The sequence below is a fragment of the Brassica napus genome, chromosome A1 (assembly GCF_020379485.1).
Source record: "Brassica napus cultivar Da-Ae chromosome A1, Da-Ae, whole genome shotgun sequence".
Taxonomy (NCBI): Eukaryota; Viridiplantae; Streptophyta; class Magnoliopsida; order Brassicales; family Brassicaceae; genus Brassica; species Brassica napus.
In genome coordinates this window covers 29,280,977-29,406,014 of record NC_063434.1, presented here as the reverse complement: position 1 = coordinate 29,406,014, position 125,038 = coordinate 29,280,977, and the positions used below count along the sequence as shown (strand labels likewise).

Genomic DNA, 125,038 nt, shown 5'->3' with positions numbered 1-125,038 from the left:
AAATGAGCATCGTTCAAGATGTTTTTTATCAATCAATTAGGAAAATGCATAAACTCTCCCGAAATCGATGGAATACCACTATAAAATTATATTTTCTTGATAACGGAGACGAAAAGGCTCCAAACCTACTTTGAACATCATCATATGTTAGTGGCAGGATGCAACCAAGCATTTAAAACAAATTTCAGATTTTTGAAATTTTTCTCAAATCTATGGGCTAACTCCTACAAAAATAGGGAGTTTTGGTAAATTCGTTATATAATGAAGCCCAATACTTTAGTGTTTTTTTTAAAATTCTACCATATTCTAACATTTGTATTAATGATGCTAAACTCTTTTTCATGGTAAATGAGCGCGTGCAATTGTTTTTATCAATTAATTTAGTAAAATTCATAAACACCCCTAAATGATGGAATAACCACTAATAAAATTATTATTTCTGATAAACGGAGACGACAAAGGCTTTCAAACCTCTTTGAACATCATCATGGTTATGCATGCGGATGCACTAGGCATTAAAAAATATTAACATATTTTTTGAATTTTCTCAAAATCTATGGGGCTAACCCCTACAAAAAATTGAGTTTTTGGTAAATACTTTAATACTAAGCCTATAATCTTTATGTTGTTTTAAAATTCTAACCATATTCTACATTTGTATTAATGTATACTAACTCATTTTCATGGTAAATGAGCATCGTTCAATTGTTTTTATCAATTAATTTAGTAAAACTTCATAATACTCCCTAAATCGATGGAATAACCACTATAAATTATTATTTCTTGATAAACGGAGACGACAAGGCTCCAAACCTCTTTGAACATCATCATATGTTAGTGAAGATGCAACTAGCATTAAAACAATATTGTTCATATTTTTTGAAATTTCTCAAAATCTATGGGCTAACCCCCTACAAAAATTTTGAGTTTTTGGTAAATCTTTATATACTAAGCCTATAATCTTTAGTGTTGTTTTTAAAATTTCTACCATATTCTACATTTGTATTAATGTATGTAAACTCTTTTTCATGGTAATGAGCATCGTTTCAATGTTTTTTATCAATTATTTAGTAAAACTTCATAATACTCCCTAAATCGATGGAATAACCACTATAAAATTATTATTTTCTTGATAAACGGAGACTTAAAGTTCAAACCTCTTTGAACATCATCATATGTTAGTGCAGGATGCAACTAGGCTTAAAAAAATATGTATCATATTTTTTGAAATTTCCTCAAATCTATGGGCTAACCCCTACAAAAATATGAGTTTTTGGTAAATACTTTATATACTGAAGCCTATAATCTTAGTGTTGTTTTAAAATTTCTAACCATATTCTAAATTTGTATTAATGTATGCTAAACTCATTTTTCATGGTAAATGAGCATCGTTCAATTGTTTTTATCAATTAATTTAGTAAAACTTCATAATACTCCTAAATCGATGGAATAACCACTATAAAATTATTATTTCTTGATAAACGGAGACGACAAAGGCTCCAAACCTCTTTGAACATCATCATATGTTAGTGCAGGATGCAACTAGGCATTAAAAAATATTGTCATATTTTTGAAATTTTCTCAAAATCTATGGGCTAACCCCTACAAAATATTGAGTTTTGGTAAATTCTTATATACTGAAGCCCATAATCTTTAGTGTTGTTTTAAAATTTCTACCATATTCTACATTTGTATTAATGTATGCTAAACTCTTTTCATGGTAAATGAGCATCGTTCAATTGTTTTATCAATTAATTTAGTAAAACTTCATAATATCCCTAAATCGATGGAATAACCACTATAAAATTATTATTTTCTTGATAAACGGAGACGACAAAGGCTCCAAACCTCTTTGAACATCATCATATGTTAGTGCAGGATGCAACTAGGCATTAAAAAAATATTATTCATATTTTTTGAATTTTCTCAAAATCTATGGGCTAACCCCTACAAAAATATTGAGTTTTTGGTAAATACTTTATATACTAAAGCCTATAATCTTTAGTGTTGTTTTAAAATTTCTAACCATATTCTAAATTTGTATTAATGTATGCTAAACTCTTTTTCATGGTAAATGAGCATCGTTCAATTGTTTTTATCAATTAATTTAGTAAAACTTCATAACACTCCTAAATCGATGGAATAACCACTATAAAATTATTATTTTCTTGATAAACGGAGACGACAAGGCTCCAAACCTCTTTGAACATCATCATATGTTAGTGCAGGATGCAACTAGGCATTAAAAAAATATTATCATATTTTTTGAAATTTTCTCAAAATCTATGGGCTAACCCCTACAAATATTGAGTTTTGGTAAATACTTTATATACTGAAGCCCATAATCTTTAGTGTTGTTTTAAAATTTCTACCATATTCTATATTTGTATTAATGTATGCTAAACTCTTTTCATGGTAAATGAGCATCGTTCAATTGTTTTTATCAATTAATTTAGTAAAACTTCATAACACTCCCCTAAATCGATGGAATAACCACTATAAAATTATTATTTTCTTGATAAACGGAGACGACAAAGGCTCCAAACCTCTTTGAACATCATCATATGTTAGTGCAGGATGCAACTAGGCATTAAAAAAAATATTGTCATATTTTTGAAATTTTCTCAAAATCTATGGGCTAACCCCTACAAAAATATTGAGTTTTGGTAAATACTTTATATACTGAAGCCTATAATCTTTAGTGTTGTTTTAAAATTTCTACCATATTCTACATTTGTATTAATGTATGCTAAACTCTTTTTCATGGTAAATGAGCATCGTTCAATTGTTTTTATCAATTAATTTAGTAAAAATTCATAATACTCCCTAAATCGATGGAATAACCACTATAAAATTATTATTTTCTTGATAAACGGAGACGACAAAGGCTCCAAACCTCTTTGAACATCATCATATGTTAGTGCAGGATGCAACTAGGCATTAAAACAATTTGTCATATTTTTTGAAATTTTCTCAAAATCTATGGGCTAACCCCTACAAAAATATTGAGTTTTTGGTAAATTCTTTATATATGAAGCCCATAATCTTTAGTGTTGTTTTAAAATTTCTACCATATTCTATATTTGTATTAATGTATGCTAAACTCTTTTCATGGTAAATGAGCATCGTTCAATTGTTTTTATCAATTAATTTAGTAAAACTTCATAATACACTCCTAAATCGATGGAATAACCACTATAAAATTATTATTTTCTTGATAAACGGAGACGACAAAGGCTCCAAACCTCTTTGAACATCATCATATGTTAGTGCAGGATGCAACTAGGCATTAAAAAAATATTGTCATATTTTTGAAATTTTCTCAAAATCTATGGGCTAACCCTACAAAAATATTGAGTTTTTGGTAAATACTTTATATACTAAAGCCTATAATCTTTAGTGTTGTTTTAAAATTTCTAACCATATTCTACATTTGTATTAATGTATACAAACTCTTTTTCATGGTAAATGAGCATCGTTCAATTGTTTTTATCAATTAATTTAGTAAAACTTCATAACACTCCCTAAATCGATGGAATAACCACTATAAAATTATTATTTTTCTTATAAACGGAGACGACAAAGGCTCCAAACCTCTTTGAACATCATCATATGTTAGTGAAGGATGCAACTAGGCATTAAAACAATATTGTCAATTTTTTGAATTTTCTCAAAATCTATGGGCTAACCCCTACAAAAATTGAGTTTTTGGTAAATTCTTTATATACTGAAGCCTATAATCTTTAGTGTTGTTTTAAATTTCTAACATATTCTAATTTGTATTAATGTATGTAAACTCTTTTTCATGGTAAATGAGCATCGTTCAATTGTTTTTATCAATTAATTTAGTAAAACTTCATAACACTCCCTAAATCGATGAATAACCACTATAAAATTATTATTTCTTGATAAACGGAGACGACAAAGTCCAAACCTCTTGAACATCATCATATGTTAGTGCAGGATGCAACTAGGCATTAAAAACATATTATCATATTTTTTGAAATTTTCTCAAAATCTATGGGCTAACCCCTACAAAAATATGAATTTTTGGTAATACTTTATATACTGAAGCCTATAATCTTTAGTGTTGTTTAAAAATTCTAACCATATTCTAAATTTGTATTAATGTATACAAAACTCATTTTCATGGTAAATGAGCATCGTTCAATTGTTTTTATCAATTAATTTAGTAAAACTTCATAATACTCCCTAAATCGATGGAATAACCACTATAAAATTATTATTTTCTTGATAAACGGAGACGACAAAGGCTCCAAACCTCTTTGAACATCATCATATGTTAGTGCAGGATGCAACTAGGCATTAAAACAATATTGTCATATTTTTGAAATTTTCTCAAAATCTATGGGCTAACCCCTACAAAATATTGAGTTTTTGGTAAATACTTTATATACTGAAGCCTATAATCTTTAGTGTTGTTTAAAATTTCTACCATATTCTACATTTGTATTAATGTATGCTAACTCTTTTTCATGGTAATGAGCATCGTTCAATTGTTTTTATCAATAATTTAGTAAAACTTCATAATACCCCTAAATCGATGGAATAACCACTATAAAATTATTATTTTCTTGATAAACGGAGACGACAAAGGCTCCAAACCTCTTTGAACATCATCATATGTTAGTGCAGGATGCAACTAGGCATTAAAACAATATTGTCATATTTTTTGAAATTTTCTCAAAATCTATGGGCTAACCCCTACAAAAATATTGAGTTTTGGTAAATTCTTAATATACTGAAGCCCATAATCTTTAGTGTTTTTTAAAATTTCTACCATATTCTACATTTGTATTAATGTATGCTAAACTTTTTCATGGTAAATGAGCATCGTTCAATTGTTTTTTTCAATTAATTTGTAAAACTTCATCATAACTCCCTAAATCGATGGAATAACCACTATAAAATTATTATTTTCTTGATAAACGGAGACGACAAAGGCTCCAAACCTCTTTGAACATCATCATATGTTAGTGCAATGAACCAAGCATTAAAACAATATTGTCATATTTTTTGAAATTTTCTCAAAATCTATGGGCTAACCCCTACAAAAATATTGAGTTTTTGGTAAATTCTTTATATACTGAAGCCCATAATCTTTAGTGTTGTTTTAAAATTTCTACCATATTCTACATTTGTATTAATGTATTTAAACTCTTTTTCATGGTAAATGAGCATCGTTCAATTGTTTTATCAATTAATTTAGTAAACTTCATAACACTCCTCCCTAAATCGATGGAATAACCACTATAAAATTATTATTTTCTTGATAAACGGAGACGACAAAGGCTCCAAACCTCTTTGAACATCATCATATGTTAGTGCAGGATGCAACTAGGCATTAAAAATATTATCATATTTTTTGAAATTTTCTCAAAATCTATGGGCTAACCCCTACAAAAATATTGATTTTTGGTAAATACTTTATATACTAAAGCCTAATCTTTAGTGTTGTTTTAAAATTTCTAACCATATTCTAATTTGTATTAATGTATGCTAAACTCTTTTCATGGTAAATGAGCATCGTTCAATTGTTTTTATCAATTAATTTAGTAAAACTTCATAACACTCCCTAAATCGATGGAATAACCACTATAAAATTATTATTTTCTTGATAAACGGAGACGACAAAGGCTTCAAACCTCTCTGAACATCATCATATGTTAGTGCAGGATGCAACTAGCATTAAAAAAATATTATCATATTTTTTGAAATTTTCTCAAATCTCTATGGGCTAACCCCTACAAAGATATTGAGTTTTTGGTAAACTCTTAATATACTGAAACCCATAATCTTTAGTGATGTTTTAAAATTTCAACCATATTCTGTACTTGTATTAATGTATGCTAAACTCTTTTTCATGGTAAATGAGCATCGTTCAATTGTGTTTATCAATTAATTTAGTATAACTTCATAACACTCCCTAAATCGATGGAATAACCACTATAAAATTATTATTTTCTTGATAAACGGAGACGACAAAGGCTCCAAACCTCTTTGAACATCATCATATGTTAGTGCAGGATGCAACTAAGAATTAAAAAAATATTGTCATATTTTTTGAAATTTTCTCAAAATCAATTGGCTAACCCCTACAAAAATATTGAATTTTTGGTAAATTCTTTATATACTGAAGCCCATTATCTTTAGTGTTGTTTTAAAATTTCTACCATATTCTACATTTGTATTAATGTATGCTAAACTCTTTTTCATTGTAAATGAGCATCGTTCAATTGTTTTTATCAATTAATTTAGTAAAAATTCATAACACTCCTTAAATCGATGGAATAACCACTAAAAAATTATTATTTTCTTGATAAACGGAGACGACAAAGGCTCCAAACCTCCTTGAACATCATCATATGTTAGTGCAGGATGCAACTAGGCATTTAAAAATATTGTCATATTTTTTGAAATTTTCTCAAAATCTATGGGCTAACCCCTACAAAAATATTGAGTTTTTGGTAAATTCGTTATATAATGAAGCCCATAATCTTTAGTGTTGTTTTAAAATTTCTACCATATTCTACATTTGTATTAATGTATGCTAAACTCTTTTTCATGGTAAATGAGCATCGTTCAATTGTTTTTATCAATTAATTAGTAAAACTTCATAACACTCCCTAAATCGATGGAATAACCACTATAAAATTATTATTTTCTTGATAAACGGAGACGACAAAGGCTCCAAACCTCTTTGAACATCATCATATGTTAGTGCAGGATGCAACTAGGCATTAAACAATATTATCATATTTTTTGAAATTTTCTCAAAATCTATGGGCTAACCCCTACAAAAATTTTGAGTTTTTGGTAAATACTTTATATACTAAAGCCTATAATCTTTAGTGTTGTTTTAAAATTTCTAACCATATTCTAAATTTGTATTAATGTATGCTAAACTGTTTTTCATTGTAAATGAGCATCGTTCAATTGTTTTTATCAATTAATTTAGTAAAACTTCATAATACTCCCTAAATCGATGGAATAACCACTATAAAATCACAATTTTCTTGAAAAACGGAGACAGCAAAGGCTCTAAACCTCTTTGAACATAATCATATGTTAGTGGATGATGAAACTAGGCATTAAAACAATATTGTCATATTTTTGAAATTTTCTCAAAATCTATTGGCTAACCCCTACAAAAATATTGAAATTTTGGTAAATTCGTTATATAATGAAGCCCATAATCTTTAGTGTTGTTTTCAAATTTCTAACGATATTCTAAATTTGTATTAATGTATGCTAAACTCTTTTTCATGGTAAATGAGCATCGTTCAATTGCTTTATCAATTAATTAAGTAAAACTTCATAACACTCCCTAAGTCTATGGAATAACCACTATAAAATTATTATTTTCTTAATAAACGGAGACTACAAAGGCTCCAAACCTCTTCGAACATCATCATATATTAGTGCAGGATGCAACTAGGCATTAAAACAATATTATCATATTTTTTGAAATTTTCTCAAAATCTATTGGCTAACCACCTACAAAAATATTGAGTTTTTGGTAAATACTTTATATACTAAAGCCAATAATCTTTAGTGTTGTTTTAAAATTTCTAACCATATTCTAAATTTGTATTAATGTATGCTAAACTATTTTTCATTGTAAATGAGCATCGTTCAATTGCTTTATCAATTAATTTCGTAAAACTTCATAATACTTTCTAAATCGATGAAATAACCACTATAAAATCACAATTTTCTTGATAAACGGAGATGACAAAGGCCCCAAACATCTTTGAACATCATCATATGTTAGTGCAGGATGCAACTATGCATTAAAAAAATATTATCATATTTTTGAAAATTTTCAAAATCTATGGGCTATAACCCCTACAAAATAAGAGTTTTTGGTAAATATTTTATACTAAAGCCTATATCTTTAGTGTTGTTTTCAAATTTCTAACATATTCTAAATTTGTATTAATGTATACTAAACTCATTTTCATGGTAAATGAGCATCGTTCAATTGTTTTTATCAATTAATTTAGTAAAACTTCATAATACTCCCTAAATCGATGGAATAACAACTATAAAATTATTATTTTTTTGATAAACGGAGACGACAAAGACTCCAAACATCTTTGAACATCATCATATGTTAGTGAAGGATGCAACTAGGCATTAAAACAATATTGTCATATTTTTTGAAATTTTCTCAAAATCTATGGGCTAACCCCTACAAAAATATTGAGTTTTTGGTAAATTCTTAATATACTGAAGCCCATAATCTTTAATGATGTTTTAAAATTTCTACCATGTTCTAAATTTGTATTAATATATGCTGAACTCTTTTTCATGGTAAATGAGCATCGTTCAATTGTTTTTTCAATTAATTTTGTAAAACTTCATAACACTCCCTAAATCGATGGAATAACCACTATAAAATTATTATTTTCTTGATAAACGGAGACGAAAAGGCTCCAAACCTCTTTGAACACTATCATATGTTAGTGAAGGATGCAACCAAGCATTAAAACAATATATTCATATTTTTGAAATTTTCTCAAAATCTATGGACTAACCCCTACAAAAATTTTGAGTTTTTGGTAAATTCGTTATATAATGAAGCCCATAATCTTTAGTGATGTTTTAAAATTTCTACCATATTCTACATTTGTATTAATGTATGCTAAACTCTTTTTAATGGTAAATGAGCATCGTTCAATTGTTTTTATCAATTAATTTAGTAAAACTTCATAATACTCCTAAATCGATGGAATAACCACTATAAAATCACAATTTTCTTGATAAACGGAGACGACAAAGGCTCCAAACCTCTTTGAACATCATCATATGTTAGTGCAGGATGCAACTAGGCATTAAAAAATATTATCATATTTTTGAAATTTTCTCAAAATCTATGGGCTATACCCCTACAAAAATATTGAGTTTTTGGTAAATATTTATATACTAAGCCTATAATCTTTAGTGTTGTTTTCAAATTTATAACCATATTCTAAATTTGTATTAATGTATACTAAACTCATTTTCATGGTAAATGAGCATCGTTCAATTGTTTTTATCAATTAATTTAGTAAAACTTCATAATACTCCCTAAATCGATGGAATAACCACTATAAAATTATTATTTTCTTGATAAACGGAGACGACAAAGGCTCCAAACCTCTTTGAACATCATCATATGTTAGTGCAGGATGCAACTAGGCATTAAAACAATATTGTCATATTTTTTGAAATTTTCTCAAAATCTATGCGATACCCCTACAAAAATATTGAGGTTTTTGGTAAATTCTTTATATACTGAAGCCCATAATCTTTAGTGATGTTTTAAAATTTCTACTATATTCTAAATTTGTATTAATGTATGCTAAACTATTTTTCATGGTAAATGAGCATCTTCAATTGTTTTTATCAATTAATTTAGTAAAAATTCATAACACTCCATAAATCGATGGAATAACCACTATAAAATTATTATTTTCTTGATAAACGGAGACGACAAAGGCTTCAAACCTTTGAACATCATCATATGTTAGTGCAGGATGCAACAAGCATTAAAACAATATTTTCATATTTTTGAAATTTTCTCAAAATCTATAGGCTAACTCCTACAAAAATATTGAGTTTTTGGTAAATTTGTTATATAATGAACCCATAATCTTTAGTGTTGTTTTAAAATTTCTACCATATTCTACATTTGCATTAATGTATGCTAAACTCTTTTTCATGGTAAATGAGCATCGTTCAATTGTTTTTATCAATTAATTTAGTAAAACTTCATAACACTCCCTAAATCAATGGAATAACCACTATAAAATTATTATTTTCTTAATAAACGGAGACGACAAAGGCTCCAAACCTTTTTGAACATCATCATATGTTAGTGCAGGATGCAACTAGGCATTAAAACAATATTATCATATCTTTTGAAATTTTCTCAAAATCTATGGGCTAACCCCTACAAAAATTTTGAGTTTTTGGTAAATACTTTATATATTAAAGCCTATAATCTTTAGTGTTGTTTTAAAATTTCTAACCATATTCTAAATTTGTATTAATGTATTCTAAACTGTTTTTCATTGTAAATGAGCATCGTTCAATTGTTTTTATCAATTAATTTAGTAAAAATTCATAATACTCCCTAAATCGATGGAATAACCACTATAAAATCACAATTTTCTTGAAAAACGGAGACAGCAAAGGCTTCAAACCTCTTTGAACATAATCATATGTTAGTGGAGGATGCAACTAGGCATTAAAACAATATTGTCATATTTTTGAAATTTTCTCAAAATCTATTGGCTAACCCCTACAAAAATATTGAAATTTTGGTAAATTCGTTATATAATGAAGCCCATAATCTTTAGTGTTGTTTTCAAATTTCTAACGATATTCTAAATTTGTATTAATGTATGCTAAACTATTTTTCATTGTAAATGAGCATCGTTCAATTGCTTTATCAATTAATTTCGTAAAACTTCATAATACTTTCAAAATCGATGAAATAACCACTATAAAATCACAATTTTCTTGATAAACGGAGACGACAAAGGCCCCAAACATCTTTGAATATCATCATATGTTAGTGCAGGATGCAACTATGCATGAAAAAAATATTATCATATTTTTGAAATTTTTCAAAATCTATGGGCTATAACCCCTACAAAAATATTAAGTTTTTGGTAAATATTTTATATACTAAAGCCTATGATCTTTAGTGTTGTTTTCAAATTTCTAACGATATTCTAAATTTGTATTAATGTATACTAAACTCATTTTCAGGGTAAATGAGCATCGTTCAATTGTTTTTATCAATTAATTTAGTAAAACTTCATAATACTCCCTAAATCGATGGAATAACCACTATAAAATTATTATTTTTTTGATAAACGGAGACGACAAAGACTCCAAACCTCTTTGAACATCATCATATGTTAGTGAAGGATGCAACTAGGCATTAAAACAATATTGTCATATTTTTTGAAATTTTCTCAAAATCTATGGGCTAACCCCTACAAAAATATTGAGTTTTTGGTAAATTCTTAATATACTGAAGCCCATAATCTTTAGTGATGTTTTAAAATTTCTACCATGTTCTAAATTTGTATTAATGTATGCTAAACTCTTTTTCATGGTAAATGAGCATCGTTCAATTGTTTTTTCAATTAATTTTGTAAAACTTCATAACACTCCCTAAATCGATGGAATAACCACTATAAAATTATTGTTTTCTTGATAAACGGAGATGAAAAAGGCTCCAAACCTCTTTGAACATCATCATATGTTAGTGAAGGATGCAACCAAGCATTAAAACAATATATTCATATTTTTGAAATTTTCTCAAAATCTATGGGCTAACCCCTAAAAATATATTGAGTTTTTGGTAAATTTGTTATATAATGAAGCCCATAATCTTTAGTGATGTTTTAAAATTTCTACCATATTCTACATTTGAATTAATGTATGCTAAACTCTTTTTAATGGTAAATGAGCATCGTTCAATTGTTTTTATCAATTCATTTAGTATAACTTCATAATAATCCTAAATCGATAGAATAACCACTATACAATCACAATTTTCTTGATAAACGGAGACGACAAAGGCTCCAAACCTCTTTGAACATCATCATATGTTAGTGCAGGATGCAACTAGGCATTAAAAAAATATTATCATATTTTTGAAATTTTCTCAAAATCTATGGGCTATAACCCCTACAAAAATATTGAGTTTTTGGAAAATATTTTATATACTAAAGCCTATGATCTTTAGTGTTGTTTTCAAATTTCTAACCATATTCTAAATTTGTATTAATGTATACTAAACTCATTTTCATGGTAAATGAGCATCGTTCAATTGTTTTTATCAATTAATTTAGAAAAACTTCATAATACTCCCTAAATCGATGGAATAACCACTACAAAATTATTATTTTCTTGATAAACGGAGACGACAAAGGCTCCAAACCTCTTTGATCATCATCATATGTTAGTGCAGGATGCAACTAGGCATTAAAACAATATTGTCATATTTTTTGAAATTTTCTCAAAATCTATGCGATACCCCCTACAAAAATATTGAGGTTTTGGTAAATTCTTTATATACTGAAGCCCATAATCTTTAGTGATGTTTTAAAATTTCTACTATATTCTACATTTGTATTAATGTATGCTAAACTATTTTTCATGGTAAATGAGCATCTTTCAATTGTTTTTATCAATTAATTTAGTAAAAATTCATAACACTCCATAAATCGATGGAATAACCACTATAAAATTATTATTTTCTTGATAAACGGAGACGACAAAGGCTTCAAACATCTTTGAACATCATCATATGTTAGTGCAGGATGCAACCAAGCATTAAAACAATATTTTCATATTTTTTGAAATTTTCTCAAAATCTATAGGCTAACTCCTACAAAAATATTGAGTTTTTGGTAAATTTGTTATATAATGAAACCCATAATCTTTAGTGTTGTTTTAAAATTTCTACCATATTCTACATTTGCATTAATGTATGCTAAACTCTTTTTCATGGTAAATGAGCATCGTTAAATTGTTTTTATCAATTAATTTAGTAAAACTTCATAACACTCCCTAAATCGATGGAATAACCACTATAAAATTATTATTTTCTTAATAAACGGAGACGACAAAGGCTCCAAACCTTTTTGAACATCATCATATGTTAGTGCAGGATGCAACTAGGCATTAAAACAATATTATCATATCTTTTGAAATTTTCTCAAAATCTATGGGCTAACCCCTACAAAAATTTTGAGTTTTTGGTAAATACTTTATATATTAAAGCCTATAATCTTTAGTGTTGTTTTAAAATTTCTAACCATATTCTAAATTTGTATTAATGTATTCTAAACTGTTTTTCATTGTAAATGAGCATCGTTCAATTGTTTTTATCAATTAATTTAGTAAAAATTCATAATACTCCCTAAATCGATGGAATAACCACTATAAAATCACAATTTTCTTGAAAAACGGAGACAGAAAAGGCTTCAAACCTCTTTGAACATAATCATATGTTAGTGGAGGATGCAACTAGGCATTAAAACAATATTGTCATATTTTTGAAATTTTCTCAAAATCTATTGGCTAACCCCTACAAAAATATTGAAATTTTGGTAAATTCGTTATATAATGAAGCCCATAATCTTTAGTGTTGTTTTCAAATTTCTAACGATATTCTAAATTTGTATTAATGTATGCCAAACTATTTTTCATTGTAAATGAGCATCGTTCAATTGCTTTATCAATTAATTTCGTAAAACTTCATAATACTTTCTAAATCGATGAAATAACCACTATAAAATCACAATTTTCTTGATAAACGGAGACGACAAAGGCCCCAAACATCTTTGAATATCATCATATGTTAGTGCAGGATGCAACTATGCATGAAAAAAATATTATCATATTTTTGAAATTTTTTCAAAATCTATGGGCTATAACCCCTACAAAAATATTAAGTTTTTGGTAAATATTTTATATACTAAAGCCTATGATCTTTAGTGTTGTTTTAAAATTTCTAACCATATTCTAAATTTGTATTAATGTATGCTAAACTATTTTTCATTGTAAATGAGCATCGTTCAATTGTTTTATCAATTAATTTCGTAAAACTTCATAATACTTTCTAAATCGATGAAATAACCACTATAAAATCACAATTTTCTTGATAAACGGAGACGACAAAGGCCCCAAACCTCTTTGAACATCATCATATGTTAGTGCAGGATGCAACTAGGCATGAAAAAAATATTATCATATTTTTTTAAATTTTTTCAAAATCTATGGGCTATAACCCCTACAAAAATATTGAGTTTTTAAGAAATATTTTATATACTAAAGCCTATGATCTTTAGTGTTGTTTTCAAATTTATAACCATATTCTAAATTTGTATTAATGTATACTAAACTCATTTTCAGGGTAAATGAGCATTGTTCAATTGTTTTTATCAATTAATTTAGTAAAACTTCATAATACTCCCTAAATCGATGGAATAACCACTATAAAAAAAAAATTTTTGATAAACGGATACGACAAAGACTCCAAACATCTTTGAACATCATCATATGTTAGTGAAGGATGCAACTAGGCATTAAAACAATATTGTCATATTTTTTGAAAGTTTCTCAAAATCTATGGGCTAACCCCTACAAAAATATTGAGTTTTTGGTAAATTTTTAATATACTGAAGCCCATAGTCTTTAATGATGTTTTTAAATTTCTACCATGTTCTACATTTGTATTAATGTATGCTGAACTCTTTTTCATGGTAAATGAGCATCGTTCAATTGTTTTTTCAATTAATTTTGTAAAACTTCATAACACTCTCTAAATCGATGGAATAACCACTATAAAATTATTATTTTCTTGATAAACGGAGATGACAAAGGCTCCAAACCTCTTTGAACATCATCATATGTTAGTGAAGGATGCAACCAAGCATTAAAACAATATATTCATATTTTTGAAATTTTCTCAAAATCTATGGGCTAACCCCTAAAAATATATTGAGCTTTTGGTAAATTCGTTATATAATGAAGTCCATAATCTTTAGTGATGTTTTAAAATTTCTACCATATTCTACATTTGTATTAATGTATGCTAAACTCTTTTTAATGGTAAATGAGCATCGTTCAATTGTGTTTATCAATTAATTTAGTAAAACTTCATAATAATCCTAAATCGATGGAATAACCACTATAAAATCACAATTTTCTTGATAAACGGAGACGACAAAGGCTTCAAACCTCTTTGAACATCATCATATGTTAGTGCAGGATGCAACTAGGCATTAAAAAAATATTATCATATTTTTGAAATTTTCTCAAAATCTATGGGCTATAACCCCTACAAAAATATTGAGTTTTTGGTAAATACTTTATATACTAAAGCCTATGATCTTTAGTGTTGTTTTCAAATTTATAACCATATTCTAAATTTTTATTAATGTATACTAAACTCATTTTCATGGTAAATGAGCATCGTTCAATTGTTTTTATCAATTAATTTAGTAAAAATTCATAATACTCCCTAAATCGATGGAATAACCACTATAAAATTATTATTTTCTTGATAAACGGAGACGACAAAGACTCCAAACCTCTTTGAACATCATCATATGTTAGTGAAGGATGCAACTAGGCATTAAAACAATCTTGTCATATTTTTTGAAATTTTCTCAAAATCTATAAGCTAACCCCTACAAAAATATTGAGTTTTTGGTAAATTCTTAATATACTGAAGCCCATAATCTTTAGTGATGTTTTAAAATTTCTACCATATTCTACATTTGTATTAATGTATGCTAAACTCTATTTCATGGTAAATGAGCATCGTTCAATTGTTTTTTTAATTAATTTTGTAAGTCTTCATAACACTCCCTAAATCGATGGAATAACCACTATAAAATTATTATTTTCTTGATAAACGGAGATGACAAAGGCTCCAAACCTCTTTGAACATCATCATATGCTAGTGAAGATTGCAACCAAGCATTAAAACAATATATACATATTTTTTGAAATTTTCTCAAAATCTATGGGCTAACCCCCAACAAAAATATTGAGTTTTTGGTAAATTCGTTATATAATGAAGCCAATAATCTTTAGTGTTGTTTTAAAATTTCTACCATATTTTACATTTTTATTAATATATGTTAAACTCTTTTTCATGGTAATTGAGCATCATTCAATTATTTTTATCAATTAATTTAGTAAAACTTCATAACACTCTCTAAATTGATGGAATAACCACAATAAAATTATTGTTTTATTGATAAACGGAGACGACAAAGGCTCCAAACCTTTTTGACCATCCTCATATATTAGTACAGGATACAACTACGCATTAAAACAATATTTTCATATTTTTTGAAATTTTCTCAAAATCTATGGGCTATAACCCCTACAAAAATATTGAGTTTTTGGTAAATACTTTATATACTAAAGCCTATAATCTTTAGTGTTGTTTTAAAATTTCTAACCATATTCTAAATTTGTATTAATGTATGCTAAACTCTTTTTCATTGTAAATGAGTATCGTTCAATTGTTTTTATCAATTAATTTAGTAAAACTTCATAATACTCCCTAAATCGATGGAATAATCACTATAAAATCATAATTTTCTTGATAAACGGAGACGACAAAGGCTCCAAACCTCTTTGAACATCATCATATGTTAGTGCAGGATGCAACTAAGCATTAAAAAATATTATCATATTTTTTGAAATTTTCTCAAAATCTATGGGCTATAACCCCTACAAAAATATTGAGTTTTTGGTAAATATTTTATATACTAAAGCCTATGATCTTTAGTGTTGTTTTCAAATTTCTAACCATATTCTAAATTTGTATTAATGTATTCTAAACTCATTTTCATGGTAAATGAGCATCGTTCAATTGTTTTTATCAATTAATTTAGTAAAACTTCATAATACTCCCTAAATCGATGGAATAACCACTACAAAATTATTATTTTCTTGATAAACGGAGACGACAAAGGCTCCAAACCTCTTTGATCATCATCATATGTTAGTGCAGGATGCAACTAGGCATTAAAACAATATTGTCATATTTTTTGAAAATTTCTCAAAATCTATGCGATACCCCCTACAAAAATATTGAGGTTTTGGTAAATTCTTTATATACTGAAGCCCATAATCTTTAGTGATGTTTTAAAATTTCTACTATATTCTACATTTGTATTAATGTATGCTAAACTCTTTTTCATGGTAAATGAGCATCTTTCAATTGTTTTTATCAATTAATTTAATAAAAATTCATAACACTCCCTAAATCGATGGAATAACCACTATAAAATTATTATTTTCTTGATAAACGGAGACGACAAATGCTTCAAACCTCTTTGAACATCATCATATGTTAGTGCAGGATGCAACCAAGCATTAAAACAATATTTTTCATATTTTTTGAAATTTTCTCAAAATCTATGGGCTAATACAAAAAAATATTGAGTTTTAGGTAAATACGTTATATTTTGAAGCCTAGAATATTTAGTATTGTTTTAAAATTTCTAACCATATTCTACATTTTTATTAATGTATTTTAAGCTCTTTTTGATGGTATGAGAGTCGTTATAATTTTTTTTATCAATTAATTTAGTAAAACTTCCTTATATTCCCTAAATCGATGGAATAACCACTATAAAATCACTATTTTCTTAAAAAACGGAGACAACAAAGTCTTCTAACCTCTTTGAACATCATCATATGTTAGTGCAGGTTGCAACTATGCATTAAAACAATATTGTCATATTTTTTGAAATTTTCTCAATATCTATGTGTTAACCCCCCTACGAAAATATTGAGTTTTTGGTAAATGTTTTATATACTCAAGCCTATAATCTTTAGTATTGTTTTAAAATTTCTAACCACATTTTACATATGTATTAATGCATTTGAAGCTCTTTTTCATGGTATATGAGAATCTTTATAAATTATTTATCAATTAATTTAGTAAAATTTCATAATACTCTCTAAATCGATAGAATAATCACTATAAAATCACTATTTTCTTGAAAAATGAAGACAACAAAGGCTCCGAACCTATTTTAAAATCATCATATGTTAGTGTAGGATGCAACTATGCATTAAAAAAATATTGTCGTATTTTTTAAAATTTTCACAAAATCTATGTGTTAACCCCTAAAAAATATAGAGTTTTTGTTAAATACTTTATATACCGAAAAGCGTATAATATTTTGTGTTGTTTTAAAATTTCTCACCATATTCTACATTTGTATTAATATATGCTAAACTATTTTTTATGGTAAATGAGCATAGTTAAATTGTTTTTATAATTTAATTTAGTAAAACTTCATATATTCCCTAATTAGGGAAATAACCATTATAAAATCGGTATTATCTAGAGGAAAGGAGACAAAAAATGTTCAAAACCTCTTTAACCATCATCATATATTAGTACATGATGCAACTATGCATTAAAACAATATTGTCATATATTTAAAAATTTTGTCAGTATCTATGTGTTAATCTCTACGAAAAAATTGAGTTTTTGGTAATTGATTTATATACTGAAGCCTATAATCTTTAGTGTTTTTTAAATTTATAACCACATTCTACATTTGTATTAATGTATTTAAAGCTTTTTTATGGTATATAGGAATCGTTATAATTTTTTTTATCAATTTATTTATTAAAACTTCCTAATATTTCCTAAATCGATGGAATAACTATTATAAAATCACTATTTTCTTGAAAAACGGAGACAACAAAGGCTCCTAACCTCTTTGAACATCATCATATGTTAATGCAAGATGCAACTATGCATTAAAACAATATTGTCATATTTTTTGAAATTTTCTCAAAATCCATGTGTTAACAACCCCTACGTAAATATTGAGGTTTTGGTAAATCTTTAATATACTGAAGCTTATAATATTTAGTATTGTTTTAAAATTTCTAACCACATTCTACATTTGTATTAATGTATTGGAAGCATTTTTTCATGGTATATGAGAATCGTTATAATTTTTTTTTTTATCAATTAATTTAGTAAAATTTCCTTATATTCCCTAAATCGATGGAATAACCACTATAAAATCACTATTTTCTTGAAAAACGGAGACAACAAAGTCTTCTAACATCTTTGAACATCGTCATATGTTAGTGCAGGATGCAACTATGCATTAAAACAATGTTGTCATATTTTTTGAAATTTTCTCAAAATCCATGTGTTTTGGTAAATGTTTTATATACTGAAGCCTATAATCTTTAGTGTTGTTTTAAAATTCCTAACCACAAAATGTATTTGAAGCTCTTTTTCATTCTATATGGAAATCTTTATAATTTTTTATCAATTAATTTAGTAAACTTCATAAGACTCTCTAAATCGATGGAATAACCACTATAAAATCATTTTTTCTTGAAAAACGGAGACAACAAAGGCTCCAAACCTCTTTGAAAATCATCATATGTTAGTGTAGTATGCAACTGTGCATTAAAACAATATTTTCGTATTTTTTGAAATTTTCTCAAAATCTATGTGTTAACCTCTACAAAAATATTGAGTTTTTGGTAAATACTTTATATACCGAAGCCTATAAACTTTAGTGTTGTTTTAAAATTTTCACCATATTCTACATTTGTATTAATATATGTTAAACTCTTTTTCATGGTAAATGAGCATAGTTAAATTGTTTTTATAATTTAATTTACTAAAACTTCATATACTCCCTAAATTATAGGACTAACCATTTTAAAATCGCTATTATCTAGAGAAATGAAGACAAAAAATGTTCCAAACCTCTTTGACCATCATCATATATTAGTACATGATGCAACTACGCATTAAAAAAATATTTTCATATTTTATGAAATTTTGTCAATATCTATGTGCTAACACCCTACGAAAATATTGAGTTTTTGGTAAATACTTTATATATTGAAGCCTATAATATTTAGTGTTGTTTTAAAATTTCTAACCATATTCTACATTTGTATTAATGTATTTTAAACTCTTTTTTATGGTATATGAGAATCGTTATAATTTTTTTATTAATTAATTTAGTAAAACTTCATAATATTCCCTAAATTGATGGAATAACCACTATAAAATCACTATTTTTTTGAAAAACGGAGACAACAAAGGCTCCTAACCTCTTTGAACATCATCATATGTTAGTGCTGGATGCAACTATGCACTAAAATAATATTGTCATATTTTTTGAAATTTTCTCATTTATAATGTGTCATAACAGATACTTATTATTTTTTAAGATTTCATTTATCAATTCAGATAGCATTGACATATCCATTCCTCTTTGTTTCAATTCCTCTGACCTAGACAGAAGAAACTCCATCACATTCTCTTGTGTCACATATTTCTCAGTACACCCAAAGCTCAAAACCAGAGATTCTGGCCCTTATCTGTTTTAACCATAAAAGTAGCAAGTTCTGAAACTGAACAAAGGAAAACTAATGTCAGAATTAAACAGAACTCGCCCTCGGATATGTATATGCACATTATTAAACTTTTGGGATGGTGGATATTCATGTACCTTGCAAAACGAATACGAACAATGTAGTAGTCTAAGTTGATCTGAAGAGACAATGCTTGGCTTCCTTTTTAACAAAACTGTATTTATCAGCAAGTGCTTGACCTATTGATTTTGGCAGTCTGCCAAAAAAAGTTGTCAAAAACGCTATTAATTTGATTAGTCGTGAATCATGAAGTTGTAAATCAGTATGAATGCACTTGCGTTACTGCGGGGTTTGTTCCCTAACAATATCTTCTCAACATCATCTGAAGCAGGCTGTTTGATATTACGAATCCAGTTCTTAAGCTTTGCAATAAGATCAAGAAAACAGGTTCAAAAACAAAGCAAAAATGTAAGAAAAAAGATGTCATGTTTAGACAGCAGCAAAACTACTGTTGACGGATGGTTCGTCTGTGACATCATCCAGCTGCAAAAATTCCCATTGCCCCTCCGTAATAAGCTGCAAAAGTGGAATGATAATCCATTTAAGCAACTGAACATACATGTACTGAACACAAAAACAACATCAGCCATAACGCTAAGTAGATTGCAAAAACTAAAAAAGATATCCTTGGACTCTCAACCTCTCTAATATAGTATGTTGAGTAGGCGATGAGAGCAACTCTCTCATATGAAAAGGTCCCACTCACCAGTGGTGATGATTCAGCAACGTTCTTGACCAGCCGTATCCCAAATCTGGAGCATGCCGCTTTTGCCATTAAGCTCAAAATATAGTTCTTATCTTAAAATCAATTCTGCAAAGAAGCAAAAGAGAGGCATACATCACAGTCTATCAATTATAATCTGAGTAAATGTACAAAAAAGAACAGAGAAATTGGAGACTTGCCACTGGATTTTTCCGATCTTATCGCTATTGCCTGATGTAAAAGGATTGAGTTTAATGAGTAGTAATGTGGAGGCGAATTAACTACAGGGAAAATAAGAGTTACAGCGACGTCTGGTTTTCAGGTACAAAAGAGGCGACCTATTTATGCAGAAATCTTTGACCCATTTTTTTTATGTATGACATGGTAAGTGGCTAAGAAATATTGTATTGTGACTTAGATGATTTTTTAATCTTATGTAGTATGCTTTTCTTTGCACCATATTCTCCTTTTAGTATTGTAAGATATCAATATCAATAATTCCAATACAAACTTAAACCTAAACGTCTATATATAAAAAACCGTAAAAATAATAAAGATAGTAATCTAAATAATTAATAAAATAAATATTTAATATTTAGAAATATTCCAAATATTTATATACATCATATATTCAGATTAAATCAGCTAAAACATTAAGTCAGGATACAACATTCAGCAGCAAGATAATAGTTATTATCAAAGCTTATCTCGCACAGTGACCATATTGTCTCCTATAATAATCTGCTGTTTTCAGCTCCTGGTGTGTAAATATGGAATAAATGAGTTGCAAGTGGGTCTGATTCAGATTTCAGATCTCATCTCTTAGTAGCCAGAGATGTGAGAAAGAAGCTCATACACATGATATAAAGAGAGAGCATTACTTTTACTTGCTATATATGATGAATATGTGACATAGTAAGAGTATACAACAAACAAACAAAGGTGGGCAAATAGGAATACTGAATCATGCCATCATCATGATCATCATCATTCATTAGACAAGTTTTTGATCTGTACAATGATAATTGTGATATCATCAGTCCTATTCTCATGCTCCAACCACAGTTTGTATGATTCCGCTGTCGCTGCTGCACATCCATCTCTCGGATCAGCATATCTCCCCACCTACAAACACACACACACACACACACACAACACAGACATAAGAGACCTTCAAAGGAGTTGTGTCTTTATGTCCTTATATAATTACCATATCAACAACAGCTTGACTTGGAAGAAACTCAAAGATCCCATCACTCGCAACAACAAAGAACAAATGATTCGGCGAAAGATGAACCATAGACACTTCAGGCTCCGCGGTAACACCGATCCCTTCAGCTGTACAATCACCAACGCTCCTCGTAAAAGCTGTTCCAGGATACATCCCGTTCTGTACCCAAAGTCTAGGCGGGTCGCCTCCTTCGCTCTCTTCATTAGCCCACGTTTGAATATTTGGATCTTTCAACCCTTCAACTTGATCAACAGTCATCACTCTTGCTCCACACGCTTTCACCCTCTCGCATTCATCTTCCCTAAAAGGCGTCTGATCATAAGACAAATCCTCTGCTATGATCCTGTTCTTGTCTTTAACAGCGAGAACAGCTCTCGAGTCACCGACATTAGCGACATAGATCTTGTCCCCAACGACAAGAACTGTGATCGCAGTGGTCCCACTCATCGAATCATCGATCTCGCTCTCGTGCAACTCCTCGTTGACCCTCAAGAAAGCAGACTTGTAAGCCTTCTCCGGATCTTGAAGCAGAGCAGGGTCTTCAGACAGCATCTCCACGACTCTCTCCTTGACGAAACTCGAGCATTGCGTGCCGAACACGCCGTGACCGTCGAAGACGCCGAAGAAATGAACGTTGGGGTTGCCCTGGAGCTCGGTTTTGATGCAGTAAGCGTCTTGGTTCTCCTTATCAGGCGAGTCTGGGTAGTACCCTCGTTGAGAAAGAACAGAGTAAACCATGTCGAAGTTGGGAGAAGGGACTTGGATCGATGAGGAGAGAGGAGGCTTCTGAACGACGACGTTTGGTTTGACCTTAGCGTCTCCGCCACGTCTGTGGGAATCTCCTGATGATGATGAAGGTGGGTATCGTCTACAGCATTTGCATTGAACACAACCCATAGGAAAAAAAAACAGAGGAGATGATTTACACACACAAAATAAAAGATTATTCAAAACAGAGGATGCTCTGTTTCGGAACAGAGGATGCTCTGTTTCTGCTAGAACAAGCGGTCTCCTGAGAAGCAGAGGGGAGGGTATTGGTTGGATTCAACAATGGCGTCTTGGGAAGTGAAGGGTTTGGGAGATTTCATGTTGTGTAGAAGGGAATAATGTGGTTCCGACACAAAGACAGAATCTTTGTTTTGCCCAATCCTGAGCAGAGGAAGAAGGAAGAAAAAGGGAACAACTTTATTGTTCGTGTTTGGTCTTTTTCTTCCTCTTTTTGTTTGATTCGTGTCTTCCTCAACGTTTCCCCTTAAAGGATTGATTATTGCGTCAACCCTTTGAAAGAGAAAGCGTCAAAAAATTTGAGGAACCCTAAAAAAGCGAAGCAGAGGAATTTGTTCTTAAAGAAAAGAATATAAAAACGAAGAGAGAGAGAGAGAGAGAAGAAAGAGAGATGACTTTTGGTTGATCTGACGGATGGAGTGGAGTGCACGGGTAGGTTTGGCCTCTGCACGAGTTACCAAATCAAACATAGATTTTTTGAGAAACTGATTGAATATTTTTCTTTCACGAGAAAAAAATCTAACTTTTCTCGTTTCTTTCAGACACTATTGTTTCAGTGTAAAAAAGCTTAATGGGCCTAATGAATTTATTGGGCCCTCGCCTATAGTTTTTACCTCTCTTTCAACTGTAACTTTACGAGTAATAAACAATAACTTAAACAAAAATTAGAGGTCATTCCTGATGATACACAAAAAATTATTCTATACGTATTTTACTCTAAAATAAAATAACTCTACTATAGAATTGAAATTTGCTCCAATGATTCATTTGTAATAAAGTTACTCTATAATAGAGTATAATAAAATTAAATATAAAGTAATGTTGTTTTTTTACTCCAAATATAGAGTGAAAAAGCGACATTACTCTATATTTCACTCTATTATAGAGTGAATTATTGGAGCAAATTCAACTTTATAATAGGGTTACTCTATTTTAGTGTAAAATATAGATGAAATTTTTGTGTCTCATCGGATATGCTTTTACTACTTAATACACTTTCAACATTGAAGCTATAGGACTCATCATTATTTATTTCTTCTAATTAAACATGGTTGTTATTTTCTTATATCGACTTAGGTCATGTGTTTATATTTAAATTCGGATGATGTTATTCATGTATGGTCTATCAATATGGATAAAAATCATATATTTCTCAAAAAAAAAAATTGAGCATAAAACTCTTCAAAAATAGGTTTAAGACCAGAACAGATAGAGAATAATGAATTGGACGATGTTTAAACCAAATTAGTGATACTAGCATAAAACTCTTTGTTAAATGTGCGGGACATGCAGCGACTATATATCTAGGTGAAGATTGGGAGTAACACACTTTTTCTTCTCAAAAAGGGGAGTGAGTATCAGACTCTTTCTTAACAACTTGAGATGGTGTGATGTTACATTTGGCATATTAACATGGTTTTAACTGTTACTAAATAAAAGAGAGCTCTATTTTGAGATGGATTTAAGTTAAAAAAAAATTGTTATTTTACCAAACTAAATGAAAACCATATACAATACATTTTAGAAGAGAATTCTTATTCTAATTTTAGAACTTTCTAAAAACCATTCCACCAGCACAGTCAACTAAAGGAAACGACAGCAAATCAAACTTATCAACACAATTTCATCGTCCTAAAATAAGCAATAATCTTTAATTACCAAAAACAAAAACATACACCAGTTTCTAAGAATCTATGGAAAGTAGAAACAAAATCTAAAAACCCTCCCCTATTTCAGAGGAAATGGATTTTTTAAGACAAAGATTGTGTGAGAACCAGTCCGAACTTCAATCTCTTCCTCACATCTCGACTGCTAATAAAACAAGCCTCTCCTCAAATCCTTTATTCTAGCCCTTCCCTACCAATGGCTCCTCTATTAACTATTCATCTTTTTAATTTGTAATTAACCTTTTTATTAAAAAAACAAAAATACAATAAAAGACTTTACCTGAGAATTAGGTTCAGGATGGCCTCAAGGAGCCGCTCCTACACACAACTCCTAGGCCTCCTGTCCTTTAACCTCCTCTTGTTCACAACCTCCACAAAGGCAGTTCGTGTTGGAGTCATTCTCCACAAGCCTTCTGCTCCAACCCTTCCTGTATTCAGAGAAGCCCCGGCTTTCAGGAACGGTGATCAATGCGGTAATCTTGAGGCTGACCACATTCACATCGCCATGACTCTCGACACAAACTACCTCCGTGGAACAATGGCGGCTGTCTTGTCTCTCCTACAACATTCATCTTGTCCTGAAAACCTCTCTTTTCATTTCCTCTCCCTTGCTCATTTCGAAAACGACCTCTTCACCAGCATCAAATCCACTTTCCCTTACCTCAACTTCAAGATTTATCAGTTTGATCCAAACCTAGTCCGCAGCAAAATCTCAAAATCCATCAGAGAAGCCCTAGACCAGCCTCTAAACTACGCGAGAATCTACCTCGCGGATATCATTCCCACCAGCGTTGACCGGATTATATACCTAGACTCGGACCTAGTCGTGGTCGACGACATAGAGAAGCTATGGCACGTGGAGATGGAAGGTAAAGTCGTGGCGGCTCCAGAGTATTGCCATGCAAACTTCACGTACTATTTCACCAAAGCTTTCTGGTCGGACCCGGAACTAGTCAAAGTACTTGAAGGGAAACGACCGTGCTATTTCAACACGGGGGTTATGGTCGTGGACGTTGGTAAATGGAGGAGAGGAATGTATACACAAAAGGTAGAAGAGTGGATGACTGTTCAGAAGCAGAGGAGGATATATCATTTAGGATCATTGCCTCCGTTTCTGCTTATATTCGCCGGTGATATAAAAGCTGTTGACCACAGGTGGAACCAGCATGGGCTCGGAGGGGACAACTTTGAAGGGAAGTGTAGAACGTTGCATCCTGGTCCTATAAGTCTTCTTCATTGGAGTGGGAAAGGGAAGCCGTGGTTGAGACTAGATTCGAGGAAGCCTTGTAGTGTGGATCATCTATGGGCTCCGTATGATCTTTACCGTTCATCAAGACATTCGTTAGAAGAGTAGAGGCAAAAACATACAACAAGATGGCACATATATATATATATAATATTAGAGAGGAGAAGGTACAAGAAGTTTTTTTAGCGATCAAAGAGAGTGAAATTTTTATTTGTAATTTTTGTAACACACACTCTTAATGCAAAAAGACGTTGTGCATGTGCATTGAGTTCAGTAGTGGGATGATATTAACATCATTTTATTATTCTCCTATGCTTCTAGTTTTTTTTTTGTTCTTCTCCTACCATTGCTTCAACGTGTAACATATAGGTATCATTACTGCACAAATGGAGGATTTTTAAATTAATTATTTTAAATTGAAATGTCTAGTACATATCTTATTCTGTTAGAAACCGTTGTAGGATCATAACCAGTGGCGGAACTAGCTAAGAAGCATGTGGGTCATTTGACCTATATCAATTTTAAGAATTATTCAAATTTAGGCATAAATTTTTAATATATCTATATTATTTGGTTGAGTTTCAGTAATTTGACCCCCTTAATATCTAGCCAGTTTCATATATATAAGATTTTGACCCCATTGCTTTCAATTCCTACCTCGGCCACTGATCATAACGTGCATTTCCTTGTTAAACCCTAGTCAAGTATAAATGTACATAATCAATCTAGATTCTCTTGAATCCTAGAAACCACAAAATTCTACAGTTACAAGAGAATGATTGATCGATAACGAAAATCTCACATTCGTAGTAGTTGAAGAATTACTGAGCTAATATATTTAAAAGTTAGAATTAACAAATTAGTTTTCAATTGAAAATTCATAATACTCAAAATTAACAATTGAAATCAACATATTGCTTTTAAAACATCAAAAACAACAGATTGGTTTTGTCTTAATATATTTGGGGATTATTAGCAAATGAAGGGCATATATGTAAAAGAGCCACCGTCCAGCTCCTCCTCCTCCTAAACATGCTCCATCTCCTCCATCTCTCCGACGAAAACCTCAGCAGCATGCCCCCTTCCTCATCCTCATCTCTCCACCCTTGCAAACACTCTCCCTCCGCAACCCTCGACCTCCTAATCCTCCTCCTCGTCCTCTTCTCCGCCGCCTTCCTCCTCTCCTCCTACTTCTCCTACCTCTTCCACTCCCTCTCCCTCCTCTCCTCCCACCTCCCCTCCTCCGATCTCTCCTCCATCCCTCCCGCCTCCTACCTCCTCGCCTTCGCCCTCTTCTTCGCCGCCTCCATCGCCTTCCTCGACTTATGCTGCGGGCCGAGATCGAGAAAATGTCGAAACCCGAGGTGCAAAGGGCTGAAGAAGGCCATGGAGTTTGATCTGCAGATACAGACGGAGGATTGCGTTAGATCGGGGTCGGGAGGGAGCAAGGAGATCGATCGGTTGCCGTGGAAAGGAGGGAGCGAGGGGAATCCTGATTACGAGTGTTTGAGAGCTGAGCTTAGGAGGATGGCTCCCGTTAATGGTCGGGCTGTCTTGCTTTTCCGATCTCGGTGTGGTTGTCCTGTTGCCAAGCTTCAAGGTTGGGGACCTAAGCGTGGTCGGCGTCATAAAAAGTAAGTAGCTTTATTTGATTTTATTACCCAAAAACACAGTCTTTCATCTTGTTGTCTGAATTTGATTCTCTTTTGTGTCTTTGAGTTTTGTCTGAACGTAACACATTGCTGGTGATTTGATAAGTAAGACGATTCTCTTTGTCTGTTATGTAAGTTTCTTGGATTATTACCAAAAACACAATCTTTCATCTTGTTGAGTTTTGTCTGAACCATGAAATAAGTTATTGTATGGCATTGATCAGTTTTCATCTTGTTCAAGTTTTTGTCTGAATTTGATTCTCTTTTGTCTCTTTGAGTTTTGTCTGAAAATAGTGTGTGTGTGTGTGTGTGTTCCTTCTCAATAAGCTATGGATAATGATGGATTGAATTGTGAAGTCTCATAGTAAAAGAGTAAGCCTTTATGCTCTCTCTTCATGTTTGCTGAGTGTATATTCCAAGTGAGAAATGAAAGGAACAATGATGATGGTTGGTGTTTGTAATACTGATCTGGTCCGTTTTGTAAACGATTATCTTGGCACATTTCACATCTTTTATAGCGGGGGTTTCGAGTATGTGGAAAGAGACTGCCCTGGCTGAGTTAGCTATGAAGAAAATTAACAACTTTGGACATGGAGTATGATTGTGAAGCCATTTTCTTGTCCATGTTGTTTTGAAATGGTGGTTCCATGGTTTAGGCTTATTATGTTATAATATTATCAAACATAAGAGGCAAGGAATAGCAGCTTATGTCCCAGTTGTTTGCCCTTACTGATAGGAAAAAACTCCATCTTTGCTGCAACTGTTATTTTTATTTTATTTTGCAAAGTTTCTTGGTGCAAAATGTTTGCTTTACCATTGATTCTTGATTTAACAAAGCGTCCACTTTGATATGATGTGACTACAACATGATTCTCGATGTACATGGTGCTGCGTAGTCAACTGCCAACAACAACCTTTAGTTGTTATTTATCTGTGGGTAACCTGTAATATTAACGACACATGACCAAGGCCATTGGTTGGCTACTCATCATTTGATTTTGTAATTTGTATTATTTACCTTTCTTCGTCTGCTTCATGTTTCTCATTTGATCTGTAACCATATTTACACGCTACTATAGATAAGAACATTCTGACTCTGACTCAATTTCGATTTCTTCACATTGTATCCTGATTCATTTCATCATGCCATACAGATCACAAGCAAACTTGGCTCTAAAGGGAGGCATAGACAAGCGCTGATCAGAGATCGATGGGAACTCTTCAATCTATCATTATTATTATAGATGTTATCATCACATTCAATGTTTGCAGAGTTCATCTCGAAAACTAAAGAAAATCCATACAGCTCCGTTTACGTGGTTTTCGTTTACTTCTTTTACATTAGAAATGTCTCAATACTACAATTTGAAATACTTTTATTGAACGACCTTACATACCATGGCAAACTAAAAGATTAGGCTACCTAATTGCAAATAATGGTTCATGTGAATCCTTTCTCGTTTAATAGAAGCAAGCCAAGTACTCTATGAAACCTTTTTTTCTTGAGATAAGTAGTTTTGTTCATAGAATCTTTGGGGACCATACAAAAAAATACAACATTTTCACTCTACTTACTGGACAACACAGATCACAATCACTAATCCTTTTACAAATGACGACAAATACACAAATCAAGACTCTTCTACAATTCTGTTTTACAAATGTCTCCAACATCAGTACTCTCACCCTCAAGAGTTAGTTACTACTTAGTGTAACCGTTGCTTCACTCGTCTCCCATTCACGTCACAACCCTCGACATATAACTCCTTCCCATGCCCTGAAGATGCTAAAGAATGCTCACTAAGCCTAGCCACATACTCCAGAAGCTCACTTAGTAAGCACGGGCAGCTTTCTTTCAGATAATCAAACCCATCGGTTTCCATCACAGCTAAAAGAAATTACAGACAAAGAGCGGTTTCAGATTTCAAAGTGATGAAATGATCAAAGTGATGCAAGCAAGCACAAAGGAACTCTCATCTTACCTTTTAGATTCTCTGGCGAAGCTATGAATTTGAGGCAAGCAGCTTTCAGCTGGAAACAATGATGCTGCTCTGCTAGAGCCAAGGTGGTTGCAACCGTGTTGATGCTAATCCCTTCACAGAGTTGTGACTCGCAGATTGTTCTAAGTCGTTCAAGAGCATAACGATCTGCAGCCGCAAGCAGATGCTGAGCCACAAGAGTCGCTGCCCATTTCAAGTCTGTCCCCATAACGTCTTGCATATCAGGCAATTCGTCCCAGTAGATAAAATGTAGGAACATCTACACAACAAAACACAGAGGGGTTTTGTCTCAGCACTGAATAATATTTGAAATTATGATTTTAACATTTTCTATACAGGTTAAAAATGATTGAAGTACATTTATATTTTTATTAATTACACATGTTTAGTCAATAATATTTGAAATAAATGAATTATTAATAGAATCAGTGCAGTTCCCATTTTTTCTTTAGATTTGGATAAAATTATGGAAAAGGGTTTGTATCAGTATACACTTCAACCTTTAAATTACAGGATTCATGATCTGAAGCTCGCACATAGACTAAAGACCAATCAAAACATAGAAAGATTCATATTTGGCCTTACTATGAAGCTTCTGAAGTCAAACATGTGTAAGGGATGTAATAGCAAACAAAAGAAGCTTTTTTGACATAAGTTATAACCATGTATTTAATGCAGACGAGAAATGTTGGCATTGCAGCAACAAATAACAAACATAGATTCATGCAATGCAAACAGAAGAGAAGCAATAAGATTAAATCATTGAGAACAAGAGTAGACCCTAGGAGAAGGTACCGGATCAAGGACGGACCTGGGCATGGCCAAGTGAAACATTGGCATATAGAACCCAAAAAGTTTTGAAAAAAAAATTACATAGACCAAATTTGTTTTAATTTTGTTTATTAAAACTTTCACAAAATCGTTACAGCCCCCAAAATCTGTCACTCATAAACAGAAAATCATCTATCACGCCACAATCACTCACAAGAGAAAAGGCAATGAACCAAGAAAGCTATCTCTTCCTATAAAATGACCTTATAACACCTAAAATGTGAATCGGTTCAGTCAAACATAAACCAGTAGAGAGTTAAAAGGGAGGACCTTAAAAATGGGAGCTTCCATGTCTTCTATGTCAATACATTCAGTATCACGGCTCTTCAACGGGCCAAAGATCTGCGCTCTAAAAACAGGAGAACGAGCTGCAAGAACCAGCTTATGAGCAGGAAACGTCTCTCCATCAACATGGAAAGTCACATCAGCTCCTCTCCCACTCTCCAAAACCTTCCCAAACTGACGACCAAACTCAGAAACCGGCACAGGGATATTATAACTCCTCGGTCCCTCTGTCCTTGACTTCACAAGCCCCACACAACACCGAACCAACAAACAATTATCCTTCAAATAGTCAGATGACTCCAAAAGACTCCTCTTGAAAAACCGCTTGTATCCCCTAAACAAAACATAAACACATCACAAATCTAAAACAATGTAATAAAAGACAAAAGGTTGGTGCTTTAACTCACCACATACTTCCTCTGTACTTAAGAGTATAAGGCCCACTCTCGAGCGTCCTCCCGAAATGGCTATGAACCTTATGCCTTTCGTTCCCGCTCTGATCAACGAGCGTGAGCTCAAACAAAGCCCTGACGTCAGCTCCTTCGCTCGCTAATGCAATGAAGAGAGACACGTACACAGAGTTATCCTCGGGGCTCTTCCCGTCGGGGTAGAAGTAGATGGCCCAGGAGTATCCGCCGAGGGTGAAGGTCTCGGAGGCGACGTATTTGCCCACGCCCATGCCTTTGATTAGAGAGTAGCCGCTGATCTTGAACTCGTGGGTGCCGTTGAGGGTTTCCGTGTGGGAGGTTGACTCCGTGGTTGCGTCCATTCAAAACAGAGAAGGGATTGAAAGGTGGTGACTTTGTTGAGAAATTTTGAGGGCTTCTGAGATTTGATTGGTTGGGATCAAGACCCAGGTCGTGGAATCTCGAAAGGAGGTGAGGTGGGGTTGAATTGGGGGAGATTAGGGCTTTGAATTGGAGGGGAATTGAGAGAGAGGACGAGGAAATGAAAAGGAATGAGGTGTCGAAGCGAGAATCGATGGTGGTTCGGAGCTGAATCGTCGTTGGATCGTGACGACGACGTTGGCTGAAACGAGAGGAAGAGAGAGAGAGATGGGGAGAGAGAGAGAGAGAGAGAGATGAACACTTTACTTGTTCATCGGTTTCTTTTCAGTTACATTTGGTTGGTAAGTAACGGTTCTATATAAAATAACTACTATTGGGCTTGGGCCTAGAATTATCTTCGTGGGTTATAATGATTGGGCCTTGGGCCTTTGAAGAGCCACCGAAAGCTCCTGAGGAATGCTCTGACGAGATGGAGAGTTTCATTGGTTGCTGCCGAGTGAGAGATATGGTCAGCCTTACAGCTTCGTAGCCATCATTTTTTTTTCCTTGACGGATTATGGTTGGGGATTTATCTCTGGAGATCTTGTATTTTAACAATGAGAATGCAAGAGACTCTTAGTGAATCAGACAGATCATAAGAACCATAGGAGTTTTTGGTTTAACTCTTTTAAGTAAAGACGATATTGGAGATCTGCATGCAATCGTAGACTTCTTTGTATCTTTAACGTTTCCAAAAGCGTTATTCTACAAACAAGAGAGACCAAAGCTTTAAGACCGAAAACAAGTCTTGTGGATATGTTCGTGGGGGTATAGGTTCATAATAGACAAATATATGGATGGATAAGTGATTTTATTGATAAGTTTTCGGTGAAATATGGATGGTGGTTAACATGATCAATTTAATAGATTTGTATATACATACATGCATAATTGCAGATGATGATGTTGAAGTATTAACTAGTTGCGATGGTTTTATTATGGAAAATTATAACTTTGATCGAGTTTTGGATACAACAACGAAGCGAGTAATTAAAACATATGAATAAGGTCGATACAAGTTGAACAATAATTAAGTTTGTATGAGCTTATTTCTAGCAAAGTGTCAAGCATGCTCATGTAAACGATACGCGCTAGCTAGTACATGTATAATTTTGACTTTAGTTGGTAGAGACGATTACTTCAGGCACAAAGCTTTTCTGAACTTCAAAGGTTAGCTCCTCTAAGCTTATGTGACACTCCAGTCCTATCTGCAAATATGTAAATTTAATTATTTTAAGCCTAGATCAATATAAAGAACCAAAACATTCGTATTAATGTTTTTTTATCCAAATATAAACTATAAAGCTTATAGGATTTTGGTTAGCATAATTGCGATCCATCAGTATATATGATAAGACGCTACTCACCATAGGTTTATACCCTAAGTTCAATCTAATTTCTGATGATATTTAGTGATTTTTTATTATTAGTTTTAGTGGTTGAGGTGACATATTAGATATGTACCTTAACAACGAAGAAGTACAAAACAGTCTCCTCCATGCTACTAATATTGAGATGAAGAACCGGAAAAGATAGCTTCTCCAAGACGGATATGATCCTCACAAGCTGGCCCTCAATTCGCCTAGAGACAACTCTCAATACAACGTTAGAGCCTGAGATCTTGGCTTCGACGTTAGCATGAGGGGAGTTGCAACATGATCCTACTTCCTTGAAAGTGCTTGTGGTCATCACATTCTCGATTTGACTAAAGGGCACTCTGGTGGTGGCTGCTGCTAATATAGATGGCTCGAGTGTTTGGTGATCATACAGAAAAGAAGGCCGGTTTAGTGTCTTTCGGCGTTTCTTGGACTCGAGAACTTGCACTAATTGCTGCATCTCTTTGATGAACTCTATCACTCCTCCGATTATCGAAGCTTGATCTCCCTAATAATACCGACGAAAACAAGACTATACTTATGAATATATTGGTGCATGTCAAGTAGAATTAATTTGTTTTAACAAACAATTATAAAAACATTGTCTATCATAACACATATATACAAAAGAGCAAACACAAACAGAATATGTACAGGATGACACAACATGTTTTCCCAAATTCTCAAAATTAGTATCTTTAGATCATCCATGGTTAGAAAGATTACTATGCAACCTTTTGTTTCCACACAAACAAAAATTATTTGGGTCTTGAAAAAATAGTATTCGAGAAGATTCAATTATCCGAAAATATAGACTTTTTAAGAAACTATATATTCGAGAAATATCTCTGATCATTGAACCAAGAAAAACAATCAACAACCTCTAGGATAAAAATTCAATTAAATTGAGTATGAAGGAAAAAGATATAACATGAAAGTTACCCTTTTAATATATAAGCAAGGAGTCAAAGAACGAAGGGATTTAAGATGCTCGTTCATTTGCCTTCTTCGATTCCTCTCAACAGCGATGTGAGACATGATCTTTGACTAATATTCAATTATATCTCTTCTTCGGTTCTTATCTATAAAGAAGAAGATGATCACTTTTCACCTTTTTCGACACATTCTTCAAAACAACGTGGTATTTATACAGCCGCAAACAACGAGAGAAAGTTAGGGTTTATTTTTTTCAAGGGTTCATAAATGCACCATGTCGCTGTCTCGTGACATTCTTTTCTCTTATTAACTTTCTCTCTCTTACTATTCTCTTGATCAGTATGTATAAGTACAAAGTAGAGAAAATGTATGCATATACATAAAGATACGTCACGTTTGTGAAGTTGGATACATTTACATCCACTGCGTGATGCCTTTTATGATTTATATTGTAATTTCATTTAGAGTGCATGCCTTTCCTCCACCTTCTCTTACTTATAGTTTCTACCCTTGTGCCTCTTTTTAGCTCTAAATTACTGCATTTCCATACTAAATGAGCTATTGGATTAAAATATAAGTATAATTTGTGTTAATATATATAGATGTTTTTATGGATGAATGTAAGTAAGTATATATCTTCCAAGCAATACTAATTAGAAGCACTAATGTGTGATCTAAAGTTTGTATACGGAGTGATTCATCACGATTACCAAAATTTTGATTTGATTTGTTATTTGAATGCTCTATAGACAAATGTTTGGTATCTTATACGGAATTCATATTTTATCGAATCAAATTTTAGATCCATCAAATGGTTTTGTAAGATGAATAAATAAAATAAAATGTATAATTTAACTATTTTTTTTTGCTAATTTTTTTTTTGCTAAATAATTTAACTATTGTTTACCTTTTAATAGTTAACTACATCTTTTTATTGCTTAATCATTCTATCATTTAATCCCACAATTTTGTTTTCCCGTTGTATTACCCCGGTTATGTTTAATCACCTATCGATCGGAACCTCACGTTATTGTTTTCTGGATCAGTTTCTAGCTCTATCTACAAGAATATTTTTTTTATAGAAAATATAACCCTCGTAGCAACCTAATTAAGTTGTTCAAGTTTCTTTCACGAGTCTCATCTAACATGGACGGCTCATTATGATTCCTCCCAAAACTAGAAATTCTTAAATTATTTCCTTACTAGTATTTGCCCGCGCTATTGCGCGGATGGTTAATTCCTTTTTATATATATTGCAAAATAAAGTATAGTAGAAAAATAAAAATATTTTAGCATAAAAATAATAATTACATTTACATATATGGTCAAAAATAATAATTACATATATACATATATTTTCAACATTTTTATCTTCCTTTAGTTAGTCCAATTCTTTATCCGCTTAAACAATTATTTGCCTTTTAAGTGTTATTATCTTATCTTCAAATTCAATAAAAACAGAATGTTATTTTTTAATTCACACGTATCCTACCACTATATAACATGAAAAATTGAAAATGTATGATGCAAATTGATTAACGAAACTAACATGTAAAAATGACAAAGTCAACATAACAAAGAAGACAGATAATCATAATTTTTAAAACCACAGTCGAACCAATGTATACAGTAAATTGTAACAACTTACAGTTATGATTACCAATGTCGTCTTCACATTTCTCAGTAGTAAGAGATGGCATAGCCTTTCTTTTGACTTGTAATAAATATAATAAACCAAAAATTCTCACTGAAAAAACTCAAAACATTGAAAGTTTACCATAGTTAACTGAAAGAATAATATCAAAATTCTCACGTCCACTGTCTTCTTGTCTTCCTAGGAATAAGCCTTGGAAAAAAAAACAAATTTGTAAATACTCAATCTTTCTGGTTTTTGTCAAAGAAAGGAAAAGTATTATTATCTACCTTAAAAATACCTTATATAACAGTCTTATATACTTATTATTACCTCAATTGTTGTTTGACAATGCTATGATTTTCTATTATGTTGCTCCATTTAAAATCCCTCTGCAAAAAGTGAAAGTGATGAAGTACACGGAAACTATGAATAAAAAAAGAGAGAAAAAAGAAACAAAAAAAAGAAGCAAATTAGTTGTCTAGAATTATACAGAAAATAAAACAGTTATATAGATGCCATGCTTTTCCTTTCAACGTGGAGGTAGTGATCTGAGAGAATTTAGGGATTTTTTTTTCAGTTTAAATCGTAAGATTTTCTTTTGTTGGTTAAAGTTTTTATTTTTACTTTTGCTTTTCACATTTGTGTAACTGCTCAAAATTTTCCATTATTTCATTTAGCTGATTTTTTTTTCACAACTTTGCCACGTGTTTAGTTCTGATTCGCAGGCGACTTGCGCTTTAGTATATAAAAGAGGAGACATTCTTAAATTTTCGGCTCTGTTTTGTAAAGTTAACATATTCCTCCAATGCATGACAGGAACTTCGTCGCAAAATTATTAAGTTGTTCGAGTTTTTTCAGTAGTCCAAGAAATGAGGAAGCCGGAAAGAAATGTTCGTGACATATGTTTGCTACCGCCAATGCTATGCTACAATTTGCATAAGACATGCAAAGGTGCATGCCCCATTTAATTAAAACGCTTCGCTATTCAATTTGTCCATGGTCTATCACGTTATATAATACTGATCGGCAATACGAAAATAAAAAATAAAAAAATCAATCTACAATAAGAAAACTCACGCTCGATCAAGATATGATGTGCATTCATTAATGCATATAATCAAATAAACAACTCATATCTTGTGCGAATAAATATAGAGAATTGGTTGTATGAAATATGAATTCTATTTGAGAAATTAGAACCAGCAAATCAAGGTACACATCTTATAAAATTCTGAATTTTTCAATGTTTTTATTAGAAAAACATGGGTGCAACTGGATTACAATATTTTGGAATGGAATGATGTGAAATGGTGGATTCCATTGATTCCTAAAACTTTTTTACCATTTGATATGAATGGAATGGAATAGTCATTCCACCAATTCTAAAAATATTTTGATAAAATATAAAGAAAAGCATTTCATAACAAAGTTCATGAATCAATAGAATGTATTCCATTCCACTTTTTGCTGTATTCCATTTATTTTTGTTCCATTAATTCCAAATCAAAGATATTGTCTATGCTATAAACATTATTTTTAATCAACAAAACATAGTTATGCATCTGGTTTGAGATTGGTTAAAGTGCATTCATCCTCCTCCAAAATATTCATTGTAGTAACAAAAGAAATCTAAATTCCGCGTTTTCATTTATTTCAGTTTAGCAAATGGACATGGCAAATAGCTCACCATCACTTAATTGTTCACAAGAAAAATCCTTCACAACACGAAACTAATGAGTTTTCTTGTCATCACGAGACTTCTTCGCAATCTCTTGAGAGTTCATGACACTATCTTCCTATAAGCTGAGTCCTCATCATATGCATGTAATAAGTAATAACAAAGATAAACATAATTTGTATAATTGTAATAATACGAGTTGGTTTGCAAATCAAATACGTGACATTTCGGGAAGGGTCAATGAGCACCAGTGGTCTAGTGGTAGAATAGTACCCTGCCACGGTACAGACCCGGGTTCGATTTCCGGCTGGTGCAATTTTCCCTTTTGATAAGCTTTCTTGGTCTTGCGCCGGCCGTTAAACATTTTCATTTATTGGCAATGGAGTTTCCGTTTTATTTTAACCAGTAACTTTTTTTTTGAGCTGCCTATTCTATGAATTAAAAATCGTCTTGTTATGGTTAGTTACGTCATACCCAAGTATATATTTATTTTCAATTCGATTAGGGCCTTTTACTTTTATGTGTAAAGGCGGCAAATAGTATACAGATCATCAGGACAATTTATTCAATTCTATAAATATGTGTTTTTCTTTTGGTTTAGGCCCAAAACATGAAAGGTTGTGAAACTAATTACAAGAAGAACACGGATGATGTCTGGATCATGTTGATCTGTGTCTGACAAATCTTCTGAGGTTCGAGGTTACGACTAACGAGTGCACGTGTAGGCCTGTACTCTGGCTGGTCACTTCCACTTGCTGTAAAAGGTATTTCTTTTACGTGCATATGTGTTTGTATTTAAAAGCTAGATCAAGAAACTTTTACGAACATATATTGTAGTATTATATATCATATTCCTAAAGTTACTAATTTCAGCTTTTATTTCGAACAACTGGTACCATTTACTAATTCCTATGGATCACGTTATTAGAATTTGGGTTTTTAATATGATATATTTTGATTTTCGAAAGAACTTAAAATTTGGTTCAGTTCGTATTTAGCTGTGGTTTCAGATCAGATATCAAATAAATTAGTAGAGTATATATAATCGTTTGAACCAGCTTAAATAGTTTATTTGGACTTTGGATCGATTTATTTGGTCTGGTTTATTGGGACTGAACATCCTCACTAATTTCAATTTTAAGATGTGATTTTTCAACAAAAATACTATTACAGCCAAATAATTTTTTTTTGTAAAACAAGGAGGAATTAATTAGTTTTTCATTCGTCTTGTGACACTTATATTTTACATTTATATAATTAAATAAAATTATTATGTTCGTTCTTATAGTGCTGGAAAATATCTAGTACATTCATACAACTTATACCGATAATGATCATTCCACCCAGACATGAGACATGTATACCACTTCAACCGCACAATCTTCCACTGGCTCAACTTCCTTACCCTACTTGACGAGTACTTGTTTGTTGTGTCATTGTTATAATTCCATTAAATGCATCGAAGTCGTTTTACGGGTATTTTTTTCCGTATAATTTGATGTCACAATAATAACTACAAACACGTCCTTAGACCTCAATGGTAGGTGGTAGAACAAAAAAAAAAGATCTCAATGGTAGTTTCTTACCATGAAATTCTAAAGTTATATATTAGTGTATTTATATAAGAGTATACTAAAATTCTTGGAAACTCAACTAATAATATCTAATTTAACATATTATTAGTTGGATTTTCAAGATTTTAACATACCCTTATATATACACCAATATATAACTTTAAAATTTCATGGTAAGAAAACTATCATTGTGCTTTTAAAAGCACTTCCAATATAAAACAAAAAAATTATTTATTTATGTTTTTTTTTTAAGTAGTTAATCATCTATTTGAATGACATGTGTATTTTTAGTATTCCATAGTTTTTTAAAAATTCATAACTAAGAATTTTTGTTTATTCTCTCTCTTAATTTCATTTTTTGTTAAATGTTAAGAATTCTTCCTAATACTACTATTGAAGGTCCTCTCAGTTAATCAAGTCATTATATAATTTAGAAATGGCAAGTCGGTGAGGCTAAATAAAAAAAAACAAGTTGGTGATTGTGACATGACATGAACCTTAGCAAGAAGCTCGTTAGAGAATCTGTGATTGTAAATTCTCTCAGTGATTCTCCTCTCGGATACTTTACTTTTACAGCTTTTATCTCGTTATTTATGTAGTCATTTGAGGATGATGTGCTTTGAGGATTAATTTTTTTCATACCAGAAAAGTTCAAGATATGTACGTACAATATTTTCAGTTAGAATCAAATACCCGTAGTCCAACCAAATCAAATCATGGAGACATATTCTGTTATAATATATTGAACGAATTGACCAACTCTTCAAAGCCTCATTATAATATATGCTAATACGTTATGTAAATATGTTGTCTTCGAGTCAGTGCCGGCGACCACGAGGGCGAGCACTGCGACTGCCTCCGGACCATGATATTAGAGGTCCAATTTTTTTAAAAAATTAATTTTTTTCAAAGAAAAAACCAAATTGTTAAGAACAAAAATAAATTTACATGTATTTCTAAATTTCTTTATTTTATATGTTTTCATATCTAAACTTAATAACATTTTAAATAATATAATTTTAAAAAATCGTATTAAAATTATATTTTATATGAGCTGGCCGATATGTTTAGGTTGAGCATATTCGTTGAATAGTGGTTTGGACATGTTTTCTTCACGAGGCTAACAACAAACAATCAACGTATTTCCTTCAAAAGCTATAATTAGGTTCCAACTTTATTCTTCTAACATGTTGAATGTAAATTAATAGTTAAAACATATCAAATATGACCACACGGTTCCATATAGTTTGGTATATATGCATAGGCCACCCGCTCTCGTTTTTAATGGATGTAAATGCAAATGGCTGCAAAAATACATATTGCTATAAAACTCGAAATAGTATGAGCAAACCATGCAACCTCAAGATTTTTTCTGCTATAATTTTTTTTTCTGGTACGAAAAAAATTAAACAATAAGAAATCTCAAGGTTTTAGACGGTGTGCTCGAGAGCAAATATAAAATTAAAATGCGTGGAAAAGACGTTGGATAAGTAGTTAGGTGTTCCATTCTAAAGTGTGGAGATTATTGGAACTATGATCTCTGAGCCATACAAGAAAATGAATATCGGTTTGTATACTTGAGTGAGAGGGATGAGTTTTTCGGATGAGATATACTAATTTTATTATGTGTAACGAAGAAATATAAGTTGAGATAGATATGGCTTTTGATTTTATATCATTAGGATTTTCAAGTAGTAGCATCATTGTACACACCTTCCTTGGGACCCATTTGTGTGTGGGGACTTACTTTTGCCAGGTTAGATTGCATTATATATTTATTATATCTTAACTTTGCCCCACTCTCCCACATGCACTTCTAGTTTTCTACCCCCAAACCCCAAGCTCTTGACTATTTAATATTTATACCACCCTTTGAATATTCCCCCACACAACTCCACTTGAACCATTTTTTCTCAACACTTCTTTTAACAGACAGCAAAAAGGCTAATTGATAGTCTACTTGAAAGATAGAAATATGGCTATGGACCTTGAGCTTGATGATGATGTATTCTATGCAGACATACGCAAACAGATCGATCTCTTAATCACAGATGAAGATGAAAATAACCCTATCTCACTTTCCTCTTCTGTTTCTTTCCAGGTTTGTCCAATTTAATCCCTCTCTCTCTCTCTAGTGAATATATGTGGATGTTTATATATATATTTGAAATCAAATACAGAGTTTGTTCAGCGAAAACTACCAAACATTAGCAACACCATATATGATGTACCATGTGCAGAATTACAACCTAATTAGAGAGAGAAAAGGGACAGGAGTGTTCATCCCAAGATGTTCTCAGCCAAGAAAGAAACAAAATAATCATCCTCATCAGACGAAGCAAGGGAGTTTCGGTTCCCTTGTCTCCAAGCAACAGCTTCCTCATTATGTTTATGACAACAACAACTCCACAACTCTCAACAACAACCAGGAACGCATCACCCTTCATCATGCAGCTTCAAACTAATCCAAGAAGAACCTTCAGAGATGCAGCATATCTCTTTACTTAAGCCTCAATCAAGACTCAAGACATGGATTTTGTGTCATTAACTCATATTATATATAATTAATTATTCATATTTATAGATTTGATGTTTGTAAAATCAGCAATTAATAAGAACTAGATTAAGATCCGCGCATTGCGCGGGATGAATGTTGTATATACATACGATCTTATGTATTATTATTTATTTGTGTTTTTTCACTTATATTAAATTAGTGAGAAGTCAGTGACTATTACATATATATAACTAAATTGGCGTGGCCATATAAATCAAAGTAATCTTTGTTATTTACAATCATTTTATGGTAAATACATTGAAATAATGATTTTTTTATATTGTTTATAATTAAATTTAAAATGCTATGAACATCGATGTATAGTATATTTTTAAAATATAAATATGTATTAAATAAAAATTTCCTATTCACATAGTTTTATAATCATTTATATTTTTATAACAAAAAATTGAAACATTGATAACAAAATTTTCAATATGGAACTTTTAATATTTTTATTAATTTAATAATCATTTTTACAAATTCAATGAAATTTTTGAAACTAAACTATTAAATTCTTAGTATATGTTCAGTAAAAATTTGAAATTTAATTATTTATGCATTTTATATAATATATAATTTAATTTAAACGATACTAATATATATATATATATTTAATCTAATATTTATTAAATAAGACATCTTACTCATATAAATTTATGAACATTTGTATCTTGTTATAAACAAAAATTCAACCATAGATAACAAATTTTCAAAGTGAGATTTTTTAAAAGTTTATTAATTTATATTTGTTTTAAAAATTCAAAATATAACATATATATAGAAAAATCTAAAGTTTTATTATTTGGTTAATTTGATTTTTTAATTTATTTTAATAATATTAATATAAAACAAAAATGGTAGAGGATGTATAAATTATTATCAAATCTTTATTATTTAAAATCATTAATTATCATATATATATTGATCATATTAGATAATTCTGTATGTTCTATTTAAGGAAATAATAAAAAATATTTATATATTAATAACTAATTATATGATTAGGTTAATGAAAAGTATATTATATGTTCAGATGGACCAACTTATTTTTCTAAAAATTTTGAAATTGATTCTCGTGATGATATGTACCATGGTTCAAAAGTTGTAATGTTTATCTTTTAATAATATATAGGGGATGAAGGAAGAACCATCAATCCAAATGGATTTGGTGCAGTTTATGCAACTCTTTACAGACTTTTATTCACTCGCTGTTACCATACCAGTTTTCTAATTATTTGAAATCAAGTGTAAAATACACCCCATGAAACATGTCTTCAGTTATCAGTAGATGAATTCATCTGGAATCAGGATGAGTTGAGTCTCATGTGAGATTGGAAAATCTTTCATGTCAGGTCCACAACCAATCAATCTCTTTGTGACCTCAAAGTTACAGAGTTACAGTTATGTTGGCATTTGGCAACAGTGTTTGAAAAGACAAAAGTCAAATCTAAAGAATAAAAATCAAAACTCACACCCACATGCCCATCACTCTCTCTTTCCATTTTACCAGTGTAGTATATTTAATCTCTATGCAAAATCTTTGATATAAATGGAAAAAAACCACAACGTAGACATTTGTATGTAGCAGCTGTATGTTTTCTGTCAACTAGCTGTAATTTATTTAAATTAAATGTCAAATAAGACTAACCATCAATATGTGAAAGTATACTGAAAACATGTTTCCTACAAAACACACGTAGTCAAGTAATCAGGTATTACCCTGACTTGTGGAACCGGTTTAATTTCACAAATAAATATAGTTACGTATTTATCTCTTTTTATATAGTGCGATATAATATACTAACCAAAATGTATTGTCATCTTGATTTACCTAATAAAATATTGTACTACTACATTTGAAATTGGTAAAATCATATATAAGATATTTTATTAAGCTATAAACTTGAACTACTTTACAATTATTAAAAGTAATGTATCTGGTATGTGATTTATGGGTCTCATTGTTTTGATTTTGGGACGGTGATAACTTACGAACGTGCTAGGTTATGATCTTTCAGGGTATGTTCGATTACATTTTGGCAATTACGGTTGATATTTTGTAAGTAAATCAATTAAATCATTGAGTTTTCAAGAACTTATTAGTCAATAAGAACTGCGTATAGGAGCCGCAGCCAATAAGTTAGTTAGAAGGGACTAGAATGGTCGGTGCAACGTTAAAATCGAGCATACAAGAAAAGCAATAAAAAATAACTATCAAGAGTAAAATCTAAGTAACCATCTTCTCACTCTTTTATACAAATAAAAAGCCATTCATCGCCAAGAAAAAATAAAACAAAGTCTCATCAAAGAGTTCTCTAGAATCAGATTCAATGGCGATTAACAACAAGCTTCCATTTCTTCTCCTTCTCTCCATCATCCTTCTCTTCCTCAACCGCCCTGTGCTTGGCGACACTGGTAACTCTCTCTGTCTTCCATGATCTTCTTTTTCAAGTAAACACTTTCTTCTTTTCGAGAAATGAACATTAAAGTTTTAAATGTAATTAACAAAAATAAAACTTCTATATTTGGTTCCACAGCAAAACAAAATTTAGAAGAAAACATAGAAACAAAAGCAATCATACTTTAGCCGTTCAACAAAAAAAAATTATATGTTCTTGAAGATTCCCTCTCTTCATAGACAGTACTGTTCATAGATTCGCTGTGTTTTATTTTAGATCTGGTCTGAAATCTCGTAGGTCGATTCTTTCACTTCATTTAGAAGTTCTTCACTAGTTCTAAACAACTAATGATTTCTCAAGTATACTAATCTACAAATTACTTTCATCGAAGATTATTTATATGCTCCTAAAAATTATATAGATATTAAATAGAGTTTTTGACTTGCAGATGAAGAGGACGTTCTTTTCACAGGCATCAACAGCTACAGAACATCACAGAATCTCACAATCTTAAACAAGAACGAAAACGCAGAGTGTCTAGCCGACGAACTCGCCGAGCAGTTCAAGAACAGACCATGTACCAACAACACTGGCTCAGCCACAGTACCTGGAACCGAACCACAGTTCGCAGAATACCCTAAGATTCTAACTAAATGCCACTTAAACGTGTCGGACACAAGAGACGGTTCGATTATGCCCGCATGTGTTCCTCGTTTAGAGTCGAGCCTTGTCCTCACAAACTTCACCAAGTCGCAATACTCTATGAGTTTGAACGATTCCAAGTTTACAGGAATGGGTATTGGTAAAGAAAATGATTGGATCGTTGTGGTTCTTACTACCAACACACCAGGAGGAAGCTATTCTACGGATACAGATACAAAAGATGATCATGATGATGATGATGATTCTAGTGGCTTCGCCTTTAGTACTGGACTAGTTAATTATTTGCTAGTTCTCATCATGTCCTTTTGTTTCTTCCTCTGTTAAGATATCTATCACATGTTTTGAGTTTGTTTTAGTCTCAACTCTTCTTTAGACTATGAATAATTTCTGCTTATGATATTTTACTATTTTTATTTCAATTAAAACAAATATATCTTCTCCTAACTTAGAATAAACTGATATGGGATATGTCAGGTATTCAAATTATACTAAATCATCTGACAAAACAAGTTAAACTAAGCATATTGCATGTGTGATAATAATAAGATATATTTTTCTGTCGGTGAGTTTGGTTGAGAACTTGACATAGACAAGATTATTCAAACGACCGACACCCCATCTGGCTCTTTGTCACGTGGGAACTTTATGCAGTCCAATATTTAATGTAGGCTTAAGGCCCTAACTGATGGACTGATGAGCATATAAATCGACCCGGCAAAATTATATTTCTTTCTAAAAACTCGAAACCAGATTAACCAGAATTGATGCATGCATGGAAATATGTAATAGACCCAATAGTTGTTTCAAACCATATACTGTAGAAATTCTATAAATGAATATTCGATAAATTAATAAAAACTATAATTAATAAATATCATTCGGGACTGGTTTAAAATATGACACAATCGATAAAATATCACTGATCCCGAATTGGGCCGGTTCCATTTTAATGGGACCATATATTCACATTGGATTTTTTTTCAAAAAAAAGAAAGAAGAAGAGTCATCCTTTCTAAATAAATAAAATCCAACATTCATGATCACAAAAGACAGAAACAATAGACACAAATTTGGTTAGTCCTTAAAAAAAATAGTCATACGTTCCAGATACATTAACTATCCGACTCATTAGATACGATCCCTAGGATTTGGAAAAGACTTTTAGGTAATTATTAAGATACAGACTACTTTAGACTAAGACTTCGGGATCAGATTCTCATAGACTAATTTTCATCCTTGCTCCCTTTGGATCTAGAACACAGGTCTTTGTGCAACTTCTTAACCCTTTCTGTGAAGAATGTTTTCAGGTCCTCTAACTGAATCAAGGTATCAAAGGATAGTTTGTTGAGGCTTTCCTCAAGGAGAATGATTCTTGATAACATAAGGGAGCTCTGGAGCTCGAGAGCATTATGTAGCTGAAAAAAAACAAGAGAAACAAGTTTAAAATAGGTTTTATAAATAGAGAAAGAAAAATGCGAAGACAGTATAATAACAAAATAGATAAGAAATTTTATTTTACCTCTTCTCCAACATTGACAATATAAAAACCATGTACAATTTTTTCAATATAGATTGATCTAGTCCATTACAAAAACAAACACACTCACAAGACTTTATGTTCTCATAGACTTGACTTTAACACCCTTTCAATGTAGATCTTCTCTCTAGCCAAGAAATAGACAATTACATAGACGAGTTGAAACATTGAATTTGATATCTTGGTAACTATCAATTTATACTTATTGGTTTGAATGAGTCTTGTGGCATTGCTCAACCGGTTAAAAATCCCAAATTTTACTAATAGAATTCATGCCTTCCACCATGAATTGTGCATGGAAAATAGTTTTATTTGACGAACTATACATCTAAACTTTATTATTATTTGACTTATGTGTATTATTAATTCTATATTATATTACTATATGTTACATTTTATTTTCTCAATGCGTCTTTTGATTTCATGAACGCATCATTCATAATGCATGCTAGTTTTGATGAACAATTAATAACTACTCAAATACTCAGTTTGTATGTATACTCATTGTAAAGTTAGATGTTATCCCTCTCTCTCTAGAATTTTGATTGGAAGGGAATCTCTTCAGTTTTTAACTAACTTGTCCACCATATATACTTGTGTAAGCTCAACTAAGTCCTCTAATATAAGAAGATCTTGTTGATACTAAAACTGGTTTGTGGTCGAAGTTAGAGAATCTATATATGAAAAAATTAAAGTCTATAACCAAGAAACTACTTTTAAAACATCATTTTTTTTTCACTCTATACAACTTCATGATCACCTTGAGAGGTTAAATCCATTTATGTTGGATCTGTTTCCTATTTACTAGAACAAGGATTTTTTTAAATCATCCAATTTATATCATGAAAGTATCCTAACACACATACAATTCTATAAGACATCAAGAGTCAATAATACATTAGCAAACAAATATCTCTAGTTGCAAAATTGAATAAATTATAGAAGCCCAATAGATAAAACTAATAAATGGGCCTTAACTATAGCCCATTAAGAATAAGTGGGTGGGGGGGGGGGGGTAGTAATGTAAATATATAAGAAGGCGTGAGCCAGATTCCAAATCTATCTCTCCGGTCTCATCTTTGTCTCGGTCTCTCTTTCTCTCGTGTGGTGTGTGGGCAAAGGAGAGCGATTGAGAAGACAAAAAGAAAAAAAAAAAGATAATACAAAAAAAAAAAAGAAATCAAATCAATTTTTGAGAAATCGAAGGAGGGAGGGATACACACATCAACATACGAGAGTTCCCGCCATGGTGGCTCAGCAGCTAGGAGAGAGCAGCAGCGTCGTCGTCGTCGAATCTCGGGAAGAGCCTGTTGAGACGACCAAGTCTCTGATCTGTGCTCTCAATTACATCTCTCGCGACCTTCCTTTGCCTCCTCACCTCTTCGCCGCCGTCTCTTCTATCTACCATGGCTCCTCCTCCTCTTCTTCGTCTTCTCTCCCTCCCTCCGTCGTGCCTCCGCCGCCGGTAAGCCTATTCAATTGCTTCTCGAAGATTTTAGGTTTGGAGTTTGTTGGCTCTCTTCTGTGCTTTCTCTCTTCGTTGAGTTTCTTCACAAATTGCATGTTTTCAATGGCTTTGTTTGTTCATTAGATGGTAAAGGTTCTTGCTTTATGGTGTTTCTCTGCCTCTAAGCTTATTCAATTGTTAATAAAGCATTAGGTTTTGGAGTTTGTTGGCTCTTCTATGCCTTTTGCATGTTTTTAGTGGCTTTGTTTGCTTATTAAGTTGTAAAGGTTGTAGCTTTAGTGGTCTTTCTCTGCCTGTAAGCCATTCAATTGTTAATGAAGCATTTAGTTTTGGAGTTTGTTGGCTAATTGCATGTTTTCAGTGGCTTTGTTTGTTTAATTGAGTTGTAAAGGTTCATGCTTTAGTGGTATTTCTCCCTCTGTAAGCCATTCAATTCTCTCTCTCTCTCTCGCATTACGTTTTGAGTTTGTTGGCTCTGTGCTTTCTATCTTCTTGAGTTTATAGGATACAACATGTTTTCAGTGGCTTTGTTTGTTCATTGAGTTGTAAAGGTTGTAGGTTTAATGGTATTTGTTGTGCAGGGGAATGATTTTACTCCTTATGGAGGTGATTTGATGGGAGAGTTTGAGGATGCACTTTTGAAGCAGAGAACGAACATTGAATCAGGCTCTCGATTGACAGAATTGCAGGATAATCGGAACAAGACTCTTATTCAGCGCCGCTTATCCGAGCTTGAAGGTTACATTCCATAATCCCATTCTCCTAATTTACTTTAAACCACTTACAAGTTGTAATCTTTCTTACTTTAGAACAATTTTGAACTATTCTTTGTTCAAGAGGAATGCACTTGCTGATGTTGTTGTCTTGTGTTTTATATCAGAATTACCTTCCACCAGAGGTGAAGACTTGCAAGGGAAGTGCTTACTCGAGCTTTATGGGCTAAAGGTATCATCAGATGTTCTCAGTGATTATTTGAGTTTGTGATATGTTTTGTATTGACATTTTGCATTGGTGTGAGTCGCAGCTACGAGAGTTGCAAAGCAAGGTTCGAACAGAGGTGAGCTCGGAGTTCTGGCTACGTATGAACTGTGCTGATGTCAGTAGCCAATTGTTTGACTGGGGTATGATGCGGTTGCCTCGTCTTTGGTATGGTATTGGAGATCCTTTTGCTACGGAAGCTGATGATCAGTTCAGAAAGAAACGTGATGCCGAGGTCATTTACTTTCTTACAACTTTATTTTAGCGTCTCATAAGTCTAGCAAATTAGGTGGCAAAAGTGATATCTTAAATTATATTTTCTGCTTTGTCTTTAGAGATGGAGTATATAGAATTGAAACTTTCTAGTGCATATGACATGATAAATTGTTTATTATAGTTTTCAAACTTCTTGCTATGCATCGCTGATGTGTTCAAATTCTTTGTTCAGAGGGTGTCACGTTTGGAAGAAGAGGAGAAGAATCTGATTGAAACCGCCAAGAGGAAGTTCTTCGCAGAAGTGCTCAATGCAGTTCGTGAGTTCCAGTTGCAAATCCAGGCGACTCAAAAACGCCGCAGGCAAAGAAACGATGGTGTGCAGGCATGGCATGGGAGACAAAGACAACGTGCAACCCGCGCTGAAAAGCTGAGGCTAATGGCCCTTAAATCCGATGACCAAGAAGCATACATGAAACTAGTAAAGGAGAGCAAAAACGAAAGGCTCACCACTCTTCTAGAAGAGACTAACAAACTCCTTACTAATTTGGGAGCTGCTGTTCAGCGGCAGAAAGATGCTAAACTACCAGACGGCATTGATCCACTGAAAGACTCGGAATCTGATTTATCTGAACTCGATGCTCCGAAAGGCGAACCGTTACAGGATTTGCTTCCTGATCAGGATATTGACGTCACTGAATCTGATAATAATGATGATTCCAATGATTTACTTGAAGGCCAGAGGCAGTATAACTCTGCTATCCATTCAATTCAAGAGAAGGTAACTTTAATCTCTATGCTTAGTTGTTTAACTTGCTGCCATCTCAGAGACGAAGTGATTATTAAGTAGACAATGTGTACTTTTTAACAGGTGACGGAGCAGCCTTCACTTCTAAAAGGTGGGGAACTAAGATCTTACCAAATAGAAGGACTCCAGTGGATGGTTTCTCTATTCAACAACAACCTTAATGGGATTTTAGCTGATGAGATGGGTTTGGGGAAAACCATCCAAACAATCTCGTTGATTGCTTATCTTCTGGAGAATAAAGGTGTGCCTGGTCCTTATCTGATAGTGGCTCCAAAAGCTGTGCTACCAAACTGGGTAAACGAGTTTGCTTTATGGGTACCAAGGTATGTGACAAAACAGTTTTACTCCCATTGGTATGAGTCTGAAATATAATCCATTTTGTTTGTTTTTTTTTGACAGCATTGCAGCTTATCTTTATGATGGACGTTTGGAGGAAAGAAAGGCAATCAGGGAGAAAATTGCAGGAGAAGGGAAGTTCAACGTGTTGATAACCCACTATGATCTCATCATGAGAGATAAAGCATTTTTGAAGAAAATTGATTGGCACTACATGATTGTTGATGAAGGACATCGTCTGAAGAACCATGAATCTGCTCTTGCAAAGACTCTACTAACAGGGTAACATCACTATATTTAGTTTCTCTCAAGTGAATGATGTTAGCTTGACTGTTAATGTTTATAATGGATTTTGCAGCTATCGGATAAAACGCAGACTCCTGTTAACGGGAACACCCATACAGAACAGCCTTCAAGAACTATGGTCACTACTCAATTTTCTCCTTCCTCACATCTTTAACTCGGTTCAGAACTTTGAGGAATGGTTTAATGCTCCGTTTGCTGATCGTGCTAACGTTAGTCTTACTGATGAAGAGGAGCTGTTGGTTATCCACCGTCTGCATCATGTTGGTTCTTCTACACTCTATTTTTCCCTTAAAATTTTCATACAAAATTGTTCAATGTGATTCACTGTCGCTTTCAGGTTATAAGACCGTTTATACTGAGAAGGAAAAAGGACGAAGTAGAGAAGTTCCTTCCTGGAAAGACACAGGTGATACTGAAGTGTGACATGTCAGCATGGCAGAAAGTGTATTACAAACAAGTTACGGACATGGGCAGAGTTGGCCTTCAAACAGGTTTGTAGCTTTAACTCACTTATAATCTCTCTATCTCTAAGTAAAGCTGATCCAATGCAAACGTGCAGGATCCGGGAAGTCAAAGAGTCTGCAAAATCTAACGATGCAACTGAGAAAGTGTTGTAACCATCCGTACCTATTCGTTGGAGGAGAGTACAACATGTGGAAGAAGCCTGAGATTGTGAGAGCTTCAGGGAAGTTCGAGCTCCTCGACCGTCTCCTTCCGAAGCTGCGCAAGGCCGGGCATAGAATCCTGCTCTTCTCTCAGATGACTCGTCTCATTGACATCCTCGAGATTTATCTGACGCTTAACGATTTCAAGTACCTAAGACTTGACGGTACCACAAAGACGGATCAAAGAGGGCTTTTGCTGAAGCAGTTCAACGAGCCGGACTCTCCTTACTTCATGTTTCTTCTGAGCACGCGCGCTGGAGGTCTCGGTCTGAACTTGCAGACTGCAGACACTGTTATTATCTTTGACAGTGATTGGAACCCACAGATGGACCAACAGGCTGAGGATAGAGCTCATAGGATAGGGCAGAAGAAGGAAGTGAGAGTGTTTGTTTTGGTTAGCGTTGGCTCCGTTGAAGAAGTGATATTGGAGCGTGCAAAGCAGAAGATGGGGATTGATGCTAAAGTCATACAAGCTGGTCTTTTCAACACAACTTCCACAGGTAAAGTCTCTTTAAAACAAATATGTGTAATATATATACATCACATATTTGTTTTTTTTTATTTAACATTCTTTCAAAAATAAAAAATAAAACAAATATGTGGTTAGGCCTCTTATAGAGGATTAGTGCTTAGGCGACTAGAACGATTTTTAGAATCAGTATGGTAGTCTCTTAATGTGTGCTTTTGTGATTATTAATAACAGCACAAGACAGAAGAGAGATGCTTGAAGAGCTCATGCGCAAAGGAACAAGCTCACTAGGGAACGATGTCCCCAGTGAGAGGGAAATAAACCGGCTCGCGGCTCGTAGTGAGGACGAGTTTTGGATGTTTGAGAGAATGGACGAGGAGAGGAGAATGAAGGAGAGTTACAGAACACGTCTGATGCAAGAGCAGGAAGTCCCTGAGTGGGCATACACCACACAGAGCCAAGATGACAAGTCTAACAACGCAAAGTACCATTTTGGGAGTGTCACAGGCAAGCGAAAGCGTAAAGAGATCGTTTATAGCGACTCATTGAGCGAGGTGCAGTGGATGAAAGCTGTGGAGAGCGGTGAAGACGTGTCAGCATACTCTCTTAAACAGAGGAGAGCGGAGAAGGCAAGCAAGGCAAAAACATCAACGAGTAAAAGAGTGGTAGAACCTATCCAAGTGGTGAGTGATGAGACGAGCGAGGAGGAAGAGGAGGAAGGAAGAGGAGGACAGGAGATGAGTGGGAAACAGAGAGTAGAGAAGTCTGAAGAAGAAGAAGAAGAAGATGGTGAAGAAGAGAATGATGAAAAGCCAATATTCAAGTGGAGTTCTCATAAGAAGAAAAGGTCGAGGTACTCTTTTACGTGTTCTTCGTCTGATTCTAGAGCTCAAAGTTCCAATGGAAGTAGAAGAAACTGAGAAAGATTTGAGGTGAGATCTGAGTTGAGTTTGGTCTCTTCTTCTACCTGTATGTTTGTGTGTTTTAGAAGTCTTTTAGAGAAGTATTTTCTTCTTGCCAATGCAACTTGAACTTTATGCCATTCTAACATGTAATGCATTTATTTTTAGATGGTCTCGGGTTAAGTTTAGTTATTTTCTTATATAGAACGATTCTAGATTCAGCATTGAAAAACCCTTCATCAAAAAAGAAAAAAACATATGTAATATTTTTTCTCTTCAGAAGAACTAAGAGACCAATTTATTTTTGATCCAAAATCTCTGTTAATACTAATGTTCTAAAACGGTGTAGGCGCAATTAGGAGATATTTTACTAAGGACTAAAGCTTATTGTCTTTAATAGTTTAATTTATTATAAAAATCTAAGGAATTTGAGAGACTACATAGCTAGGAAATGTGAAATCCACTTAAAATAAATAGTTTACTTACCAACACTTTATATCTAATTAAATTCCTCTGACCAAAATCTCAAAATTGCATTCAACGGGTATTATTAATTTTAATAATATTTTACTAAATCAATTATACTTTAGGGACATTTGGACCGGTGTGGTCGGCCACAAAGTAGACGTGCATGACCTTTAGACAAAATGCAAATAGATAGTTAGATACCATTGTTCTATTTTATTTTTTTGAGCACATGAAATTAAATTATTGCGGGGCACGAACACGCTTTGCATCCGAAGCTTCAAATGCAAATTTGCACTGAAGTAAGCAAAGAAAAAAAAATACTGAGGTAACGTAAAGTATTACAAAGTGCTTATAAGTATTTAAAGTTTGAGACAAGTATATTTTTGGTTCACTTAAACATGTTAATGAATTTTAGACTTTTCTTTGATAACATGAATTTTACACTTCTGAATAAGAACATAAGTTAGTAAATAAAATATATGTGCAGATCTTTTTGTCTGAAAATGCTTATATTAAAACATAAATATACTAAACAAATTCCAGAGGCAGGTAAACCGGAAAAAAGTTTTGAGTGATTTAATTGACCTTCACAAACCGCATGGAACATATATATGTAAGAAACAACCATTATATAATAAAAATATTAAACTGATATATCTAGTTACACATAACTAACTATATCATGGAACAAATCACAAATACAATAATGTCTTTGTTTGAAGATATTAAGAAAATTGAAAGAAAAGCTAGGCCTGAGTGACCGCCGGTTTAATTCTTACATAGACCTTCCCTAACAGAAATAACAGAATAATAAAACATTTTATTTATTTTCTAGAAGAAAAAACAGAAATGAAAGAACCAAAAAAAATACCTAACTTGGAATACAAATAAAGAGATCACGTCGTCATCTTCAACCTCTCTGACCTGTTCTGTTCTCTTCTGTTCTGTTCCTCTCTGCTTTTTCCTCATTCCTCATCTCTGGAGCTGGAGGGTCAGGTCAACCCCCCCCCCCCTCCTTCTTCCAACCGCCGCCATGCCCTACCTCCGCCTCATTCTCCTCCTCACCGTCTTATCCCTCCTCTCTTCCACTCTCTCTCAGCCCTCTCCTCTCTCTGGTACGCCCTCCATCTCTCTCTCTCATTCAATTTTGTATTTCTTTCCATAGGTTCGGGATACCTCCAGGTTAATTTTTAAAAAAAATGTATTTCTGATTTTTTTTTAATTCAGCTATTCTGATCGACTGCGGCGCCTCAGCCTCCTCTGTAATAAACGATCGTAAATGGCAATCCGACACGGATCTCATCTCCACAGGAACATCCAAGAACGTCTCCGGACAAGTCCTAGACCAAATCTTATCAACCCTCAGATCCTTCCCTCTTACCCCTTCCGTCACTCGTCGCAAGTTCTGCTACGTCATCAGCGTCTCCCGTGGATGGAAGTACATGATCAGAACAACTTATTTCTACGGAGGAGTCAACGGAAAGGGAACTCCTCCGCCGGTTTTCGATCAGATCGTCGACGGGACGTTTTGGGGAGTTGTTAATACCACTGCTGATTATGCAGACGGTTTAGCTTCTTATTACGAAGGTGTTTTCTTAGCGCAGGGGAAGTCCATAAGCGTATGCATTGCTTCGAATACGTATACGAGTTCGGATCCGTTTATCTCGGCCTTGGAGGTTGTTAGGCTTGATGGTACTGTTTATAATTCTACTAAGTTCAAAGAGTTTGGGATGAGTCTTGTTGCTAGGCATGCTTTTGGGTACAGTGGACCAATCATCAGGTGAGTTCCTAGAGAATGGTACAGTGGTTAGAGATTGGTGCTTTGTTATAGTATGAAAGGTTGAATGTTTTTGATATGAAGGCAATGGTTTTGAACAGAGCCGATCCTAAACATAGGCAAGTGAAACAAATGTTCAAGAAATAGCTACATGGCAGTTAGGCGCTTTATATGAGATTACTGATTAGACGAGCATGTAGACCGATTTTTAGAACACCGAGTAAAACCGGTATAGAAAATTGCTCTGTTTAAGTTCGATTTACTGCCTACACCGATTTTTAGAACACTGAGTAAAACATCAATCTATGAACTCTAAATTTTAATAGAATTTACATAAGTATAGTTCCAAATTCTTTAATAAATTGTCTTTTTTTTTGACAAACTCCTTAATAAATTGTCCCAAATCTCAAGACCGGCCACACTAAGATTGCTATTGATATAACTCACCGTTTTGTTTGCTCATCCATGCAGTGTTGTTATATAGTTCAATTTTCAATCCAAACTTATTTTACCACTTGACTCACTATTGTGATTGGACTGTTTTGATCTTAAGATTTCGATTCTTCCATGTTTCAGTAGTATTATATTATTCTTTCAGCATTTTTCTTTTTTTAATCTATAAGTATTCAAATACATATGTTGCTTTCAGGTTTCCAGATGATGAGTTTGATAGGTTTTGGGAGCCATACTCTCTAAACTCGACAGTACCAAACAATCGAAAACTAGAAGTTTCTGGTTTCTGGAACCTCCCACCTTCGAGGATATTCAACACTGATCTAAGAGCTAACCAGGTTCAGCCTCTGGAGTTCACATGGCCACCAATGCCCTTGAAAAACTCTTTTTATTACATCGCACTATACTTTGCCCATGACTCTGATTCGTTGGGAGATGGATCCAGAGTCTTTGATGTCTCTGTGAACGGTATAGCGTATTATAAAGAGCTCTCTGTCTCTCCAGCTGGTTCGGTTATATTCGCAAGCAGGTGGCCGCTTGAAGGTCTCACAACGTTGACTCTAACTCCTACAAGCGGCTCAACTCTTGCTCCTCTTGTCAATGGTGGTGAAATGTTTGAGCTGATATCTCTTGGAGGGAGAACTCTTGTTCGAGATGGTATGACTGTTTAGTTTGAGAAGCCATTAGCTGCTGATAATTAACATGCTGACTTTGTGTTTTTTTTTTTAATGCAGCGACTGCTCTGAATGCTATTAAAAGAAGTTTCAAGAACGTACCGGTTGATTGGAATGGAGATCCATGTATGCCTAAAAACTACTCGTGGACTGGTGTTACATGCTCTGATGGCCCGCGAATTCGCATAGTAGCTTTGTGAGTTGGGATGTCGTCTGTGTCTTTTTTTGTTATGCATTAGTTTGAAAATTTTCTAATCCATTGTTGTTACCAGGAACTTAACTAGTATGGGACTTTCAGGTTCTCTAGCACCTCAAGTTGCCAAATTAACAGCACTGTCCTCCATGTAAGGAACCTAGACCAGTGAACAGTTAATCCTATGCATTATCGTCAACAACATTACTTGATGTTCATGTGTTTTGACAGTTGGCTGGGAAACAATTCTCTCTCGGGAAGTATACCTGACTTAGGTTCACTCAAGTTTCTGGAATCAGTGTAAGCAGATCAGTCCTATTTTTAACTACTTGTGTTGCACAATGGTGGCAATGGAACATAGTCTCATTAGCTAATCTCATTACTTTACCCTGTAGGCACTTGGAAGACAACCGTTTCGGTGGAACTTTTCCTTCATTTTTCAATGGAGTGCCACGCTTGAGAGAGCTGTAAGTTTCAGTTCTAACATTACTATATATGGTCCTGTGATTACTCTAGATGTGCATATTGTCTGCTTACGATTCTTACCTTGTAGATGTAAAAGACATAACACCTTTGAATCTTACTTTGGCATCCGCCCTTTTTGTCTTTTAGCTTTACTTTTAAAGATTCAAAGGCCATAGTAAAAAATGCACTATATGCCAATGTCCATAGCTTTACTTCAACTATGTTTCTTATACATCATTGCATTGTCAACGATTTTCTTGCCATGGGGATGAGTTTCTGACTTGGTATTTATGTTTTGTGGATCATTAGGTTCTTGCAAAACAATAATCTAACTGGCAAGGTTCCTAGCAAACTTCTTCAGAAGCCAGGGCTTGAGCTAAGGTAAGCTATCAAAACTCCAAGAGTGGTTTTCACTTTTCCCCATACAAATCTGACATTTGAGTTAGCTAATACAACTACTCTCTGATGCTTTATTACTCCAGGGTTTCTGGTAATCCCTTTTTGACTCAACCACCACGTTGATTCAGCCCTTTTAAGAAGAAGACGACAGTGATTTGAGTTTGTGTTATAGTTTTGTAAATTAGAAGCCTCACGTGTACAATCCTACTTTTAACATATCTCTTTTAATGCTTCATTCTTTTAACACTTACTTTGGGGGACAAGGGATTACTGATTGCATATGTTGTGTAATGAATACAAAAAATTGTATTATGAGTATTTGTGATAAACAGAGTTTATGTGTGTTTCCTCTATTGAGGTCAGTGTGATGATTCTCAATTCTCACCTGGAATCAGACTTTTAGAGATTTTTTTGGGGGATAAAATATCTATCAATATGCCAAATAAGATGTCATAAGAGTACAAGAGTAGTGTGAATAAAGAGAGCTGTAGTCTGTAAAAAGTGGAGCCTAGTTCCAAAATGGTGAAGCAGACTCAATTAGTGCAGAGAAAAGTAAATTTTAGAAAACATTTGAATCTTGCATGTGCCCATCAGTCTTTTTCATCATCATTAACTAACAAACAGATTACTCTGCTCTTTCTATCTCATGGCTCATCATTTTTGTTTTTGTTTTTGACATTTACTCTTTTGTCTCCAACATTTCACATCTCAACATACAACAAATCTTAATCACATCTTCATTTGTTGATAATGACATGCTTTTGGATCCATAACAGAGGAACATATTACACTCTCACACATTAGAATCTCATAAAACAAAAACAAATACACCTAAAAATGCTTAATCACAAGCATTAGAGTTACATATCACATGAGAATCCGAACGAATAAACTAATAAGCTTGTGTCAGATAAAAAGATTCAAACTTTTCAAGTGCGTTTCTCTACTCTCTTCTTCTTAAGCCTAAGCGGAAACAGAGGAGGCAATGGAACAGAGGATTTAGAAGGAGTGCAAACAGGGACATGAATCATCGGCCTTATCCTCATGCTCGTCGATCTCGTCCTCTCTAATCCTTTCTTGCCTCTCTTCCCTTCTTTCTCCTCTCTCTTATCCTCAAGCGAGCTCGATGATGACGTGGACGACGACGGAGACAGAGACGACCTAGTGTTCCTCTGTTTCTTCAACCGCAAAAGCTCTTTCCAAAGAACTGTGCACTTCGGAGGACGAGGAGATGGATCTTCATCTATAAACCAACTCACTCTGTTCTTATCATAATCGTTACTCTTCATCGTTGCTTCCACTTTACGATTCTCTTCTTCTTCTTCTTCGTTTGTCTTCAAGCTAACGTTTTTAAGCTTCTCTGAGTGCTTTTCTTGCCAGAAAGGAAGCAACTTTCCTTCAGAGAAGAGTTCGTCGGCGGTATGCATCCTCTGTGGACTCGCATTCTCAGACAAGAACTCAAAGTCGGAGACTTTCACTGACCCTTTGAAGACATCTTTCTCTAGCTCTTTACAGTGTACGGGGTTGATGCAGATGAAATCTCCACCGTCTGAGAAAGAGATACGAGGTCCGATCAACGGTGGTGATTCAGTCTTTGAAACCATATCAATCGTGCTATAGACGTGTGGCTGAAGGAGACAATATGCAAATGAGAGAGAGAGAGAGAGAGGTCTTAAAAGGAGAAACAGAGTGAATTTATAAATTAATTATTGATTATAATTAAAATGAGTTTAGAATTAGTACTAATGAGGAAGAAGACCACATGGACACGTTAGGGGGAGACACAAGGAGACAAATTACAGACAATGTAACTAGAGTTATGAGTTTTAAGAGTATTAAAGATTTTAAAAGTATAGAGACCAGCCATGCAATTGTAGAATTATAAAGTAATTAAAATCTTGCAGCGATCGAGATTGAATTTGTAGGAAAAGAATGGTCGGTCAATGGGAGTTAGGACTTAAACGAGAGAGTGCATGAAGGAGGGTAATAAACAGCTAACGATGTATGGTCGGTACATGATCATCGTGAACAGCCAATTACACTTAAAATATCTTACCAACTCACAATAATCTACTACCATTTCAATTCCATCCTTTATATTGGATCTCGTATATGAGTTATGGTGGATGCAAGAAAACCAAGAAATCTTTACAAATCAATGAGTCAAAGTAGGTGTGGTTGTCTCAACGGGAAGAGATATTAAGCTAAGGAAATCAAAATCTGAATAATCAAAAAACTTCCACCTTAATTACTGTCATACAATGAATACAGTTATCACAGATCGATGTATCAAAACTCTTTATTCTTATGTTTTATCTATCCTTGCATGAAACTTTATTATAAAATAGCATACTAGCTCTGTAAATTCTAATACATTTTAGATAAGCAAAAGCAATCCATATAACATCACTACAATAGTCATGACCAGACTACGCATTTGTTATATAGTGTCTGGAATCATTTGCATCCTCTTCACCACCTTTATGATCACTTTGGTTCTTGCGCAAACTGTGTTCAAACCAAAACATCCTATACTACAAACCGTGTCTTCAACTGTCGAAGACGTATCCACATATGTATCACCAACATTTGATGTCCAGCTAAATTTTACTCTCACACTTCAGATGCTAATGACGAATCCCAACCTTGCAGATTTTGAATACAAGACGGTGGAGAACTTGGTTTATTACAGAGATATTCTAGTGGGAAATCTCACTCTTCCTTCGACTACACTCCCAGCCAAAGGCTCAGCGCTTTTGCCATGTCCTCTAGTACTTCAGATCGATAAATTTGTTGCAGATTTAGGTGACATTTTGCAAGATATATTGCAAAGAAAAATTGTGATAGAGACCAAGGCAAATATGCCGGGGAAAATCACAGTGTTGGGAATCTTTAAGGCACATTTAAATACAGTATCGCATTGTAAACTCGTACTTAGCTTTCCTTCAATGGAAGTTGAGATGCAAGTGTGTGAGCTTGACACTAAGCTATAAAACGCTGATGTTTTCTCAGGTGAACATGTTGAAGGTTAGTAGGGAAGAGTTCCTCTTCATGTAATCATATTGTTTATTTTTTCATTTCATTTTGATCTTGATGTTTGTTTAAGTTACTTCCACATGAATTCAAAGTGATAATAAGGAAAAGAATGTGTATGGTTATCTCCCTGTGCAAAGAGAAAAATCTAAACTTTTAAAGAAAGAAATAAACAGTTTAAGTTGTATATTGGGTGAATTGTGAAGTAACCAAATGATAGAATAGTTATATGCAATTAGCTGAGTATACATATTACATAAAATTATTATGAAACGTTCAAAACAATTTTATCGAATATGTGATTCAGAAATTAGTGGGGAAAGAAAAGACAAGATCATTATCCAAAAGACCAAAACAAAACAAAAATGATTTACAGACCATACAATAACCGTAGATCTCGCCTCTGCTATTTTCGAAACACAATCCCATTTTTAGACAAGTTTGGATCTCAGTTTGGTCTGTGACTCTGTGACATGTGTTATAAATACGTGATCTCCTTCATCTTCTATCCAACATTATCTGTTTATTTCAACCAGTGTCTCCTTCAGTTCCCTTCATGTTTCATCTTTAGCTTACGCATACACACAACACGTATACAAACACTTCGAGATAAATTAGGTTTGAGTGGTGGTGTTTGATCGAACATGGCTGTTGTTGTATCGTCAAGCGGGAATGCTCCGGCTTTCAAAGCCAAGATGACTGTCTATGTCTTTGTCTGCGTTGTGATTGCCGCTTTTGGCGGTTTGATCTTCGGTTACGACATTGGAATATCCGGTCTACTCTCTGTCTCTGTATCAGTATTCATCTTAGTTACCTGTTCTTGGTTTTTTTTCTAAGCTAACGTTAATGATTTTAAAGGTGGAGTTACGGCGATGGACGATTTCTTGAAGAAGTTTTTCCCCTCGGTGTGGGAGAAGAAGCAGCACGTTCACGAGAACAATTACTGCAAGTATGATAACCAGTTCTTGCAGCTATTCACATCGTCTCTTTACCTAGCCGCCCTCGTGGCCAGCTTCTTGGCTTCAGCCGTATGTTCCAAACTTGGAAGGAAGCCCACTATGCAGTTTGCTTCTATCTTCTTCTTGATCGGTGTCGGGCTAACCGCAGGAGCCGTCAACATCGTCATGTTGATCATTGGAAGAATCTTGCTTGGCTTCGGTGTTGGCTTTGGCAATCAGGTAGACATAATAAAAGCTTTCTTGCGCAGCAAGATATCTTGAAATGACCTAACATTGTTGTATGAACCTTAAATTTTCAGGCAGTGCCGCTTTTCCTGTCGGAGATTGCTCCGGCGCAGCTCAGGGGAGGTCTCAACATTGTATTCCAGCTCATGGTCACAATAGGAATCTTTATCGCCAACCTAGTCAATTACTTCACTGCCACGGTTCACCCTAACGGATGGCGTATCGCTCTCGGTGGAGCCGCGATACCCGCAGTTATCCTCCTCTTCGGTTCATTGATCATCTGCGAGACTCCTACAAGCCTCATCGAGCGCAACAAGAACGAGGAAGGCAAAAAAGCCCTAAGGAAGATCAGAGGAGTTGACGATATAAATGAGGAGTATGAATCTATCGTCAATGCCTGCGAGATCGCGAGTCAAGTCAAGGACCCTTACAGGAAGCTGTTAAAGCCAGCGAGTCGCCCGCCTTTCATCATCGGAATGCTTCTTCAGCTTTTCCAGCAGTTTACAGGAATCAATGCCATTATGTTCTACGCACCGGTCTTGTTCCAGACCGTTGGCTTTGGAAGCGATGCAGCTCTTCTCTCTGCGGTTATCACCGGAGTAATCAATGTTCTCAGTACGTTCGTGGGGATTTACCTCGTCGACAGAACTGGAAGGAGATTCCTTCTTCTCCAATCTTCCGTTCACATGCTTATTTGCCAGGTAGGTTTCTTGATCCACAAGTAATCCACTAAAACTTTAAAAAAAAATCTTGAAGTAGGTATCTTGCTTCACAAGTAATCCCTCTAAGACTAACAAACTCTTGTAACAGTTGATCATTGGAATCATCCTAGCAAAAGACTTGGGCACCACGGGAACACTAGGGAAGCCACAAGCCTTAGTGGTTGTGATCTTTGTGTGTGTTTACGTGATGGGTTTTGCTTGGTCATGGGGTCCTTTAGGGTGGCTAATTCCTAGCGAGACGTTTCCTCTAGAAACTCGAAGTGCAGGGTTCGCTGTTGCGGTCTCGTGCAACATGTTCTTCACGTTCGTGATCGCGCAGGCTTTCTTGTCGATGCTTTGCGGGATGAGGTCGGGGATATTCTTCTTCTTCAGCGCTTGGATCATTGTGATGGGACTGTTTGCGATGTTCTTCATACCGGAGACTAAAGGAGTGCCAATTGATGAAATGAGGGAGAGAGTGTGGAAGCCACATTGGTTCTGGAAGAGGTATATGCTTGCTGAGGATGATCATCAGGACGTGGAGAAGAGAACTTAATGAAAGAAACCATACGTCTCTTTGTGTGTGTGTTTTTTTTTTCCTGTTTTTTTTTCTTGTTGATGTTTGAATTCTTTTGTTACTTCTTTTGTTTCGTGGGAACATATAGTGTAATAAGACCAACTTGTTGATTCAAGTTGGGTATTTTATCAATGAAACTCCATGAGAATTTACCTCACAATTTATAACTTATGTACAATTTTATGTTTTTTGTAGTATAATTCTGTGTTGTCCAACAACAAATTTGGGTGTGTTAGTGGGATTTAGATTTCTATAAAGTTTGTTAATTTTAAAAGTTGAAAGATTTATTAAATTTAAAAAGAATTGTAGAGAATTTTGTATATTATAAAAATTCATGAAAATAAAGTAATGTAATGATTTTAAGAATTCAAGGAAAACTAGTAGTATTTTCAAAATCTTGTTTTATGATTTAAAATGTTAAGAATTTAATTTCCAATAACACTTACTTTAATAGATTTGTATAATCATTAAAATCAAAACTTTTTGAATGACAGATGATTTTGTATAAAATTATAGAATCATCAAATCAATAACACTAAATTTTAATGAGAATGTAAAAAAATCTGTAAACCAATAACATTAAAATTGAAAATTCTAAAACTCATTATTAATCCAATTCCCACTAACATCCCCAAAAAGTAGAATTCTATGTTTCATGGAGTTTCATTGAGTAACTTATAAACTGTGAGGAAAATTTTCATAGAGTTTCATTGATAAAATAACTAACATGAATCAGCAAGTTGGTCATAAAACATGAATCATAAACTTGTGCTGATACCAAGATTCATCACTCACTACCATGTTAAATGCAAAAGCATAAAATACTAAAGGGACTGCCATCAAGTTTCACAAGACACATGATCAAAAAAGAAAAAATATAGCAAAACAAGACGAGAAAAAGAAGTTTATGTTGGTGAGGAGCAAAACTTTTCTAGTCAGGAAGAATTTGCTCGTTGTCTGCATCTCCTTCTGTCTCAATGGTAGGCTTTGAAGGTCCAGCTCCAGGAGCTTGCTTCTTCTTGATACCACTCACTATATCATCAATCCTCAGAAGCATACACGCCGCTTCAATCGCTGTCTTAAACGTTTGAGCCTTCACATTGTACGCATCCCATATCTAATCACAAAGATTCAAAGTGTTAAAACAAAGTCCCAAGAAACAATAGATTCACCACAAAGCAAAGCTTTCTTTATTCTTACCTTGCTCTCTTTCATGTCAGCTATTGCACCAGTGTTTCCATCGATTCCAGTCCAGGCATTCTCACCATTTGCATGCTAATACCAAAAAACACCAAAGATTCAATCAATGAGAGAAAGATATGTCAGGTAATGAAAAAAACAATGGTAGACGATAGATACCTTTCCTTGCAAAGCTGTCATTGTTCTGATCACGTTAACTCCACAGTTCTGAGCTAGAGTACGCGGAATAGCCTCAAAAGCTATAGCAGCTGCTTCATAAGGCCACTGTTTTCAAATAACAATCTGATTAAGAGACCACATTGCGAGTTTTTTTAAAGATCTTTAAAACTATAGCCAAACCTTTTCGATTCCTTCAATTGTTGCACTCTTCTGTTTTAAAGTGGCAGAAACGGTTAACTCAGTGGCTCCACCACCAGGAACAAGCTTTGGGTTCTTGATGATGTTTCTTGAAACAGACATTGCATCCTGAAGGTTTCTTTCCACTTCGTTGAGAAGATCTTTACTCGGACCTCTCAAGAGGACAGTACACGCTTTTGGTTCTTTGCAATCAACAACGAAGGCGAAGAAATCATCTCCTATCTTCTTGACCTCAAACAAGCCAGCGCCAGTACCAACATCAGACTCTTGAAGCTCATCAGGCCTGTTGACAATCACAGCTCCACACGCCTTTGCGATTCTGTTGTTATCCGTCTTTCTCAGCCTTCGGATTGCACTAACTCCAGCTTTACTGAAGTAGTGACATGCCAAGTCGCTGAGTCCCTTCTCTGTGATGACCAGATCGGGCTTGAACTTGAGTATCTGCACGCAGATGTTCTCGATGTACTCCTCTTCGAGCTTCAGCAGGACTTCCCAGTCCTCTTCTCTGACCAGCTCGGCATTCGTTTGGTTTTCACCTTTCTTGTACTCGAGTGGGCAGTCAAGAAGGATGATCCGTGGGTTGACGATCTTTCTCTTCATTTTACCGGGAGCTACTACGTCTTTGTTGAACATGACTCCTTTGAGAACTTTGGAGTCCTCCAACTGGCCGCCGGGAACCTTCTCAACCTTGATGTATTTTTTGATATCAACTTCCCTTAATCCTTGTCCGAGATCAACACCAACGATAGTGGTGGCGTCAATAGCCAAATCCTATAAGAGCCACATAAAAAAATCCGTTTAGGACCTTGAGCATAATACTCTGTGACAATCCATTACACAGCCTCGAAACAAGCTAAATAATGTGCGATCTTTGAGAGTGCAAATGTGTTTGTGCTTATAAGCTTACGGTGTGACGTATAAGAAAAGATATTTACTAAGTAAACTCACAGCAATAAGATCTCCAAACTGGCTGGTGAATTTTGTTCCTATGCAGCTCTTGACTAATCCTAGTACGGTTGCACCTGCAATAACAATACATTTTCGTATCAGTAAACATGAGTAAATAGTCCATGACCAGGAAAGAAAAGTCATCTACCATGTCTGAAAAATATCAAAAGAAGAAGAAGGAAGAAGTGGACTTACGGTCATTGACATCGATTGACATGGCGATCTTGTCAAGAACAGCAATGGCATCCTCGAGAGCCTTGATATAAGCTGCAGTTAAGAAAAAAATTATTCAAATGAAAAACAAGTAAAAAAACTACAACACTGTGGAAGAGTAACAAATCATACGGCAAGTATACCTCGGCATATGACTGTGGGATGGTAACTCTTTTCAATGAATGCTTCAGCAACATGTAACATTTCACCAGCTGTTGGAATAAAAAAAATCAGTGACAGTATAAGCAGCAAAAAATATGTTGCTCTAAGAACAGATGCACACTACTTTTAAGTATAAAATCCACAATAAAACATCACATCACTGCCTTTTACACTGATCTTTAAAACAAACCTAGTGGTAGACAATAGTTTCAACAAAGGAGTCATCAGATATTTTGTACATACCAAGAACAATAACAGATGTAGTCCCATCACCCACTTCTTCGTCCTGCGTGCGGCTCAACTCAATCATCGACTGCAATCAAAACACAGAGAAGAAAAACATATCAGAAAAAAAGAACAATGAGAAGACAACAAGAACGTTCATGAAAAGGGAAAAAGGTGAAACCTTAGCTGCAGGGTGAGCAACATCAAGTTCACGCAAAATAGCATTCCCATCATTGGTAACAATAATCCCTGTAAAGATCCAGAAACAAAGAGTTTACCACATTTAAAACACCATAACAATAGAAGAAGAGAACGGATCCAAGAATCAAAAAAAAAAACTCAAAACAAATAGTAAAATCCACAATAATATTTAGGTTTCTGCATAGATAATAAACCTAACTCAGAAAGTGAAGCAGAGTAGTTTCAAGAAGCATAAACCCTTACACCTAATAAAGGGTTTATGTATAGCTAACTCAGAGACTGAAACAGAACAGCTTAAACAACTAAAGAGAACTACAAATCTGTAAAGATTGGATCTTACAGAGGTATAAACCTTAAACCAAATAAAGGGTTTATGTATAGCTAACTCAGACACTGAAACAGAACAGCTTAGACAACTAAAGAGAACTACAAATCTGTAAAGACTCAACCTTTCAAAAGGCATAAACTTTAAACCTAATCTTCCTCTCTTATAAGATCTACAGAGAAGATTAAAAAAAAACAGTAATAAGAAGAAGCAAAGTACCTCCACCAGCATCAAGAAGCATCTTCAACATTGAGCGTGGACCCAATGTGGTCCGGATGACATCAGCCACAACCTGTAAACATAGTGAAAACCAATGATTCAAACCAGAGAACGAACTAACAACCAAACACAAAAAGGAAAGGACTTTATTTATATACCTTGGAAGCTTGAATGTTCCCATGGTGAACCTTCGTTCCAGATTCACGCTTCAAAGAGTCCTCTGAAACATTTTCACGAAGCGGTAAGTGAGAGTGTAAAGAAACCTAATAGAGATTCAAAAGAGACGAGATCTGAAGGTGACTTACTGAGGACGAGAACCGGAGCGTTCATGATGTGTGCGATCTAAGAGTGGGTTGAAGGATCGGAGAAGAAGACGGCGAGGGAGTAGATTTTGAGAAGCGGAAGAAGCTCAATGAGAAGGTTGAAGAGATGCTTATTAGTGCTGCTTCGCGGCTCTCCTCGCTCTCCTTTTTATTAGTCTTCAGGTTTTTAAAAGCCCAAATCTTAACAAAGCCCATAGGCCCATTTGTTTTTTGTGGCTTCGAATTTTCTTGTTGATCGACGAAACAATTGTGAAAACTGTTTTAGGAAGACGTCTTTTCCAAAAAAAAAAATTATAATGCGGTTATGAACATTTTTTGGATTATTGTGAAGTTTTGGGTTGATTTGAAGCCCGTATCATCTTAATTATAAGATTTTTTAGAAATCTTCTTAAAAAAATTATAATGTGCGGTTATGAACATTTTTTGGATTATACTAGGGTCGGCCCGCCCTACGGGCGGGATGTTTATTTTGTAAGTTGAGATTTAAATTTTTATAGATGTATAATTCTATTTAAAAACTTTTAGCATTACATGTCATATTTTAGTTATTTTTATTTCAGTGTTGTATTCATGTGATTAATAGAAAGAAATCACAATGGTCTACTGTTGATTTTTTCTCACTACAGAAAATTTTAAAATTAATATATTTAATGTATTTTGAAGTTAATGTACTTTTTAAATTAATATATCACAGTCATATAATTAATGTATTTTTATCTTTTTCATAACATAAATAATTTATAAACTGAAATATTTCATTAAAAAGGTAAATATACATTTATAATAAAAATTATTACGGTCACATGAGGTTAAATAATTTAGAATTATGATTTAGAGTTAAGTGTGAAAATTTGGTAGTGAGTTTTAAATTTTTAAAAAAGGTTGCTAGGGTGTGACAGATTTGATCCATCAAATTCCCGCGCATAGCGTGTGCAACTTGACATATAGTTTAAACCTTGGTTTAAGACATGAAGTCTACTAATGTTAGTTGGTTTATTCATTAAACTAATTTGGATTTTCGTTTGATCTATTCTATCGCCCAATTCTAAATAGCATGTTATTGTTGCCACTGGCCCAATTCTAAAGAGACTATCACGGGTGTTTTCAAAACCTCAAACCAACACTTATATAACATTAATGAAACGGAAGTTTGCCTTTGAGAGGCAGTGAGATCCACGCGCTCAAACTTTCTCTCCCAAATCTAGTTTTATCTTTACGACAGGGTTCCGGTGCCGGTTCGTATGGAGGTCTCCCACCATCCCTTTTCCTTCGGACTTCGCTTTACATGATAGAACAGACGTGGCTCAGTCTATCGGAGGAATCTGGCTTCTCTCTCCGTGTGTCGGTGGAACCATTGGTGCGGCGGTTCCCTAAGAGAGCTCTGGGACTCTGGTGACCATGTCGGACCCTGCTAGTTGGTCATTGGGGTCTTGGGGTTCATCCCGATTGTTGTGAGTTTGATTTTTGTTGACGGCGGACCTTACCTAGTAGTCGCGGTTCGCTGGGATCTGTAACCTCCGGTGCGAAAGATGCTTTTTACCGGCATGATTGAAGACGTGTAGATCCTCGGCCCGTGGGAAGGCGAGCTTCAACTGCGGCGGCTAGGGTTCTTGGGATTCGGATCTCCCCCTTGGGAACCAGCGTTGGTGGCCGTGGGACAGCTCCGACAGTGGTTATACACTGAAGATACACCATCAACGAACCGTTCTGCTGGTTTTGGACACCCGGCTACGGCGGTTGTGGATTTGGAATCTACTGGAGTTCAATCGGAGCGGGTAGTAATGCCCTTTTGTCTTCTTTCCCTCCCCCAATTTGTTCTCTCTTTGTTCTGAGTTGTTCATTGTTGTTAGATTTTGTTAAGCTTCTCCTCGTAATCTAGGATCTACCGTTTCTCGATTTACAGGAAACGTCTTTGTTCTGATGTTTCATTTTCAAAGTAAAGATATTAATGAAATATTTTATTTAGAAAAAGAACATTAAAGAAAAGTTGTGTTTTAGTTTATGGACAGGTGTCGACACCAGAGAGCATGACTTTTTGAGGTGGACAGTGACGTGGATACCCCAGGAGTGAAGCAAACATTTTTATATATATATAGATTATGAAGTTTTGGGTTGAAGCCCGTAACATCTTTAATTATAAGATTTTTTAGAAATTTTACGGTTCATATTGTGGAAGGTAACTTCTCTATGGTAAAGAGAGACAACATTTTATGGATAAAATCTTGATCCGATTTAGAAAACAGTTAAACGATTCTATGTATAACTGGAGGAGATCTCAAACCGAAATAGAAGGTTACTAGTGTAAATCTATCGTGGGATGGATTTTTGATCTAAACACGCAAGGATTCACTGTGGTCAATTGCACCAACTGATAGGTTTCATGATCCTTTCTCTCTATTTCTCAGTGAACCGATAGAAGAATAACCTAGCTACGTTTGTCAAAAATCATCTCTTATATCGATAAACCTTCTAGGAACGAAGACAGACAAAAAAAGTTCCAACATTCTTGCCTCTAACAGCTTATGAGACTTGCAACGTCACCTCCGGTATGTATCGCTTGACCAAGACACTTGATAGAGTTATCCAACGTCTAGATTGAAAAATAACAACACTTGATAATAATGCTAATACTTTTTACATGTCTTATATAACACATATCATGATAGATATATAGCACTGTAATTTTGGTGATAATTAGTCAAACATATCAATGCTTGGATAGTTTTATTATAGATAACAGCAGCCTCCTCGAGTGAGAAAAAGAGACAGTAAAACGAATGGAGTTGATGTCATGGATTATTGCGATGGAATTTATCCATGTATATAAGAATATATTAATATTTGAGATAAGTGAATGTCTTGCCACCATCTCACGAGCTCAACACCCAATTTATAATCGACAACTTGCAACGCACGTGCTTTATTATTTCAAATAAATATTCACATTTTGTGTGTTTAATAAGACCGTATTTTAGTGGTTAGGGCACTTTGATTAAGTGGCTCTGCACTAATATGTTTTTATCTTCCAACTTCCAACTTACCAAGAATATTTTGGTCACTCTCCTCATGATGTATACGCAGCCATCACTTACATTCTTATGTATTTTGAACTAGTTGATCATATTTAAAAACGAATATATTGAAATTTCAAATCTCAATATGTCGTGTAATCCAATATATAGTTAGTATTATATATTGTGTTAAAAAAAGGTTAGTATTATATACCAAACAATCACTATTGACTTGTATGATATATGGATAGAGCACTCAAACAAAATTGAACATTTACATTTCGCCTCCTTTTTTGAAACTCCAAATTGTGGATGTCATCAGCATCAGGTCAGTTTATCCACTGAGGCAGGGCCAGGTGAGCTACTTATATGTTCGATTATAAACCTTTTGTCAAAAAATGCTCGATTATATATATCACATTTAAACTCAAACTTTATTCAAAATTTGATTTCAAACGCTTTCTAAACCGAAAATCTTACATATGTAAGTTCTTGCTAGCTACTCTATATGAACCTCTTGTTTGTTTTTGAAAAAACTAAAAATCTATTGGTCATCAAATTTCAAATACAATTCATATTCTTGAAAAAATGAAATTTCGTTATATATACTACAAAAGCTTCCCATATTTTTTTTAAAAAAAAAACATTAATACTACTTTACTTAACTTCCCCATTTTAAATAATTTCTACTGTATTTATATGTTTAAATTACACTAGATTTTGACCCGCGCTTCGAAAGCGCGGGTTTTATGGATTATATATGAAATTGGATATGAGATAGTATTTTGAGTATATTGTGTATTATTATGTTAAAAAGTCGTATTATATCGAATACAAAAATTTGTTTAAACTTATATACTTATGAATAAGTTTATTCGAGATTTTTTATATACACTCTTATGTAACTCTTTCTTAAATATGAAAATTTTACCCAAATTTGATAAACCAACCAAACCAATACGAAATACAGATTGAGGTTCGGGATTGGGAAAAAGTACCTATTAGATTTTTTTGGACCTGTGGGTCTCTATTGGACTCTGGGTACCCAAAGTACCCAGAACATTTTGTTCATATTATGTATATTTGAGTAATTCATATATGTTATCAATATAAAAATATTATTGTAAATTTTGGATTCGCGTTTTATGTTATAGTTTCAGGTTTTGGGTAAAATTTCAAAATTTTGAAAATATATTTAAATATTGGATATTTTTGGTTCTCGGGTAAGATTTTGGTCGTTTAGATATTTAGTTATTTCTGTTATTTGTTTGATTTTGGGTATTTTCGTGTTTTGATTTTTTTGGTTTTTCGGATTCTTTAGATCTTTTTGTCCTAAATACTCGAACTAAGCTAGACTCATTACGTAGCCAAATTACATAGTAAATTTTACAGATAATTGAATTATTGATTCAAATTGACTTGGAACTAAAAGGAACCGATCTGAACAAAAAAAAAATTCAAATACCTAGTTGGATATAAATGTCCAAGACCCAAAGAACTTGGACCTGAAAGAAACCGATTTATATTTGACCCGAAGACCCGAATGCCCAAATCTAACCATCCATTATATTTTTGTGCATTTTATAAAAGTTACATTTGTTCAATTGGTGAAACGTAAGATTTATTTGAAAGGTTTTTGGCTAATTTAATGGTATAGATTTGTAGGTTTTTTGTTGAGCAGTAAAAAAAATATTTGTTGGCTTTTTGATAATTTTAAACTTATCTTAAATACTAAATTGTTATTTATCAATAAAATAAAATTAACATAATATATAATTTTTAAACTTATCTTAATTATGAAGTTAATGAGACATATTTGGAGAAGAGTATAATAAAGTGTACGTGATATTATATTTTCTTGAACCAAATTTATGAGATCATATATATATGGTATAATATTTTTGTTTACAAAAAGATATGTGTATAATAAATAAAAGCTTTGACTAAATAATTGTTAGAGAAATTTAAGGTAATATATTGTTTGTCCAAATATAAGACCAAAATATTATTAGTTAATGAAAGAGTCCAAACAACTTTTTTAAGTAGATTTATTAAAAATCCTTCTCTTTTAATAGTATTGATGTGTAGTTTTACAAAGAAAAATACAGCACATTGGGACGTTGCTAGCAGTGGATACCATGTTATATATCGCTAAACGCGTGTGTAATACCTACCATCCGAAGGCATTTGCATCTTCACACTTAACTCATTTAAGTCATTTACAATTATAAAGTTTGCCTGAAGATATTTTCCAAATTAAATTAAGAAGTCGGCCGTTCACGTAATTAATCTTCTAATCGAAAATAGTACTCACCAATGAGATATGACCACTAAATTTTTGTACGACTTAATGTAATAAAATACCCATTATGAACTTAAAAAAATATCAATGATCGATGTATTGTGCTATATATAGCGCAACATTCTTGTGCAAAATGCAATATCTCAAATACTTACCACAAAGCTATAGACAAAAGAAATACAAAATATACCAAAATACAAAAAATGGAAGGCCTTCTACGCTTCCTTGTAGCCATAGTCATCGTATTGGCTTTAGCATCTTCATTTGTTTCTTGTTACGACCCAAGTCCTCTTCAAGACTTTTGTGTTGCCGTCGATGGCGCTAATGGCGGTAATCTCTATTTAATATGGTTCCTTAATATCGTACAGTACTAATTATAATTTATTACTACCGTCTCTATTTAGAAATAAGAAATTAAAGTAAAGTGATGGCCCTTGAAACTATAATACATTGTCTTAATTCAATGATGAAGTGATGGCTCTTGAAACTAGAACAAATTGGTTTAAAGTGTAAATATACCCTGAAACTAATTCAAATGCTCCTAATTATAATTCGATACATGCTTCAGTCCAACATGCATGTCGTATAACGAAGCAAATTACGAACTATGTACAGCATAATTAATTACTCAGAACAGTAATAAAACACACCTAATATTGAACGTTTACATATCATCAACAATGCGACAAATAATACGTAACGATGTTTTATCTCTTATTTTCAGTTTTCGTGAACGGAAAATTCTGCAAAGACCCAAAATACGTGAAGGCCGAGGATTTCTTTACTTCGGGTCTAAACATCGCCGGAAACACCATGAACCGCGTCGGCTCCAACGTAACCAACGTCAACGTCGACAGAATCCCCGGACTCAACACCCTCGGAGTCTCTCTTGTCCGTATCGACTTTGCCCCGGGTGGTCAAAACCCACCACACACGCACCCACGAGCCACGGAGATCCTCGTCCTTGTTGAAGGAACGCTCTTGGTAGGGTTTGTAACATCGAACCAAGACAACAACAGATTGTTCTCGAAGGTTCTTTATCCCGGGGATGTGTTTGTGTTCCCCATCGGAATGATCCATTTTCAAGTGAACGTTGGGAGGACGAACGCGGTTGCGTTTGCTGGTCTTGGAAGCCAAAACCCCGGTACGATCACAATCGCGGACGCGGTTTTTGGTTCAACGCCTTTGATTATGCCGGAGATTTTGGCTAAAGCGTTTCAGCTGGATGTGAACGTGGTTAGGTTTCTCGAAGGAAGGTTTTCTTCTAAGTATGATCGTCATTATTAATAAGATTAAAGGAGTGAATTAACAAAAGAAAGATAAAAGGAATGACGTGAAAATGTAAAATATGAATAAATGGTGTGATGTGGTATGTAATATAGTGTGTGAAAATTGAAATAAAACAATTAAGGCGGTAAACATAAGTTATTAATTTGGTAATAGAAACTGTGAACGCATGAAAATGAAGCCAATCTATATACTATAAAATTAATTATTTTCTTTCTTTTGTGAATAGCTAACATCCAAAAAGGTAAGTTGGAAAAAAATGTAAAAGGTAAAATTCTCTACAGTTCCTTTTGATCGAAGGAGAAAATTTATTCTCTGCCAAAGCAATCCATCTGTCCCCTTTCCAAGAAATGATGAACAATCCTGTGACATTGGTTTCTGGAGAGATTTGACTTCTCCACTCAGTTTTTGGTTTACTATTCGAGTCATAACGTAATTTTTGGTTTACAAAGTAACGCACAATCCAGTTGAAATACGCATGCAAGATCATTTTTGAATCCTGTTGAAAATAATCGCTTCTGTGTGTTGATCGTAGACCTATGAGTGTCACTACATTGAGCACTGGTTACAAGAAATGAAACTTATGCATCTTTTTTTCTGTGAAGTGTTTGATTTATCAAACTAAATTGTTAGCATTAGACTTATCTGTGAATTTGAGCTTAAATATTTGAACAGTCTTTGTGCCAAGAAACATCATTACAAAAACACATTCTTACAATTCACGAAGCATGAGCATACATAAACAACTTTATTTTGCCTTTCTTCTAGGTATTTTCAATTTTTAATACTTCCTTTTGAACATTTTTGAGTCATTGATTTGTAAGGTTTAATCAATAATTTGATTTTGATCACATTTTTTCATGAACTCTAAACCAAAATTTGCATGATGTCAAGGAAATGATGCGGATCAAAATCCATTAGACCATTTCATCTCATGTGATGTCTAACAGTTATCATGTGAACCAAGCATCAACTTGGAAAAAATAAGATGAACTTAAGATTTCGTATGTTTTCGGCATTTGAATGGAAATTTTTGATAGCCGCTTACATTATGTCCCCAAAATAATCTTTACAAGCTTAACATGATTACAGAAATGAACTATGAATGCGGATTAGCTAGCTAACATGTTAAAAGGGCTCTTAACTCTTAAGTATAAATGGTAAATTTTCTTCTTCCCAATGTGAAGAGATCTAATCCTCCGTGATTCAAATTTGCTGGCTAATTTATGGTACCTAAAGATATGTGAAACTACAATTTCTATTATGATGTATGTGTTTTGTTATCTTAAGCTACTTATAGTTTTGTAACATTTTGCGAATAAGAAACTTCTAAAATACGGTATTTATACATTTTATCCCTAAAAGTATGCCCTTTAATGGAATATATTTTTGTTTGAAACTAATATTCAAATCTCATTTGAAGACGAATTTAGAATTCAACAGGATTGGCAACACATCCTATTATTTGTTTCAAAATGTTCAAAAAAGGTAACGACTTCAAAGATTGATTATGAAAAGTGTACTGTTGAAACCGGTCTTATTATAATGAATGGGCCAAAAAGGTTAAAAGAGAATCTACAACATTCAAAAATAATATTTACAAGCACTTTTTTTGCTTTCGCTTAGTAGCTTACATTTTATGTTCATTATTTGTATATCATTATTGCATTTATGGGTTTGGTCTGAACCTATATTTATTTCTTAGCTGGGAATTTACCCTTAACCTTTTGAACCTCCTGTGGTTCTAAATAGAACGCCTTGGCAAGCAAGTCATCAGGAATCGGAGGGTTAGCACCAAACAGAGACGGTCCAACACCTTGAGCCCCGGAGTTCTGACTGTCAAAAGCAGCGAGCACAGAAGCAGGAGCATTGTTAGGGTTCTGCTGGAAATGGAGGAGGGCTCTAGGGAATACAAAGACGTCTCCCTTGTTGACATGTTTGGAGATGAGTTTTCCAGCGGTGGTCAAGAATCCAACGAAGAGACGTCCTTCTAGGACGAATATGGCTTCTGAAGCTCTAGGGTGAAGATGCGGCGGGTTGAGTCCGCCTGGTGCGTAGTCGATCCGAGACATGGAGATACCCAAAGTGTTGAGGCCAGGGATTTTCTCAACGTTCGCACCTGTAACGGCTGAGCCCAGTGTGGTGTTCGTGGTGGATGCACCATTGGCTAAGCCTATGTAGTAGAAGTCCTCTGGTGTTACTTGTGCTGGGTCTTTGCATGGGTATCCGTTGACTTTCTCACCTATTAAGAACATGATTAAAGTCAATGACAACAAAATTATAGTGTTGTAAGAAAATTAGTGATTCCAGTTCATACATATACATACTTTACAAATAAATAAATAAATCTAAAAGAGACGTATCCTATCCTCTTCATTATTCAGAAATGTGGCATGAATCTACTTTTTTCCAGAATAAAAATGTTAGAAGAACAGATTAGAGAGATGTGATACCGTTGAGATCAGCAACACAAAAATCTTGGAGCATGTTTGATTCGGCAAAAGCCGTGTGGGCGGCCACAAGCAAGATGGTAACAAAAAGATAAATCATGGAAGTTGCCATTTCGAGAAATGTTATTGATGAGTTTGAGAAAACCCTTTGACCTTATTTCTCAATTTATATACGTCAAGAAGATTTATCCAATGGAGAAACCAATGGAGATAGGGGAACATAGGCTCGTTAATTTTAAACTTTTGCCATAATTAGGTTAGGTGTTCTGATCGTTGGTTTATATTTGGTGATTAAAATGACTCTTGAATGTTTGAGACATCAATGAGCCTATAGTTATAGGTTGACACTCACCATAAATATACCATTAAACCCTAATAATCAACAAACTTGAAATGTTAAAAGAAGGGACATTGATTTTGGTTGCTTATCGCCTATCGGTTATAAAGCTCAAGAGGTTTGTTTGGTTCAGTCAAATCCAAACTGGTCCTTCTGTTTTGATAACCAAACCAGAACGCATTGTTCTATTTCTACCCAAAAAAATTAAATCAGAGCTTTAAACTGGCTAGAGGTGAACAAAATCGAATTTATCTACCCATGCATTTGCATGATCATAAGATATCTAATATTAAACCTATTTGGGGGGTCAAGTAAGTACAAATTATAATAGAATATGGAACTAAACATATTCATAAATGTTTGTATAATGAAACAAATTCTTTCCTCAATAATGTAGCAAGTAGAGTCCATATATAAAATGATGATTGAATACCAACTAAGCAATATATTTATAAACATGCATCCAAGCACGTAGATATTGCAATCTCTTTGATTATTTAATACTGATCAAAGACAACCTCAACTGCTTCAACTCTATTACAATCTATCATCTCTTGTCTTCACATGTTTCCCATAACTTTTTCTCTTCTTTCTCCATCCTCAAAGATTCCACTAATCCATTTTTCATTCTTGTCTAATCCATTATGACTGTGAAGGTAAACATCCTATAACCACTTTTCTCAAACCTAATATGGAATGTTTCCATTTTTGTTGTTCTTAATTTCTATCTGGTTTTGAGTAGAAAGTTGAGATCAAGGTGGATATAAACTGTGGGAAATGCAATAGCGCAATCTTGGAAGCAGTCACAGTGATTGAAGGTACTAAGAAGAAAGTCTTAAAGCAATCAGTTCTCTAACATATCCTACTACTAAAAACATGAGATCTGATGCAGGTGTGAATCATATATCATTAGATGAGGAGAAAAACATACTTACCGTAGTGGGAACAATGGATCCGGTCTGCGTTGCTTCACGACTCAAGAAAATTAAACAGAAGCCTGTGATCATCAGCGTTGGACCACCACCAAAACCTCCAGAACCGCCAAAGCCTCCAGAGCCACCAAAGCCTCCAGCAGAGCCTGAGCCACCAAAGCCTCCTCCTCCACCACCACCTGAAAAACCAAAGCCTGTATGCAACTGCAAACCTATGTTTCCTAATCCTTACTGCGCAAGTTGCGATGTTGTGTCTGTTACTACCTATGAAAGTGGAAGCGGCTGCACCATTGTTTGAGTCTTGTATATCTTACCTTAATTGCTGCTACTTTTTATCATAACCTTCATGTCAAGTCCCGAAACTTATATTAGTAATACTTTTTTTTTTATAATGCTATTTTTTTTCATAAGATATGTATCTTTATTGTTGTTTCTCTCTCACTTGTTTTAATTAGTAGCTCCTTTGATGCGTAGTCTCATAAACTCCAAATCTCATTGGAGAAACGTATGATTGATTGTGCTGCTCTGGAAATCCATAATAAAACCCAAAACAAAGTTTTGCCCATAAGAGTTTAAATGCAATCATAGAGAAATGATTCCTCTTTTTTTTTTTCCATTGCAAGTAGTTGATAGATATATAATATTGGTATTGTCAACATTAGTCCCACAAAAAATTTCACAAATTTCCAACAAATGCAGATAATGGATAAGAATAACAATATAATAGAGACAATAAAGAAAGTGAAGAGAGTAGAGAAGATACAGAGTGTGTTGACACTTGACACCCTGGTTCTAGAGTGAGAGACAGCTAACCAGTTTTCCCCACTCTGTGTGATTATAGGTATCATTTTCCTTTTTAAGTTCTTTCAGCCAAACTAAGTTCTTCATCAAATCTGCATATATAATCATCTGAATTCTTGAAATTGAACCCTGTCCATTACTTTTTATTCTCATTCCTTCTGAATCTTCTTTCATGGCTTCAGATTCTTAGACCACAACTGCAACTACATCTGATAAGGTAAGCTGGCTCAGACATTCTCCCTCTGTCCCCATAGAATCTTATTACATATGTTTATGTACTCATCTTATGTATACCTTTCTAAGTGATGCTTTTAAGCGTGATAGATAGATTTTCTGCATCTTGTTTTTGTTCTAGTAAGATCCATATATGCTTTCAGTGTGACGGAATCTAATATACATACGTATGCTCTCATAGAAGAATAGTCTCTTAGTATAAAACTTAAATAATCTCTTGATACCAGCAACTATGAAAGCTAGGTTACAGTGAATGAGATAAAATTTGGTTTGTATCTTCCACTGTTTTGGAATGTTCAAACATGATTATATAGCACGTGGATTTAAAAGAAACCATAAACGAAGCAACACCTAATGTGTGGTTATAGTTCCATAATAAAAGTTATTATTTTTACCTGATGCAGCCAATGGAGATTAAGGTGAATCAAGAAGCTAAGTTGATGGAAAAAGAGATAGTATTGCAGGAAACTGAGGATGTAGTGAAAGACAAACCGGTTTCAGATTCAAACCTGAAGGTTACAAAGGATGAATCTACAGAAGAGAGGAAAGATGAAAGTGAAAGTGACGAGAAGAAGGTAGCTGAGCAAGTGGAACTTAAAGAACCAACCCTTGTTCCAGTGGTTAATACTGAAGCTGTTGATGTGGAGAAAGCAGAAGAGAAGCAAATAATGGAGAGTGTTGTTGAAGAAGACAATAAGGATAAGGAGGAGAAAGAGGTGGTTGATGTTTCAGATGAAGTTGGAAGCAAACAGGTGGAACCAGTTGATGTTCAACTTGTTAGAGAAGTACCTTCAGAGACTATAGAAGACAAATCTTAAAGATGTTGAGGTTCTTGAAGTCAAGCCAAAGCCAGAGGATTCTGAAACAACTGAGACTCCGCTTGAGAAAGCAAAGGAAGTGGCACCAGAAGTTGAAGTAGTAAAGGCAGAAGAAACACCTGAATCAACAGAACAAGCTAGGGTTGAGACTGAAGACGACGTTTCATCTCGTCCTTATGTCATTGAGAAGACCATTACTGAAGAGAAGCGTGTAGTGGAAGAACCATCAAAGGATGAACAAGAGAAAGCAAGTGAAGCCAAAGATGTCGTTACTAAACTAGCTACAGAAGATGAGAACATCACGAAAGACACTGCTACAGAATCAAGAGAGAAGGAAACTGAAGGAAACAAACAAGAGGAATCAATTACAGAGAAAGTATCAGAGGTTGTTGAAGTGAGCGATGAGCTGAAACAAGAAGCAGAAGTCACAACCAAAGAAGTTGATGTTAAGCAAAAACATTCAAACAGCATTATGTCAAAGGTGAAGCAGTCTCTTGTTAAGGCAAAGAAAGCCATCATTGGAAAATCTCCAAGCTCTAAGACTATCACAACGGAAGAAGCCAAAGAAGAAACCAAAGTCAAGTGATAAAGAAGTCATGTGTTAAATTTTTTCAAGGTTTTTAAATTTATTTTGCTTCGTGTGAGGGAAAAACAGAACATTCTTTTGCTTTTTGTTTATGGTTGTGTGGTTACAATTTATATCTGTAAACCTACAAGCTTTGTGTTGTGTTATGGATGTGTGTTTAGAAATTTCTTCAAGTTATTGTCATGGAAGTAATTTCTGTTTAGTCTCAAATTCTTATGGGAGTTAATGGGCTTTTATGGGCCTTAATGGGTTATTTTGTAACCCAAACAATGTCCAGGATAACTGGTGTACAGAATGGATCAACATACCAACCGGTTAAGACCAATGTCGGCAGGACCGAATCTATTCGGAATGATAAAAGGAACTAATAGTTTCAAGAAGCAAGATATTACCACTTATTTATAACAAGAAAAAATGACATAACCACCTTTGATTAGGACATCATATATAAAGTAAGAAACACTTTTAATATGTGCGGTGTCAATTCGATGCCACGGTTATGCGTTGGTGTCGGCCACAATAATTTAATAATTAAGGAATAGATGACCATTTTGTAAAGAAAATTTGTTCAGTGAAAGCGACTTTAGGAAGAAATAACATATGCTATTATACTGACAGACGAAGCCAGACTAGAATGATCCACAGACCACACGATCATAAGGATCTCAAAATATCATTATTTTGTAACTTTCTTTATTTGCATCAAAGAGTATTCAATGACAACTAAGCTTTGCTGTCATTAATATATATACAATGTTTGATTGGTTAGCTTGTTAACTTAACATTAATTTTCGCTACAAAATACGGAAGTTGAAATGAAGCCAAAACAAGTCGGGATAGGTCATACGTCAACAACCACAATTTAAACATTCTTCAAAGTTTGTAGTTCTTTTATTTATTTTTGGATAAAAGAATGCTTAATTATACCGGTTATTGAAACGCGGACCGACCAATAGGTTTATATTCAAACTATATACGATATCCAAACCAGCGATGCATCTACATTGATGATGCAAAATACGATACAGTGAATACAAACTGAGAAATGAACACACAGAGTGCAAGCATGGACTTGGCACGTGAGAGGACGGCCGGATAATGTGTTGACAGACCTGAAGGCATGTGACTGGTCAACGTGTCTTGTTACTGTTGCTAGAAGGTGTGAAGCCATACCTCTCGCCGAACTCCACGGCGGCGATTGTCCCGGCCCACATTCCCATTCCGACAATAAAATGGTTTTTGAATAGTATTATGGTTTCAAAACATATATAAAATGCGTTGTGCTTGGGCTACGTGTACCTCTTGGTACGCTATTTAACTTCCTGACAAGTGCCATGAAATTTAGTAGTCTAACGACAAACAATTGTTTTTTTGTCAACAGATAAAAGAATTCGTAGAATATGTTTTTTCTTGATTTTAACATTGGATATTTTCAATGTGACATTTTGTATAATTGGTGTAGAATTTAATTACCGATTTCTTTCAAGAAAGAATAAGAGCTCTACATTAATAGGATAAATATATAGTATCACCGGGCTGGAAACCTAGTTAAATCAACTAAAGGCCACATTTCAGCAACTTTTAGCTAGCGTAATGGGTTTATCAATTTAAATCGACGTCAAAACGTAGTTGAAGTTATTTTCGTGCACGTATCTATATCCCACATCACCTTCAATTTATATAAATGATAAAAAAAAAATTCCTATAAGTTTGTCTTGGGTGCCCAGGAAATTAGTTTATACACATGACACGGTAACCTCAAATTGATAGTCTGACTCTTTCCTAATACTTATAAGAAATTTTTATTTAAATATCAATATTTTTTTTTTATCAATGAACATGATATACTGGTTTTATCATTTGTTTTTATTCAAACATGGGGTAAAAGTAAGAATATGAGAAAGAAACAGTATATTAGAGCCAATAGGTTTCAGGAAATAATTAATTTAAGAGTTATTATTCACTTAATCTGTTTGAAGTAAATTGTAAGATACCCTCTTTTACTCCCAAAAGAAAAAAAGAAACAAATAAATCATTTTTGATCAAAAAAAAAAATCATTAAGGTTTGAAAAAATGAAAAAAAAATATCCCTAAAGAAAAAGGCCATACAGAGTGGACACCACGTGGCGTGGCTCATACAGTTCTCTAAAGTCAGGTCTATATATAACCAGACCATACAAGGAGATTCAAGAGTCCAGAATCATCAAGAGAAGTTCTATTATAATTTAGCTTTTAAACATAAACATTTTCTTACAAACTCAAAGAGCTTGAAAAATGAGTACAGCTACTTTCGTAGAAATCCTTCTGGCTATCCTCTTGCCTCCTCTCGGCGTCTTTCTCAAATTTGGCTTAAAGGTATATTTTATCTTCAATCGACGACTACTGTGTTATGTTCAATCATATAAAACTCGTATTTTAAATTTTGAGGATTTTATTAAATTTTCTGTTCGCAGGTTGAGTTTTGGATATGTTTGATATTGACGCTGTTTGGTTATCTTCCCGGGATCCTTTACGCTCTTTATATCATCACCAAGGACTGATTTTCATATCTCATCTGTTCTTTCCTCTCGGTCTCCTTGTAAGTTTTCTACGATCTCTCTCACTCGATATAGATTAATTATTATATAAACATACATGCGTATGTGATGGCTATAAAACGAGATTTACATAAATCATTTTTGATTTAGTGGACTTAGTTAGGTATATGGTGAACCACGTTTTCTAAGTTATAAAGACTCCCTAACCCCGATAAGAAATTAGTGAGATATTGTTACGTATCATTTTCGCAAAACCAACGAATAATAGCATCTTTTTTTTTTGGCATCAAAAGCTCCATAATCTTATTATTAAGAGGATTCCAACCAACGAATAATAGCATCTTTTTTTTCTTTTGTTAAATATTTTCCATGTTCCATTTGAGTTTTTTTATTACTATAAGGAATTTACTGACCAAAATTTAATTTTACATTGGTATTGTATAGGAGGAAACAGCTGTTCGTCGTCGTGATCTCCCATTGGGACTGCTTCATCATTTGTTTTATCTGTTCTGAGTAATTAATTGTCATTGTTGTATTTGTATTATTATATACTTTATGCTGATATATATGAAGAAGAATTCGTTGGTTTATGTGAGTAACTTGTTTATTTCCGTGGTAAAAATGTAGTAGAGTAGGTTTGAATTTTGGACCACCACAAAAAGAAAAATTAAACCCTGCTTTATATAACTCCATTGTCACACTCACATGGTTCATCTCATCAAAAGCAAATTTGTATCATAGTTGGTAAATTCACGTGGTCCATGAGAAATACAACACAATCATCACCCCCACCAGTTGTGAGCAACCCCACATGAACACGGTTTCCGTGACGCGCTAGGCAAACTATTCTTTCGTTTTTGGCACTCCTAGTGCTAATTAGTAATTTGGGAGTATTAGGTTATATCTCGTTAAATCCCTTTCGCCCTTGCTAAATCAAAATGAAATAATTCCTCATTTAGCTTAAAGAAAAAGGAAGACGTATACAAACAAAAAAGGTAAGCACCACGTTGCTCATAAATATCTCTATATAGTGTGAGATACATGAAGGAAGAGTAAAGAAGAAAACACAAACACGCACACTCTGAAGCTTCAATAACTTTCTCAATAACTTCTTAAAGCTTAAGAAAAATGGGAACAGCTACTTTCATAGATATTCTTCTCGCTATCCTCTTGCCTCCTCTTGGTGTCTTTCTTAGATATGGTTGCGAGGTAATTACTTTAATTTTTTAAAAAAAATTCTTATAAAACGGATTTTACTAGTTACAATATCTTCAACATGGAGTTATTTTTCAAATATATAAATTCACAAACATAAAAATTGGAATCTTATTGCAGGTTGAATTTTGGATATGTTTGGTTTTGACGCTTTTTGGGTATCTTCCTGGGATCCTCTACGCTCTTTATGTCCTCACCAAATAAATTACCATCTATCATCTCTTCTTTTCATTTCATCTCCTTGTAAGCTTTTTCTCTGTACTCTCTCTCTGTCCATGAATACATGAGTAACATGACCATGAAACAAGATTTAAGAAGTCATCTTTTGATATAGTTTGTATTGGTAATTTTTCATTGGATTATCAAGTATATGTTAGGTGGTGAACCTATCTAACAATATATTGCTATGAAAATGATAATTTCAAGGTAATTTAGGTAAGGTATTGTTAATAGTATTCACTTACTAGTGCTTTCGATAAAAACTAAAGTTAACTGTAATGATAAATTAGAAATATCTATCTTAAAATATATTTTTCGGAATTTTCAATATTTTGTTCATTCACAAATATTACAAGTACAATAATTTTTCTGACAAGTTTTCATGTGTTGTTATTATGCAGGAACAGCTGTTTCGTCGTGTTTTCACATCTTTGTGTGACTAGGATTCATCGTTTCTTCAGTCAGGGTTTTATCATTGTTGTGTGTTGCATAGTTTTTGTTGATATATATAAAGAAGAGATCCTTCGTTTTGTGTGAAGAACTTGTTTATTCAAGTTTTTCAAATATATAAATAGTTTTTTCTATCGTTTTTTTGTAACAAGTATTTTCTCGTTTCAATAAACAAATGCAACATTGATAAAGCATGAAATCATATTTAATGAAATCAAAGGCAATGTCATGCAATGAGAACTAGCTACAATACATATAAGGGTTCCCTACATATAATTGGTGAAGCTCACACAAATATATAAATAGTTCCCAAGCATAAAACAACAACATCATGACGTTATGTATCTTTTTTTTTTAAGAATAGGAAATTCTATGCCGAAGCCCCCCGTACATTCCATATAACGAAGCACAAACCATGTTAAATTAATTCTACTTAGGAGAATTGATCTTTCCCACCGAGAATTGAACTTGCGATCCTTGAGACGTTATGGGTAAGGTTGCTATCTCTCATTTGTCCAAGCAATCAAATTAAGTCAAGCTTCCAAAAACATTATGGGTAGTAGTTCTCTCTTCCCTTTGAGCAATGAGCAAAACTCAACACTCTGGTCTAATGAGAGCTTAAGACAAATACCCCCTCCAATATTGCTTACTCTTTGAACTACCATTCTCATTGACTCATCGGGGTAGGAGTTTGGCTCGTCTGCTATATCACCCATATCATCTAATTACACTTAGTCCATCCTCTGACCAACACCCCATCTAATTACACTTAATTAGTCCATCCTCTGACGAACGGGGTGTCCAACGTTACAGTCCATCCCTCTGTTGTCTAGAATCACCACTACCTGCTTCTGTGACCAATCGGAGTTGGAAATACATTCCTTAATATCGTAACCAGCACGGTTTAACATTTTCGTAGCTTCTACTAACATCATGATCAAAGACAAATTCATTACGAATACGAGTCTTCCACAACCTTTAGAAGATCTAATACGAGTTTGTATGTATCATCAGACTTACAAAAATTACTCGCATCTCCCATTCATTACTGAATGGTTTCTCATTCATAGATTATAATTGTTAATTGACGGTATTTCATAATATTTAGTGGATTTTGTAATGTTTAAAAAAATTGAGTGGACTTGCTAGCTGGTCGAGCCTACTTGATCGGAACCGCTATTTGTATCAAACAGTTATCCATATAGACCAAACTAAAACGAATGTGAAAATAGATGCATGATATTTAGCAAAAAAAAAAAAGAAGATGCAAGATCCAAATCAACTTTAATATATAATCCTACATATACAAATATAAAAAGCCATTCGCACATCGTATTTGCAAAGTTGCGTTTTCACTTTTCACATATAACGTGTGGATAGACTCGCATTAGATTTTATAGATAAGCTTCAACACTTGTCATCTCATCATTTTATCAAAAATAAACAACTGTCTCACCAATATAATAGTTGTGACGTAGCATGAGTAAGCACTAATTACACCCACAAAATGAGTAAGCACTAATTAATTGGTATAATTAAGTAATTATTTTTACTCAATTAATCCTTAACAATTTGAAGCTAAAATTAGCATTTCTAGCTACAAAATGAGTAAGCACTAATAGTTGTGACTATATACAGCCTGTCAAATCATCACCACTATTAACATAAATCTTTTTACCATATAGAAAACGTCATTATATATACATCTGTATAAACTGTAAAAACATAAACAAATAAACTATTGTAGTCATGACAAGGAAGAAGACAAATCTTGCTTACATTTCCAATGTCTCGGCGAGAAAAAGAACACTGAATCTTAGGAAGAAAGGACTTCTGAAGAAACTTGATGAAATCAAGACTCTCTGCGATGTGGATGCATGTGCGGTCATCTACAGTCCATACAACTCAACACCAGAGGTGTGGCCATCAAACTCGGAGGTGCAAAAGGTTATGGAGAAGTTCGAAAACTTGCCAGAGGAGAAGCAGACAAAGAAATCGTTTAACCACGAAGAGTTTCTCAATCAGACAATCACAAAAGTCCAAAATCAGGTTAAAAAATTAATTGAAGGTAATAATGATAAACTCATGGAGGAGCTCATGTTCTCTTGTCTTAATGGGAACATGGGAGATTTGGCTATAGACGATAGTAATCGTGGTAACTTGTGTGAGTTTATTGATGGACATCTCAAGAAACTTTATCATCATAAAAACGTAATCCTAAAAAATACGCATCTTGAGACCGGTGAATCTTCCTCAATGGCTATGGCCATGGGCATGCCACCAGTCGCTATGGCTGAAGCGGGTTCTTCTTTCTTCAACTCTCCTCAACAAACCAATGAGTCTCAGCCTCTAGTCACTTCAAACCAGGGACAAGAACATATTAGTTCTCATGGAAACCAGTTTCTGAATGTCCCAACCAATTTTCCTCAACAACCCAATGAAGTGCAGTGTGCAGTCTCTTCAAACCAGGGGCTGGAACATGTTCCTTCACTTAAAAACAACTTTATGTGTGCACCAATCTTCAATTCTCCTCTACTAACCAACGAGTCGCAACCTCTGGTTACTTCAAACCATGGACCAGAACATATTTGTTCTCATGGAAGCCAGTTTCCGAATGTCCCAACTTTCAACTTTTCTCAACAAACCAACGAACTACGTCATACAATCTCTCCAAACCAGGGGCTGGAACATGTTCATTCTCTTGGAAACAACTTTATGAATGCACCAACCTTCAATTCTCCTCAACTAACCAACGAGATGCAGCAGCCCATAATCTTTTCGAACCAGGGAGCCAACCATGTTGATTCTCTTGCAAGTAATCTCCTCCCAGTTAGCAACCATGGAGTTAATACTCAAGTTATGAATCAGGTTTGTGTTTGTGATTAACATACATGTATTTCAAACCATAATCAATATCAGCAGCTACATGTCAATATGTTTTAGGACGAAGTTTACTATCCACTAAATCAGCAAGATTGGTACGTTAAGGAGATGATGGAACAATCTGAGCCAACATGCTTTCCTTGGATGGAAGAAAATCATCATTACAATCACCGCCAGTTCTAAAGCATCTTCGTCGATCCGGTGGACGTAATGCCAACAATATTCCTATGTTATCTTATCCTTTTAGTTTTGTCAACTTTAAGTTTTCTAAGTTATGTCTTATCTATCATGTCTGAACTGTTAGTGCCAAAATATGAATTCAGATTAAAACTCTAGAGTCATTCTATGTTATTTATCTTGGGCAGCAAGTTGGCAAAACTATGGGCATTGTTTGCCTTTTTATCTTGTTATATCATCATTATGTGGTGGAGTTTCAATTCCTTTTGATCTAATGAATGAATGAGTTTGACCCCAACAAATTTCAGTCAAGTTAAATCTTCAACCCAAAATTATGTGGCAAATTCTTCTCATAGATACTGGATTCCGAAATAAGAATTTTTTATATGGAAACATATATCTATATATATATATATATATACTGTATGGATTTTATTCAGATAAGAAAATTATTGGTCTATTTAAATAAAACGCTGCAATTCTTAACTTTATCAATATTAATTATTAGCTAGAGCAAGTGAAATTATTGAAAATGGATTTCATTCCTGCCACAAGACTTATCTTATTACAGATATAACTAAGAAAATATTGATTTGAAAAACAGAGGAAATATCTCGATCAATATCAGTATAAATAAAATATGAAAGCAGCAAAAACAAAATCGACATAGAGAATCAATATACGTACAAGATCTAAGAGACTAAGGGGTGATTGGTTAGACTTTATCTTCATACTTTAGCTTTATTTATTTTTAAATCACTAAATTTTACCAATTATGCTGTAGCTTTACTTTTAAAAATTAAAGTCTACATCAAGTTTTTATTTAGTTTTACCAATCATGCTTTAGCTTTATTTCTAAAGCAACAGCAAAAAAAAGTAAAGCAAAATTTTTTTTTATGTATTTTAAGCAAAAATACTACATCATCTTTTTATAGGCTGTAGAATCTGTAAAATGAAAAAAAAGTATCTATAATATCAAATAAATTATATAATCATAATAAAAACTTTTATAAGTATTTTAATTTTTAATTTGAGTGTTTTTTAATTATTAAGATATTTAAATAATATAAATATTACTTACATATCACATTTTAAATTACAATAAATTTTGATAATTTATAAAAAAATATTAATATAAATTATTTTAATTCATATAAAATAATAATTTTATATATACAACATATATTTCATATATTTTATTTTAAAATATCTACAATCTATAACTTACAGCTACAACAAATTTAACTATATCAAAAGTCTCTGCAGAAAAAGTCTACAGTAACAACTTTACAGCTACAACCAATTTATTTACAGCTAAACATCTACAGCTAAATTTTTAAAACCACAGTCGAACCAATCATCACCTAAGACTAGTTATACATATATACAAATACGAAAGCTGTCTCTAAGGCTTATTGGGTATTAGGGTATTTTGACATCTACATCAGGAATCTCTCATAGAGTATCTAAAGCCTTCAAATAATTAAAAATACAAAAAGAGAATACAGTGAAAAAGCATTTCTTTGTAAAGAAACTCACTACTTTTCATTCAAAGAAAAGAAACTGACTACTATTCTTTAAATATTCATTTTTGTTGTCGATAAATGATTGACTTAATTTATTTTTGTTATTTAAAAAATAAAACATATAAATAATTAATAATAAATATATTGGTGAGATACTCTACTTGGTATCTTATTACTAATTATGCATTTACTCCTCTTTCCACTCCTTCATAGTCATCTTGTTGCATTTGAAATGGGTTCCTCATATTTTTCAAATACTAATGTTATTAAACTCTCTTCGGCTAGTGAATGAGTTAGGCCTCAAAACCATGATCTTTTCCTGTCGGAAACTAGATAACATTATTTTTTTTGGAAATAATTTATGCCCTACTGCAAATGACCAACAAGATTACTATTGTATGATAATTCCGCTTGGTGTTTACGATCAGCATCAAATTTTAAATTTTGATCACAATAATATCAGCAAATGTTTGGAAAATGCCTAATTAATCAGACGATGAGCCGTCTCACCAAATGCATTTTCCTATTTTAAATGACAACTACCGTTACTTCCATCGGTCTTTAATACATCACACTGGTCAACGACGACATTTGTTGTGATGAATACTTTTTTTTTTTTTTTTTTTGAACACCAAATGCTTATATTAAACTAAACGCCCCATGGGCTAAGTCGATTACAACCGGAGTGATCCTCGACGGTAAACAGATAAACGGAAACAATTAAAACATAGCGAAGGATAGATGTGGCTAAGGAGAGAAGAGACCCATAGAGAAGCTTCACTTGTAATCCTAAAGCCTGCATTCGAAAGAACGCAAAAAAGTCGAAATCGACGTTGAAGAACCCAACCAACGGGTTTTGATAACAAGAAGTCTGAGAACCTCCGTAGACGATTGCAGCTCCGAGGAAAGGGTCGCACTGTGAAGAATCCAACCAACGGGTTTTGACTACGGGTCTCCTCCGACGCAAGCCACCACCACCACTCCCCACATAGTCGTGATGCTCTTTACTCTCCGGTTGGAGATGGTTTCTACTATCTCCGATGAATCTTTTGCGTCCGGTCCGCGACTGTTACCTGGTCCCATCAAGCCCTTTGTTCGCCTCCAACCTCGATGTCGCACCTCCTTCAACACCGCCGAGACTCTACAGGGCTCCAACCATCTTTTGGACTTTGGTTTGTTCGCAGAATCTTCCGTTGAGAAGTTTTCGTTCAAAGTGACGACCCCTCCAAAGATTGGTTTCAGATTTGATATGTTTCTAGTCAACTGCCGCAGCGTCTCAGTTATCTATTGTGTAAGAGTGTGGATTCGCCTGATTTTCTCGCTACTATGTCACTGCTGCGTTTCCATCACATTACGCCGTCTCAAGCATCGACGGTTCTTCACAGAGGTGACTTCTCACCCCTTTCCTCACTTCCGATACTATTGTGCAAGAGTGTGGATGCGCCAGATCTTCACGCTACTATGTCTCCGCTGCGCCTCTATCACAATACGCCGTCTCAAGCATCGACGGTTCTTCACAGATTCGGTTCTACAATCCCCTTCCTTTTCCCTCATCGCAAGAGCTACCGTGCAAGAGTGTGGTTTCGCTAGTTCTGATTGCTACAATAACATCGCTGCGTCTCCATTACATTATGCCGTCTCAAGCATCGACGGTTCTTCACAGTTGTGATGAATACTAATTTGCGGAAATAAGGGTTTGATCATGCGTGTTTATTATGATGCTTTTGTTTGTGTATATTTTAAATCTCTCTCCTTTGCATATAGAAAATATCAATTTTGCATTGCAATGTTTAAGTATAAAGCTTCAGTTTCATCCGTATTATATATTTTAGAATTACTGAAGAAGAAGCTTACAATCAAAATAGTGGGTAAAAACAATGATGGAGTATATATATAACCTTTTTTTTTGGTTGTTCAAAAAAAAAAGGAGTATATATTTTTCTTTTTGCATATACATATGTAAACCTAAATCTCTAGGGATTTAAGATTTATGCTCGAGCTCTTGGAATTTCCTCAAGAGCTAATCGACCAACGTTAGTTTGTTTTATTCTTTAGTTTCTATTTTTGTTTTTGCTCCTCGTAATTTTATTGGGGTGCGGATTGATCCTTGGGTTGAACACATTTAAGAGTGGACTAGAGATGCATGTTGTGTGCAAATAGATGGTATGCATTACTCTCATATTATTCATTCAATACAGACCGATGAGAAGTTATTACTTAGGAGTCTAAGATTCAACATGATTTTGACTTTATTTATTTATCTTGTCGGCAAAATTAGGGAAGATTTTATAAACCAAAATTATATTTTTCTTTGGTAGGATTATGTTTGTAGGTATGTCGTTTTTTATAAACAAAAATTATATACATCAAAAATTATATACATCAAATAAGTGTAGAGCTGCATTGTTAGTCTTTCTCTTTTTTTGTTTGCTTTCTATTGTGAGTGATTTTTTATATATTTGTGGTGATCGAATCTCGTAGACTGAAACACTCACGAATCATTAGTTATATAGGTAATACTATGAGATCACTCGACTTTGGAACCTTTTTCAAAAACACCACTAGACATGGAACCATATAATAAAGTTTAAGGGAATATTGTGGTTAATAATTGGCAGTAAAAGTAAGAGTGTACGTATGAACCAACATAAAGGCTCAAAGCGAAGCAAAAGAGAAGGAGAGGAATCAAAGTACTCTTAAAATGTACCTTTTGTACAAAAAGACTGCAGCATTATGTGAGGGCTAGACCTTAACAGGGACCTCCTCTCCATGCAAATAATATCAATCATATAAAGTTATAGATTCTACAGGCTGGCTTCAAATCTTTGTTTTTTGTTATTTAATCTTAAATGGATCTCAGTATATGATCGATCTTCTACGCCCAAAAAAGCAAGTACTCATACTTGTAAACCAAAGCGATAGCCATGTCATAATTCATGGCTTTCCAAATTGAATTAATGGCTAGGTCTAAACTTTGATTAGATTATGTTCTAACTTAGTCAATGTGAGATTCACAACAAGCTACATTCTGATCAATTTGAGTGTTTTGGAGAGTCACTAAATCGTGTTATTCCATATCATTCTTGGTGAAGATGAAATGTACATATGCTGGTGATAAGTTCTATATACTCTTAAAAGTTAAACAAACTTTGTTGTTTATGAGAATTTTATAGTTTTGTTCCCTTCTCTTCATCTTTATATGATTATGGCGAGGAAACTATACAAATTGTCGAAATGTTATATGGAATATACTTAGTAAACGTACACAACCAAAAACAGTCGATGTGATTTAAGTTGAATTATTTAACTAGCTAGACGATGAAAGCAATTAAGGAAAAAAAGAATGAGAAGCTAGAAGAAGAGAACTGTTAAGAAACATCGATTATTAACAACAATTACGACACAATCAATAAACTCCCATAAAGACACATCAAATAAATAAAAATCAATTTACATATAATCAAATTATTTATCATGCCTTCTCGGATTGGTAAGGAGAGATAGTTTGGCGCTCAGACTCAGAGACACGAGTTGCATGGAACTTGGCGATAAAGGCAGAAGCCTTACGGTCGATACCTGGCTCAGCCACGCAATAACGTCTGTCTTCGTCACTAGCCAATGCTTTGCGAGTGTAAACGCTGTCGTCCCAAGAGGCGTCTGCTTCCACTCTGTGAGATTTTCGTGGCTTAAAGAAGCTGAAGAGAGAGAACCTCTTGCTACTGTGTGGTATGTTTCCTCCCATTAGTACTTGTTCTTGATTGTTGTTGGTTTTGGAATAGAACAAGAAGAGACACGAAAGAGACGAGAGAGGTTTTAAATTAGAGGTTGTGTTTAATGTGTTGATGATTTAAGTTGAGATATGGGTTTGCGGATGTATTTATAAGGACTGGCTCATCAAAACATTAACGAGCGAACCAATAATATAACAGTTAATTTATTCTTTTATAATAATTCTTTTTTTAATTTCTTTCACTATTATGAAAATCAAACATACCCATTCTTTCTTTTTCTTTTCTTTTCCCGTCAATCTTAGCAACTCTTGCCTAACTAAGACCACGTTCATTTTTCCAAGAAAATTTTCATTTTACTATCTAATTGAATCCTGAAATAGAAGTCTAGACCTAAGTACTTTTCTGACCAAAGAATTATGAGCGGTCAATAATACTTTAGAATGGGAGAATACACGTTATGATCGGAAGATCATTCTATTTTTGAACCCTAACGTCCGAAAGATAATTCTCCAAACACTTAACTGTGTCCACGCCACTTTGCATGCAAAAACATTTCACCAAAGAACCAAAATCTTCCAAGTATTAATATACATTGTCAACCAAATCAATTGTTTTGCACTGAGTCTCTCGTAGTTTATTTTTTTCAGTGAGCTTTCCAAAACCTTAGTGGGGTATATAATAGTTTTTTTTTTGTAACTGATTATATATATATAATAGTTATGTGCAATTTTTTTCATACATTTGTATATTCCGAATTATTTTATTTTTGTAGGAAATCAAATCAATTAACAATCGTGTGTATATAAATTGTTATGTGTAAATAATGTGTCCGAATTTCAACATGACCAACGACAAGAACCCCAATACATCTGTAGAGTATGATTTAAATGACTTTGAACTCAAGTATCATTTTGAAATACTACAGTGATTGCATATATTACGTTAAAATAAAAATATTATGTAGATTTAAGTATCAAAGTCTATAATTTGGTGGGATGCAATATTATTATATAGCTTAAACAAAAAAAAAAAACAAAAAAGTAGAGAAGAGAAGAGCACACAGTCAAAAGAGAAGTAAAAAAGAATCTTTCTGGAGAATTAAATGATTTTATTACGACAATAAGAGTTCTTTTCTTTTTGATATAAGATTTTACAATAAGAGTTCTTCCTTCTTGTGGAGGAATATATCCAACCACTATAACTTGAAGCGCTATATAAATAATCACTAATTAATACATACATTATGGCACTTTTCACAAGAAAATATCCTAATCTTCTTTGGTAATCTTTCACCTATACACTGTATTTATTTAGCTGTAAACAGAGCTTAAGTACTCCTCCTCCATCCGAATTCATCTCCCAGTTTGACCAGGAAATTAAAACGGAACATATCTCTTTATTTGGAAGTTGGTTTACTGGTCTCGAATCTGGTAATAGGAATATAAGACGGGTCGTAACTTGTAAGTTACTAGAAGATCTAGAAGAACCGGAAGATTTAGAAGATAACATTACATCTATCTATCTTATTAAAACTCAAGTACAAATTAGGTTTGTTTGGAAACATGTATAGTAATTTTTAGAAAATTTTTATTTAGAAACATAAATTGTAGTTTAAAAAAAAATTTGTTTGAAAACATAGATTGCGCAGTTGAAAAAAAAAGTTTGTTTGAAAACGTAGATTATAGTTTTAAAAAATAGGTTTGTTCGTAAACATTGATAGCAGTATATTAAGAGAAAAAAAAGTAATAGGCTTATATTTTTAAGAAAATTTGAAAGTCCATTATATTATAAGAAACTATCTATTTAGTATCTAATCCGGTTCGGTTTAGGTCCGTTTAGGTTTCGGGTTTCCGGAGTCAAAGATTTCAGCCTCATTCTAATATTTATAAATTTCAGTTCGGGTTCGCTTCAGATTTTTGCGGGTTTGGTTCGAGTTCGGATAATCCATTTAAATTACTTTTACAATTTTAAAATTTATTATATATTTATATACTTTAAATTTCTCAAAAACTATAAACAAAATAATATATTAAATATAAATTTGAATAACATATGTCAAAATACATAAACTTAACATATAAATTATTTTAGTTCAAATATTTGGATAGAGAATCAATAATTATTTTAAGTATTTTTGGTGTTTTAAGTATACTTTTAATATTTTATATATTTACTATTGATTGTTTGTATATATTTTTAAGTATTTAAACCAGCTTAAAAGTATCAGATATATTCTAGATATTTTTATACATTAAATCTAAAAATAATTAATATATATAAGTATATAAATCTATTTCGGATACACTCGGGTACCCAGAATACTTCGGTTCAGATCAGATTTGATTTCGGTTCTCCAAAAACAAAATTTTGAATAATTCAGATATTTAATCAATTTCGGTTTGGGTTTGATACTACTTTTTCAGATCAAGATCGTTTCGGTTTTTCAGATTCGAGTATTTTACCTAGCCCTTATATTATTGACATGAAAAACAAATATAAACATATTTTTGAAAAATATATCCGCACGGATCAAAGTCTAGTTAGTATTATTGGTAAAGATTAAAGAATGATATACTTAATATGATTTTGTTAGCATTAAAAAAGATTAACTCTTGTATAACAAAGGGTTTACATTATTTTAGTATGGGATGATTTTGGTATTTCATTTCTTGTAATAACAATTAAATCGTAATCGCTTAAATAGGGCAAAGAAAAGAGAATGATGCAGTAAACTAGTCTCACATTGTAACTACGTTGTTATGAACTTTTAACAAAAAATGTAGAAAAGGAGAAAAATAGCACTCAAATTTATCTGATTGGCTGATGATGATGGTGACGAGTAATTAAAAAAAAGAAATAAATTATTAATTTTAATAGCACAAACACGTGAATAATTCAATATCTTTACTGAATTTTATATATAATTAAGAATGAATTTTATTTTAATAGTATAAAGTTTATATGTTATATGTTACATTAAATAATTGATTATAAAATAATATAAGAGAATTATTAAAAATAAGATTATTCTTATATATATTTATATATATTATGTTGCTATCTGAATATAATATTTTATTATAAAAGTTAAAAAAGTTAAGATAAAAAATAATTGATAATTAAATATTAGTCAAGCAAATAAATTATATAAAAATATTTTTTAAACTATTTCTAAGATATGAGTGTTTTAAAAAAAAAATTAACACAATAGTAAGTATATATTTTAATAAAACAATATTTGACATATATAAATATTTTGATGTTTGATTTAACTATTTAAAACCATAAATAATAACTTATTATGTTAGTTTTAGATTAATAAAACATAAACTAATAAGTATTTATAAGAAGTTTATGTTCGTATGTAGAGGCAAAATACCTAGTGACTAATATTTGATGTTATACATGTTTGAAACCAACTTTTTTTTAACTAAACCGACTGAATTTATGTTTCAGAGTAAAACAAATTTTTTTTTATGTTATGCTTTTAATTTATATATATTTTGGGGTATCTCTTATAATTTTTATTGGCTTAAAATTATGAAAAAAAGATAAACACAAAAAATTATGTAAATTTAATTTATTTTATTAAGATGTACGAAAAATCTAAAATATATAACTTTAAGGAACGGAGAGAGAGTAATGTTTTCCCGTATTTTCATGTTTTAATAATTTTACAATTTTGATCAAGTTTACAATAAGATTTTCCAAATTGGATAACCAATAGAACTCAACTACGTACACTTATTTATTGACAATAAAAAAATAAATGCCAAAAAAAAAAAGACGAGGGTTGTTGTCAAGCTCTTCCCTCTTCTTCCTCGTGCAACTTCCGAGAATTCGATCATAAAAAAAAACTTCAATATCGGATTAGGGTTTCTAAAATCTCCGAAATTCTGAGGTAATTCAATCGCTCATTCTTATAAGCTTTTACACATATATCAAAACTATTGGTTTTAAGGTTCCAGCAGCCAAATTATTTGATTATCCCTAAGTTATGCGGATGTAATGTCAATTGTTAGTATTTATTTATTAAGATTAAGTCGCAGATTCTCTACCTGTACCCAGGAGCTTGAGATTACTAGGGTTAACGAATATTAGACCTTCTGGAATTTAGATTAAATCCTTTTTGCTTCATTCTCTGTAATATTATTACAGTTGGATGACTCTTATTGTCTCCATGAGTAGTGGCTTCAAGTTTCTGGAGCTAAATGCTTGGTTGGGGTTGGGTTAGAATCTGAAATCATTGATATGACATTGTTACAGTTTGATAGTTTTGTTTGTTAACTTGATTTATTGTCTGCAGGACATGTCAGGGAAACGAGTGATAGCAATATGTATGTCCGGAGGACAGTTTCTAACGGAGAAAAGCGGATCATTAACTTACAGAGGTGGCGATGCACACGCAATAGACATCGACGAAGATACGATGTTCAAAGACTTTATATCAGAGATTAGTGAGATGTTTAACTTTGACGCCACCAGCACAGTTTGTCTCAAATACTTTCTCCCTGATAACAAGAAGACTCTCATCTCCATCTCTAACGATAAAGACTTGAAACGTATGATCAAGTTCCACGAGAACTCTAACTCTGCTGATGTCTATCTCATACCCGAAGCTCCCGAGGCTAGCAGGTAAGCAAAAAAAAGCCTCGTCATTAGAGCCGGTTCTTAGATTTTTGAGGCTGTAGACGATTTAGTAACTGCGTCGATAAAAAAATAAATTAAATTTGGAAGTCTATGTCTATGTAATTTAACGAGTTTATTTTTCTTCTTACAGATCTAGCAGAACGACACTGTCCGAAGCGATTCCACCAGCTCCTCTAGACGACATGATAGATGACACAACAGTACCAGAAGATCATCTTCCCCTCTCAGTCTCAGATCCTACTGTTGTAACAATAGAGCAAGTGATGATCCAAGCTGCAGAAGATTCACAGATCGTTACAACTCCATCGATGATTCTCGACGTCAACAATCCCTCAGGAGACATCCTCACAAAGGCGAGAACGCAGCAGTGGCAGAACACAATCACAGGCCTCGGACAGAGGTTCAAAAACGTCGGCGAGTTCCGCGAATCGCTGCGAAAATACGCGATAGCGAACCAGTTCGGGTTCCGGTACAAGAAGAACGATAGCCACCGTGTAACAGTGAGATGCAAAGCGGAAGGCTGTCCCTGGAGGATCCACGCCTCGAGGCTATCGACAACTCAGCTGATATGCATCAAGAAGATGACCCCTTCGCATACCTGCGAAGGCGCGGGAGGCCTCAATGGTCTCCAGACGAGCAGGAGCTGGGTGGCCAGCATTATCAAGGAGAAGCTGAGAGTGTTTCCTAACTATAAACCGAAAGATATCGTCAGCGATATTAAAGAAGAGTATGGGATCCAGCTGAACTACTTTCAAGCTTGGCGCGGGAAAGAGATTGCGAGAGAGCAGCTCCAAGGATCGTACAAGGACGGTTACAAGCAGCTTCCGGTGTACTGCGAGAAGATAATCGAAACTAATCCAGGCAGCATTGTTACATTCGCAACCAAGGAGGACTCGAGCTTCCACCGCGTTTTCGTGTCGTTCCACGCCTCGGTTTACGGTTTTGTAGAAGGTTGTAGACCGTTGGTGTTTCTTGATAGTATCCCCTTGAAGGCAAAGTATCAGGGGACTTTGTTGGCTGCGACTTCTGTCGACGGAGACGACGAAGTGTTTCCGCTAGCGTTTGCGGTTGTTGACGCGGAGAGTGAGGATAACTGGGAGTGGTTCTTGATTCAGCTGAGAACTGCAATCTCCACCTCCGCGGCTTGTCCGATCACTTTCGTGGCGGATAGGCTCAAGAATCTCCAGGAACTTATTCCTAAAGTATTTGTTAACTCGTTTCACGCTTACTGCTTAAGGTACTTAACCGAGGAGCTCATCAGAGACTTGAAAGGACCGTTCTCCCACGAGATCAAGAGGCTAATCGTCGATGAGTTTTACTCGGCGGCTTACGCGCCGAGACAGGACTCGTTTGAGGGGTATGTGGAGAAAATCAGAGGCCTTTCGCAGGACGCTTACAACTGGATTGTGCATAATAGCAAGCCTGATCACTGGGCTAATGCTTACTTTCCCGGTGCGAGGTACAACCACATGACATCAAACTCAGGTGAACCGTTCTTCACCTGGGCTTCAGAGGCCAACGAACTACCTATAACTCAAATGGTTGATCTGATCCGGGGAAAGATAATGGGAATGATTCATATGAGACGGATTAATGGAGATGAGGCTAATGGAAGAAGGTTGACTCCTTCCATGGAGATAAAGCTAGAGAAGGAGTGTTTAAAAGCGCAAGGCCTTAATGTAACGTCCTCATCCGCTGATAACGATTTGTTTCAAGTCCAGGGAGAGACGTATGAGGTGGTGAACATGGCGCAGTGTGAGTGTAGCTGCAAAGGTTGGCAGTTAACGGGGTTACCGTGTCACCACGCGGTTGCTGTTATAAGCTGTAGTGGACGTAGTGTTTATGACTTTTGTTCTAGATATTACAGTGTTGACAACTATAGGTTGACGTATGCTATGTCGATAAGTCCGGTTCCTTTGTTGGATGGAGAGATGTGTAGAGAGAGCTCAGGGGGTGATGTTATGAAGGTTACACCACCACCGACACGGCGGCCTCCGGGGAGGCCACCGAAGAAGAAGACATCTGGTGAAGAGGTGATGAAGCGGCAGCTGCAATGTAGTAAGTGCAAGGGGCTTGGTCATAACAAATCAACTTGTAAAGTATATCCTCCTCTTGAATGCTAGTTTTTTTTTTTTAACTTTCTTCAACTTTTTTACATTTAACAATTCTTTATATGATTTTAGTTTAATTCATTGCTAAAGTTATTACTTATGAACTTGTATCATCTATAAGATCATAGAAATACATGAAAAAATAACAATGAATTTATTTGTTGTTTTTTATAATAAAAAATATTTGTTGACTTTGATAAATATCATAACCCTCAGAATGATTCACTCTTTCCCTACTCACTACAAAGAATAAAGGGTTACAAAATCATCTTATTGAGATTGAATAACAGTAACAAAAACAGGAAGCAGATAGATAAGATATGAATTTCTCTGACTGTTCCCTCTGGTTTTCGTGTTCTGCAAGTAACAACGGATAGATTACAAGCCGAGCCAAGGACACTGGTCCCTAGCATGTTCAGGTACTAACTTAGCCACCATCTCCAGAGGCACACCTTGAAGCTCTGCTTTCACACAACACATTAATAAAGAACATGAGTCACTTGTGTATATGATGCTATTGATATGTGTCACTTGTATATAGTTCAACGTGCAAAAAAAAACCAAGAAAAAAAAAAGGAAGAATGTGGTTAGCACCATGAGGCTTGAAGTTGAATAGCGGTGGATATAAAATTCCATTGGGATCTCTAAGCTCGTCAAAGAAAGGATGGACCAATACATCAATCTACTTGGCAAGATCAAAGGTTCAACAAAATAGAAAATGTTTATACAGAAATGAAGGAAGGATGGTAAGAGAAGTTGCAAATACTCACAGCAGTGAAACGGAGATTGGGAGAGTACTGAAGAAGCCTTGAGACCAAATCAACAGCTTCTGGAGGCATCCCCTTGTGAAATACCTGAAACTCCAGTGAGGAATGTTAACGGCTAGTTAAAGAAGGCATTGAACTTTTTAAAGGTCAGGTTTACCTTATGCCATGGATGAGCTTTAATCTGAGGGAACTTAAAGTCAGTGTAATTGGGGTTCATGCATTTGATTTCCTCCCTTGTTGGTGTTCCCAAAACCTGTTCAGTTCATGAATACAGTCAAGTATATAATCATTACACAACACATAAAAGTGTAACTCTTAAAAAAAAACAAAAAAAAGGTGTAACTCTTTACACTATTAATAGAGGTATATTACCTTTATAATCTCTACAAGTTGATCAACGCGGCTCTCACCAGGGAACAATGGCTGGTATGAACAAAATAAAGATTAGTCAACAACTGAACTAGGATTCGAGATTCGAGATTCGAGTTCAATGCATAAAAAATATATTAAAATTTCTATTATATCCTTAATTAATACTATATTGTTTTATTTGGTTTGGTTAATTAATGAACTAAACGATAGGGAAAAATTGGAAAAACTATCAAACTTATATATTAAAAAATACAAAACCACACTTACAATTAAATAGATTTTAAAATCTACAGCAATATATAATATGAATTGGAGGGAGTATAACCTGTCCGAGAAGAAGCTCGGCAAGAACACATCCTGCAGACCAAACATCAATGGCTGTAGTATACTCAGTGGCTCCAAAAATAAGCTCAGGTGCTCTGTAATACCTTGAGCATATATATGAAATGTTTGGCTCTCCTTTAACCTGTTTCAAGAGTCATCAGTAATCAAATAAACAGATAAGCTCTTCTTCTTCAAGAGAGAGATTCATCAAACTCACCAATACTTTGGCACTTCCAAAATCACATAGCTTCACTTGATGAGTGTGTGGGTTAACCAACAAGTTCTGAGGCTTTATGTCGCGGTGGCACACACCAATACATCGGTGAATGTAAGATAAGGACCTGAATATCTGCACAAAACATAGAAAGACTTAGTGAAATTTCAAATAAGACAAGTTAAAAGGATTGCAATCTACCTGATACGTATAGACTTTCGCGTAAACAAGAGGCATTCGTTGGTTAAGATTGCTGTAATGATTGATAACGTGGTGTACTGTCTCTGGAACGTATTCAAGAGCCAAGTTGAGGTAAAGCTCGTCTTTATCGGTTGTTGAGAAGAAGCAGTGTTTCAAAGACACTACATTTGGATGGTCAAGTAGTCTCATTGTTTGAAGCTCACGGTTCTTGTACCTCCGATCTTGCAAGACTTTCTTTATCGCAACAGTTTCTCCTGTTTCTAAACATTTCGCCTGGGAAGAAGCAAAGACAATTAATGATCATGTCTCAGTGGCAAAGACACTTGGTTCTAAGAAAGAAGAGAAACCAATGTTAAAAATTTCACTAGGCCGCAGTTATGCGTTTTATATAGAATTATTGTTTGGACGGACTAGATCGATTTTTTTGAATTTATAAACCAATTTCTTAAAACATCGGTTTAGAAAAAACATTTTATTAAACCCGATTTGCCAATTAGGCAGCCGTCTATACCGTTTTTTAGAACATTGAGAGAATCTAAGACTCACTTGGAACACAACTCCAAAGGCTCCTTGTCCAACAGCTCGCTCTGCCATGTAACTGATTGTCTGAAGTTTAACATCCAAGAAAATGCTCTTAGAAATAAATCGTCTAATCAAATAGTTGAGGATTAAGAACGGTCACAAAACCTGATTTGGTTGGCCATTTCTTCCAGCTATTGTAGTTACTATATAACCAGTCTCAGTCACATTGCCATATACAATTGTATCTTCCATTTCCTGGTGAACATCAATCATGTCAGTCAACAAATACCATAAGAATACAATCTGAAACAGCATCAAAACTAAAGAAATAGAAAAAAGAGACATACTTTATCATCTTGAATTCTCATGTGAATCATCTCCTCATGTAACCTATCAACATCTGTAACGTTGCCAATAAATTCTCTAACCGCAGCACTAGGCTCCACGCCCACTGTAGCCATTCCAGGAACTATTCCTTTGTTACTCTTCAAATCTTTTTTTTTTAGCAAACTCTACAAATCTTAATCAGATCAACCCTGCAGCAATGAGCAAATGGTTGTTAACGATTTCAACATGGAAAGTTTATGATTTTTTGACAAGATATTGGAAACAATTAGCACCTAAAAGAAGGGTACAGAATCCTAATAAGGAAAATGGTACACATATACATACCAAAAAAAATAAAAAATTTCAATCAAACAAGAGAAATTGATACGTAGACAATCAAAAATCAAATCATACCAAAAAAAAAAGAAAGTCTTAATGATGAGGATGATGATGAATCTCTCTCTCCTTTGGTGTAATGAATAATAATGAATTGATTTGTTAGTATACAAATGAAGCTCTCTGTCTGATTTTGACGAGAGATGCCTATGCTATCATTTGGTGACAGTCATCTCGTAAAGTGAAATCCAAAAGATTATATAAGAAGATCTTTGAAGTTTGAAGTACATTGGGTTTAGTTTTTTTTCCTCCTTTTCGAGTTTGACCATTCAAACTTAATGCAACCTACTAAAAACCTTCATGATCCATCCTTTCTATTGTTTTTAAATATATTTAGGTTGTAACTGGTTAGACTGGCATACTACCAAAAAATAATCTCACAATAATGCGGGTTTTAATGTTAAGAACAATATTTTTATTAATTAATTCATTTTGTAAACAATTAGTGGCATATTAAATAAATTAATCTTACTGTACAACAATCTATTATTGGTCTTTTTTTAATAGGTCCATTCTCAGCACCATTTGTGTTCACACCTTTAAAAAAAAAAGAGGAGTCAAACTCCTATTGCCAAAGTAGCTTAAAGCTAAATTAACTATATTGTGATGACATTTCCGGCTAAGTATATATAGTTTTAAATTGGTTCTTAATTTAATCGAAGGACCGAATAATATAGTAATAATAAAAACAAGGTGGGAAATCTTGAAAATTTGGACAAAGCTGGGAGGTCGGATCGTTGAGAAAACTACAAAGTAGGAGTGATTTATGCATTTCTTGTTTATAATACACACACAATACAGTACATGCATACACACTGGATATGGGATTATGGATATATCGGACGTGTAGAGGCAAGAGATATATATATATATATATATATATATTTATTTATTTTATTTTTTTTAATAGGCAAAAGATATTTAACATGATTGAAGTGGGCTTTGCAAAAACAGTAATATTTTAAACAAATGGGCCAGCATTTTAAATTGAAGTGGGCTTTGCAAAAACAGTAATATTTAAAAAAAAATGGGCCGGAATTATGGTCCCGGCGGGGCTCGAACCCGCGACCTTCGGCTCATAAGACCAACGCTCTAACCAACTGAGCTACGGGACCTGTTTGCTTAAAATGCTACTCTTATTTTCTAAATAATATATTAGATAGAAATTTTTTATGTTAATGCAGTAGTGTTACATTTTGATGGAGCCATTTTAGACAAGACTAGACATATTGTCATGTTACGTTTGAATGGAGGCCATTTTAAACAAAGACTAGACATTGTAATGTTACGTTTGGATGGAGGCCATTCTAAACAAGGCTATACATACAAACACACACCTAGACCATTGTCTTAGATTTTCCTCAACTACATGTTATACTGAAAGAACTAGGTTAAGACCGCGCCTTGCGCGGGATGAACATTATATATATAAATTATTTTATATATTATATGTTTATAACATATTATGAAATAATAAATATATATTGAATAATTAAAAAGTCATTATCTACTACTTATATAATTAAATTGGTGCGAACATATAAATAAATTTAATAAATCAAAAAATATTTTTTCTATTTGATATGATATATAGTTAAATTTAAATGATAGTAACATATATATGGTATATGTTAATATTAATATTTATTAGATGATGCTTTTTGTTCATATTTTTTTATCATTTGTATCCGTTATTGCAAAAAGTTTAAATTAGTGATAACAAAATTTTCACTGTGAGAATAATGGTTTAAGTAATTTATAATATTTTAAAAATTAAGTTGTCAATATTTTTTTAAATTTTTTATCAAAAAATTGTTCAAAGTAAATTTCAAAATTACGATATTTATGTATTTTTATATAACATATAGTTTAATTTAAAATGATACATATATTTATATATTTTTTTTATTTTTGATACTTGTTAAATGAGACTTTCAACTTATATTATTTTTCAATTATTTGTATCATGTCATAACAAAAGTTTTAAATCATAGATCACAAAATTTGAATGTGAAACTTTTAACAGTTTTAGTAATTTATACTCGTTTTTAAAAATTCAAAATATAATATATAAATAATTTTTTTAATTTTTATTATCTGGTTACTATGATTGTTTAATTTATTTTAATAGCTTAAAATTAAACAAATATAATTATAATACACACATATTTTTATCAAATCTTTATTATTCAAAATCATTAATTATCATATATACTTTAGCCACATTAGGCAATTCCGTAATCTTATTTAAGGAAATAATGAATCATATTAATAATGTATTTATTGTGGTTTAATAAAAAGCTTATTATATATTTAAATGGACCAACCTATTTCTCTAAGGATTCTAAAAATCATTCTAGTGATGACACGTGGCTACAAAAAAATGTTGCAATGCTTCTCAAATAATATATAGGGGATTTCCTATCTCTTGGAGTCTTGGAGACTAGTACTAACAACGATCTTGAATCCTGAATTATCCCAGAACTTCTGTTTCTCCCAATATTTTTCATTACCTTGTTATTTTTCCGACACCAGATCTCTTATCTCGTTGATCTCTATGTGCCTTACCCCTTTCTGTTCCCCCTTCATCATACAACAAAAGAATTTTAAAAACCCTTTGATCCATGCAAACAAGAATGTCAAGAGTAATGAACTTAACACTTACCCTATTCAGCTTTCTTGTCTGGCTTCTAGTTTCTTGAAGACAGAACTCTAGCTTCAGTATCTTCTTCTTCAAATCTTGATCTGGTTTCTCTGTTTCTCCTGCTGTTGTTTTTAATCAAAGAATTGAAACTTCCATTGAGAATTTAACAGATGGATCAAGATCTTAAAATTTTGAAACTTTTATTGAAAATTCTAGTTGGGATTCACATGAGATTTAAGTTCATTAGTCTTATGTTTCCAGTTACCAGACATTAAGCTTATCTCAGCTTTGAGTTTTTTAACCTCTTCGTCTTTCACTTCAATTAGTCTATTAATTTGATCTCACAATAAATTTACTAGATTTGAAAGGTTTCTTATATTGAAAACTAGGGGTATTCTGGCGCTACGCGCCGGGTTCGTACGCTTTGTTGACTAATAAATTGTTAAGGATTTGTTGATCCATTTGGTATTGGTTAGTGATAGTACTATATTTGTCTGTTTTGTAGTTGTTCAGGCAAAAAAATGAATATTATTTTACATATATTAATGAAGTAAGAATATAATATATCGAGTTTATATAGCAGCACTAAATCGTATGTGATTTTATTATTTTGTGGAGATTAAATTTTAAGATTGTTTTTATATTCATTGTCTGTGATGTAATTTCTTAGTTGGAAGATTGTTTGAACATATATTTGTTTGGAAGTTAGATAGTTGGGATACGTTTAATTTCTTAAACCAAGAACAGAGACATCTATGAAGATTCGAAAATGCAAACTTAAATGGCTTTGGGTATTAGTTGTGAACATGTTGAGTTTCAGATTTTTGTATAGGTCCACAACCTCTTCAGCTTTCGTGATGTTACGTGCATCGGTGGTTTCAAATTTATATTATATCTTACTCCAATTGCAACGTTCGAGAAGGCTATGTTCGTCAAGAGAGCCCCGCATTTGTGTTATGTTATAAAAGCTTGATCATATCTCATATATATAAATTCTATTCTTGATCTATTTGGAGGTGGCACTTGGTAGTGGTAACGGCAGTTTTGGTTGGGTGTTGCAATATTCACACTTTTTCTCATCATGTAGCTGTGTGTAAGCATGAAATATCTAAATGCAGATTCAACAAATTATTAAGAAGGTTGAGAAAAAATATTTTGATCAGGAAAGACTTGTAGATTAGCTTCAAAAGCAAAACATTCATGGAAAAATACAAGTGCCTCATACTTGTTGACCTGAAATGATGAGAGGCATCTCAAAATGTAATGAAAGAAACAAAACAGGTTCTTGGGCGTTGTCTACTCCCTTCTAGCCTTCACCAAAATCTTGAATGTTTCTTAAACTCAAATGTTCCTTACTCTGAATCGTTTTCCATGCTCCCCATTGCCTAAAAGAAACTAAGTCTTCTCACATACTTAACTACGGAAAGCAAAAAGTAATCAGATACCTTCTTTGAATTATTCTTCTTACTTCATACCACTTTTTGCACAGATCTGATAACCAAGTCCCTAGACTCACCATATACATAAAACATTACATAACCATGAGATTTGCATAACAATGAGACGGTATTGAAGAACCAGAAGTGATGGAGGGGACTCACAAGAAAACTATTAAAAAAGGAGTAAAATCTATACAAAGATTGTTAACAGCAGAATAAGGATCCATTCTTCAAATTTCTAGAACTCAAATCCACCACTGTATTAGAAAAATACAGAGACGATTGCCAGTGACCAACATAACTTTTGGTTCTGACACGTAGCTTTTCAATTTGTCATGAAATACGTAAGCTAATCCGTCAAAAAGGATTACACATTCATACACATCCCTGCCAAGTCAACGAAAATAACATCCATGAAGAGATAAATAATGGACATAGTTTAAAACGATGACAGCCACTGAAGTTTCAACTTAGTGAGTACCTATCTATATGTAAAGTAAGTATAACATGCTGTGAGCCGTGTGTCCCATCGTTAATTGTTCTCCTGATAGCAGTTAGCTCACCAAGTATATCTTGAAAGTTTAAAAGTCCAGTTCCGTGAATACAGTGGAAACTTGATATATCGTGAGATATAGAAGATTTAAATCATACCTAGTAGATTTCTGTTGGTATTTGCCAAAGACAATATCTGGTCGTAGTTACAGAACCGAATACATGAGAACTAAGAAAAACAGAACTCAGTAAGAGAGCTTATGAATTGATTCCGAAATCAGACAAAACATGAATAGAGCTAAAAAAGAGAAGAAGAGTGGTGAGTTACCAAGAGACGGTCTATGTAATTGTTCAACTCAGCAACACAGTCTTCTTTATCCCATTGTCCTTTAACGAACTTCTGGGAGTACCACCTGCAGAATAAAAATAAAGGATGCAACTAAATGGTGTTGGAGAGATTTGTAGAGCAAAAAAAAAATATTTATCATAAAGGGAAGTACTTGAGACGAGAAGGAGGTTAACAATTGATAGTCCAGATACCTCACTAAAGAACAAAAGACCATAGCGGGAAACGGTGCTGACAAATCTCTGAAACTGGGATTCCACTTGTCTGCAAAGACAGAATATTAAGATAACATCATCCAATGATGGAGAGAACACGTACGGGGAAAGGGAAACAACCTTAGACATCCATTTAGTGACTTCTTTGACTCCACGGTGCTGATATAGAGGCAGAACATAAATCTCTATACCGTTACAAGTATTGAATACAGCAGCTTCCTCAAGATGATTCAAACTGTATAACTCGGTGATAGCTCGTGGCCATTCAGCTTCGGGAAAAGAAAGCTTCTCACGCATCTCAACAGGTGTTGTGTGAATGTTAAGGCCAATCACCACAATGCTGCTTCTTTCGTGTATACTGGTATATACACTGGTAATAATCAATCAGAGTTCAAAGCAGAACTTAATACCTTGAAGAAGTATACAATCTCTGTTATAGAAAGCATATGCAATCAAACTTGAATCAAAACTTCGAATAGCTTTTAAAACTTCCAACTTAAAAGAAACCCAAAGAGGCAGAGACACGTATGGTCAATAGCAGAGGTCTTGAGCTGCTCCAGAGCCGAGATGCTAGCTGACTTGGACGGAGAAATCTCTCAACGGGCTCTCTGGTTCAGGACTTGTCTTGATCGTTTTATCATCGGAAGAGCACGAGTCCTAATCAGACCCGACGAAGTTAGAGAAGAAGATGGATCATTGGGATTCGATAACAGCATATTCTGCTTCGAGTTGACAAGGAAGGCGTTAGAAACAGCCATAGGCAATCAGAACACAAAATTAGAAAACGAAAGAACAGAAACCATCGTAAACTTGCCATCAACAGATCAGCACCCATGAAGATAGGTTTCTTAAAAGGTCCCATACCTTGCCATGGATCCGAAACAGATCAAGTCCGATCTTTCCAGAATTGAAGGAGACACGACACTCTCCCGATAGCAACCTAAGGACGAGGAGCCGTACAGTGAGAGTTACGGGGATAGAAGATGGAAAGCAAACGACACTTCGACACCTTTTGTTTTATGGGTCAAACCTAAATGCTTCCAGCGCTCTCTTAATTTGGGCCGGCCTATTATAAGGTTTTATAAGTTAGTAAAATCGAAAAATCAAGAGATGACAGGTGGCGTGATTTGCCCCCTCCTTCTTGATGATGTGGAGGCCTAAGGAGAGAGACAAGCCAACTTTATTATATAAGATACAAATACATACGTTTGAAAAAACTTACGAAATTGCAAATATAAATGAAAATCCCTTTGTGAAATTTAAAATTATTAAATTTTACAAAATACTTCTCTACATAAATTTCTAAATCAGTTAGAATAAATAAACAAGTAGCATTTTCGCTGAACAAGAAAACACACAGATTTTTGAAAAGAACTTGGCAAAGCACATTTATGAAAGTTTCATTACAATCCACATTGCAAGTTTTAATATTACCGAAATAGATTGAATGGAGAAAGCTAAAAAGAGGAATAAAAAAATATTATAAGTTGGTATATTAATAGAAACATCAAATTAGCCGTAGACTAGTTCCAATATCCACAAACCATTCTCTTCCTAAAACCAATCTCCCATTTCAGGATTCACATTTTCAGATATATAAAGAACACACAAAAATAAAACTTATTTTCCTTTTCAAACTTGTCATTTGCAATCTTGGATGTTGGATTCTGATGATGAATGCTATAGCTTTTCTTGGAAACTCAACGATGAGACCCTCAAAATGCCTTCTCCGTGCCTTCACAAGACTATCTCCATCTAGAGACACCGCGTTTCAATCACATCATTCCCGCTGCATAAACCAAAACATCAACAATCAAGATCCATATAGAATCACCAAATTGAGAAATGTTGTACAGTTTTGTACTAACAGGCCAAGTTCTGTTACAACTCAGGTTGCTTCTGAGGCAAGAAACCTCTCTGCTTCCAGGACATGCACAAAGGATCCGACATTGGATAAAATAATAGCCAAGAACGGCTTAAATGTGAAGCCATTAACCGTTGAGAGGCTAGAAGAAGATGAGAAAGATGAAGAGGTTGTCAATGGAGATGTCAGAAACATAGATAAGGACGGTCTGGAGAATGTCAGAAGAAAAGAAATCGAGGAGGAAGCTTGGAGGTTGCTGAGACAATCAGTAGTGACATACTGTGATTCTCCTGTAGGAACCATGGCTGCTAATGATCCAACCGATACAGCACCTTTAAACTATGATCAGGTCTTTGTTAGGGACTTTGTACCTTCGGCTCTTGCTTTCTTGATGAAGGGAGAAGGCGAGATTGTTCGTAACTTCCTTCTTTACACGTTGCAGCTGCAGGTATGAATACATTCTCTCAATGTTATACTGACATCAAAGAGTTTGCATTCATGACATAGAACCTTAGGGTATTAAAACAACACTATTTTAGTGTAATTTCAACACTACAAACATATTATTCTCCAACTACAACCCCAACTCTCATAATAAAAAGCTATTTTCATTATTATATTATATTTTTGTTATTATTTAATATTTACAATATAAATAATAATAACTTTTTAGTATTTACTATATAATTATTATTATTATGTAATTATATTACATAAAAACAATTTACAATAATTTGTTTCAAAAATCTATTCAGTATATAATAATATTTAAATAATAGATTTAAATAAATTATTTCAGTACATATACTATTTTATTATAAATATTTAATTTACTAATTTATATTTATTTATCTTCTTATTGACACCTTATTTTTTAATGTTTTATAAATAAAAGGGTGAGTAGTGTTTAGTGTAGTGAATAGTATTACACCAACATTTACAATAAAATGGTGTAATTTTTAGTGTTGGGTTGAAGATGTTTTTGTGTGAAAGCCACACAAAATTGAGTTTTAATGTTGGGTATGGATATGATCTTAGTGTTTGTTGTTGTGTTCTGTTTACAGAGTTGGGAGAAAACAGTTGATTGTTATAGTCCAGGACAAGGATTAATGCCTGCGAGTTTCAAAGTCAGAACTTCACCTCTTGAAGAGGACAAGTTTGAAGAGGTTCTTGATCCAGACTTTGGTGAGTCAGCTATAGGTCGTGTTGCTCCTGTTGATTCTGGTCAGTACTTTCGCATAAACAGATCAAGAGACTATTACATTGTGATAGTAGTGCTAGCTAAGAAGAAATAAGTGTTGATTAAATAAATCATCTCAGGTTTATGGTGGATAATACTGTTGAGAGCATATGGGAAGATCACAGGGGACTACTCGTTGCAAGAGAGGGTAGATGTGCAGACAGGGATAAAGATGATTGCAAACTTGTGTTTAGCGGATGGGTTTGATATGTTTCCAACGTTACTAGTCACTGATGGCTCTTGCATGATAGACCGGCGTATGGGTATCCATGGTCATCCTCTTGAGATCCAAGTAACTCCCCAGAACAAGTTGTTTCTTGAATTTTAAAAATCTCAAAACAAGAGAAGTTAACTATGTTTTGTTGCCACAGGCTTTGTTCTATTCTGCTCTACGGTCTTCCCGTGAGATGATAACTATAAATGATAGCTCCAAGAACCTAGTAAGGACCATTAACAACAGGCTAAGCGCAATATCATTTCACATTAGAGAAAACTATTGGGTTGACAAAGGCAAAATCAATGAGATATACCGTTATAAAACAGAAGAGTACTCTACTGATGCAACCAACAAGTTCAACATCTACCCGGACCAGGTTTCTCCGTGGTTAATGGACTGGATTCCTGAAAGCCATAGGTGTGGTTTTCTTGTAGGAAACCTCCAGCCTGCTCACATGGACTTTAGGTTCTTCACTTTGGGAAACCTTTGGTCAATTATTTCTTCTTTGGGAACACCAAGACAGAACCAAGCTATACTAAATTTGATTGAAGAAAAATGGGATGATCTCATTGGACATATGCCACTAAAGATATGCTTCCCTGCTTTGGAGTCTTCAGAGTGGCATATAATCACTGGGAGTGATCCAAAGAACACGTTAGTAAAGTAGCTTATCACTTAAAATGGACTAGACTTCCTTTATGTATTCGTTGCATGTTTTGTAGGCCTTGGTCTTACCATAACGGCGGGTCATGGCCAACACTTCTTTGGCAAGTAAGCATAGATTCTTAGCAATAGCGTAAAACACACGCAACGTATATTCACCAGGACTTTACATTATGTATTTGGATGTTTTCAGTTCACATTGGCATGCATGAAGATGGGTAGACCAGAACTAGCAGAGAAAGCAGTTACATTGGCTGAGAAGAGGCTCCAAGCTGACCGGTGGCCTGAGTACTACGATACAAGATATGGGAAGTTCATCGGAAAAAAGTCCAGGCTTTACCAGACCTGGACAATTGCTGGTTTCTTGACTGCCAAGCAACTATTGCAGAATCCTGAAATGGCATCTTCCTTGTTCTGGGAAGAAGATCTTGAGCTTCTAGAGACTTGCGTTTGCGTTCTAACCAAATCAGGCCGGAAGAGTTGCTCTAGGGCTGCAGCAAAATCTCAGATTCTTATCTAAATTGGTTTTGTTGACGAACTGGATTAAGATGTAAAGTTCATGTTGCAACAAATATCATGTGAGTTTTGTATATAAAAAAATAGTGGTTGACACTTGACACTAGTAGTACTTTTCAACAATTACTAAAAGAAAAGTACTATATTGTCTGGTAATGTTATACATGTTAACCAAAGTAATAGTAAATAACAATTTTGACTGTATAGAAGCTGGTATATTGTATTAGTTAAAAAAATATTTTGCTCTTAAACCCTAATTGGTTTGGCCGGCTGCGTCTGGGGTCCAATGTTAAGTGTTAAGCAAAGAGACAAATATAAGATCATGCCCACAAGTTCTGATGGGTCGATTTTTAAGGGTCAACGTGTATGTATACATTGAGAATGACACTTTATATGCCGATGCTATAAGAAAATGACCACTCCTTCATAACCTAGGGGACATTTTTTGTAGATTGTGGGATCCCAAATATGGCAAAATTTTCAAGGATATACTGAGTTTTGTGGTTACAAGATTAGCCACCGTAAAAAAGGTTAATTAATGGTAAAGTCCCATGTTAATAAAACATTCTAAATAAGGATTAGCCAGGTTCTAATCCAAGATGCTACGAGGATATAGTTATACAAATAAATAAATAAATAAAGGGTAAATAAATCAAGGGACTAGGAGGTGAGAAAGTGGTGGGTGGTCCTTGAGCCTTAAAGGAAACAAAGAAGACATCTCATACTTGACCCCAATTATTATGCCACCTTCTCTCTCACGTCTCCATCCGTTTTCGTTGTCATCTCTTTGTTTTCTTGAGGCTTTACTCTTCAGACGTGTCACCTTTTCAATGGCCAAAAAATATCTCATCTTTCAATTGTTTTTTGTAATCCGTGATCTATATTCTTGGTTTTTACCTATTAGACTTTTTTTTTAAATCGTGGATCGATCAACATAACCATGTTGATCTAGGACAACTTACAAGTAATATCGTTATTATGGTCCTAATTAATAGGCTAGTAAACTGGATCCTCATTGCATATCATATAGTATTATAGGTATTTTACATAACACCATAACTCAAGGTTAATGGTTGACAACTTGACATGCAAACAACTGGACAGGTTTGTGATTCAATCTTGATTGGATGTACTTTTAGCAAGTTTAGTTATTGTCCTTTTTTTTGGGCAACTGATTTAGTTATTATCTTATAGATCGTATTTTACAAAATGCTTCTGAAATTTAGTTGTTGTAACCGATTATACACGTTGCCTACACACAAAAAAAGTCATAGTCCTGCATAGCTAACGTAAACGTAATCATGTTCTTTAATTTTTCAAACATTTGTACTTAAGTTCATATCATCAAGACTGAAGTAATCTCTCCAATCAGCTGAAATAACCACGTTCAGACAATAAACCGATTGGCTTTGGTCTCTACTTATTGTATAATTCAAATCTACTTATAACAAAATATACATATATGTAAGGACAAAGTATGATATATGCACTCATTTTGTTTCACAAAGTTGTTTAGATGTAGGGCACACGAAAGTCTATTTTAACTTATTATCATTTTATTATATGAATTTTTTAAAAGCTATAAAGAGAAAACAAAAAACTGTTCGAGAAGAAACCAATTTCAGATAAAGAGGTCTCTCACATGCGACCCACTTTGAACAAAAGAGTCGGACCGTAGGGTCTGCATGCACATGCCTTCTCGTATATATTTATACTTCATTTTAATTTCATTTTTGGCATATAGCTTATAAATATTGAATTTAGTTTTCTTAAAATATAAATTCAAATCTGTGCTGGATGAATGGGCCCGAAATTAGATACATACTTTGTCCTTTACGTATATAAAATATTTATATCGCTTTTTTTCAAGAAAAAATATTTATATCCTGATCTAATGTGGATTAGTTAACTGGTCGAACCTAGAACTTGAAGAGTACTGAATTCTCATCCTCGAATTCAAATATTCGATGGAAAGCGTTTAAACACTAAATATTAACTAGATTTTTTTTTTGCTAAATATTAATTATAAAGTTGCCATGAAGATTAGCATTGAGCCATTTATGGTGTCCAAATTTCATTTTTAAGCAAATACTTACAACTCACAAAAGTATGAAATGACATCGAAACAGTTTGAACAACAACAAAAATACGCAATATTTTCGTCCAATTCGTGATGATTTTTGAAATTTTTCCCCATTGCAAACACTTGATTAAATACATTATCAAACACTCGGATTATAAATGCGTAAAAGAATAACCAAAACAAATAATACACACCAACGGCTCATGCAATCGGCTATAAAGCTGAGCCGAGTTTAACGGACGGCTGAAACTCAGACAGAATCTTCGTTAGAGCCGTCATGGCTCGGACTTGCATTTCCAGCGCCGCTATGTAATCCGCCGTCTCGTCTAAAAGCTCCGGTAACGCCGTTCTCCGGCAACCCGGCACCAACCCACCTAACGCCCGGACACGATATCCCACCACCGACAACTTCCTCCTCCTCCCTCCACCTCCCCTGACCCCCGAAGCCGGCTTTGTATGCTTGTGCCGGCGCAGACTCCTCCCGAACCGGCTCACCAATATGGCTCTGCTCCACCGAGTCGTTCCACGAGCCGTAGCCGCGAGCACTTTGTCGGCCGTGTCCCGAACCGTTGTGCTTCGCCGAGAACGCCGGAGAGCATCGTAGAGTCTTAAGGAATAAGCCTTCTGCGCTGCCTTGGCTCTCCATCTCTGACTAAAATGTCTCGCCGGAGCTTCTGAACATCTTCTTGATCGACGAAGAGCCTCCAAAAGCTTTGGAGCGAAAACTCTCTGCCCTCCTCTTTGCAGTCTCCGGCCAAAAGGGATTGTTTCAGTCCCTTCTACCTCCGACGACGACGTTGAATGATTCATTCTTTAGCGTTATTCAAGAAGTTTGATATTATTGAATCTTCTGAGGAACAAGTCGAGCTCTTTCTTATTTCTTGATATAATAATTCAGTCATTGGAGGAATCTATATATATAAACATTTGGGAGAGGCCACTTCTAATGCAATGATTTTCTAGCATATTTATTTGTTTATTTTCTTGTCTTTTGCGAATTAAATACCATATTTTAGATCTCTTTTCTTGAATAATTGTACCTCTAAATTCACATTGGCCAATTATGATTGACCCGGTGAATGCAAAAAAAAAAATCAGTTTCCTAAAATTATATTGTTTTTAAAGTTGAAGATATAAATAAGGAATAAAATATCTTCATTTTATTTGACGGGAACAAAAATAGCTATCTTCATTTTTATATTTTAATATACATTTTACACATATACTACAAATTAAGCTTTTTACATGTCTATTTATGATGGTGAGCGGCGTAAAATATGTGCTATGACGTGTATTTATTTGATTTGTAGATTTTTGGTAACAAAAAGAACAAAATTGCGATAGGAATTTGATGTAATAAGTGGAGGCTAATGATTGGTGGCAATATAACCAATGGAGTAGATAGAAGAACACATAGCTATCAAACAAAATTTAACATAAAGAAACAAAAAATTAATGTCCATTTTTAAACAATGAACATAAGAAACCATAAGAAAAGGAGAAGATGCATGTGATGGTGTTTTCTTTCATGACCTCCTCACTTTAGGCTTAGTATTGTGGCTATTTATCATCCACAATTTTCTCTCACGATTTTTCTATATTCCAATTTGATTTTTTTTCATTGTTTGGTGTTTTATGAAACATATAACATGTTCTTTATACTTTTCCTCCATTAATGAAAATAACTATTTAATCATGTTGATCTTTTCGAAAAGCATTAAATTTAAGTTTTGGATTCCTCTTGTCAATCATCAGTCTATAAGTAGAAAGAAAATTGTATATATATAAAAAAAAAAAGAAAAAAAAAGAAAATTGTATATATATGAATACCAAATAACAATATATATTTCTCAAAATGTATAGTTTACATCTGATATGTGGAAATTACTCAAGCTGTTAAATAATTAAAATCATAAATTAAAATTAAGAAACAAAAGTATCTAATTTGCAAAGTAAATGTGGGGTTTCTAGCTATAAACGTGAGTCATGACAGAGAGATTGGCCTCCTTGCGTCAGACACGCTTCGATATCTTCTTCTTAATTTTTCCCTTTTTCCTTTGTTTATTATTCCCAAATCAAATGATTAGTAGTTATCCTCATTGATTCTTTGTTATCCCCATCCAAGACAATAATACTAATAATAATGACAATGATTTGCTTCATGACAAAAATACTGTTCCTCCCTTAATGATTTTTATTTGTTAAGACAATGTATATACGCACATCTGATATCTTCTCCATTCCATTTTAAACTAGCTGTTTTAGAAAAAAAAATATTTTATACAAATAAATGTTTTATATTCACTATGCAGAAATTTTAAACTCTTAAAAAAAACTAATTAAATGACAATTGGTTAAAAATATCAGAAATTGGTCACTACAAAAATAATACATTTATAATAGCAGCAATTTAATCTGTTTTTTTCTAAATAAGTGAAAATATTAAAAATCTACTTTTAAAAAACAGAGGTAGTAGTAATCTTTTTGTCAACGATTATATTAAAGCAGGATGCTTAGAACTAGACTAGAATATTTGCTTAGTTGTTTTATCAGACCCGTTTACAGTATATGGTTACTTGAAAGCAAATGCGTCAACATAAAGCCCAAACATAATTATTTTCCCATTTTTAAGGCCCAAACTCTACCCGGTCCGGTTTGGTTCAAACAAAAACGACGTCGTCTCTATCTTTCCACTTTTGGATTTTCCCTTATTTTTTCCATTTTCTATTTTAAATACCTTTCAAGGGGTTTATGAAGGGCTTTGACACCCTGTCTTCTTCTTCTCCCGTCTTCAGACACAACTCGTACGGTTTCTTGTCTCTCAGGGCAAAACCCTAACCCTAATTTCCCGTCATGCTGAAGCTCCTCTCTTCAACCGCTCACACCATCCATCACGCGAACCCGTCTCCTCGGGTCGGGTCAAACCCAATTAAGACTCCACTCTTCAATGCACTGAGTCAGCTAACCGGATGGAACCGGAGCTCCCAAGAGTTGAGTCGTCGCGCTTTCTGCTCTAACCAAAGTGACGCCGCCGCCGATCCCAAGTCAGATGCGTCGAATCCCGAAGCTTCCGACACGAAATCGTCCTCTGCGGTTGTTGTCTCAACGACCACTACTAGCCTCGACGATTATCAAACGGTTTGTATTTTTTTTTTTTTCTTAAAGTTTATGAAACTTTAAGAGTTTTGTGATAATGGGTTTTGTTGAAAATGCATTTGCTTATGCTTTAGATTTAGTCAGATCATATAGAGAATGCAATTCAATTAGCAAAAAAGATGCAAAGGTAGAACCTTTAATAGTTTTGTGATCATGGGTTTGTTGAAATGCATTTTCATATGCTTTAGATTTAGTCAGATCATATAGAGAATGCAATTCAATTACCAAAAGGAGGTAAAGGTGGAACCTTTAATAGCTTTTGTGTTGTTTAACTACAGGTTATAGCATTGCCGTTGCCCAAGAAGCCTCTCTTTCCTGGGTTTTACATGCCAATCTATGTCAAGGTATGTTGTTACGGAGATTTTTTTTGGGGATATAAACATTTCTTAAGAACTTTAATTTTAAATTTTAAAAAATTCATACGGTTGTGTCTTGATCCGACCATGTTTTGCTGTCCACTAGGTTGGACTGTCTTTGATGTTTATTGTCTCTGCTTTGTGTGTGTGTGTAGGATCGTAAATTAATTGAAGCTTTACAAGAGAGCATGAGGAGACAAACTCCATACGCAGGGGCTTTCCTTTTGAAGGATGACGAGGCTTCAGCTGATTCATCTTCTTCCTCTACTACCTGTGAGACAGAGAATGTTCTAGAGAAGTTTAAAGGCAAAGAGTTGCTCAACCGTATGCACGAAGTTGGCACACTTGCTCAGGTACCCTTCTCTTGATGCTGCACGTTTAGTCTCTGTTTGAAAATGACTTTAACCAATTGCTAATTTTTTTTAGATTTCAAGTATCCAAGGTGAGCAAGTCATACTCATTGGTCGCAGACGTCTTCGTATAACAGATATGGTAAGTTAATCTTATTGCTGTGTATAGACTTGTGTTATTGACAAAACAATGTGATTTGTGTTTTTGTTACAGGTGAGTGAAGATCCTCTATCAGTCAAAGTTGAACATATAAAGGTGTGTGTTTCTGTTTCTTCCCTTTCCTTTTTGTTATACAAGACATGTGGTTTCTGTTTCCTTTTGAAAATTTATGAGTCTTTGTTATGTGTGTGCCTTTGTTGTTTCTCCTGCAGAACAAGGCGTATGATAAGGACGATGATGTCATCAAGGCAACATACTTTGAAGTTATGTCGACACTTAGGGATGTCTTAAAGACAACTTCACTATGGAGAGATCAAGTTCGGACTTATACTCAGGCATGCTCTCTTCATATTTTGCACTGCTTGTGATTGCATAATATGTCAAAATGATCAGTATCTTAGTAGATTTTTTTTTTCAATTTATGCAGCATATAGGTGACTTCAATTATCAACATTTAGCCGATTTTGGAGCTGGGATCTCTGGCGCTAACAAACATGAAAATCAGGGAGTTCTTGAAGAACTGGATGTAAGTAAACCAGTGTTATAAAAACTGGTATTCGGACCTAAACAAAATGATTTTTTAAAAAAAAAAATCGAATCTAGGCACTCAAAATATCGATTTTTTGAACCATAAGTCTATTAATTTTAAGTGTTGAATCTGAGATTACTTCAAAAAGGATGATATTTTTTCACTATTAGTCAGCTTCTCATATTGGTTTGTTCCATCCAGGTCCATAAACGTCTGGAGTTGACGCTAGATTTGCTGAAAAAAGAAGTGGAAGTTAACAAGATTCAGGTACTTCATCATGCCTTCACTTTCCATATTTCTTTTTTTTGTAAATGGTTGTTTTAATCTAACAATGAATACCTCATCATCACTTATGATTTTAGGCATCCATAGCAAAAACTGTTGAAGAAAAATTTAGTGGTGAGCGACGACAAATCGTGCTAAAGGAGCAACTAAAGGCTATAAAAAAGGTTTATTCATCTCAGCCTCTCAAATCATGTCTGCTCTATAGTATCATTGGTTGATACGTATCGTGTGTTACAAATGCAGGAGCTTGGGGTGGAGACAGATGGCAAATCTGCATTTTCTGGTTAGTACTACCAGTAGTACATTAATAGAGAGATTCAACTTTTCAGATGTTGATAAAGTCTTAATTCTTTTCTGCAGAGAAGTTTAAGGAAAGGATTGAAGTTAATAAAGACAAGATACCAAAACATGTATTAAAAGTCATAGAAGAAAATCTTACAAAACTGCAGCTTTTAGAACCAACTTCAAGCGAGTTTGATGTGACGCTTAACTACCTTGATTGGTTGACCGTGCTGCCGTGGGGAAACATCAGGTTTTGCTATTGTGTAATTGGTTTCTTTTCCTGTTTGCATTGATTGAGAAGCCTCAGTTATAATACTCATATTAAACTTGGTTTGCAGTGATGAGAATTTTGATGTCTTAAGAGCAGAAAAGATTCTTAACGAGGATCATTATGGTTTATCTGATGTGAAAGAGAGAATACTAGAGTTTATTGCTGTGGGAAGTCTCAGAGGCACTTCTCAAGGTCTTTCTAGTTTCACTCTTCTTTACTGAAAAGACTTTTTAAGTTATGAAACTGAAAGTTTGTTAAAATGTGTCAACAGGGAAGATCATCTGTCTCTCAGGGCCACCTGGAGTAGGAAAAACTAGCATAGGCCGTTCTATAGCACGTGCGCTTGACCGCAAGTTCTTCCGGTTCTCTGTTGGTGGACTATCTGATGTTGCCGAGATTAATGTAATACTACATGTCAAAGCTTTAATGTTTCAAAATCTGTTAAGCATAGATTTTAAAATCATATGTTCTCTACTGTGTTTAGGGACATCGTCGAACATACATTGGTGCCATGCCTGGAAAGTTAGTCCAGTGTCTAAAGACTGTGGGAACAGAGAATCCTATCATTCTGATCGATGAGATTGATAAGGTAAGTCTTTTAGTATTTGAATTGGTTAGAGATACATTGGTTAATGTTTGTCCATTGTTTCTTTGTCAGCTTGGAAAGGGACACTCTGGTGATCCAGCCAGTGCGTTGTTGGAGGTTATGGATCCAGAGCAGAATGCAAATTTTAGAGATCACTATCTTGATGTTACTATTGACTTATCCAAGGTTTGTTACCAATACTATATTATACTTCTTTCATATGCAATACTACATTATTGGCAGTACTGTGTTTGACTTTTTTTTTGCAGGTTTTATTTGTGTGCACAGCAAATGTGATAGATACGATTCCGAAACCACTGCTAGATAGAATGGAGGTGATTAGTCTAGCAGGGTATATCACTGATGAGAAGTTGCATATTGCTAGAGACTTTTTGGTTAAAAACACATGCAGAGACTGTGGCATCAAGCCTGAACAGGTCCTCACTCTCTTAACAATTGCTGTTCTTTAGTTTCTTTTCCTTCATTATTTGAATGTGTTCTTGTTGTGAGAGATTTTCTCAAGATCTTTGTAATCCTGCCAGGTTGGTGTGAGCGATGCAGCTCTTCTTTCTTTGATTGAAAATTACTGCAGAGAAGCTGGAGTTAGAAGTCTCCACAAGAACATTGAGAAGATCTACCGTAAGGTATATTCACAAGAATTTTACATTCCAAACTGTTGGACTCGGCCGGTTTTAGAGATTTAGGAACTGTTCGGTTATTTACAAAATTCGGTTAGGTTTTGGTTCAGTTATTTTAGTTTTCGGATCGGTTTTGGTTATTTTGGTTCAGATAAATGTGCTTAGGCCTAGTTGTTTACTTGAATCTAACACCATTTGATTTCTTTGGCAGATTGCACTTAAACTAGTACGCCAAAGAGCATCCACGGTAGTGCCTGCAGTTTCTGTTGATGTTACTGACACTGAAGATACTAAACCTTTGGCCAAGACCTCTGCAGAAGTATCCACTGTGTTGACAGATGAGTCAGCAACAAAGACCGAGCAGAGTGAAGTGGTAGCTGAAAAGGTTATGATTGAAGAATCAAACCTTGCTGATTACTTAGGCAAACCGGTTTTCCACTCAGACAAGATCTATGAAAAGACACCAGTAGGGGTTGTAATGGGTCTAGCCTGGACATCCATGGGTGGCTCAACGCTATACATAGAGACAACCTTCGTGGAAGAAGTAGAACGCAAAGGCCGTCTTCGTATAACAGGCCAACTCGGGAGTGTGATGAAAGAAAGCGCACAGATAGCTCACACAGTCGCCAGAAGAATCATGCTGGAGAAAGAACCTGATAACCTCTTCTTGGCGAACTCAAAGCTTCATCTACACGTTCCAGAAGGAGCCACGCCAAAAGACGGTCCAAGCGCAGGATGCACAATGATCACTTCGTTGCTTTCACTTGCTATGAAGAAGCCTGTAAGGAAGGATCTTGCAATGACGGGAGAAGTCACTCTCACCGGTAGAATACTTCCAATAGGCGGCGTAAGTCACACGCTACATTTATAGCTTTCTCAGTTTCTGTTAAGTTGATAAATGATTGCTTAAACATCTCACAGGTTAAGGAGAAGACTATAGCTGCGAGAAGGTGTCAAGTGAAGATGATAATCTTTCCGGAGGCTAACCGTAAAGATTTTGATGAGCTTCCAGAAAACGTGAAAGAAGGGCTTGATGTTCACTTTGTCGATGAGTATGAGCAGATTTTCGAGCTAGCCTTTGGGTATGACCATTAGAAGAAGAAATTTGAGAAGTCTCCCTCACTTGAGATCTTCCTAGTTGTTGTTGTTGCCAACTACACTTAAAAGAAAAAACTCATCATTTAATAATATTAATTTACAAAATTTTTTTATATATTTTAAATATATTTAAATATAAATAAAAAGATAATTGTTTTCTTGACAAAATGATAAGTTTTGATTTATATTTTAATTAGATTATTTTTTTGTATTTAAGATGTATTGTTGAATAAATTTATTTTTAGAAATTATCTGATAAATAATATAAAATATTTAAAGTGTCAGTGAAAACATATATATTGATGAATTTAAATAGAAAAGAAATAATACAATGTTTTATTATATTTCTATAAATTATACATTTTAATTACCAGTTTATGACTATAATGGGTTTATATATTTATATAAAAAATCAAAATTATCTCATATTTTATCGTTTTATCGGATAAAACAGAAGTCAATTGACAATTCTGTGATTAACATGTGTTCTACATTTGTATTAATGTATGATAAACTCTTTTTCATGGTAAATGAGCATCTTTCAATTGTTTTTATCAATTAATTTAATAAAACTTCATAATACTCCCTAAATCGAAGGAATAACCACTATAAAATTATTATTTTCTTGATAAACGGAGACGACAAAGGCTCCAAACCTCTTTGAACATCATCATATGTTAGTGCAGGATTCAACTAGGCATTAAAACAATATTGTCATATTTTTTGAAATTTTCTCAAATCTATGGGCTCACCCCTAAAAAAATATTGAGTTTTTGGTAAATACTTTATATACTGAAGCCTATAATCTTTAGTGTTGTTTTAAAATTTCTACCATATTCTACATTTGTATTAATGTATGCTAAACTATTTTTCATGGTAAATGAGCATCGTTCAATTGTTTTTATCAATTAATTTAGTAAAACTTCATAATACCCCCAAAATTTATGGAATAACCACTATAAAATTATTATTTTCTTGATAAACGGAGAGCACAAAGGCTCCAAACCTCTTTGAACATCATCATATGTTAGTGCAGGATGCAACTAGGCATTAAAACAATACTGTCATATTTTTTGAAATTTTCTCAAAATCTATGGGCTAACAACCTCTACAAAAATATTGAGTTTTTGGTAAATACTTGATATACTGAAGCCTATAATCTTTAGTGTTGTTTTAAAATTTCTACCATATTCTACATTTGTATTAATGTATGCTAAACTATTTTTCATGGTAAATGAGCATCGTTCAATTGTTTTTATCAATTAATTTAGTAAAACTTCATAATACCTCCCAAATCGATGGAATAACCACTATAGAATCATTATTTTCTTGATAAACAGAGAGCACAAAGGCTCCAAACCTCTTTGAACATCATCATATGTTAGTGCATGATGCAACTAGGCATTAAAGCAATATTTTCATATTTTTTGAAATTTTCTCAAAATCTATGGGCTAACCCCTACAAAAATATTGAGTTTTTGGTAAATACTTTATATACTGAAGCCTATAATCTTTAGTGTTGTTTTAAAATTTCTACCATATTCTCATTTGTATTAATGTATGCTAAACTATTTTTCATGGTAAATGAGCATCGTTCAATTGTTTTTATCAATTAATTTTGTAAAACTTCATAATACCCCCTAAATCGATGGAATAACCACTATAAAATTATTATTTTCTTGATAAACGGAGAGCACAAAGGCTCCAAACCTCTTTGAACATCATCATATGTTAGTGCAGGATGCAACTAGGCATTAAAGCAATATTGTCATATTTTTTGAAATTTTCTCAAAATCTATGGGCTAACCCCTACAAAAATATTTAGTTTTTGGTAAATACTTTATATACTGAAGCCTATAATCTTTAGTGTTGTTTTAAAATTTCTACCATATTCTACATTTGTATTAATGTATGCTAAACTCTTTTTCATGGTAAATGAGCATCTTTCAATTGTTTTTATCAAATAATTTAATAAAACTTCATAATGCCCCCTAAATCGATGGAATAACCACTACAAAATTATTATTTTCTTGATAAACGGAGACGACAAAGGCTCCAAACCTCTTTGAACATCATCATATGTTAGTGCAGGATGCAACTAGGCATTAAAAAATATTGTCATATTTTTTGAAATTTTCTCAAAATCTATGGGCTAACAACCCCTACAAAAATATTGAGTTTTTGGTAAATACTTTATATACTGAAGCCTATAATCTTTAGTGTTGTTTTAAAATTTCTACCATATTCTACATTTGTATTAATGTATGCGAAACTATTTTTCATGGTAAATGAGCATCGTTCAATTGTTTTTATCAATTAATTTAGTAAAACTTCATAATACCCCCTAAATCGATGGAATAACCACTATAAAATTATTATTTTCTTGATAAACGGAGAGCACAAAGGCTCCAAACCTCTTTGAACATCATCATATGTTAGTGCAGGATGCAACTAGGCATTAAAACAATATTTTCATATTTTTTGAAATTTTCTCAAAATCTATGGGCTAACCCCCCTACAAAAATCTTGAGTTTTTGGTAAATACTTTATATACTGAAGCCTATAATCTTTAGTGTTGTTTTAAAATTTCTACCATATTTCTACATTTGTATTAATGTATGCTAAACTATTTTTCATGGTAAATGAGCATCGTTCAATTTTTTTTATCAATTAATTTAGTAAAACTTCATAATACTCCCTAAATCGATGGAATAACCACTATAAAATTATTATTTTCTTGATAAACGGAGAGCACAAAGGCTCCAAACCTCTTTGAACATCATCATATATTAGTGCAGGATGCAACTAGGCATTAAAACAATATTGTCTAATTTTTTGAAATTTTCTCAAAATCTATGCGCTAACCCCTACAAAAATATTGAGTTTTTGGTAAATACTTTATATACTGAAGCCTATAATCTTTAGTGTTGTTTTAAAATTTCTACTATATTCTACATTTGTATGAATGTATGCTAAACTCTTTTTCATGGTAAATGAGCATATTTCAATTGTTTTTATCAAATAATTTAATAAAACTTCATAATACTCCCTAAATCGATGGAATAACCACTATAAAATTATTATTTTCTTGATAAACGGAGACAACAAAGCTCCAAACCTTTTTGAACATCATCATATGTTAGTGCAGGATGCAACTAGGCATTAAAACAATATTTTCATATTTTTTGAAATTTTCTCAAAATCTATGGGCAAACCCCTACAAAAATATTGAGTTTTTCGTAAATACTTTATATACTGAAGCCTATAATCTTTAGTGTTGTTTTAAAATTTCTACCATATTCTACATTTGTATTAATGTATGTTAAAGTATTTTTCATGGTAAATGAGCATCATTCAATTGTTTTTATCAATTAATTTAGTAAAACTTCATAATACCCCCTAAATCGATGGAATAACCACTATAATATTATTATTTTCTTGATAAACGGAGAGCACAAGGGCTCCAAACCTCTTTGAACATCATCATATGTTAGTGCAGGATGCAACTAGGCATTAAAACAATATTGTCATATTTTTTGAAATTTTCTCAAAATCTATGGGCTAACAACCCCTACAAAAATATTGAGTTTTTGGTAAATACTTTATATACTGAAGCCTATAATCTTTAGTGTTGTTTTAAAATTTCTACCATATTCTACATTTGTATTAATGTATTCGAAATTCTTTTTCATGGTAAATGAGCATCGTTCAATTGTTTTTATCAATTAATTTAGTAAAACTTCATAATACCCCCTAAATCGATGGAATAACCACTATAAAATTATTATTTTCTTGATAAACGGGGAGCACAAAGGCTCCAAACCTCTTTGAACATCATCATAAGTTAGTGCAGGATGCAACTAGACATTAATAAAATATTGTCATATTTTTTGAAATTTTCTCAAAATCTATAGGCTAACCCCAACAAAAATATTGAGTTTTTGGTAAATACTTTATATACTGAAGCCTATAATCTTTAGTGTTGTTTTAAAATTTCTACCATATTCTACATTTGTATTAATTGTATGCTAATCTCTTTTTCATGGTAAATGAGCACCTTTCAATTGTTTTGATCAAATAATTTAATAAATCTTCATAATACTCCCTAAATCGATGGAATAACCACTATAAAATTATTATTTTCTTGATAAACGGAGACGACAAAGGCTCCAAACCTCTTTGAACATCATCATA

General features: G+C 33.7%; 27 protein-coding genes, 1 long non-coding RNA gene and 2 other non-coding genes across 41 annotated transcripts; 18 read left to right on the top strand and 12 right to left on the bottom strand.

Moving 5' to 3' along the window:
- Nucleotides 1-19,597: 19,597 nt before the first annotated feature.
- On the bottom strand, nucleotides 19,598-20,877 carry LOC106381928. Its single transcript, XR_001276768.3, has 3 exons — nucleotides 20,693-20,877; nucleotides 20,064-20,502; nucleotides 19,598-19,965 (listed from the first exon to the last, which is right to left on the bottom strand). It is a non-coding gene; the product is annotated as an uncharacterized LOC106381928 (long non-coding RNA).
- A 676-nt stretch (nucleotides 20,878-21,553) lies between these two features.
- LOC106352748 (probable protein phosphatase 2C 35) lies at nucleotides 21,554-23,442 on the bottom strand. The gene is made up of 2 exons (XM_013792382.3): nucleotides 21,900-23,442; nucleotides 21,554-21,814 (listed from the first exon to the last, which is right to left on the bottom strand). The coding sequence occupies exons 1-2, from the start codon at nucleotides 22,815-22,817 to the stop codon at nucleotides 21,677-21,679; spliced, it is 1,056 nt and encodes a 351-aa protein (XP_013647836.1). The 5' UTR covers nucleotides 22,818-23,442; the 3' UTR covers nucleotides 21,554-21,676.
- A 1,316-nt stretch (nucleotides 23,443-24,758) lies between these two features.
- Nucleotides 24,759-25,954, top strand: LOC106381940 (probable galacturonosyltransferase-like 4). Its single transcript, XM_013821881.3, has one exon. The coding sequence runs from the start codon at nucleotides 24,891-24,893 to the stop codon at nucleotides 25,944-25,946; it is 1,056 nt and encodes a 351-aa protein (XP_013677335.1). The 5' UTR covers nucleotides 24,759-24,890; the 3' UTR covers nucleotides 25,947-25,954.
- An 853-nt stretch (nucleotides 25,955-26,807) lies between these two features.
- Nucleotides 26,808-28,889, top strand: LOC106352768 (uncharacterized protein At5g19025). The gene is made up of 2 exons (XM_013792401.3): nucleotides 26,808-27,472; nucleotides 28,645-28,889. The coding sequence occupies exons 1-2, from the start codon at nucleotides 26,871-26,873 to the stop codon at nucleotides 28,688-28,690; spliced, it is 648 nt and encodes a 215-aa protein (XP_013647855.1). The 5' UTR covers nucleotides 26,808-26,870; the 3' UTR covers nucleotides 28,691-28,889.
- An 81-nt stretch (nucleotides 28,890-28,970) lies between these two features.
- Nucleotides 28,971-31,726, bottom strand: LOC106352758 (BTB/POZ and MATH domain-containing protein 2-like). The gene is made up of 4 exons (XM_013792392.3): nucleotides 31,014-31,726; nucleotides 30,592-30,940; nucleotides 29,473-29,749; nucleotides 28,971-29,378 (listed from the first exon to the last, which is right to left on the bottom strand). Exons 1-4 carry the CDS (start codon nucleotides 31,373-31,375, stop codon nucleotides 29,197-29,199), a joined length of 1,170 nt encoding a protein of 389 aa, XP_013647846.1. The 5' UTR covers nucleotides 31,376-31,726; the 3' UTR covers nucleotides 28,971-29,196.
- A 613-nt stretch (nucleotides 31,727-32,339) lies between these two features.
- Nucleotides 32,340-34,047, bottom strand: LOC125589901 (transcription factor MUTE-like). The gene is made up of 3 exons (XM_048762575.1): nucleotides 33,752-34,047; nucleotides 32,898-33,317; nucleotides 32,340-32,641 (listed from the first exon to the last, which is right to left on the bottom strand). The coding sequence occupies exons 1-3, from the start codon at nucleotides 33,845-33,847 to the stop codon at nucleotides 32,552-32,554; spliced, it is 606 nt and encodes a 201-aa protein (XP_048618532.1). The 5' UTR covers nucleotides 33,848-34,047; the 3' UTR covers nucleotides 32,340-32,551.
- A 3,256-nt stretch (nucleotides 34,048-37,303) lies between these two features.
- TRNAG-GCC lies at nucleotides 37,304-37,374 on the top strand. Its single transcript has one exon. It is a non-coding gene; the product is annotated as a tRNA-Gly (tRNA).
- A 3,082-nt stretch (nucleotides 37,375-40,456) lies between these two features.
- Nucleotides 40,457-41,339, top strand: LOC106381960. Of its 2 annotated transcripts, none has more exons than XM_013821901.3 (2): nucleotides 40,457-40,734; nucleotides 40,814-41,339. In XM_013821901.3, exons 1-2 carry the CDS (start codon nucleotides 40,609-40,611, stop codon nucleotides 41,096-41,098), a joined length of 411 nt encoding a protein of 136 aa, XP_013677355.1. In that variant the 5' UTR covers nucleotides 40,457-40,608; the 3' UTR covers nucleotides 41,099-41,339. The 2 variants fall into 2 exon arrangements, with proteins under 2 accessions (XP_013677355.1, XP_013677360.1); XM_013821906.3 differs by having other exon boundaries at nucleotides 40,467-40,734; nucleotides 40,874-41,339.
- A 2,072-nt stretch (nucleotides 41,340-43,411) lies between these two features.
- Nucleotides 43,412-44,654, top strand: LOC125589830 (uncharacterized GPI-anchored protein At3g06035-like). Its single transcript, XM_048762397.1, has 2 exons — nucleotides 43,412-43,608; nucleotides 44,041-44,654. Exons 1-2 carry the CDS (start codon nucleotides 43,524-43,526, stop codon nucleotides 44,577-44,579), a joined length of 624 nt encoding a protein of 207 aa, XP_048618354.1. The 5' UTR covers nucleotides 43,412-43,523; the 3' UTR covers nucleotides 44,580-44,654.
- Nucleotides 44,655-46,874: 2,220 nt separating this feature from the next.
- On the top strand, nucleotides 46,875-52,125 carry LOC106352779 (probable ATP-dependent DNA helicase CHR12). Its single transcript, XM_013792410.3, has 11 exons — nucleotides 46,875-47,257; nucleotides 47,842-47,998; nucleotides 48,141-48,205; nucleotides 48,285-48,473; nucleotides 48,687-49,232; nucleotides 49,323-49,582; nucleotides 49,659-49,877; nucleotides 49,954-50,161; nucleotides 50,239-50,392; nucleotides 50,461-51,066; nucleotides 51,270-52,125. Exons 1-11 carry the CDS (start codon nucleotides 47,039-47,041, stop codon nucleotides 51,953-51,955), a joined length of 3,309 nt encoding a protein of 1,102 aa, XP_013647864.1. The 5' UTR covers nucleotides 46,875-47,038; the 3' UTR covers nucleotides 51,956-52,125.
- A 1,004-nt stretch (nucleotides 52,126-53,129) lies between these two features.
- LOC106429248 (putative leucine-rich repeat receptor-like serine/threonine-protein kinase At2g14440) lies at nucleotides 53,130-56,744 on the top strand. The gene is made up of 9 exons (XM_013869989.3): nucleotides 53,130-53,520; nucleotides 53,633-54,185; nucleotides 54,832-55,292; nucleotides 55,370-55,505; nucleotides 55,582-55,653; nucleotides 55,734-55,802; nucleotides 55,898-55,969; nucleotides 56,277-56,348; nucleotides 56,450-56,744. Exons 1-9 carry the CDS (start codon nucleotides 53,439-53,441, stop codon nucleotides 56,487-56,489), a joined length of 1,557 nt encoding a protein of 518 aa, XP_013725443.2. The 5' UTR covers nucleotides 53,130-53,438; the 3' UTR covers nucleotides 56,490-56,744.
- Nucleotides 56,745-57,080: 336 nt separating this feature from the next.
- On the bottom strand, nucleotides 57,081-58,006 carry LOC106369306 (the record flags this gene model as incomplete). The annotated part of the gene is made up of 1 exon (XM_022692328.2): nucleotides 57,081-58,006. A coding segment is annotated over one exon (711 nt), but the record flags the coding sequence as incomplete, so codon positions are not given.
- On the top strand, nucleotides 57,991-59,698 carry LOC106429239. The gene has a single exon (XM_048762206.1). It carries the CDS (start codon nucleotides 58,787-58,789, stop codon nucleotides 59,357-59,359), a length of 573 nt encoding a protein of 190 aa, XP_048618163.1. The 5' UTR covers nucleotides 57,991-58,786; the 3' UTR covers nucleotides 59,360-59,698.
- A 210-nt stretch (nucleotides 59,699-59,908) lies between these two features.
- LOC106429317 (sugar transport protein 6-like) lies at nucleotides 59,909-62,038 on the top strand. Its single transcript, XM_048762072.1, has 4 exons — nucleotides 59,909-60,173; nucleotides 60,258-60,577; nucleotides 60,658-61,284; nucleotides 61,394-62,038. Exons 1-4 carry the CDS (start codon nucleotides 60,044-60,046, stop codon nucleotides 61,838-61,840), a joined length of 1,524 nt encoding a protein of 507 aa, XP_048618029.1. The 5' UTR covers nucleotides 59,909-60,043; the 3' UTR covers nucleotides 61,841-62,038.
- Nucleotides 62,039-62,544: 506 nt separating this feature from the next.
- LOC106352790 (T-complex protein 1 subunit gamma) lies at nucleotides 62,545-66,181 on the bottom strand. The gene is made up of 12 exons (XM_013792423.3): nucleotides 66,017-66,181; nucleotides 65,870-65,931; nucleotides 65,712-65,784; nucleotides 65,148-65,215; nucleotides 64,985-65,054; nucleotides 64,723-64,791; nucleotides 64,562-64,633; nucleotides 64,367-64,440; nucleotides 63,401-64,189; nucleotides 63,221-63,325; nucleotides 63,062-63,136; nucleotides 62,545-62,978 (listed from the first exon to the last, which is right to left on the bottom strand). Exons 1-12 carry the CDS (start codon nucleotides 66,039-66,041, stop codon nucleotides 62,793-62,795), a joined length of 1,668 nt encoding a protein of 555 aa, XP_013647877.2. The 5' UTR covers nucleotides 66,042-66,181; the 3' UTR covers nucleotides 62,545-62,792.
- A 5,283-nt stretch (nucleotides 66,182-71,464) lies between these two features.
- LOC106429262 (germin-like protein subfamily 1 member 7) lies at nucleotides 71,465-72,771 on the top strand. The gene is made up of 2 exons (XM_013870004.3): nucleotides 71,465-71,677; nucleotides 72,072-72,771. Exons 1-2 carry the CDS (start codon nucleotides 71,551-71,553, stop codon nucleotides 72,632-72,634), a joined length of 690 nt encoding a protein of 229 aa, XP_013725458.2. The 5' UTR covers nucleotides 71,465-71,550; the 3' UTR covers nucleotides 72,635-72,771.
- Nucleotides 72,772-74,157: 1,386 nt separating this feature from the next.
- Nucleotides 74,158-75,287, bottom strand: LOC106382007 (germin-like protein subfamily 2 member 3). The gene is made up of 2 exons (XM_013821964.3): nucleotides 75,088-75,287; nucleotides 74,158-74,876 (listed from the first exon to the last, which is right to left on the bottom strand). The coding sequence occupies exons 1-2, from the start codon at nucleotides 75,194-75,196 to the stop codon at nucleotides 74,329-74,331; spliced, it is 657 nt and encodes a 218-aa protein (XP_013677418.2). The 5' UTR covers nucleotides 75,197-75,287; the 3' UTR covers nucleotides 74,158-74,328.
- Nucleotides 75,288-75,882: 595 nt separating this feature from the next.
- Nucleotides 75,883-81,919, top strand: LOC106382024 (heavy metal-associated isoprenylated plant protein 43). Of its 2 annotated transcripts, XM_013821984.3 has the most exons (7): nucleotides 75,883-76,077; nucleotides 76,164-76,239; nucleotides 76,314-77,194; nucleotides 77,337-77,371; nucleotides 77,793-81,147; nucleotides 81,246-81,370; nucleotides 81,774-81,919. In XM_013821984.3, exons 1-3 carry the CDS (start codon nucleotides 76,066-76,068, stop codon nucleotides 76,649-76,651), a joined length of 426 nt encoding a protein of 141 aa, XP_013677438.1. In that variant the 5' UTR covers nucleotides 75,883-76,065; the 3' UTR covers nucleotides 76,652-77,194; nucleotides 77,337-77,371; nucleotides 77,793-81,147; nucleotides 81,246-81,370; nucleotides 81,774-81,919. The 2 variants fall into 2 exon arrangements, with proteins under 2 accessions (XP_013677438.1, XP_048618192.1); XM_048762235.1 differs by having other exon boundaries at nucleotides 76,314-77,371.
- On the top strand, nucleotides 77,796-78,792 carry LOC106382034 (translation initiation factor IF-2-like). Its single transcript, XM_048743169.1, has 2 exons — nucleotides 77,796-78,173; nucleotides 78,232-78,792. Exons 1-2 carry the CDS (start codon nucleotides 77,796-77,798, stop codon nucleotides 78,790-78,792), a joined length of 939 nt encoding a protein of 312 aa, XP_048599126.1.
- Nucleotides 81,067-81,919, top strand: LOC106429211 (hydrophobic protein RCI2B). Its single transcript, XM_013869956.3, has 3 exons — nucleotides 81,067-81,147; nucleotides 81,246-81,370; nucleotides 81,774-81,919. Exons 1-2 carry the CDS (start codon nucleotides 81,067-81,069, stop codon nucleotides 81,330-81,332), a joined length of 168 nt encoding a protein of 55 aa, XP_013725410.1. The 3' UTR covers nucleotides 81,333-81,370; nucleotides 81,774-81,919.
- A 290-nt stretch (nucleotides 81,920-82,209) lies between these two features.
- LOC106429212 (hydrophobic protein RCI2B-like) lies at nucleotides 82,210-83,412 on the top strand. The gene is made up of 3 exons (XM_013869957.3): nucleotides 82,210-82,538; nucleotides 82,665-82,787; nucleotides 83,165-83,412. The coding sequence occupies exons 1-2, from the start codon at nucleotides 82,458-82,460 to the stop codon at nucleotides 82,746-82,748; spliced, it is 165 nt and encodes a 54-aa protein (XP_013725411.1). The 5' UTR covers nucleotides 82,210-82,457; the 3' UTR covers nucleotides 82,749-82,787; nucleotides 83,165-83,412.
- A 238-nt stretch (nucleotides 83,413-83,650) lies between these two features.
- On the top strand, nucleotides 83,651-86,536 carry LOC106382042 (agamous-like MADS-box protein AGL90). Its single transcript, XM_013822004.3, has 2 exons — nucleotides 83,651-86,081; nucleotides 86,157-86,536. Exons 1-2 carry the CDS (start codon nucleotides 84,963-84,965, stop codon nucleotides 86,277-86,279), a joined length of 1,242 nt encoding a protein of 413 aa, XP_013677458.2. The 5' UTR covers nucleotides 83,651-84,962; the 3' UTR covers nucleotides 86,280-86,536.
- A 3,693-nt stretch (nucleotides 86,537-90,229) lies between these two features.
- On the bottom strand, nucleotides 90,230-93,469 carry LOC106429269. Its single transcript, XM_048761987.1, has one exon. The coding sequence runs from the start codon at nucleotides 91,539-91,541 to the stop codon at nucleotides 91,272-91,274; it is 270 nt and encodes an 89-aa protein (XP_048617944.1). The 5' UTR covers nucleotides 91,542-93,469; the 3' UTR covers nucleotides 90,230-91,271.
- A 1,817-nt stretch (nucleotides 93,470-95,286) lies between these two features.
- Nucleotides 95,287-98,488, top strand: LOC106429216. The gene is made up of 3 exons (XM_013869963.3): nucleotides 95,287-95,431; nucleotides 95,837-96,165; nucleotides 96,311-98,488. Exons 2-3 carry the CDS (start codon nucleotides 95,840-95,842, stop codon nucleotides 98,301-98,303), a joined length of 2,319 nt encoding a protein of 772 aa, XP_013725417.2. The 5' UTR covers nucleotides 95,287-95,431; nucleotides 95,837-95,839; the 3' UTR covers nucleotides 98,304-98,488.
- On the bottom strand, nucleotides 98,291-102,809 carry LOC106429254 (shaggy-related protein kinase gamma-like). The gene is made up of 11 exons (XM_013869995.3): nucleotides 101,039-102,809; nucleotides 100,857-100,946; nucleotides 100,716-100,775; nucleotides 100,170-100,442; nucleotides 99,972-100,103; nucleotides 99,756-99,896; nucleotides 99,431-99,481; nucleotides 99,216-99,311; nucleotides 99,062-99,145; nucleotides 98,886-98,973; nucleotides 98,291-98,752 (listed from the first exon to the last, which is right to left on the bottom strand). The coding sequence occupies exons 1-11, from the start codon at nucleotides 101,150-101,152 to the stop codon at nucleotides 98,670-98,672; spliced, it is 1,212 nt and encodes a 403-aa protein (XP_013725449.2). The 5' UTR covers nucleotides 101,153-102,809; the 3' UTR covers nucleotides 98,291-98,669.
- Nucleotides 102,456-102,529, bottom strand: TRNAI-UAU. The gene has a single exon. It is a non-coding gene; the product is annotated as a tRNA-Ile (tRNA).
- Nucleotides 102,810-105,171: 2,362 nt separating the features above from the next.
- LOC125589444 lies at nucleotides 105,172-107,602 on the bottom strand. 9 transcript variants are annotated; one of them, XR_007325787.1, is made up of 9 exons: nucleotides 107,415-107,602; nucleotides 106,671-107,269; nucleotides 106,530-106,599; nucleotides 106,318-106,402; nucleotides 106,149-106,218; nucleotides 105,979-106,069; nucleotides 105,660-105,884; nucleotides 105,504-105,564; nucleotides 105,172-105,459 (listed from the first exon to the last, which is right to left on the bottom strand). XR_007325787.1 is itself a non-coding variant. In XM_048761839.1 (8 exons), exons 4-8 carry the CDS (start codon nucleotides 106,550-106,552, stop codon nucleotides 105,743-105,745), a joined length of 411 nt encoding a protein of 136 aa, XP_048617796.1. In that variant the 5' UTR covers nucleotides 106,553-106,599; nucleotides 106,671-106,920; nucleotides 107,074-107,269; nucleotides 107,415-107,601; the 3' UTR covers nucleotides 105,172-105,742. The 9 variants fall into 9 exon arrangements, 2 of the variants coding, with proteins under 2 accessions (XP_048617796.1, XP_048617795.1); XR_007325797.1 differs by having other exon boundaries at nucleotides 105,172-105,453; XR_007325760.1 differs by having other exon boundaries at nucleotides 105,172-105,443.
- Nucleotides 107,603-107,800: 198 nt separating this feature from the next.
- Nucleotides 107,801-113,386, top strand: LOC106429265 (probable alkaline/neutral invertase A, chloroplastic). 2 transcript variants are annotated; one of them, XM_022712420.2, is made up of 6 exons: nucleotides 107,801-108,862; nucleotides 109,479-109,599; nucleotides 109,735-109,946; nucleotides 110,026-110,525; nucleotides 110,594-110,642; nucleotides 110,728-113,386. In XM_022712420.2, the coding sequence occupies exons 1-6, from the start codon at nucleotides 108,221-108,223 to the stop codon at nucleotides 111,052-111,054; spliced, it is 1,851 nt and encodes a 616-aa protein (XP_022568141.2). In that variant the 5' UTR covers nucleotides 107,801-108,220; the 3' UTR covers nucleotides 111,055-113,386. The 2 variants fall into 2 exon arrangements, with proteins under 2 accessions (XP_022568141.2, XP_013725460.2); XM_013870006.3 differs by having other exon boundaries at nucleotides 109,479-109,638.
- On the bottom strand, nucleotides 113,207-114,236 carry LOC106352824 (transcription factor bHLH150). The gene has a single exon (XM_048761836.1). It carries the CDS (start codon nucleotides 113,941-113,943, stop codon nucleotides 113,347-113,349), a length of 597 nt encoding a protein of 198 aa, XP_048617793.1. The 5' UTR covers nucleotides 113,944-114,236; the 3' UTR covers nucleotides 113,207-113,346.
- A 1,537-nt stretch (nucleotides 114,237-115,773) lies between these two features.
- Nucleotides 115,774-120,949, top strand: LOC106352844 (lon protease homolog 4, chloroplastic/mitochondrial). The gene is made up of 19 exons (XM_013792491.3): nucleotides 115,774-116,271; nucleotides 116,568-116,633; nucleotides 116,801-116,998; nucleotides 117,072-117,137; nucleotides 117,210-117,251; nucleotides 117,368-117,490; nucleotides 117,583-117,681; nucleotides 117,886-117,951; nucleotides 118,047-118,133; nucleotides 118,213-118,252; nucleotides 118,330-118,501; nucleotides 118,590-118,714; nucleotides 118,794-118,924; nucleotides 119,007-119,111; nucleotides 119,181-119,294; nucleotides 119,378-119,545; nucleotides 119,651-119,752; nucleotides 119,958-120,593; nucleotides 120,668-120,949. The coding sequence occupies exons 1-19, from the start codon at nucleotides 115,987-115,989 to the stop codon at nucleotides 120,839-120,841; spliced, it is 2,799 nt and encodes a 932-aa protein (XP_013647945.2). The 5' UTR covers nucleotides 115,774-115,986; the 3' UTR covers nucleotides 120,842-120,949.
- The last annotated feature ends 4,089 nt before the right edge of the window (nucleotides 120,950-125,038 follow it).

Bases quoted from the DNA above. Each gene is read 5' to 3' on its own strand.
- LOC106352844 (XM_013792491.3), top strand. From the start codon at position 115,987: ATGCTGAAGCTCCTCTCTTCAACCGCTCACACCATCCATCACGCGAAC. The intron at 117,491-117,582 runs GCATGCTCTCTT...CAATTTATGCAG, and splicing joins AAGTTCGGACTTATACTCAG to CATATAGGTGACTTCAATTA. The intron at 119,295-119,377 runs GTTTGTTACCAA...TTTTTTTTGCAG, and splicing joins TTACTATTGACTTATCCAAG to GTTTTATTTGTGTGCACAGC.
- LOC106429262 (XM_013870004.3), top strand. From the start codon at position 71,551: ATGGAAGGCCTTCTACGCTTCCTTGTAGCCATAGTCATCGTATTGGCT. The intron at 71,678-72,071 runs GTAATCTCTATT...TCTTATTTTCAG, and splicing joins CGTCGATGGCGCTAATGGCG to TTTTCGTGAACGGAAAATTC.
- LOC106429254 (XM_013869995.3), bottom strand. From the start codon at position 101,152: ATGGCTACAGTGGGCGTGGAGCCTAGTGCTGCGGTTAGAGAATTTATT. The intron at 100,104-100,169 runs GTAGATTGCAAT...TGTTTTGTGCAG, and splicing joins CGAAAGTCTATACGTATCAG to ATATTCAGGTCCTTATCTTA. The intron at 99,897-99,971 runs GTGAGTTTGATG...CTCTTGAAACAG, and splicing joins TTGGAAGTGCCAAAGTATTG to GTTAAAGGAGAGCCAAACAT.
- LOC106381960 (XM_013821901.3), top strand. From the start codon at position 40,609: ATGGCTATGGACCTTGAGCTTGATGATGATGTATTCTATGCAGACATA. The intron at 40,735-40,813 runs GTTTGTCCAATT...AATCAAATACAG, and splicing joins CCTCTTCTGTTTCTTTCCAG to AGTTTGTTCAGCGAAAACTA.
- LOC125589444 (XM_048761839.1), bottom strand. From the start codon at position 106,552: ATGGTCTTTTGTTCTTTAGTGAG. The intron at 106,403-106,529 runs GTATCTGGACTA...TTTATTCTGCAG, and splicing joins GTCTTTTGTTCTTTAGTGAG to GTGGTACTCCCAGAAGTTCG. The intron at 105,885-105,978 runs GTACTCACTAAG...TTGACTTGGCAG, and splicing joins CTTACTTTACATATAGATAG to GGATGTGTATGAATGTGTAA.
- LOC106352790 (XM_013792423.3), bottom strand. From the start codon at position 66,041: ATGAACGCTCCGGTTCTCGTCCTCA. The intron at 65,785-65,869 runs GTATATAAATAA...CTATGTTTACAG, and splicing joins GGAACATTCAAGCTTCCAAG to GTTGTGGCTGATGTCATCCG. The intron at 62,979-63,061 runs GTAAGAATAAAG...CTTTGTGATTAG, and splicing joins CTGACATGAAAGAGAGCAAG to ATATGGGATGCGTACAATGT.
- LOC106429211 (XM_013869956.3), top strand. From the start codon at position 81,067: ATGAGTACAGCTACTTTCGTAGAAATCCTTCTGGCTATCCTCTTGCCT. The intron at 81,148-81,245 runs GTATATTTTATC...TTCTGTTCGCAG, and splicing joins TTCTCAAATTTGGCTTAAAG to GTTGAGTTTTGGATATGTTT.
- LOC106381940 (XM_013821881.3), top strand. From the start codon at position 24,891: ATGGCCTCAAGGAGCCGCTCCTACACACAACTCCTAGGCCTCCTGTCC.
- LOC106352748 (XM_013792382.3), bottom strand. From the start codon at position 22,817: ATGGGTTGTGTTCAATGCAAATGCTGTAGACGATACCCACCTTCATCA. The intron at 21,815-21,899 runs GTAATTATATAA...GTGTGTTTGTAG, and splicing joins GTCAAGCTGTTGTTGATATG to GTGGGGAGATATGCTGATCC.
- LOC106352779 (XM_013792410.3), top strand. From the start codon at position 47,039: ATGGTGGCTCAGCAGCTAGGAGAGAGCAGCAGCGTCGTCGTCGTCGAA. The intron at 49,233-49,322 runs GTAACTTTAATC...ACTTTTTAACAG, and splicing joins TCCATTCAATTCAAGAGAAG to GTGACGGAGCAGCCTTCACT. The intron at 49,583-49,658 runs GTATGTGACAAA...TTTTTTTGACAG, and splicing joins TTTGCTTTATGGGTACCAAG to CATTGCAGCTTATCTTTATG.
- LOC106429239 (XM_048762206.1), top strand. From the start codon at position 58,787: ATGACCAGACTACGCATTTGTTATATAGTGTCTGGAATCATTTGCATC.
- LOC106352824 (XM_048761836.1), bottom strand. From the start codon at position 113,943: ATGAATCATTCAACGTCGTCGTCGGAGGTAGAAGGGACTGAAACAATC.
- LOC106429212 (XM_013869957.3), top strand. From the start codon at position 82,458: ATGGGAACAGCTACTTTCATAGATATTCTTCTCGCTATCCTCTTGCCT. The intron at 82,539-82,664 runs GTAATTACTTTA...ATCTTATTGCAG, and splicing joins TTCTTAGATATGGTTGCGAG to GTTGAATTTTGGATATGTTT.
- LOC106352768 (XM_013792401.3), top strand. From the start codon at position 26,871: ATGCTCCATCTCCTCCATCTCTCCGACGAAAACCTCAGCAGCATGCCC. The intron at 27,473-28,644 runs GTAAGTAGCTTT...CATGCCATACAG, and splicing joins CGTGGTCGGCGTCATAAAAA to ATCACAAGCAAACTTGGCTC.
- LOC106429248 (XM_013869989.3), top strand. From the start codon at position 53,439: ATGCCCTACCTCCGCCTCATTCTCCTCCTCACCGTCTTATCCCTCCTC. The intron at 54,186-54,831 runs GTGAGTTCCTAG...TGTTGCTTTCAG, and splicing joins TACAGTGGACCAATCATCAG to GTTTCCAGATGATGAGTTTG. The intron at 55,970-56,276 runs GTAAGTTTCAGT...GTGGATCATTAG, and splicing joins GTGCCACGCTTGAGAGAGCT to GTTCTTGCAAAACAATAATC.
- LOC125589901 (XM_048762575.1), bottom strand. From the start codon at position 33,847: ATGTCTCACATCGCTGTTGAGAGGAATCGAAGAAGGCAAATGAACGAG. The intron at 33,318-33,751 runs GTAACTTTCATG...CGGTATTATTAG, and splicing joins CTTGCTTATATATTAAAAGG to GGAGATCAAGCTTCGATAAT. The intron at 32,642-32,897 runs GTACATATCTAA...ACATATTTGCAG, and splicing joins TGTACTTCTTCGTTGTTAAG to ATAGGACTGGAGTGTCACAT.
- LOC106382007 (XM_013821964.3), bottom strand. From the start codon at position 75,196: ATGGCAACTTCCATGATTTATCTTTTTGTTACCATCTTGCTTGTGGCC. The intron at 74,877-75,087 runs GTATCACATCTC...TGTTCTTAATAG, and splicing joins TTGTGTTGCTGATCTCAACG to GTGAGAAAGTCAACGGATAC.
- LOC106429216 (XM_013869963.3), top strand. From the start codon at position 95,840: ATGTCAGGGAAACGAGTGATAGCAATATGTATGTCCGGAGGACAGTTT. The intron at 96,166-96,310 runs GTAAGCAAAAAA...TTCTTCTTACAG, and splicing joins GAAGCTCCCGAGGCTAGCAG to ATCTAGCAGAACGACACTGT.
- LOC106382034 (XM_048743169.1), top strand. From the start codon at position 77,796: ATGGAGATTAAGGTGAATCAAGAAGCTAAGTTGATGGAAAAAGAGATA. The intron at 78,174-78,231 runs GTACCTTCAGAG...CTTGAAGTCAAG, and splicing joins ATGTTCAACTTGTTAGAGAA to CCAAAGCCAGAGGATTCTGA.
- LOC125589830 (XM_048762397.1), top strand. From the start codon at position 43,524: ATGGCGATTAACAACAAGCTTCCATTTCTTCTCCTTCTCTCCATCATC. The intron at 43,609-44,040 runs GTAACTCTCTCT...TTTGACTTGCAG, and splicing joins CCCTGTGCTTGGCGACACTG to ATGAAGAGGACGTTCTTTTC.
- LOC106382024 (XM_013821984.3), top strand. The intron at 76,240-76,313 runs GTACTAAGAAGA...GATCTGATGCAG, and splicing joins AGCAGTCACAGTGATTGAAG to GTGTGAATCATATATCATTA.
- LOC106429317 (XM_048762072.1), top strand. From the start codon at position 60,044: ATGGCTGTTGTTGTATCGTCAAGCGGGAATGCTCCGGCTTTCAAAGCC. The intron at 60,578-60,657 runs GTAGACATAATA...TTAAATTTTCAG, and splicing joins GTGTTGGCTTTGGCAATCAG to GCAGTGCCGCTTTTCCTGTC. The intron at 61,285-61,393 runs GTAGGTTTCTTG...CTCTTGTAACAG, and splicing joins TTCACATGCTTATTTGCCAG to TTGATCATTGGAATCATCCT.
- LOC106352758 (XM_013792392.3), bottom strand. From the start codon at position 31,375: ATGGACGCAACCACGGAGTCAACCTCCCACACGGAAACCCTCAACGGC. The intron at 29,750-30,591 runs GTCCTCCCTTTT...TTTGTTGTGTAG, and splicing joins TGGAAGCTCCCATTTTTAAG to ATGTTCCTACATTTTATCTA. The intron at 29,379-29,472 runs GTAAGATGAGAG...AATTTCTTTTAG, and splicing joins TTCGCCAGAGAATCTAAAAG to CTGTGATGGAAACCGATGGG.
- LOC106429265 (XM_013870006.3), top strand. From the start codon at position 108,221: ATGATGAATGCTATAGCTTTTCTTGGAAACTCAACGATGAGACCCTCA. The intron at 109,639-109,734 runs GTCAGTACTTTC...AAATCATCTCAG, and splicing joins TGTTGCTCCTGTTGATTCTG to GTTTATGGTGGATAATACTG. The intron at 109,947-110,025 runs GTAACTCCCCAG...TTGTTGCCACAG, and splicing joins GTCATCCTCTTGAGATCCAA to GCTTTGTTCTATTCTGCTCT.
- LOC106429269 (XM_048761987.1), bottom strand. From the start codon at position 91,541: ATGGGAGGAAACATACCACACAGTAGCAAGAGGTTCTCTCTCTTCAGC.
- LOC106382042 (XM_013822004.3), top strand. From the start codon at position 84,963: ATGACAAGGAAGAAGACAAATCTTGCTTACATTTCCAATGTCTCGGCG. The intron at 86,082-86,156 runs GTTTGTGTTTGT...AATATGTTTTAG, and splicing joins ATACTCAAGTTATGAATCAG to GACGAAGTTTACTATCCACT.